The 144179-nt window shown below is 36.7% G+C and overlaps 2 protein-coding genes across 5 annotated transcripts; both read right to left on the reverse strand.

Annotated features, from left to right (window-relative positions):
• Positions 1-25940: 25940 nt before the first annotated feature.
• LOC122001979 (protein Jade-3-like) lies at positions 25941-45265 on the reverse strand. Its single transcript, XM_042556980.1, has 13 exons — positions 45054-45265; positions 44730-44836; positions 44430-44639; positions 44076-44326; positions 43779-43997; positions 43492-43713; positions 38895-38948; positions 38663-38728; positions 38436-38573; positions 38095-38148; positions 35170-35229; positions 26887-27279; positions 25941-26811 (listed from the first exon to the last, which is right to left on the reverse strand). The coding sequence occupies exons 2-13, from the start codon at positions 44788-44790 to the stop codon at positions 26653-26655; spliced, it is 1887 nt and encodes a 628-aa protein (XP_042412914.1). The 5' UTR covers positions 44791-44836; positions 45054-45265; the 3' UTR covers positions 25941-26652.
• A 7998-nt stretch (positions 45266-53263) lies between these two features.
• On the reverse strand, positions 53264-94600 carry LOC122001980. 4 transcript variants are annotated; one of them, XM_042556982.1, is made up of 19 exons: positions 93143-94597; positions 90423-90508; positions 89953-90333; positions 79537-79620; positions 78998-79453; positions 77911-77974; positions 74888-75098; positions 74564-74670; positions 74264-74473; positions 73908-74158; positions 73611-73829; positions 73324-73545; positions 68742-68795; positions 68510-68575; positions 68283-68420; positions 67942-67995; positions 65003-65062; positions 54210-54602; positions 53264-54134 (listed from the first exon to the last, which is right to left on the reverse strand). In XM_042556982.1, exons 1-19 carry the CDS (start codon positions 94329-94331, stop codon positions 53976-53978), a joined length of 4404 nt encoding a protein of 1467 aa, XP_042412916.1. In that variant the 5' UTR covers positions 94332-94597; the 3' UTR covers positions 53264-53975. The 4 variants fall into 4 exon arrangements, 3 of the variants coding, with proteins under 3 accessions (XP_042412916.1, XP_042412915.1, XP_042412917.1); XM_042556981.1 differs by having other exon boundaries at positions 77911-77977; XR_006117546.1 differs by lacking the exons at positions 53264-54134; positions 54210-54602; positions 65003-65062 and having other exon boundaries at positions 68283-68415; positions 77911-77977; positions 93143-94598.
• Positions 94601-144179: the final 49579 nt, after the last annotated feature.

The following is a 144179-nucleotide window of genomic DNA, read 5'->3' on the forward strand; positions in this document are numbered from 1 at the left end:
TAGTTTCTCTTATAAGTCCCTTTTCAACTAAAATATTATGTGCATTATTATCGAGATTATCCCAATTCCTTGGATCATATATATCAAGTGGAGGAATAAATTGTTTATCAATATTAGTATTCTCATTATCTACTACATTAGTAACATTTTCATGCTCTCTTAAATTATCTCTATCCTCATGAACATCATGAATTTCATTAGACTCATCATTAACGTCATGAATTTTATTAGACTCCCCGTTAACATCATGTATTTCCTTAAACTCATCTATATTATCCTTATTTAAATTTTATATATTTTCATTAAAACTTGATCTTTTAATAAAGAATTTATTAAGAGCACATCTTTGTGATTCACTTAAATGTTCTAGTCTTTTTTTTTTCCTTTTTCACATCTAGAACTATGTTTTCTAGGCAACATATTATAATGCACAAATTACAATAATTGCAAAACTATAATTTAAATCAACTGGAATAAAGCTATAATTTAAATCAACTGAAATAATTGCACCTGGATGAAGAAGATGAGTAGATGACAACCCGCAACCTCCATAACTCGCAAATCGCTACGGAAGCCATAGAGGTTCAGAACCTTCAGGTGTAGAGTGCAGGAGGTGCTAGTGCAGTCGTGTAGAGCAGAGGCAAAGGTGCAGCCTCGCTGTGACATCGTCGCGAAGTCGCCAGTAGAAAGGAGAGCAAACAAAAATGAAAAGGGAAGACTAAGAGAAAAGTGGTGTAATTGTAAAAAAAAAACCAAGAGAAAATTGAGAAGTGGAGAGAATATGAGAAAGGAGAGGCGTCGGCGGAAATTGCAAGAGCGTGCAAGACGGAAGTTGCAAGACCGTGTGCAAGATTTACAAGTTAACATAATTATTAAAACAATTAATATATACATATACTTATATAAATTATATAAGATTTTAAAAATTTTGGGCCCCTTCCAAACTTTGGGCCCTGGGCAGTCACCCAAGATGGCCCAGCCTCTGGGCCGGGGCTGGTTAGGGTTTGTTTGAGTATGGAGAAAGATAAGCAAGAAAAGGAGGAGCTAAAGAGAGTGTGTGTGAGAGTCCAAAATCGAAATCCCTCGTATTTACCTTTTCTAAGGTTTATATAGTTGTTTAGAAGAGCATCTTTATGTCAGACGTTGCATTCTTCTACATCATCCTTAAGTCAATGAGGGAACCTTATCCTACAATCGTTAGTTGCCTCTCTATTCATCAAAGGCCACATGTTTGAAGGAGGACATCTAGGAGACCAGATCTAATAATCACATAACCGTCTCTCCATTCATTTAGTGACATGTATCCTAGAATATTCACAATCGCTGTCTGGGGGTAACAGTCATGCTACTTCCCTATCCACGTGTGTCCTATATGCCCTCAGTAGGCCAATATAGAGTGCGGGTCTGATCAAAAGATGTATGAGGAAATGAGCATTGATGTTGAGTGACTTTGAGAATAGACAAAGCCGGCAATTGAGGTCGAGACAAGGAGGATGTTGGTGACTAAAGCTAACCCAGGTGTGATGCCAAGATCTTAGGACGAGGGTGTTAGCGACTAAGGTCGAGACATGATGTTAAGATCTGAGACTGAGAGAGGTACAACACTGGGATCTAAGACTGAGAGAGGTGCGATGTCGGCGACTAAGGCCGAGACACGATATCGGCAACTAAGACTGAGAGAGGTGTGATGTCGATGATTGAGACTAATACATGGAGGATGTTAGGATCTGGAGCTGAGATAGAGAAGATGTTGCCTTTGCCAACTGAGGCCGAGACATAATTGCTAACTTGTCATTGATCAAACTTGAATCTTTGGGATGAGTATGTTGAGCTAGTTTGATCAGATCCAACTCTTATCTAGGCTAGGTCTGATTCCCTTTGGGTCACGTCTGACTCACTTTGACTTTGATTGTATGTGACATGTGGAAACTACAAGATTCCGTTGTATCACAAACCTTCAAGTCTAGTCGAAGGAGGTATAGTCTGACTGACTGAATTGTGCTGAGTTGTCATTTGATTATTAAGTTTACCTTTCTAGAATATTAAGCTGAGGTGTTGGCATTTCAATAGAATAGCGGGTTGGGGTCCTGATTGTCAGAGAGAATGCATCACATTTAATGAACCTGATATGCGAGATCACATATTATCCTTACGATTGATGTATTGTTCCGTCAGATTAATGGGCGACATGCGGTATCTTCCTTGAGTCGCAAGAGCACCTTAACTCATTAATTGCAGAGGCATGTGAAGGTGTCTTTACCGACGCAATCCTAGATCAAATGATGGCGGTGTGTTGCCTCCTATTTGGACTGGGCATTCGACGGCTGTGTTTGAACCATCATGGAGATCGATGTGTCACTTTGTAACTTGCCACTATTGCACTTAATAAGGAGAGATTATGTTGTGATCATGCTCGTCCATCTGAGTAACCTAATGGCTGTGATGAGTGTTGGTGCAACCTTAGGTCAAGGTTGACCTGGTTGACCCGACTCAAGTTGACTTGACTCGAGTTGTATTTTGATGTTTGACTTGGGAAGATTGTTGATGCAACTTTAGGTCAAGGTTGACCTAGTTGAGTTGCATGTTGATGTTTGACACTCGTGAGGGAGTTCTATTCTTGATATGGGACAAGAATAGATGTTTGGGAGATTATTGGTGTAACCGTAGGTCAAGGTTGACCTGGTTGACCTGAAAAGTCCAAGTATGGAGACTTGGCTGGAAAGGGAAAAGGAGCTTGGCATCGAAAAGTCCAAGTATGGAGACTTGGCACGGAAAAGTCCAAGTATGGAGACTTGGCTGGAAAAGTCCAAGTATGGAGACTTGGCACGGAGAAGTCAACAGGGAGCTTGGCACGAGGGAAAGTCCTGGTGAAGCCAGGCGGTGGGAAAGTCCTAACTGGATGTTAGGCGGTGTGGAAAGTCCAGTGAGTGAAGCAGGCGGTCGGAGAAGTCCCTGGTGAGTGAAGCCAGCGGTGGGAAAGTCCTAAGCGGGATGTTAGGCGGTGTGGAAAGTCACGGTGAGTGAAGCCAGGCGATCGGAGAAGTCTGGTGAGTGAAGCAATGGAAATCTGGTGAGTGAAGCCGGTGAAAATCCTAGTGAGTGAAGCTAGGTGAAAGTGGAAGTCCGGTGAGTGAAGCGGGCATTGGGAAAGTCACAGTGAGTGAAGCAGGCGGTTTGGAAGTCCCTGGTGAGTGAAGCCAGGCAGTTGGAAATCTAGTGAGAAGCGGTGAAAACCCTAGTGAGTGAAGCTAGGTGAAAGTCCGGTGAGTGAAGCCGGGCAGGAAAATCCAGATGGATCAAGGGTGATCGGACATCGGTGTTGGGAAGTCCAAGTAGATCAAGGGAGTGATCGGATACTTGGCACGAAGAGGAAAGTCCAAGTGGGTCAAAGGATTGACCGGACACTTGGTGGAGAGTCTTAGCAGGTCAAGGGACTGACCGGATGCTAAGCATGATGTACCAACAGTCAAGATTGACCGGATGTTGGTTTGAACTTGGTTTGGGCGAAAACCATGAGTGGATCGATCGGTGATCGATCCGGTGATCCGAATATTTTGATAGGTCGGTGACCGATCGAGTCGTCGAAGCGAGCGGGGCGGGCGCGAGGGCTGATCGGTCGGGGCCGATCAGCCTGGCTGATCGGTCCCGGACCGATCGAGAGTTCTGATCGGTCTATGGACCGATCAGAGAGTTCCTGATCGGTCCATGGACCGATCGGGGAACCAGATCGGTCTTCCTGATCGGTCCCGGACCGATCAGAAGTTCCTGATCGGTCGTGGACCAATCGGGGCGAGCAACAAGGCCTCTTCACGATCGGTCCACGATCGATCAGGTTCTAACGACGGCTAGTTTCTTCTCTTCTTCGCAGGTTATAAAAGAGGTTGAGAAGCTACTGTTGATCTTCTTCTTCTTCTCTTTGCTTTTTCTGGGAGGTGCTGAGCTCTCTACTTCGTGAAGCTTCGTGTGAGCTTCCCTGGCTGGTCACTGCCGCTATTCTTCCGTGAAGTTGCTGCTTCGTCAACGGAAACCAGTCGAAGGCAAGATAGTGTGTGTTTTTACATTCTTATTGTTCTTGCTTCTTGTTGTATTTCTTGTACACTTATCTTGCTGTTGCAAGAGACTTTGTGGCGAGGTTTCTCCACCCAGAAGGAGTGTTTGATTTAGCCGGTTTTCCGGGGACTCATCCACCGACGGATTGATAGGGCTCGTCCACCTTACGGACACGCCGAGGAGTAGGAGTTTCATCTCCGAACCTCGTTACATCGATGCGTTGAGGTTTGATCTCTTTCTTTGTCGTTTCTACATTGTATTTTCCGCTGCGCTAACCCTAATCGTAGGAAGAAACGCGAGAATTTGGGGCGGCTATTCACACCCCCCTCTCTAGCCGAGCACGAAGGATCCTAACAAGTGGTATCAGAGCGAGGTCGCTCTTCATCGGATTAACACCCGTGGGAGCAAAGCTAGAGATGGATCAATTCGGAGAAGACATCACCATTCCACCCTTCTACAATGACAACTTCGCATATTGGAAGGTAAGGATGATGTATTTTCTTAGGACTAATATGTGGAACTGGTTTTGTGTACAAGAAGGGTTTACTCCTCCAATGGATAAAGAAGGAGAGCCTCTAGAGAAGAACAAGTGGACAAAGGAACAAGTCCATCAATCCACGATCAACAATGAGGTAACTAAAACAATTGAATTTTCATTACCTACTAATATTTTGCGTAAGATAGGTGAATACAACAATGCCAAGGAGTTGTGGGATAACTTGGCCAAGTACCATGAGGAGAGTTCCACTTCAAGCCATGAAGAGGAGCCTAGTGAGCCAAGTAGCTCACATCATGGAGGGAGCGAATTGGGAGTTGAGGGCTACTCAACATCCAAGGAAGAAGAGGAGGAGAGTTCCTCTTGTTCAAGTTCGGAGCAAGAAGAAGAGACATCTACCTCCGGAAGGGATGAGGAAGAGAGCTCACACCCATCCCCAAACCTAGGTAACTCAAGCATTTCAATTTCAAATAAGTTACATATAATATGCTTTGAGTGTAGGGAATTTGGGCACTACAAGAGTAAGTGTCCAAAGAGGGTAAGGAAGACTCCACCGGCGCCAAGTCAAGGTAGCCGGAGTCCCGACACGCAAGGGCAAGGAGCACGTGGTGTGCTTCCAATGCGCAAGGGACATTATCGGAGTCATTGTCCGAGGGGAGGCAACCTCACAAGGGCAAGAAACCGAGCACTTCTATAGGGGGAGCTAAGGCAAACCCTAAGGTATCATTTAAGTCTCATTCGTGCAATACTAGTAAGATACATGCTAGAAATTTTATTGCACTAGTCAATAATGATAAGCATGATAACATTAGAAATCAATACACATGCTTAGGTGCCAAACATGTGAGCCTAGATAAGGATAACCCTAGGAAAGCCAACCCTAGAATTACCTCATCTAAGGTTAAGGAGAACCTAGGTAGGAATCCCAAATCAACTAGACACATGCCTAGGAATGCCTCAAAGAAGAATGACAAATCAAAAATTGAGGTATTAGAGAAGGAGAATCAAGTCTTGAGGTCAAGACTTGATACTTTGGAAAAGGCTCTTAAAAACTTGGAGAAGTCATCTCTAGGGTTTAAGGGTCAAAAACCAATGTCCAAGGACAAAAAGGGTTTGGGTCACAAACCTAAGTCCCAAGTGGTCAAGCCCACTTATCATAATGTTCCATTCAATTATGGAACAAAACCTAGGGCTAGGAAGACCACCACCAAGGTCACAAGGAGTCACCCTAGAGTTGATCTTGATGAGTCCCAAATGACCAAGGCTTTAAAGCCTAAGAGGGTCATTAGGAGAGTTGCTAGGGAAGTCATCCCTAGTGAATATTTAGTGAACCCAATGAGCTCTAATAGGTATTGGGTTCCTAGGAGCATCTTCTCTACCCCATAGATGGGTTAGAGAGTGTCAACTCCAATTAGAAGGGTAGTTAACCCAACTTTGAGGAAATTGACACTCAAGGAGCATTTTCAAGGTCTTGATAACCTTTGGAAATGAAAAAGAATTATTATTTACTCCTTAAAGAGTAAAATGTGCCATTATGGAAAAGAATGATTTTAATTGGCACAATTTGAGGAAAACCTAGAAATACCATAATTGGGATTTTGGTTTTCTCTTAGGGATATATGGGCAATCTAGGGTTAGATTTTAAGTTAGCTAAGGCTAAGGATACTTAGATACGGATTTAGGTATTTTATTTGAGCTAACTTGCCATGATTGGTTGCCATATGTCATGCCATGACATCATATTTATTTTATTATCATTTGAAATGTCATGATAATACTTAGGCTAGTTTATATGTCATGTGTTAGTTTAGTTTCAAACTTTATGCCATGACATCATGACATTGGCACATGTTCTCATTTATGATACCATTTTATGCCATGTCATCATCTCTTGCATTAATAATCAATTGAATTGATTTAAGGATGAAAAACATATTTTGATATTGAGATCAAATTTGTGTTTAGAAAATGCATGAGACCTTAGCCTAAGATACCTAAACCCATATCTCACATCAAAATTGACATGGATGTGCTTGATACACTTTAGATGTGTGTGAGATATTAGGATCATGAATTAGGATCAAGGTGCATAGTCCTTGTACCTAGATGAGCCTAATTCAAGATATGGAGGATCATAGGGAAAGCTTGTGTACAAGTTATGTGCATATAGCCCTAAGATTATGGTCCTAAATTCAAATGGTTTTAAAAGCATTTTAAAATTGATTTGAAAAACCTTGATGAAGCTTTCCTAGTGATAGCATTCATCATTGAACATTGTGATACAAAGTTGAGTTAAACTTGAACTTTTTCAAAGTTTTTGAACTTTGTATCAAGATTGAAAAATGGAAACTACTTTCATAGAAAACTATTTTTCCATGGTAGTATATGTTATGAGGAATGTATCCTCGAATTTCACATTTTTTCGAATTTTCTGGAATTTTCTAGGAGTTTCTGAATTTCGGAAGGAAATTTTGAAATTCTGATATCAGAATTGTGGACCGATCAGGAGGTTGCCTGATCGGTCCAGGGGTGCATGGATCGGTCACCGTGACCGATCCAGGGAATCCCTGATCGGTCTGGTGACCGATCAGGCGTGCCAATCTGTCCGAATTCTGAATCAGCTGGAAGTTGGTATTTTCGATTTCTATGTCTGAAATTTCAGCTGGAAGTTGGGTTTTGTAGATTTCTAAAGGTTTGGAACTCCCAAAGACATTGTTGGTGCAATGGTCAAGGGGAGTTGGCTTTAGGGTGAGTTTTGACTCCTTAAGACTTTTAAGTATTAGTGATATGGGATTATCACTAAGTTGATTGTTGAGTTTAGTATCAAGGGGGAAATTAAGAGTTTCAATGAAAGGTATGGGACTTTCATTAGGAAGAAACTCTTGACCTTGATACTCTCCTTTTTCTTTTTGATGTGTGTCAAAAAGGGGAGAGTGCTCATTGGAGAGTTATTGGAGAACCCAAGTTAGGTTATCGGGTTAACCTAAGCTAGGGGAAGAATGTCAAGGAATGTTCGAGGAAGAACATTGGAATTCTTTTTGATGTGTGTCAAAAAGGGGGAGAATTATTGGAGAACCCAAGTTAGGTTATCGGGTTAACCTAAGGGGAGAATGTCCAGAGAATGTTCAAGGAAAGAACATTGGACATTGGAAGATGGTTGGAAAACCTAAGTTAGGTTATCGGGTTAACCTAACTTGATTATGATTTTGTCAAACATCAAAAAGGGGGAGATTGTTGGTGCAACCTTAGGTCAAGGTTGACCTGGTTGACCCGACTCAAGTTGACTTGACTCGAGTTGTATTTTGATGTTTGACTTGGGAAGATTGTTGATGCAACTTTAGGTCAAGGTTGACCTAGTTGAGTTGCATGTTGATGTTTGACACTCGTGAGGGAGTTCTATTCTTGATATGGGACAAGAATAGATGTTTGGGAGATTATTGGTGTAACCGTAGGTCAAGTGACTTGACACTGAAAAGTCCAAGTATGGAGACTTGGCTGGAAAGGGAAAAGTTGGCACTGGAAAAGTCCAAGTATGGAGACTTGGCACGGGAAAAGTCCAAGTATGGAGACTTGTCTGGAAAAGTCAAGTATGGAGACTTGGCACGGAGAAGTCAAGCAGGGAGCTTGGCACGAGGAAAGTCCCAGTGAGTGAAGCAGGCGGTGGGAAAGTCCTAACTGGGATGTTAGGCGGTGTGGAAAGTCTGGTGAGTGAAGCCGATCGGAGAAGTCACAGTGAGTGAAGCGAGGCGGTGGGAAAGTCCTAACTGGGATGTTAGGCGGTGTGGAAAGTCCGGTGAGTGAAGCGAGGCGGTGGAGAAGTCCCGGTGAGTGAAGCCGGTCGGAAATCTGGTGAGTGAAGCCGGTGAAAATCCTAGTGAGTGAAGCTAGGTGAAAGTGGAAGTCTGGTGAGTGAAGCCGGGCATTGGGAAAGTCACAGTGAGTGAAGCCGAGGCGGTTTGGAAGTCTGGTGAGTGAAGCCGAGGCGGATTGGAAATCACGGTGAGTGAAGCGGTGAAAACCTAGTGAGTGAAGCTGGGTGAAAGTCCCGGTGAGTGAAGCCGGCAGGAAAATCCAGATGGATCAAGGGTGATCGGACATCCGGTGTTGGAAGTCCAAGTAGATCAAGGGTGATCGGATACTTGGCACGAAGAGGAAAGTCCAAGTGGGTCGAAGGATTGACCGGACACTTGGTGGAGAGTCTTAGCAGGTCAAGGGACTGACCGGATGCTAAGCATGATGTACCAACAGTCAAGATTGACCGGATGTTGGTTTGAACTTGGTTTGGGCGAAAACCATGAGTGGATCGATCGGTGATCGATCCGGTGATCTGCATGAATATTCGATAGGTGCGGTGACCGATCGAGTCGATCGAGGCGAAGCAGAGCGGGCGCGAGAGGGCTGATCGGTCGGGACCGATCAGCCTGGCTGATCGGTCCCCGCCGTCAGAGTTCTGATCGGTCTATGGACCGATCAGGGAGTTCTGATCGGTCCATGGACCGATCGGGGACAACAAAGCTTCTTCGATCGGTCCCGGACCGATCGGAAGTTCCTGATCGATGCGTGGACCAATCGGGGGCAAGCAAGGCCTCTTCACGATCGGTCCACGCATCGATCAGGTTCTAACGCAACGCTAGTTTCTTCATCTTCTTCGCAGTTATAAAGAGGTTGAGAAGCTACTGTTGATCTTCTTCTTCTTCTTCTCTTTGCTTCTTCTGGGGAGCTGAGCTCTCTACTTCGTGAAGCTTCGTGTGAGCTTCCCTTGGTGTTGCTGTTCTTCCGTGAAGTTGTTGCTCGTCAACGGAAACCAGTCGAAGGCAAGATAGTGTGTGTTTTTACATTCTTATTGTTCTTGCTTCTTGTTGTATTTCTTGTACACTTATCTTGCTGTTGCAAGAGACTTTGTGGCGAGGTTTCTCCACCCAGAAGGAGTGTTTGATTTAGCCGGTTTTCCGGGGACTCATCCACCGACGGATTGATAGGGCTCGTCCACCTTACGGACACGCCGAGGAGTAGGAGTTTCATCTCCGAACCTCGTTACATCGATGCGTTGAGGTTTGATCTCTTTCTTTGTCGTTTCTACATTGTATTTTCCGCTGCGCTAACCCTAATCGTAGGAAGAAACGCGAGAATTTGGGGCGGCTATTCACACCCCCCTCTCTAGCCGTACGAAAGATCCTAACAATGAGATCTCATCATTATTTTCTTACAATCCAACGGCTTGGCGGGTCAGCGTGACAACTCTATTATGTCGCCACCAAGGTATATTAAGCCATCAGAAAGCAACAATGCCTTTATTCATTTTTTTCTTGAGCCAGTGTCTTCGTCTCTATTTTCTCTTCTTCCAACATAATAATTTTGTCATCCTTTCTTCTTCTACTCCTGACCCTTTCCCTCTTCCCTTCTTCTTTATTTCGAATCCATGGCTATCGACGAGATTGTAAGTATCCCGTGATAGCTTTGATGTGATCAATCAAGTCAAATTAGATCCTATTATATTTTGATATCCTTGTGTCTAAGTGTACAAGAACTTAAGAGCACAGGAGGTCGAGCGAAGGACGCAGCTAGTGAAAAAGATGGCACGGGAGAGAGTCAACTGGCTCGGTGCGTCCAAGGAACGAGGTGTTGCAGAAGAGTACGCTGGCAGACGAGAATGAAGCGTACGACGTTTCCGAGAGACGAGAATCCGGAGTGAAAGGTTGCTCGAGAATGTCGGGAAATGAGTTCGGGTGAGCTCTATTCTGAATGGCCGAAATCACCCAAAACAAGCGAAGTACGCCGACGGACGAGAAGGAAGCGCATGACAATTTCGAGGGACAAGAAGCCGGAGCGGAAAGTTTCTTGAGAAGGTCGGGAAATAGTTTCAGGTGAGCCCTATTCTAGATGGCCGAAATCATCCAACCGAGCGGAGCCGGAGCGAGAGCCCGGATCAAAAAGTCAACACAGAGGTTGAATTTGGTCCAGGTATTCGGACCAGAAACCTTATCGAGACTTGACGTGGCATGACCCGTTGCGAAGAGGATAAAATTATATCCACGTCCAGGCGCTTGGAACCCTTCCAGGTACCCCGATCAGGGCTATAAATACAACTCTGATCCCAGAAGCTAAGAACAACACTCGTAAACAATTCTATTTGAGTTTAGCTTTGTAATTAAGTGTGTTAATTGCTGTAAAAGGATTCTCCACCTGAAGGATACTTTAGTAGGCTTTCAACGTCTTGAATTAGCAATTTTCTGATTGCAAACCAAGTAAAACATCTATACCTCTTTCTCTCTTTAATCAGTTTCTTAATTCCTTTTATGCAAGTATTTATGTTAATTAAGCTATAAGACGAGAAAGGCGTTGGATCATGAAAGTCGATAGAGAGGGGGTGAATATCAATTTAAAAATTCGTAGTCGAGTGCACAACGGAAAAGTAAAAGAACAATGCTAACAAGAACCGATTTACTTGGTTCGGAGCCTTGGTCGACTCCTACTCCAAAGCTCGCACTCATCGAGTGCTTTCGTTGGTCACAAAAATATTACAAATGAAAGTACAAGAACTTTTAAAGAGGAAATACCGACAACAATAAAGGAAAGAAAAATCAACATGTTGTCGGAGAAGCTTTGCAGCGTCGTAGGGGCACAACGCAGTAGAGCAGATGTCGTTGTTGTTCTTTGCTCCAGGACTCACCCGCCTTATATAGGATGCTCTGAGCGCCCGAATCCCTTCCGGGCACTTGGACAATGACATCGTCGGACCAATCAGCGCGCTCCAAGCTGTCAAGGATAGAATTTGCCTTCCGAGCGCCCGGACCAGTTCCGAGCGCCCGGACCAACTCCGAGCGTCCAAATCTCTTCCGAGCACCCGGACCACCTTTCTCTAGAAAGTCCTTCTCCTATAAGAAAGGGTTAGTCCGAGGTAAAATAATAGCTAAACTACCCTGCAAAACAGAAGTTAGCACAATTATAGTAAAATAGAGTAGTAATTAGATTCTGTCTCCTCGAAACCGGAATCTAGTCACGATCTCAACTTAGATTTCCGAAATGGATCTAAGTTGGATTGACGCCTAAGTTCCCTACCCGGGAACAAGTCCTCACAGTCACTCTCCTCCAGTGACTTACCTTAACTTACCTGTCAGATCTCCGGTCAGCTCGTCAACTCGTCTGGACTTCGTGCCAACTACCCGGTCAGCCCGTCAACCTAGCAACACTGAGTTAGCGCAATAGATAAAAATAGTATAGTAAACCTAGGTTACCTCCCTAGGGTTGCCTAACTTCACTCACTAGGACTTCCATTGTCCGGCTCCACTCACCAAGATTTCCTTCACCTAGCTTCACTCACTAGGGGCTGGCTTCACTCACCGGGACTTCTACCACTTAGCTTCACTCACTAAGGTCCGGCTTCACTCACCGGGACTTCCACTTTGCCTAACCTTTGGTTAGAACTTACCTTTGCTAGTCATTTAGTTCTGACTAGACTTTCTTTCCCAAACATCAAGTTCTGTTTGGGTCAACGTTTGATCATATTGTCAAACATCGAAATCCTAGAGGTCGATTGCACCAACAAAAGGTATTTTATTTTATTTTATGCAGGGCTATTCATCCCCTCTAACCGACCATCAGGAGACCAACCAAGGCATCCGACCCTTGGTATTAGACCTAACAGTCTATATACATGTGAGAGCAAAGACTACAACTCCGATTGCAATTCTCCATCCCTCCCGATCACAAGATATTGATTTCGACACCAGAGCATCGACAATATGAGCCATCCCCGGGGTACATCACCTACTTCCATGGTCAGTTAATGGGTGGCCATAGGTTTCCCCTCCCCTTTTTTCTCCAAGACCTCACCACCTACTTCATATCTCCTTATCCAATTCGCTCTAAATTCCTACCATATGATTTACGGCGCAGTCATCATTTTCTGACTGTACTAGAACCCTTTTGATCCCATAATTTCTTATTATTTCTTTGACCGGCACGAAGAACTCGGGGTCTTCTATTTTACAATCAGACCAGGGTGCAATTTGCCAACAGGGATAGTATGTAGAAGCAAATCAATATTTAATTATTTAAATAAAAATAAATATGTCAATAAGGAGGGTAGCTTTTCTGTTTCATTTCTCATATTTGCAAACAAACAGTAGTTGTTTTAAGTTGTGCGCAACTAAGCTAGGATACTAGAGAAGACTTTATTTGAAAGTGTTTTTCTCTGGAAATATTTTACATTAAGCAAATGAAGTCTAATTATTTTTTGTGTTACAATCACATTTTTTTGGTCCAAATACTGTAATGTTAATTCTATGAAATCTGCTTTCCACATGCTTTTATTTATTTGGGAAATTATATTGTTGCTTAGTAGCTTCTTTGGTGTCCATGTTTTTTCAAATACAAATGTAAGAAATGAGGTACATTTTTTTTCATTAGTAATTAAACAACGTAAGTTCAAGTTAGCTTACGGTGACGTTACATAAAATTTATCTTAATTAGTTTTATTTTTTTTTGTGTTATTGTTAGTGATAATTGCTATATTACGGTGACATTACTTGACACATGCATTTTTATCTTAATTATTTTGATTTTTTATGTTCTTTTTGGTGAAATTATATTATGGTGATATTAGTTGTTACAATTTGTTTGTGAAATTAGGTTGCTAGTGGTGACATTGGTAACAATATTAGGAATGATATTAGTGACGGTAGTGACATCAATGGCATGCAAGGTTTATCCCTCTACCTAATTCATTTGTTTTCTTCTTTGAATAAAGTAAGAGAATCCATATATAACTAAAAGTTTAATTGTTATTGATTAAACTATACAAATCCTCAGTGTGAGTCAATTAATCTAGCTTTAATATTAGTTTAATCATCCTCAGGTAAAGGTTGATCAGTTTGACTAAGTTGGCTCGAGCCTGACTTTTGATAGAGAATCAAGTAGGTCAAGAGAGGACCAGATATTTGTTCAGGAAAGTCTTAATTAGAGGTTAAGTAATAGAAAGTCCTAATTAGAGGTTAGACAACAGGAAGTCCTAATAAGAAGTTAGGTAACGAAAAGTCCAAGTGGGTCAAGGAGAATCATACTTTGGCAAAAAAAAAAAACCTAACTGTTGTTAGGTAAAGGAAACCCCTAACTAAGGTTAGGTAGAGTGGAAGTCTACTGAGTGACTAGTCCTAACTGGGGTTAGGTAAAAAAAAAATCTAAGTGGATCAAGGAGGATCACAGGTTAAGAAAGGAAAGCCTTAACTGTGGTTAAGCAAGGGAAAACCTTAACTGAGATAAGGCGGGGTGAAAGTCAACTGAGTGACTAGTCCTAATTAGATATTAGGTATGAGAAAAATCTAAGTGGGTCAAGGAGGGCCACACTTGATGATCGAAAGTCCTAGCGGAACTAGGCAATGAGAAAGCCCTACTAGGTCAAGTTGATTGGATGCTAAGTAATGGGAAGTTCAAACAAGTCACAATTGACTTTGGGGTTAGGTAAAGGAACCCTAAACTCGAGTTCAGAGTTTAGGGTTGGGTAATCAATTAGCTTGATCGATTAAGTCAAGGTCAATCAATTAGGCAAAGTGCTTAATTGATTGGGGTATACTCTAATTGATTGGGAGTATTTTTACTAAAATATAGTGAGGGTCAGAATCGATTGGGCTTAGTCTATCGATTGTGTTGGTGCATTGGGATCGGCAAGAGGGGGTAAATTATTTGTAAAAAATAAAACTAAATCCTTCTTGATCTTTCAACTCAGATTAGTAGCACAATTAAATTAAAATAATTGAACAACTAATAAAATAAAAGAGGCTAAAGAATTACTTGGTTACAACCTAGGTGGTTGTTAATCTAAGGCAAAAGAAAGTACTAAAAAAATCTCCTTCGTGTAGGCAGAGAAGCCTCTTACATTCATTCAACGCTCAGAGATATATTAGGAAATGAATACAAGAGTTATTAATTTCCTAGGTCCAAGGGTCTTTTTAGAGTCCTTGGAAAATGTTATCCACAACTTGAAGGCGGCTTCAAATTGGTCCAAGGCACCTTCCATCCGATAAACTTTATCCCCCCAAGGATAAAACATTATCCTCGGATAACGGCTAGGAAAGGCACATTCTATGGGCTGGAAGGCACCTTCACACTATTCATTAAATGTTCCTTTCAAGTCATGGAAGGTGCCTTCCATTAGGCAGATCAGTTCAATATAAGCTAATCTCTTCGAGTGGGTGACACTCCGGCTAATCGGAGTTGAGCTCACCCAAACTCAACTCTGACTTTCTCCTCGAGCGGCCTTCTTACCAGGCTTCTTGTCCCTCGGACCACTGCACATGTCATTCTCATTCGTCGGTGTACTCTTCCACAACACCTCGTCTTTTAGATGCACCGAGCCCGTCGGCTCCTTTCTCGTTTCATTATTCTCGCTAGCTGCATCTTCCGCTTGACTTCTTGTGTTCCTAAGCTCCTGTATACTTAGACACAAGGATCAAATATAACAGGACTTAACTTAACTTGGTTGACCATATCAAAATTATCACGGGGCGCTTATAAATTGGATAGAATTTCTCATTAATAGAAGGTTGGGTAATCGATTGGCCTGAGATTCGTGAGAGAACATAGGCGTAGTGAATTGATTGAGGCAATCAATTTAGGCTTTCCCAATCGATTGGGTCCTTTATCGCTAGAGAACAGAGAGCTTTGGAATCAATTGGGCAATCAATTAGGTTACTTTCTCTTATGAATAGAAAGCTGCTGAATTTATTGGTGCAATTGATTAGAAACTGTCAAATTGATTGGTATTACTCACCAATCGATTAGGAGTTTGACAATAGTCATTCTATAGGTTGTTAGACAATCGACTGACCTAACAATTGATTAGGGGAAATCATAATCGATTAGGAGGTAACAAATAGTATGAACATCATCCATATAAAGGGGAGGTCATCTACAGTTTTCGCCGCAAGTTCTTGGGTGTTTGGAGAAAAAGTGTTGCTACATTTTCCACAACCAAGAGATAATCCAAAGTAAAAAAAAAAAGAACAAACAAAGCAAGGTTCATATTGTAAAGTCGATTTAGATTTCTTTTATAACCTAGTCTGCATTTCTTGTTTACATTTCTCATGCTTGAGCTTGTACGAGCATTCTCCGCCTCCAAGAAGGAGGTTTTCATAGTGCATCTATGAGAGTGAGGAGTGGACACTTAAATTAGTTACCTCAAGGAGGTGGATATTAAGTAAAATGAGAAATGTTAGCATTGTGAAGTCTTTGCTTTGAGTTTTCGCTACAAATCATCATTGAAGAAACGAACAGAGGTATTCAACCCCCCCCCCCCCCCCTTTAGTTCTCTACATGTCCTAACAAGTGGTATTAGAGTGAGACCACTATTCATTGGACTAACCGTCAGAAGAAGCAAGAGCTAGAGGAAGAAGAAGAAGTTGAAAGTTAAAGTCCTAAATTTCAACAAATTAAAGACTCATTATCAAGGAGCTCAACTTCAAAATGAATTTCTAAGATGGATTCGAATATGACATTCGAGCACCTCCACCATTCGAAATAGAAAGCTTCGATCTTCGAAAATCAAGGGTCAAAAATTTCTTCATAATGGATATAGAGCAATGATTTACTCTAATGGAGGGATTTCAAGCTCTAACAGATAGCAAAAGGATTATCCTCGAGAAGAAGAAATGGGTCGAGGAGCAAATCAAGAATTGCAAGGCTAATGATAAGGTAATCAAGTTGTTGGTTAATTTATTACCAAATATCATCTTATACAAAATTGGAGAATATAAAGACATCAAGGGGCTATAGAGAAAGTTAGCAAAACTTCATGAAGATTCAACCTCTATGTAAAGTGAAGTAAAATCCAAAGTGTGAAACTCATTAGGTCAAGAACAAGAGGTTTCAAAGGTTGAGAGATGCTTAACATCTGAGCTTAGTTTATTAACGCCGGAACAAGAAGAAGCTTCTACATTCGAATCAAATGAAGAATCATGTGTCACCCCTATGAGTCAAGGAGGTATAATAATTTTAATTTATAAAAATAAAAATCATATCATTTGCTTTGAGTACTGGGATAATGGATACTACAATAATAAGTATCCAAAATTGGCCAAGAAGAATGTTCAAGTAGCAGTCAAGGTCAATAAAAAAATCAAAATGGGTCGGAACCTTAGTACGGAAGGTCAAAGAGTACATCGTGTGTTTCTTGTGTAGTCACAAAGGATATTATCAAAATCAATGTTCAAAGAGGAGGTCCTCAACCAAGAACAAAGGAGGAAGCTCAAATTAAGATGAGCTTCCAAGGTAAAACTAAGTTATCATTAGTTAATGATACTTATTTAAATTATGATAAAATGCATGCTAAAAATAACTTTCATCATTTTATTACTATTTATCATGAAAATCGAAAGCATGAAGAACCTAGGGAAAATTATAAATCATTTCATGCTAGAACTATCTCACCTAAGTATAGAAATATAGAAAACCAATTAGGTAAGAACTCTAAGGAAATTAGATATATGTCTAAAAGGAAAAATATCCAAGGCCGTCGAGAAAAATCAAAAGTTGAGGATTTAATGATAAAAAATCAAGTCTTGAGGTCAAAACTTGATAAATTAAAAAATACCCTTAAAAATGACAAATAATGTCAAAGGATCTAAGAAACAAAATCTAAATTTAGGAAACCAAGGGTCGTCTATGGACAAGAAGGATTTGGGGTACAAATCTAAGTCCAAGGATAAGCTGCCCTCATATCATAGAATTTCATATAACTATGGAACTAACTCTAGGTCTAGAAGTCAAGTCAAGGTTACAAGGGAGGTTATCCCTAAAGTTGACTTTGAGTAGACTAGTGTGACTAAGGCTTTTAAGAAGTCTAGGAAAGTCATTAGGAAGGTATCAAGAGAAGTTATTCCTAATGAATATCTAGAACACCCAAAGAGCACCAATAGTTATTAGATTTCTAAGAGTGTGTACTCTACATCTTAGATGAGTTTAGAATATGATAACTCTAATTGGAATGATAGTTATCCAACAATGATAAAGTTGGCACTTTGGGAATTTTTAAGGTATTGTAATATCTTGAAAATGAGAAAAGGATTTTAACTCTTGAAAAGTAAAATGTGTCAATAAATTTGGAATATTGAGCTTGATTAAATTGACACGAATATGACAAAATTCAAAGGAATGTCAAGTTGAGACTTGGATATTTTTCTTAAGGAGATAAGGGAAACTTAGGTTTATTTTAACTTAACAATTAGTTGAAAATACTTAAATAGAAAATCTAGGTATTTTTTCTTATGAGCTACAATTTTCATATTTCTGTGTGCCCTATCACATGTCATAACATCATATACTATATTCATATTCTTATGAAAATACTATACGTGATGTCATATATACATTATTTAGCTAGGATTTTTTTTTTGAAAATATATATTTTGATGTATGTCATACTTATTATCATGCATTATTTTTAATTCTTTGTAATTAAGTACAATGACATAAATTGGCATCCTAGGTAGGATGAATAAAGTTAAAATGCATGATCTATTAGTTTAGGAAAAATATATTTTACATCTCATAAAGACTATAGAGTTGACTTGTATATGTATGGAGATATATTAGATACAAGTGAGTTGTTAGAAGAATGAACAAAATTCAAAATATAGATTTAGTGCATCTTTTTTAGTTTTAGGATCATTAAAATACATAGATTTTGTAAAGTCCAATCATGGGAAAAGCTAAAATACAAATCATGTGTATTTAGCCCAAAGAGAGTAGTTAGAAATTATTTTTAAAATTTATTTTACAAAACCTTGGTGAAGTCTATTTATTAATAAAAATCACCATTAGTTAGTTAGATACAAAATTAGGGTGAAACATCAAAGTTTTCTATGATTTCTAATTTTGTATCATTTTTTTTTAAAATGGGATGTATTTTTATATAAATCCATTTTTTCCTGATAGTATATGATATAAGTAATATCTATTGGTACAGTTAGTACTAATGATCTAACTCAAGTTTTGATGAATGACAAGCGAATTAAAGTGGGATATTTGTGGTCTAATTTGTCTACCAAATGTGTAGAATATGAACTTGATGGGTCTAGAGGAACACACACTAGGCTGAAGTCTGTTGGGACCGAAAAGTAGCTAGAGGGGGGGTGAATAGATCGTCGCGTGCTCGTGTGCTTCGTTGCTTATTTCTTCAAAGATGTACAGCAGAAATATACAAGAAACAACGCTCACAACGCTAACAAGTAGATTTACTTGGCATCCACCTCCAAAGGAGGTGACTAGTCCAAGGATCCACGCACGCACACACACCTCCACTAATAAACACTCCTTTTCGGTAACTACCGAAGTCGGAGAAGCCCTACAAGACTCTCAATCCAAAAAAAAAAGAAAAGGAACAAAAATATAAGCAAAGCTTACAATGAATACAAGAACCCTAACCCTAGCTTTCTTCTTCTTGCTTTTGATCCGCCTCTTGACTTGGAAGAGCCTCCAAGAACCTTCAAGAACTGGCGATCTGGAGCTTAGAGAGAGCTGAGGAGTTGGTGTCGAGGATCTGAAATGAATTGGTGAAGTTTTGCTGAAGGAAACGCTCTCCTGCAGTTAAATACGACGTCAACGGTCGGATCCCGATCGATTGGATTGCTCCCAATCGATCGGGGAGGCTTTGGATCGATCAACCGATCGATCCAGAGCGCCTCTGTGCTCTCTGGAATAGCCTGGATTGATCGACTGATCGATCCAGGGCTTATCGGGCACAAACAGCAGCTCCCAATCGATCCACTGATCGATTGGGACCTCTGGATCGATCCACCGATCGATCCAGAGGGGTTCTGTTCGCGGGGACTCACCCGATCGATCGGCTGATCGATTGGACATGATCCAATCGATCGGCTGATCGATCCAGATCTGCTGGATTGATCGGCTGATCAATCCAGATCTTGGTTTTTGCCCAAAACCAAGTCCAAAGCCCCCCTAAACCAACATTCAGTCAATCATGACTTGTTGGCACATAAAACCTAGCATCCAGTCACCCCTGACCAGCTAGGACTCTCTCACCAAGTGTCTGATCAATCCCTTTGACCCACTTGGACTTTCCTCCTCTTGCCAAGTATCCAGTCAATCCCTTTGACCTACTTGGACTTTCACCAGATGTCTGGTCAACCTTGACCCATCTGGATTTCCCCGTGCCTGGCTTCACTCACCAGGACTTCACTTCTGCCTAGCTTCACTCACTAGGACTTCTCTTCTGCCTGGCTTCACTCACCAGGACTTCCTTTGCCTAACCTCCAAGTTAGGACTTTCACCTGGCTTCACTCACCAGGATTTTCCTTCTGCCTGGCTTCACTCACCAGATTTTGCTTGGCTTCACTTACCAGGTCTTTCCTCTACCTGACTTTACTCGCCAGGACTTTCACCCAGCTTCACTCACTAGTATTTTCCTTTGTCTGGCTTCACTCACCAGGACTTTCCTTTTGCCTGTCTTCACTCACCAGGTCTTTCCTCTGCCTAACATCCCAGTTAGGACTTCCCAGTCAAGTATCTGGTCAACCTTGACCTACTTGACTCTTCTCCAACCAAACTGATCAGACCCTGATCAAAGGGGAATTGCACCGAACAATCTCCCCAAATGAACAATTGCACTTGCACTTGTCCATATCATCGAAGTCTTGTATTGTCAAACATTGAAACTCAAACCAAGACTCAAGCTTGGTCAACCAGGTCAGCCTTGACCTGAGGGATATTGCACCAACAAAGTCCAGTCGGGTCAGGTGGACCAGACGATTGGTAGGAAGTCTAGTAGAGTTAGAAAGGAATAGATAGTTGGCAGGAATTCCAGTCGACCAGACGATTGGCTGAAGTCCAAATTGGTTGAGATCTGGTCTGAAGTCCTGGTGGGTCAAGGGACCTGACATCAAGGAAGTTTGCAATTGATAAGTGGAGGTAAGCAACTAGAGGAGAGATCCAATGAGAACGCATTCCCGTTTGAGGGAACAGTAGCTGTCAGTCCGATCTAGAGTTTTAGAGAAATTCAAAGTCAGGATTGGACAGTCTGGAGGCTATGAAATTCACTTTACTTTAAATATTAATTGTTTGTCTTTCTAACTCTGTAGTGCAGGTGTTTGAAAGAGAAAGAGGGCTAGAAAATAGGGCTCTGGGCGCCTGGAGCTTGTCCAGGCGCCTAGACATCCGAGCGCCCGGAGGTACTCCAGGCGCCTGGGTCAGGGACTTTGAAGGAGCACCCGGGCCACACTGTGAGCACCCGGATGGTCCGAGCGCCCAGGTTGCTCCAAGAGCCCAGACTAGGAAAAGTTCATTTTTGAGCTGCATTGTCATGTGTTGGTTGGCCGACCCACATCAATAGTTCAGGCGCTTGAAGGTGGTCCAAGCGCCTAGACATGGATAAACTTCTCGGATGAAGTTTCGACGAGAGTATACCATGTCATCACACTCCAGACGCCCGGGAGTGGATCCAAGTGCCCAGATGGGGCTATAAAAAGAGGGTTCGACTAGCAACTTCAAAACACCAATTACTCAGACTCTTGTTCTTGCGTGCTGCTCTGAAAAGGCTCCTACAACACTGTAACTCTTCTTCGACAACTTGCGATCAAGTTTTACTAATTTTCTTTGTTGTCAGTAATTTTTCTTTATAGTTCTTATACATCACTTGCACTTCAATTCTGTAATATTCGAACTATTAGTGGATTGTCTAACGAAAGCACTCACCAAATGTAAGGCTTGGAGTAGGAATTGTCGAAGGCTCCGAACCAAGTAAATTGAACTTGTGTTAGCATTTGCCTTTGTTTTCTATTTTGCTTTCTTTTTTGATACTTCTACTGTGCACTTAATTTTCAAAAGAAAAGAAATATTTTAAAAATCACGCGATTCACCTCCCCCTCTCACGTGCTCACGATCCAACAATATCTATATAAACTTTCATGATTTTTCAATAGCCATAGAATTATTTATGGGGTTATGAAATTGGATCTAAATTTGAATTCCGATATCAAAAACTCCAATCGATTTAGCACTATGCCCAATCGATTGAGATGTGGCGTAATCAATTGGTAGCAAATGCCAATCAATTAACGCTGGCTAGAATTGATTAGTAGTTGAAACTAATCGATTGGATATGTTGTTTTTGGCTAAAATGATCTAATTTCAATCCATTAAACCACGTTTAATCAATTTATCTATTCCTAACCCTAGGAAATGTCATGATAAGTATTTAAAGATCATTTTCTTGATGAAAATAAGAAAGAAATGGTTAAAAAGGACTAATTTGGAGTTAAGGAGAAGATTTAGATTCAAGGTTAAATCTTTAACCTCAAGACATCAATTTTGGAATTTTCTAAAGGCTTAGGAAATCTAAATCATTATTGGTGAAGTTGGAGATTGCTTTGAGGGAAAGGTCTTTGTTAAAGGAATGATTTATTTTTTTAAGGATGAGGAGACAATTGAAAGTTGGGAACCTTCATTGTGATGAATGCTCTAGATTGAGCATTGAAGATAATGGAAGATTGAAAATCTTCATTGTGATAGATGCATGCTCAAGGTTGAGCATAAGATATAATGAAATGTATGAGACTTTCATTGGATTGTTTTGACAAATTGATTCTTGGGAAAAGTTTTTGATATGTATCAAAGGGGGAGAATGTAGAGTTGAAGTTAGAAAATTCTCGTTCATTGTTTGGCATGGGATGAAGATGGAAATTGGGCTAATGGGTTAGCCTAACTTAAATATATTGTCAAACATTAAAAAGGAAGAGATTGTTAGTGCAATCGTCCTCAGGTCAAGGTTGACCAGTTTGACTAAGCTCAATTAGCTCAAGCTTAAGTTTCAATATTTGTCAATATGTGAAAGAGAAGTCAAGTAGGTCAAGAGAGGACTGAATACTTATCCAGGGAAGTCCTAACTGGAGACTAGGGAACTGGAAGTCCTAACTGGATTAGACAACAGAAAGTCCAAGTGATCAAGGAGGATCACATGTTGGCAAAGGAAAGCCCTAATTACAGTTAGGCAAGAAAAAGCCCTAATTGAGGTTAGGCAGGTGGAAGTCTACCGAGTGACTAGTTATAACTGGAGTTAGGCAAAGGAAAGTCCAAATGGGTCAAGAAGGATCACACGTTGGTAAAGAAAAGCCCTAATTGCAGTTAGGCAAGGAAAACCCTAACTGAGGTTAGGTAATATGGAAGTCTACCAAGTGACTAGTCCTAACTGGAGGTTATGTAAGAGGAAAATCTAAGTGAGTCAAGGAGAACTTTACTTAGTGATTAGAAGTCCTAGTGGGGCTAGGTAATGAGAAAGTTCTGACAGGTCAAGTTTGACTGGATGCTAAGTAACGAAAAGGCCCAACGAGTCACAATTGACTTTAGGGTTGGGCAAAGGAACCCTAAACTCGAGTTCAGAGTTTAGGGTTGGACAATCAATTAGCTCAATCGATTAAGCCATTGTACCTAATCTATTGGAGAGTGCCTAATCGATTGGAAGTGCTTTGCGAAAACACAATGAGAGTTGGAATAGATTGGGCGATCAATTGGACTTAGTCCAATCAATTAGATAAGGTTTCTCATGAATAGAAGGTTGGGAAATCGATTGGTCTAAGATTCACAAGAGAACATAGGCTTGGTGAATTGATTGAGGCAATCAATTCAGGCTTTTTCAATCAATTGGGCTAATTAATTGGGGCCTTTGTCGCAAGAGAACAAAGAACTCGGGAATTGATTAGGCTGCTTTCTCTCGCAAATAAAAAAGCTTCTGAATCAATTGGGACTACCAATTAGAAGTTGTCGAATAGATTGACATGACTCACCAATCAATTAGGGGTTTGAAAAAAAAGTCATTCTGCAAGTTGTTGGACAGTCAGTTGATGTAACAATCGATTAGGAGAAAGCTTAATTGATTATGAGGCAAAAAGTAGTTTGAACACTAACCATATAAAGGGGAGTTCATCTATAGTTTTTGTCATCGGTTTTTGGGTGTTTGGAGAAGAAGTGATGCTATATTTTCCACCATGAAGAGACAATCCAAAGCAAGAAAAGAGCAAGTAAAGAAAGATTCATGTTGTAAAGTCATTTTTTATTTCTTTTGTAACCTAGTTTGCATTTCTTGTTTGTATTTCCCGTGCTTGAACTTGTACGAGGCTTCTCCACCCCCGGAGAGGAGGTTTTTATAGTGTATCTATGAGAGTGAGGAGTCGACACTTGAATTAGTCATCTTGAGGAGGTAGATACCAATTAAAACAAAAAGTGTTAGCATTGTGAAGTCTTCGATTCGAGTTTTCGCTGTACATCATCATCGAAGAAATGAATCGATCTATTCACCCTCCCTCTAACTCTCTATGTGTCCTAACATTTAAGTGACACTCTGAACACCTATGTATGTTTTAGTCATTATTTTGGTCATCTAACTTGGTTTCAATAACTTTAAAAATTTCCTCTTAATAATTAGTGCTATAGTTTACTTATCAAATTGGTATTTACCTGACTCTTGCATTTAAACTTGTTGTATTCTCACGTTATTTATCATGTCGTATAAAATTTCCTAAAATAACTTTATATTGTTTTACAATCAAAATTGAAGAATGTGAGGTATGGAGATATCAATGATAATTCTAAATGCGAGTTGCTTCATTGGCGTGTTGGTGGAGTTGTTGCAAAAAGTCGAATTGCATCTACAAACAAAAGTGTATCACATTCCTCTTGGTAGATTTTGTTGAAAAGTTTGGATTGATAGAATATTTTTGAAAGAAAGTGGACCTAATTCGACCCAGTGAAGAAAATACTTTTTCTTGAGGATACACGTCGCTTGGTTATTTGAATTTATAATTTTATGTGACTGATACAGGTTCTAGTATTGTTTTTATCATGTATGATTTTTAGGAAAAAAAATCATTTTACTAAATAAATTTTTGTTATCAATTTGGATTGTTACTAAGTGAAATCATATTATTGTTTTTGTATGGTATTTATATGTGGTATTATAATTATGTGTGGTATAATAATTATATAGTATTGAAATTGTTTGAGTTTTAATTTTATATTTGTGGGGTGTTGATAATTATATATAGTTTACATCGCATCCTAACTGCAACTCGCAGTGTGCGCTATAAATGCTCTTAACTACAACGTGCAATGCGCCTTGTAAATGCTCTTAATTGCAACACACGTTGCGCGCTACGAATGCTCTTAACCGTAACACGCGACGTGCAATGTCAAGGTTTTATGATTTTTAACAATTTACAGTTATACAGCATGTGATACGCGCTGTAAATAGAATAATTACGTGTTATAAAAAGTCAAATTTATTATAGTATAAGATTGAGCTCAGAAACTTAATTCATTCAAGATGAGGACAAGGCTCGAGGGTGAGCCAAGGACAGATGAGAGAATAAGATTAGAAGGGGCATTTACTTGAAAGCATGTCAAACTCAACTGAAGTATCAAGATCCATCAAAACAAATTATAATCACCCTTTGAACAAAATCTTAAAGGATGTATTAGAGAGACAAGGACAAAGTCATTTTTAAAAAGGAAAGGTAGTCAGATCACACTAAATTTCACAAGTTATGCAACTTGTCATCCTTCTACCCTAGCCTTCCTAGTTCATCTCATTGCCAAGCCTTCAAACTATCAAACCCAGATGATATTCAACAAATCAACTCAGCTACATCATCAAGTTTGAATTACTATGGGCACATGCACTATTCTAAATTTCAGCACATTTAGTGCAGACAAATTCTGTCAAATAAATTAGGAAGAGAATATTAATTCCCATGTTTAGTAAAAGATAATTATAGACATCTTAGATATCTCTTACCATCTGTCCTTAAATTATATGAAAAAAGATAAATCATATATCAACTACAACTGCCAAATGATTAAAAAATGATAACAAAATTTCCAAAGGACATACATCCATCCATCGAAAATTAACCCCGTGATTCCCAAACAATGAATATATATTTAAATTAGAAGGTTCCCAAAATCTCATTCCTAAAACAACTAAATTAGATAAAAACTAGATTTCACCAAATGACAAATTTCATGAATTTTTTTTTAAAAGGCCACTGAATCAGATAATTGTCAAATACAATATGCAAAGACAGCTGAAATAAAATTTACAATTAATATAAATTGATTTCACAATCAAAATAATTCTAATCATTGTGTGCTGAAGTGCTGTACGGTTTTGGAACCGGTAATTTAAAGGAAATACACAGCTCATGAGCAGTAGCGTGTACGGCTCACAAATGTGAATATAACGAATTCAGACCACATTAAATATCAAACTCATTGATGAGCAATTTCTGTACATCCATGCATAAGAACACATTATTTTGCTAACAGTCCTGTCATCCAACGCACCAAGATGAAAAATAAAAGACGTCCAAAATGAAACACACAAGAAAACATATGGAAACAACTTGTAGTTTTTTAGACTACGATTTATGTATCATTACAACCATAATTGCCTATTACAACAACCAAATGCTGATTCTGCTCCTACCTACTAATCTACCTATTGACTAATTCTCACTACATAGTACATTCTTTTCTAGACTAATTGAATGCTAAATGTGGGATTTGACTGTTAAATTTTCATTTCCAGCAAAATATGTCTCAAGGCATGCCTACTACCACCATCACCAAAAAAGGGGCTTGTCCTTTCAGACAAGGGCTGGGAATTTAAAGGCCAAGAATGTACAAAAGTTTACAAAACCTGTAACCTATGGGATCTCTATTACCCATGAAAGCTTCCATGTAGCCAATGAAGTGAGTAATCAAGCTCAACACTGGCAGTTAACATGGACAACTAAGATCATACATCAAAGGATACTCAGCTCTTCCACTTTTATAATACTTTCCTTTGATATATAAACGAAGTTGACATCAATACTTTCTTCTCCGGGCTGCATCGGTGTTGTATGAATGCATGGCAAACCCTGTTTTCACCAGTGTCCTCTTATAAATCTCAGGGCATTTAACACTGGTGGAACCTCTTTCATCAGTTTGCTGTTTCTGTATCATCAGCAAATCGATTGCCTGGTATTCACCTTTAAATTTGTCCACAGGGACCCAAAGCCACCAAGAATGGAAAAGAGCACTTGAATAATTCATCCTTGAACTTATCCACCAGGTTCTCTTGGCTCATGAGGATCCATATCCTTCTTCAGTGCCCTTTCTTTGGAAAGAGAACCAACAGGGACATAAAAATACCCCTTGGAAGGCCGTTGATTTTGCATTGATGTTTGATCTGACGATAACGCAAGATCCTGAATGGCCTCCTGCAACATAACAAAATGGGATTGAACAAGTTAACAAAAGTACAACAGTAATAATTAATTGAAAGCAGATCATACCTTTTTTTCCTTAATTTTCCTGTTTCCATCATCTACAGATATCCGGAAAGCCATTGATGCTGATCTCCGTGGAAGTTGTTTACCAGCAAGAGAATCCCGCTCTGCTAATTTTCGTTTGATTGATGATTGTGACGTGGAACTATCATCAGTATGTCTGTCCACATCCTTATTACTCAAAGAAAATCTAATTTTACGTTTATTAGAAAAGGTACTGTCCACTGTAACTTCATCTGATCTCAGTACCATTCCACTGTGTGACCTATTATTTATAGATGTAGTAGCTGATTCTGAACTGGCGCCAGGATGCAAGAAGGAACTGGTTGCAAGTGCCGAGTATGTAGTAGAATCCTTTTTCGAAGCAAGTATATCATGTGAACAAAGAACCAAGTCTTTCTGTCAAAATTGGACTAGTTAATGAGCCATTTACTCAGAAGTAAACCAGTTAATGAATTATGCAATCATTGAAATAACTGCAAAGAAAAAACTTGGTGGCAAAATTTTTTAAAAAAAACAACTCTGAATATACATATAATGTTGGGCCTTTGGGTTAATCATTCATAAAAAGACGTTAGCAAAAAATATCAGATGAAATTTTTGAATAAATGCCTTAAACCAGAGACTAAAATTGCAATAACATCATATCTTCTAATGGCGATGCAAACACAAATTTAAGGTCCCAAGATGATCCATGCAAAGATATAAAAGCCCAAATTAGAAATATTTTTCTCTGGTAAATCATTAGAGTTAAGATGAATGGATAATGTCATGCAGGTAAATGTCAAGAAAGATAAGAAAGTGAGGGAAAAGGGCTTTGAAACCTATAAAATAAGATGCAATGTTTTTGACATGTTCAAAGATATCCAAATGAGTTACTTTCAAGAATTATAGTTTGATGAATTGTGCTTTAGAAAGAATTAAGGGGGTGTTTGGTTGATGGGTTTGGGAATGATAGTAAAAGATAGTGTTTGGATTGTGAGTTTGGGAATGACATTTTGGGAATGATTACTAGATTTATGGGAATCAACCAAACTCATATAACTTGATGGGTTTCATTTCCATTCCTATTCTCATTCCACTCTATTATCAAACCCATATCCATAGTCATTCCCATCATTTAACCAAACGCCCCCTAAGTGAGGTTATTGAGGTGGTCAAAAATATAAATGCCATTCCAGAGTCTAAACAAGGTTTCAGAAGGTCTAAATAGGTAGTATGTAGCCAACCCATTACGTAATGCATTTGTGATGTGGGAGCACATGCAAGGCCTACGAAGTGAAGACTGATATATTAAAAATTATCCTATGCATACAATCAATATCATCGCACCAAATTGTTGACATGTTTTCCATGTCAACATGCTCTATTCATTTTGTTGCCATATACTAACATAAAATACTGGTGAAAGCTGTATAACTAGTTAATATTTATAGAACATTGTTTTAGTATAATTTTAATTGAGAGGTAGTGATAGATTTGTATTTTTAATGCAAGGAAGTTCAGCAATTGATTGATTGAAGGTTCAAACGTATGGTTCATGTAGTTTGAATCTTTAGACATCAAATCAGATGTATTGAGCAACAAGCCAACCCATCAAGGTAGGTAAATAACCCTTTACTTATGCAGTGCCAAGTCATCATACGAAATGGTAGTTGGAACTTATATATGATCGTTCTCACCTATGGTCAATGTGTCCTTGGTGTTGTAGCAGTCAAATGTACTGATTGACCTCATCCATGGGTGTGATCATTAGTTAGGTGAAGGCTTTGATTGTTATGGAGCTAATGCCCAAATGATGTTAAATGTTGGAAGATATTGAGATCAGCAATGGGTTATATCCTTGTACTCTGCAATTGTCTAATCCATAAATAAGTGTGATGACTGAACAATATTGTGGTTGGATGGAAACCAAAGTCAATGTGATATATCGTCTTGCATATTTGCAGTAAGCTATGTGCAGCTGTTTGTAGGAGCCACCTAGTGGTGGACGTGTGGGATACAAGGATGTGTAAGTGATCTTCTGATACAGATAGGGATCTACAAAACAAAGAATGATTCTAGAAGAAAACAAGCAGGGATGTTGTGGATAAGTCTGTGAGGTTATCTATAGATGAATCAGACTTGGTGGTTGGATAGGTTTTGATTTCATTGTCGTCTTAAGTTTAGTCTCGCATACAGGATTTCATAAGAAGCACGAGTTATCTTGATTCTTGTCATGCTTTCTAATTGACTTATTGCGACACTGATGAGCATAGAATCGAACCATAGGATCGTAAAACACAACAATTTAGCAAGACTACTTTATAGAAATACATTTGCTATATATAAATTAGTATATCTATTGATTTTCAATATTAAAGTTGATATGAATATTCTAAATATTATGATTCTAATATTATGAGCATAAAGACATTTTTCATATAGTAAATATATAAAAAAATTCGATTAATTTTTCATTTTTATATAGCAAGTACAAACCTCTATAAGACGAATCATAATTATAATATAGATGATAACAACAATATTAATTATAAAGAATTCTACTTAGGAGTCAACAAGGATCTTATATTACAAAATTTTCTCAAGCAAACAAATTATTTGCTTCTGTAAATATCAATGCTAAAATGTAAATATATTATAATCAAGTTGATGGGACCAAGATCTATGTAGGAATCATAAGTAGACATAGGATCGGATCACAGGATCATAAAATTTTATTTCAATTGATATCCTACTTGGATCTAGATTGTTTCGTTTGGATCCTAAAACCCTCAAATACAAATCACAATTTGAAGATCATGCTCACAATTGCTTATATCTCAATGACTCGGACAATATATTAAGATATATGTTCATACATCAATGCAGTATTATAATTATTTGTGACCCCAATGTAGTATCATAAGTATTTGCATTACCTCAATGCAGTTATACAATGCATCTTTGTTTTACAGATCGAAGCACGGCAAATGGTGGAGTACAAGAGGCAGTGAGTCAGAATTAGGAATTTCTAAGGTGAATGCAGGGAGGTAAGGACCCTGAAGAGAAGCAACTGCCACAGGTGTGAGCAGTGGGAGGTGTCTAGTCTTAGGGAGGTTGATGTAGCATATGTAGGCATTTCAAATGAAGACAGTAGAGTCAATAAAGCTGGGATTAACAGAGGGCAGGAAGGGGAGGAGGTTTGTGATTGATATTAAAATTACAGATAGGGGAAGAGGCCGCTGAGAAGGGAAAGGGAGTAGCACAGGGTGAAGTCATGGGCAGTTAGTGCAGATAAAGGAGCAAGAGGCTTCTGGGAGACTCATAGGCAGGAAGTCACACGTCAAGTGTTGTGCTTCCTAGGGCTGCAAGAGGCAACATTGTGGGATAGATCGTACAGGGAAGCAGATGGGGGAGTAGAGATCCCGTTCTTGTGGACGGAGAGAAGAGGTAGTGGTGGAGCAAGGAGTCAAATAGGCACAGGAAGCTGAGGAGACATGAAGCACACTAGGCTAGATGGGGGAGATCAAAATGGGAGTTTGGGCAATTAGGACACAAATTCCCAGACGCTTGAGATCTAGTTGTTCAATCTGGAGGAGCAGATAATGGTAACCATGCATTGATCTCAAATTTTGCCAAGTGTCACATAAAGAGATACTCAAACACACCCTTTACTAAATATACAATTAGTCTACTGTACATACATTTACATGTGTGAGGCAAGACGCTGATTGCATACTGCCTATTTGTGTTTGATCATGATTACATTATCCATATTGCTTTTTTGTGTTTCTACTTTGCACATTTATTGCACATTAATTTTTTGTGGATCGAATTGGTTACACTAAACATTGGGTGTTTGTTAAAATTTCTCAATAAAGATATATTATCTTATGTTTCCACTACCAGATAAGCTCATGCATGTGAAACCTCTATTGTTCAGTTGATTGACCCCAAACGCAAGGTGAGACAAGCATTCAATTGCAAGATCTAAATTAAGTTTGTTTCATATATCCATCATCCATAATTACACTAATGATCTTGAACTTGCCCCCACGGGCTTAACTGAGTTGGTAAGTGGCAAGTTGATTGCCAAATGAGATCTTCGGATCGAATCTCGGGGCTGACGGGACGTAAATCCATGCAACCTGTGTAAACTCACCCCACCTGCCACTTGTCTTCTCAGTCACCGTGATTTACCTCCTCTATGTTAGTCCTGGGACGGGCTGGTGGAGGCGTTGGGGGCGAGCATATTTGCCTTTTGCCACTAATGATCTTGAACTTTGTGGCTGACACAGTTAGTTCATGCAAGGGTGTTGCTGCCAATAGGCTTGGGGTCGATTCCCAACACAGAATGTCTCACTGGTTGCCTCAACCCCTCGCATGCACTACTATTGTTGGACGAAGCTCCGTGATTTACCTCCCTTCCAAATAGTGGGGGGTCATCCTGGAGGGGTCGCCGATGTAACGGTTTCACCTTTTGCTGCCAACTAATGATCTTGAACTTTTACTTCTTACCCTATATGCAATAAAATTTTGTCATTGTAATTTCAATAAGCACAGCATAACACTTTCTTCTTGTCTGCTACAGTTTGCTAATTCATTGAGAATGTTCGTAGAAATTTTTGTCCCATAAGGAACTATCAATATGTTAGGTTATTATAATATATATAGTTTTCTCTAATGTAATTCAATTAGATTGATATAGTCCTTTCAACTTGGTATTATAAGGGGCAGTCTAAAATTTTGCTTTGGGTCTCTTATTTGAGGTATAGGTTGTTTGATAGAGAAGTGAACCTCCCTTGCAACCCTGGATCTCATCTGAATGACAGCTTTCTCTTGATAACTTCTCAAAAATCTCCCTCGCCTCCTCTCCCTGTCCATTTCTCATCAGCAATCTTCCTTCCTTTCCTAAACAGGCCAACACCCATCACTGCTCATGTTGTGCAACAATCAAAACAGGAAGCTACTTGTTGCCAGTCAATATAAAGAATCTCCCTACCACTTCCCGATTTATCAGGATTACACAAGATGTCGTTGTATAAGATGTTGTAGCTATATCCATCAACCATGATTGGTGACCCTGTGACCAGGCCCATGAGCTCCTAAGCAAGGAAATTTATCTCCACCTTTGCCTGCGCGTCTTCCTCAGCTAAGAACTTGCAGATCCTTCATCCAAGCATGTTTAGCACCAACATATGGCACAGAAACCCAAACGTTAGCTTGTGAAATCTATAAGACCATCATGTGTGTACATTGTCAATTTTTCTTCTAACTCCTTTTCAACCATCCTCCATCATCAACTTCTTTTTGCAATGTCATTTGCTTCTTCATCAAAATCATCAGTCCCATACAAGCCCTCCACACTTGCTGGAGGTAAAGACAAATGACAATTACCATCAGAAACTTAACCCTTTCTATCCAAAGAAAAATAGAACAGACACAAAGGTACCCTTCTCAATTTTCTGTCAATCACACCTCACAAGATCACTCCCTAGTAGTGTCTAACACCTCAACATCCAACAAAAACTGTAACAGGAAACACCCTACCAGGATCAAGGCCCTAGACCAAACCCAAGCCTATATATATATATATATATATATATATATATATATATATATATATATATAAAGGTTTGATATGCTACGGACCTTATGTCGCACACCCCATGCACACGTAACATTGTTTTTCAGTTTGAATCTTTTTTTTGTGCTTAATATTATAACCTAGCCCCTAAATCTTAAAAGTCAAAACTCTAAATGACATAAGCTAAAAAATTAAACAAAAATATCAAAAAAAAAAAAACAGAAACCATGCAGTCACAGATGAAGCTCGCAGCTCAACATCTGCAGGATAAAATAGCTCTCTCTCTCTCTCTCTCTCTCTCTCTCTCTCTCTCTCTATATATATATATATATATATATATATATATATATATTCATTTTATTTTTGGTTGCACAACTTTAATGGAGATAGGTTATTATCTCTTTGCCAAAATTTCTATTTCTTTTCAAGAGTTAATGTTGGCTTTTCCTGTCTTTCCTGACATCTACCTCTCCAACCAGACTAAAATGATAAAAAACTCAATCTCCTACATCTTGTAGATATTGAAATCCTAATATTTTCCAATGAAATATGTCTCACTTCTCTCTCTTTCTTGAACCTTTATAGTTGTTTGCTTAATAAGCAAAATGTTTGTGATACTCAGTATTCTCGATAAGAGCTTGTTTCTTCTGTTCATTTGATATAATATTAAACAAAATAAATAACCTTAAACACAAATGATCTCAGCGTCCCCTCGGGATGATCTAGTGGCTAGCACATGAGGTATTGTCACCATAAGATCTGGGGTTCAAATCTAGGCATAGTCAAGGTAAATATCTCCTTTATGTGCTAGTCACTATTACAAAGGCTAGTAGCCATCCGTGATTTATCTTCTCCGTGTTGGCCTTGGGACGGATTGGTGGAGGCGCTAGAGCGAGCGTATTACCTTTTGCCACTATGAACAAAACTCAAGAAATGAATAAATAATAACAACAACAACAACAACAACCAAGCCTTTTCCCACTAGATGGGGTCGGCTGTATGAATCCTTTTACGTCATTGAGCTCTATCTCCTATTATATTATCATCTATATTTAAATAAATTTTATCTTATTTTATTGTTGCTAACCAAGTCTTTTTTGGTCTTCCTCTTCCTCGTTTGATATGCATGTTTATCATAGTTTCACATCGCCTAACTGGAGCATTTATTGGTCGTCTAAGTACATGTCCATACCATCTTAAATGTGTCTCTCGGAGTTTGTCCTCAATAGATGCAACTCCGACTTTCTCTCTAATACTCTCATTTCTTATTTTGTCAATCTTTGTATGTCCACACATCCACCTTAACATTTATTCAAGAAATGAATAAATGTGTTTATTAATTTGTCTTACGCTTGATTATTTATCATAGTTCTTGTTTTTAACACAATCTCAAAAATAGCCTCATGCAGAGCAGAGTAAGGTTGCATACAATATACCTTTCCCGGGACCCGCATTGATGGGAGTTACGTAGCTGCCCTTGTTTTTAACACAAATATATAAAAACATATATAAGTGTGTGTGTGTGTGTGTGTGTGTGTGTGTGTGTGTGTGTGTGTGTGTGTGAGAGAGAGAGAGAGAGAGAGAGAGAGAGAGAGAGATGAAAATATAATATGAATTGCATTTATTGGGTCAATATTTTAACTAAATTATACAGGCAATAACAACACTACAAGCTCAAGCTTACTTGAGCTCAATAAGACTTTTAATAACTAATCTTGAAAAAGATAAAAGTGATGCTTTGCTCAACTCATTTAAAGCCCTGTGTTTGCTTAGATGAAAGAAAGAGGCAAAGAAAAGAAATAAAAATATCAAATTGAGAGGAAATTCAGTAGATGAAGGAATTTAGTCCCATCCAATTCTTCTATTTAATTTCCTCCCAAATAAGGAAGAAATGGAGGGAAATGAAGTTCAAACATCAAATAAATACAAACAATTGACAACATTTCTTTCCTTCTTATTTCATCCTAGTAAACAAGATGAATGGAATAGAGAGGATGAAAGATAATATACGTATATTTTTTTGTCTCTTCATTCCCTCTTACTACCTATCCTCCAAGTAAATATAGAAATAGAAAATAGAACAATCCTCTTGTAAATATAGTAATATCAAATTTTACTCGGGTCTCTCTCTCTAGTTTCTCTTTGTTCATATCACAAGCAAAAAACTATCACAAGACTAAATCAAATTCAAATATTGGATTGCGCCATCAAAGACCCTCAGTCATTGTTACTTTCATTATTCTTGTCAAGCATCTTATCAATCTTTTTCCTTGTTTGTCAGTTTTATCTATTCTATATAACAAGTTGGCTTTGTTGCTTTTATCTATTCTATATAACAAGTTGGAATTTATCTATTTTATGTTTCAACTAGAGGGTAATAGAAGGTATAGGTTTCATCCTGCATGAGGTACAATGTCATTGAATATTTGTTGGATTATTACACATAAAGAAGTAATTTTATCTTTTAATTGAAGAAGATAGATCGATTTCTTTCATCTGGCAACATGAGATAAGAAATTTAAGTCTTATTGAGGAATTAGTGTGAAATCAAAAACAAAGGGAACGAGAACTGAAAATAAAAACCATATAAGCTATGCAAGGCATTCTGCTATTGCAAAAAAGCGACAACCTGAAAAAATTTAAAAAAAAAACAAAAGCAACATGTTTTAAAGAAACAAGAGAAGAATAAAATCAAAATTAGGATCAACAGAGATTGGTACCTTTAACTTTTCTCTCTTTATAATCCTTTCACAAAGTAGACGTACTTTTTCCAATTCAACCTGTCATAAGAGCCTTAATTAGAATAGCCACTTGCACAAAAAAAAAATCCCTCAAGTCAATGCCAAATAACTAAGGATTTGCAACCAAAAAGAGAATGAACATGTTAATAAAAACTAACAAGATTCCCTGCTTAGAAGCCTCTTATTCTATCTCATCCTAACAAGAAGCCACATTACAAACTTAACATTTTGTAAATATCCGCATAGTTGTTCTAAATAAAACAATATCAAATATTGAGAATAAATTTAGTTGCACCATCAATCAGCTAGGATGAGTTTAGCCTTTCATTTATTGGAAACCACAAAGTAGTAACAACAAAGGCAAGACCTTACATAATGATACCATTTATTTTATACCCTCATTAATCAAACTAAAAGGAATATGGATAGGGTAAAAAAGAATTAGAGACAGTTAAAATGAACTACATACCAGTATATCCACTACTAACATTAAATTTCAGATGGTTAAAATAACAGTCAAAACCGTTTAGTCTTAAATGTAAATGAACCATGCAAAGAATTAGATAATAACAACCAAATCTTTATCCCACTACGTGTAATTGGTTATATAAATCGTCCTACATCATTGAGCTCGATCCTCTAATATATTATCACCTATATTTAAATGAATTTTATCTGTTTTATTATTTCTAATTAGATCCCCCCTCCTCCTCCTCCTACTCCTCGATTATTATGCATATTTGTCCTCTCTCTTGGTTTTCTAGTTGTCTAAAGATATATTATCTTAAACCTGACTGTCAAACTTTTTCCACATAGGTGCAATTCCAAGTTTCTCAATAATGTTCGCATTTCTTATCTTATTCATCCTTACATATTCACACATCCACCTTAACATCTTCGTTGCTATGATTCTCATATTTTGCTCGTATATTCAATTCAAAGCCCAACATCATCTTCATATAATATAGCAGGTCCAACAACAGTTTTATAGAAACTTCTTTTAAGCTTTAGAGATACCTTATGATCACAAAGAACACTTGATCCCCTTCATTTCAACCATCTTTATCAACCCCTCTATCCTTTTGCAAAAAAACCCTAGATAATTAAAAAATTTCAATTATAAGTAACTCATAATCTCTTATCTTAGCAATTATTTTACTACGTCTGCTACTACTTAAATTTCATATATTTTATCTTTACTCTGCTAAGTCTAAAATCTTTAACTTTCAATATCTCCCTTCAAATTTCGAGCTTAGCATTTACACTTTCATGAGTCTCATCAACCAAAAGAATATCATCTATTACCCACATGCATCATGATAACTTACCTTGGATGTATCCAATGAGTTCATCCATAACTATTATAAAAAAGATATGAATATAGAACTGATTCTTAATGTAATCATATTTTTATAGGAAACATTTCGGTAAATCTGTTTAAAGTCTTCACACTTGTCATTATATCATCATGCATATCTTTAATTGTCTCAATATACGCTACACAAACACTTTTTTCTAAAATTCTTTACATAATTTTCCTCATCATATGCTTTTTCTATGCTAGCGACAGTCATTATCTTAATGTCTATGTAATTTGCATAATTTTGTATGTTTTGTTTTTATATAGGAGAACTAAAGTACTTGCACTTCGTTGATTTGGCATTTTCTTTGTTTTTAACTCCATAAGTCATTAACACTATGCTTCCCTAGGAACTTCCATACCTGGATTGGAATATCATCAAGTCAAGCCACTTTTCTATTTTTCATCACATGTAACTTCTACTTCTAAATTTGAATTCTTTGCTAAAAATTTAAAATGTTATACTCTAATCTACATAAATTTCATAAGTAGGTCACCTAAGCTTTCATTAAAAATTTGATAAAAATACCCAGCCACTTTATTTCCTCATCCATCATTAGTACCATATTAAATTCATCTATAATGTTTCTTATTTAGGTAAGTTGTCTCGCTTTAACTATTCTATAGATATTATTTTCTCCTTTTGTATTAAATTATCGATGCAAGCATTCAAAAGTTTTACTCTTGACTTCACTCTATGCTTTCTTGGCCTCTTTTTTAACTATTGCATACTTTTTAAATTTTCTTCATTCCTACAAGTATAGAATAACTTATAGGTTGCTCTTTTTTTCATTTAATTTCTTTTGTACTTCCTCGTTCCACTACTAAGAATTTTTATTTGGTGATGCTTGTCCTCTTGACTCACCGAGTATGTTTTTTACCACTATTTTTAAATTGGGCGTCATCTTATAAATGTTGTATTTGAGTCGTCATGCAATGAATTAGATAAAAACAAAATAAGCAATAAATATAAGTCAAAGTTAATGCCATAGATATGTTCAAGAGAGAAGAAAGAAAGACAAATAAAATGACTATGAAACACTAAATTAGTGTACATTTCTATAACTACCACATGAGTATGATCCATATAGGCAACCCCACTTAGTGAAATAAAGGTTCGAGTGTTGTTATTATTTTATAACTACCACATGAATCAGCACAAACTAGATTCTAGAAAAGAACTTGGTACTCCAAATAAAGATTTAACCATGTTTTATGAGATAAAAGTCGATAAAACTATGCCTGCAAGGTTGCATCTACCAAGAAAAGCACTAGTATTGTATCTTATAACATAACACTATTCTATAGTGATGTCTTTAGTTTGAATTTATGGTACTTTGCAACTTCTATTGCATTTTGTCAACAATTAAATTGGGAATAGAATAACAAACAGCAAATAATTTATCCACGAAAATATTTAATGTTATAGATGAAACTAAAGTATTTTACTTTTGAGAGAAAATTAAAATTGAAATGGGATCTTTGAGCAATGAAGAAAAAAAGAAACTCTTTATCTCCAACTAGAAGACAAAGAAGAGACTCACCCTTATTTGTTTTAAACTCTTAAGATCCTCAACTCCACACTGTCGGTTGTCTGCCTATAAAAAAGAACCAAACCACATTGAGATACAGCAGATACTGTTTAAAGGTGAATACAATGTACAAGAGATATTTATAAAGGCTATATTTCCTTTCCCTTCTCTCCTTTCCTCTCTATTTTTATACAAGTTTTCGCAAAAGAATAAGGCCCTGATCCATATCTTATAATTCTAATGATTGATACTTTATGACATTCATATTAGGAGGCAAGATAAAGCGGAAAAAAATACAAATCCATTCAAGTTAAAGAAAGACATGGACAAAATACAATGCAGAATTGTATTACCTCTCTCTGTTCTACACTATGTTTGCCACAATAGGCCTTGTGTTGTATGCTGCTGCCAGTAACCTTGGCATTCATGTAAAACCCAGCACTACTAGCACAGAAAGGATGAAAATGACACTTACAATTTCCATAACTGCACTGCATTTGGAAGGTAGAATACATAGTCAACAAATGGTTGTACTTTTAAATTTCTAAGATGTTCCATTATACTATAGAAAAGGACATACCTTTAGGCATGAACCAACATTGAGATGGCATATAGAGCAGGTGTCCTTCCCTTTGAAACTATTGTCCTGCAAACAACAAATGTCAAAGAAATATTCTACTTACAATGTGCAATAGAATACCAAAAAAAAAATCATAAGTTAAATAGGATTCATATGCAAAAAATAGTTTGATGTAAAATGAATTTAAGATAAATCGAACAAGTTGTCATATAAATTATAGCAAAAATATTACCAATCCTTGAATGGGGTTTTCTTGTCCTCTCCTAAAACTTGTCTCCAACAACCACTGAAGAATACAATTCCTTATATTAGACATGACATGCAAATAAAATTAAGAGAACTAATACAATATTAATTATTATAAAAATGAAGATTTTTGAGGAAGAATAATTTTATTTCTCATTGCTTCAATTGGAGAATAATACATCCAAATATTTACACGGCTGAACATAGTAATCAATTCCTAAAAACAAGAAAATTACCATTAATTATCATCCTAAACTTAAGGTATTCCATGTAAGAAAATCTAGATTATAGTATTAAATCCAGATTATAAGAAAATACAGATTTAAGAAAATCCACATTTAAATTTAAATATGCTAACTTTGAGGGAAATTCAACACTCCCCCTCTTTTTGGTTGTACATATTGCACATGCCCAACTTGTTACATAGTTCCTCAAAGTTAGATCCTAACAGCATCTTTGTTAAGATGTCTGCGAGTTGCTCTCGTGTAGGAGTATAGATCAATTGCACTTCCAAGTTCAAAATTTTCTCGGCTATAAAATGTTTTGATCAATCTCTATATGTTTTGTTCTCTCATGATGAACTGGATCATTTGCAATGCTAATAGTGACTTGATTATATACTTCAGGTTCACCGTATTCTCATACTCATCCCAACTCCATCATAACTCGCCTCATTCATATTCCTCACAAATTACTATGGCTAAAGCTCTTAGTTCAACCTCAGCTTCAAGAAGCCACAGACTATTTCTTACTTCTCCATATTATAAGGTTACCCAAAATGATGAGTAATACCCTATCTAATTGGCTTCCTGCCCCATCTGCGTTGGAGTATAGAACTATATCTCTACATTCATTCTTCTTAAATAGAAACCCTTTTCTAGGAGTCATTTTTAGATACCTTCGAATTCAGTACACAATTTCTATGTGCTCCTCCATCCTCCATTAGACAGTTCATAAACTAACTTACGAGTTACGACACTCATTGCAAAACCAATATCTAGTCAAGTATGGGAGAGATAAATGAGTCTTCCTACTTGGCATTGATATATTCCTTTGTCTATTGGAACTCCTTCCTCTTCACGCCCTAACTTCTTTAAGGGTTCCATAGGAGTGCTTACAGGTTTACATCCTAGCGTACCAGTCTCTTTGAGTAAATCCAAGGTTTATTTTGGCTGAGATAAATATTCTCCTTTTTGATCGAGCCACTTCCATACCCAAAGTGAACTGTAGAGGACCAAGGTCTTTTACTTCAAATTGTTCTGCCAAGGATCATTTAATCATCAATATCCCTTCCGAATGAAATGATGTCATCTACATAGACAATGACGATGGCTAATTTATTCACAGGATAGCTCTTCACAAAGAGAGTATGAACAAATCCATGTTCTTTTTATTGACGGTAAGAACCTGCCAAACCACACACGTAGAGATTGTTTAAGTCCATGGAGAGACTTTAATAACTTGCACACCTTGTTGTTGAAGTTGCTTATTTGTAGACCTGAACAAATCTCCATGTAGACTTCCTCTTCAAGATCTCATTAAAAAAATAAAAAACATTCTTTAAATCAAATTGACAAAGGGGTCAGTCCAAGTTTGCTGCTAATGAGAGAAGTATTTGAAGGGTGTTGAGCTTCGCAACAGGAGCAAAGGTCCCATGGTAATCAACACTATAGGATTGAGTAAAGTCTCTTGCTACCAATCGGGCTTAGAGTCTGTCAATGCTCTCATCTGCCTTATATTTCAGGGTAAAGAGTCAATTTACAACTCACATTTTTCTTTCCTGGTGGGTGTTTAGTAATTATCCATGTTCCGTTTTTCTCCAAAGTCATAATCTCCTCTTGAATAGCTTGTTTCCAACGCAGGTGACTTAGAGCCGCTTTAATATTTGTTAGAATTTGAACATTATCCAACCTTAAAATAAATGCTCGATAGGATTGAGAAAGACCAGCATATGATATAAGTTCATGATCCGATGTTGAATACAAGTTCAAGTACCTTTCCTTAAGGCAATAGGTAGTTCCAAATCATCTTCGACTTGAATCTCCTCTGATCCGTTTTCTTCTAGTTCATTCTCACCTCTTGTGCTAATTTCCACCGTAATTGAATTCGGTTCATCTTCTTGGACAGGTGTGAGATGCGCTAAATTCTCAATCTCTTCCTAAGTTTGTTTTTTCTCCAATAGAAAACATAAGAGATCGAGTTTCTTCCAACAAATGACGATTTTTCACTCAACCACTCCATTTTGTTAGGGTGTACTGACACATGAACTTGGGCAATTCCCGTCTAGACAAATATTCACCTAGAATTGAATTGAAATACTCCCTAGCATTGTTAGATTTCAAAATTTGGATTTTGATATTGAATTGTGTTTGGACCGTGGAATTGAATGCTTTGAATATTCTATCAACCTTTGACTTTTCTTTCATAAGGAAAACCCAAGTGAGTCTTGTATGATCATCCACAAATGTCACAAACCACTGAGCCCCGTTACTATTTTTTATTTGAGAAGGTCCCTAGATATCACTGTGAATCAATGTGAATGATTTTAATGAACAATAGGGCACAATTAGATAGATAGAATGTGTGTTTAACAAGTTGATAGATCTCACATTTAAATAATTTTGAACTTCTATTAATGAGTGAGGGAAGAACCTTTCAAGATACATAAAGTTTGGATGGCCTAACCGATAGTGCCATGACTTCACTATCTGTATTATCTTTATTGGTACTTGAATTAAAGGCAAACTTAGGACTAGAATAACAAACAAACTTACTCTTAGAAACATCAATACTCACCACTAAGACTTCCCTAAATTGAGATGTCTTGAAGAGATAAAGTCCATAGCACATCTCACCACTACCAATCCTCTTCTTCGAACCCAATTCCAGAAAAACACGCATATTTGAAAGAAATTTAGTAGAACAGTTGTGATCAAAAGTCAACTTATTGGACATTAAGTTGCACTCAAGTTTAGGGACATGAAGCACAGATTTGAGAGTAATTTCGAGTGAGAGTTGAATAGATCTTATCCCGCCACCTTGGACTGAGAACCATCGACAATGTGCACAGGAAGATTGGTGTGATAGGATTGATAATCATAAAATAGGGACTTATCCCCCATCATATGGTCTGATACCCCTGAGTCAATAATCCAATATTTTGAATGTTTAGCCCACACTGAGAATGCAGAATGTGAGTTACCTGCTTATGCATGCGTGCTGGTGGATGGGTTAGGGGTAGTATGCTGAGAAAGTGTGATATTTAGAACCTTTTGGAGCACTTCAGGTAGTTCCATGGTGAATGGACTTGACTCAGTGGTGGCCGGCAGTTCCTCAATTGCATTGGTTGAGTTGGAATGACTATCTCTGTCAAAATTTGACTTTGATGATTTCCACCCAGCTGGTTTAGTGTGTATCTTCTAACATGTCCTTGGTGTGACCATGTTTAGCGCAGTGATCACACCACGGTCTTGCCTTTGTTGACGAGTATCTTGATGATTTAGAGGATCGGAACCACGGGCAGAAAGTGCAAATCCTTCCAATGTTGGAGATGGATGTTGACTGCTCATTATGACCTTTTTCCTACTTTCCTCACGACAGACTTCAAATAAATGTTTCTCGAAGGCTCCGAATAAGCTTAGTTCCCATCACTCAATCTCTAACTTCATCTAAATTCTTGTTTAATCCCAGTAGGAACTTATATGTCCTCTTCTACTCCACTATTTTGCAATACAGAGCATTGTCTTGGGCATTTCCATCCGTGAGTCTCACACATGCCTAGTCAATTCCAGTGACAGAGTGTATTGAAATATTGCATCACCATGAGGTCTCCCTATTGTAAATCATGAAGGATTGACTCAACTGTAAACAGCTTTGATGTATTCTCAGAACTAGGATAAGTCTCTCGCATGGGTTTCCAAATTTCTTGTGCAGTCTGTAGAAAAAAAAAAAATTCTCACCGATATCAATATTCATGAAATTTATGAGTCATGACATTATCAGATGATCTTCGGCCTTCCACTTCTTGTAATCTGGATCATCCTTCAGAATTGAAATCTCCCGTATTAAATAATCTTCTTTGTCTCTGCCGCAATAAGCATCCTGTCAATTTGAGACCACTGGATAAAGTTTTATCCATTGAGTTTATGGTTGGTGATGAGGAGAGATTTTCAGAGTTTCCAAAATTTCCAGAATTTGGGACAGTAGATATTTAATGGGAATGAGAAGATAATTCGGAGGTATAGTTGGATTTTTCGGTTGTCATGCCATACTTGACCATGGAAGATGGCTAGGAATGGAGGCTAACCGAGCTCTAATACCATGGAGATTTCTTAGGAAGAATGATCTTATTTCTTATTGCTTCAATTGGAGAATAATGCATCCTAATATATATATGATTTACATGGCTGAACATAGTAACAAATTCCTAAAAACAAGAAAATTACCTTTAATTATTATCCTAGACTTGGTATCCCATATAGGAAAATCCAAATTATAAGATAAAATCCATGTATAAGAAAATCCAGATTTAATTCTAAATATGCTAACTTTGAGGGAAATTCAACAAAAGGATAAGTAATTACCTCTGCACAGAAGGCATGAACCCACTGTCCATCTGCTGACTTTCTCATAGCACCATGCAGAGTACCACATAAGCAACACTGAACCATAGCATTTCTATCATTAGCATCAGATACATTCTGGGGGCTAGTAGATGACAGTGACATTTCCTCACAGCGCTCACACTCCCATGGACCAACTGGAATTTCAGAAAGCCTTTGATAGCAGTCTAAATGAACAGCAACCTGCAATATGTAGTAGTCTTAGTGAAATGATATTTTAAAGTACCAAAGGTAGAGATGCAACCTACCTTGCAGGTTGAACAGACAAAGATGCGATTTAACATTGTCTCAGTTCGCATGCATATTTCACAAGACAATACATTGTCTTTCAAGAATTCAGGCATCTGAAAAGCCATAGACTGCTTATCTGACGTCAATTTTAAAACAGCTGACCTAAGAACCTCCTTTGGCCTAGGTACCAATGGCAAACCAGCTCTCCCAGTTGCAGCGTTTAAGTTTGCAGGAATCTATAAATAAGGAAATAAGGAGATTAAGAAACAAGTTCTATGCATGAGAACTAATTAATAATAAAGTTAAAACTTCACTTCTTGAGCAGCTGCTATAATCTCATCATTGTTGTCTTTCCTTAATGAGTTTCTTGATGAAACAGCTGCTGCTTCAGCAGCAGCAGCATATACAGCCTGAGCTTCTTTGTTCTTCTTCTCTTTTCTCCCTCGCTTCTTTGCCTCTTTAACTTCATGAAAAAACTGATTAACAAGGATTAAGTCCCATTTCTGTTTAGTTGATTCATTTAGCTCATGAGGAAGGTTCTTAACTATCCTCGACAATAAATCATCTGCATAGTACAAAAGAAAATCAAGAATGTGAATCTAAAATAAATGAACATGCAACATTATTTTAACCACCATAATGCAGTTCTTAAAAAAAACATTCTTCACCATATTTATGCTTGATTGACATGGCATTATCAAGCAGCTTAGATTGAATGTAAACTATTTCTCCCTCCACTTCATCCTCAGGGGAAAGTTCCAAGAGACCCATATTCTTAGCTTTAGAAATTTGGTCAATTTTTGTTCCATCCAGCGAACAGTGTGTACCAGTGGAGGAACAAGGCAAGCCTTGTTTGATGCACTGGGGACATGAATTCCCTATATCAATAGGTGAAAATGTTTTCAATGGCATACAGTTGTATAACATAAAGGAACAAGTCTTGTTTAACTATATCATGGATAGTTTACCGTTGTAAGTTGGATCTCCATGAGTTTTCTTGAATGAGTTCCGCATTTGCAACAACTTCATATTGATCAAAGGATGAACGTCAGAAAAAGAATCAAGTGCACCATTTCTGCACCAAAAAATAATAAGCTGGGATAAATTAAAAATTCAAAATACAAATATATTAATTCTTTTCTATTAGTTTTAAAAAGACTTGCTCAACTTAAAAAGGACAGAAAAAAAAGGATTCATAGAAGAAACATGCAAACAAAGACCTTGCAGGCAGCAGGAACAAGGTTTTGGAGTATAGAGAACAAAAAATATATATAAAAAAACAAAAAACTTACTCAAGATAAAATTTACAAGAAACTGCTGCCTCCAGTTCATTATTTAATTCTTTTGAAGAGCTAGACTCTTGTTGTGGCTTATTTTCAAAGATGGCATCAGCATCCTCAGCATGTTTGTCACTGCAATGAAGATCAGCTACTTTCTCCTCAACATCATGGATCTTGCGCTCTCCATGAGGCAGATTATTGGAATCTACTCTTAATGGGTTTCCTGTCGGTGATAGTGATATACAGTCAGAAATTCAGTATGTCATTTAAGATTTCCTAAGTGAGAACAATCTGTCTCTTTGTACTTTATAAAATTGGCCAGGACAAACAGACTTTGAAAATCGACTGCCAGTACATTTGTGGTCAGATTGAAATATAGACAACTCTTATCATCTTCAATCAAACACTATTACTGATTAGCATAAGCTCTTGAGATAAACTTGAACAAAATGTTTATGCCATGTTGAGCAACACTACATATCCAGTGTGTGGGCAAATATAATTGTTCCATATTAAACAAAAAATTATTAACAACCACACCGTATGCCAAATTAAACAACCCACCAAATTTGTGTATGTTCAAGAAAGTTTACATCTATCACATAATATATCAAATATGAACAAAAGCAGTAGATACATCAAACTTTTATATCCGATACACAAAATAACATTTACACAAACTTCAAATTTCTATACTCGGCATCACAATATAAATTTTGTTAAAAATTTCACAAGTGCCACTTCAGGTGTTCCAAATTTTGTTCCAGGCCAGTCAGCACTGAAAACTTTTCATTCTACCCACCGACCTTCAAGCAAGGTCTGAAATCACCAGTATGCAAACTTATTCTTCATTCACAAGTTCGTCCACAAACTCATTCTTTGTCTGCAAGTTCATCCACCATCCATGAGTTCATCCTCCATCAACTAGTTCGTCCAGGAGTTTGTATACAAGCTCATCCTTCATAGATGACTTCGTCCATGGTTGGTGAGTTCTGCAAATTCATTTGTTCCTGCAAATTCATCCATGAGTTTGTATGTCATCCGTGAGTTCATCTACTAGCTCATCCTTTTCTACAAGCGAGTCGCGAGCTCATTATAAATTCATCATGAGCTCGTCACTTTGTAGCCAATTGTTGCAAGCTCATCCTTCATGTGTTTTGTGCCCTCATCATGACTCAATCAATCGCCAACAGTACCTCCATCATTATAAATACCTTTGTCATACTCTTTTGCCTCTTCCCCTTACTCGTCTTCTTTATTCCCCTTCTGCTCCTTGTCGGACAACCAACGACATTTGAAAGCACAAATTAAAACAATAGGAACCTGTTTCATTCTGACCACTGTAACTCTACCTCGCAATGAGATTTGAAACCTTAGTTGCTCCTCTTTACAAGAAAGTTATCTAATAAAACATCACTGCCATACTCAACTAAATGTCTATCATCACATCACTCAACTCTCTCATTGAAATAGTCTACAGGATGGTATCATCAATCTGTAAATGCAATCCACATATTGAATATATTACTCTACGTGAAAATTAAAAGATGTTTTGTGTATTTTTCCCATAGAAGCATTACATCATATAGGTAAGACCTCCAAAATAATACCCAAGAGGAAATACCCTATGTAGAATAAAACCATGAAACATAACCAAGGTTTTATATCTCATAGTCTCTCATCTGTATCAAAAATCCAGTCATGTTTCTCTTCCTCCTTCCTTTTATGATGTTAGGGTTTGGCAGTTAAGAGGGAGCAGCAAAGGTATTCTTATTTTGGTCTTGACCCACACTGCACTGAACCAGTTTCCTTTCAGTCGGGGACTTGATTCCTAGCTCAGAATTGAAACTTCAAACCATGCAGATAACTATGACTAACAAACCCTAGAACTAAAGCAGTGATACCATTTTGTCTAACCTATTAAATAAAACAGAAAAATAAAGCTAATAACTAGAAAGCATATAAATTTGAAAATACACTCAACTAAGATGACGAAGACACAATGCAACCACAGTGACTACCAACTTTCATGATGCAACTGTCAGAATTGAAGTTGACAAAAAATTAAAAAGGGTTTAATATAATCCTCTTAAAAACCTCACACTACTGAGATCATGACAAAAAATTTTAAGTTTGGGAAGCTACAGTGACATGTGAAAGGTTAAAGAGGGAATGATAAAGTGTTCCAGTATCCACTATTGAGAAAAGAAGTTTCCAGTCTTTGTACTCAGAAAAACACCTATATAAAGTGTTTCATAAAATATTTATGTTTTATCAATCTTTCTTTCTCAAAAAGGTTAAAAAAAAACAAGAAGCTCACGGAGATCAGCATATTTGAGCACATCAAATAGAATACCAAAAAAGAAAGAAAACATTGGCCATAAATCAAAAGCTAGCAAAAAAAAAAACTAAAAACTTTAATCACTCGCCTCGAGGGAAGGAGGCGAGCCGCTGTGAGGGAAGGAGGCGAGACAGAACTTACCGAGACATAACTTGGAAGGAGCCGCTGCGGAGAGGAGATGAAAGGGCTGCGGTATGCGGAGATGCGCTGCGGTCTACAGAGAGGAGAAGGAGATGAGCGAGGGAGCACAGAGGAGAAGAAGAGGAGAAGAGTGTTCTGCCCTAAATCACGAGGAGAAGAGGGTTCTGCCCTAAATCGTGAACATAGCGACGGAACTATTAGTTCTGGTTGAGATCGGGTCGAAGTCCTGATGGGTCAAGGGACCTGACAGCAAGGAAGTTTGCAATTGGTAAGTGGAGGTAAGCAACTAGAGGAGAGATCCAATGAGAATGCGCTCCCGTTTGAGGGAACAGTAGCTGTCAGTCCGATCTAGAGTTTTAGAGAAATTCAAAGTCAGGATTGGACAGTCTGGAGGCTATGAAATTCACTTTACTTTAAATATTATTGCTTGTCTTTCTAACTCTGTAGTGCAGGTGTTTGAAAAAGAAAGAGGGCTAGAAAATAGGGCTTTGGGCGCCTGGAGCTTGTCCAAGCGCCTAGACATCCGAGCGCCCGGAGGTACTCCAGGCGCCTGGGTCAGGGACTTTGAAGGAGCACCCGGGCCACACTGTAAGCACCTGGATGGTCCGAGCGCCCAAAGTTGCTCCAAGAGCCCGGACCAGGAAAAGTTCATTTTCGAGCTGCATTGTCATGCATTGGTTTGCCGACCCACATCAACAGTTCAGGCGCCTGAAGGTGGTCCAAGCGCCTAGACATGGATAAACTTCTCGGATGAAGTTTCAACGAGAGTATACCATGCCATCACACTCCAGGCGCCCGGGGATGGATCCAAGTGCCCAGATGGGGCTATAAAAAGAGGGTTCGACTAGCAACTTCAAAGCACCAATTACTCAGACTCTTGTTCTTGCGTGTTGCTCTGAAAAGGCTCCTACGACACTGTAACTCTTCTCCGACAACTTGCAATCAAGTTCTACTAATTTTCTTTATTGTCGGTAACTTTTCTTTATAGTTCTTATACATCACATGCACTTCAATTCTGTAATATTCGAACTATTAGTGGATTGTCCAACGAAAGCACGAGTGTAAGGCTTGGAGTAGGAATTGTCGAAGGCTCCGAACTAAGTAAATTGAACTTGTGTTAGCATTTGCCTTTGTTTTCTATTTCGCTTTCTTTTTTGATACTTCTACTGTGCACTTAATTTTCAAAAGAAAAGAAATATTTTTAAAATCACGTGATTCACCTCCCCCCTCTCACGTGCTCACGATCTAACAATATCTACGTAAACTTTCATGATTTTTCAATAGTCATAGAATTATTTATGGGTTTATGAAATTGGATCTAAATTTGAATTCAGATATCAAAAACTCCAATCGATTTAGCACTATGCCCAATCGATTGAGATGTGGCGTAATCAATTAGTAGCAAATGTCAATCAATTAACACTGGCTAGAATTGATTAGTAGTTGAAACTAATCGATTGGATATGTTGTTTTTGGCTAAAATGATCTAATTTCAATCCATTAAGCCACATTTAATCAATTTATCTATTCCTAACCCTAGGAAATGTCATGATAAGTATTTAAAGATCATTTTCTTGATGAAAATAAGAAAGGAATGGTTAAAATGGACTAATTTGGAGTTAAGGAGGAGATTTAGATTCAAGGTTAAATCATTAACCTCAAGACATCAATTTTGGAATTTTCTAAAGGTTTAGGAAATCTAAATCATTATTGGTGAAGTTGGAGATTGCTTTGAGGGGAAGGTCTTTGTTAAAGGAATGATTTATTTTTTTAAGGATGAGGAGACAATTGAAAGTTGGGAACCTTCATTGTGATGAATGCTCTAGATTGAGCATTGAAGATAATGGAAGATTGAAAATCTTCATTGTGATAGATGCATGCTCAAGGTTGAGCATAAGATATAATGAAATGTATGAGACTTTCATTGGATTTTTTTGACAAATTGACTCTTAGAAAAAGTTTTTGATATGTATCAAAGGGGGAGAATGTAGAGTTGAAGTTAGAATATTCTCGTTCATTGTTTGGCATGGGATGAAGATGGAAATTAGGCAATGGGTTAGCCTAATTTAAATATATTGTCAAACATTAAAAAGGGAGAGATTGTTGGTGCAATCGTCCTCATGTCAAGGTTGACCAGTTTGACTAAGCTCAATTAGCTCAAGCTTAAGTTTCAATGTTTGTCAATATGTGAAAGAGAAGTCAAGTAGGTCAAGGGAAGACTGAATACTTATCCAGGGAAGTCCTAACTGGAGACTAGGGAACGGGAAGTCCTAACTGGATTAGATAACAGAGAGTCCAAGTGATCAAGGAGGATCACATGTTGGCAAAGGAAAGCCCTAACTACGGTTAGACAAGGAAAAGCCCTAATTGAGGTTAGGCAGGTGGAAGTCTACCGAGTGACTAGTCATAACTGGGGTTAGGTAAAGAATAGTCCAAATGGGTCAAGGAGGATCATACGTTGGTAAAGAAAAGCCTTAATTGCAGTTAGGCAAGGAAAACCCAAACTGAGGTTAGGTAATATGGAAGTCTACCAAGTGACTAGTCCTAACTGGAGGTTATGTAAGAGGAAAATCCAAGTGAGTCAAGGAGAACTTCACTTGGTGATCGGAAGTCCGAGTGGGGCTAGGTAATGAGAAAGTCCTGACAGGTCAAGTTTGACTGGATGCTAAGTAACGAAAAGGCCCAACGAGTCACAATTGACTTTAAGGTTGGGCAAAGAAACCCTAAACTCGAGTTCAGAGTTTAGGGTTGGACAATCAATTAGCTCAATCGATTAAGCCAAAGTACCTAATCTATTGGAGAGTGCATAATCGATTGGAAGTGCTTTGTGAAAACACAGTGAGAGTTGGAATAGATTGGGCGATCAATTGGACTTAGTCCAATCAATTAGATAAGGTTTCTCATGATTCATGAATAGAAGGTTGGGAAATCGATTGGTCTAAGATTCACAAGAGAACATAGGCTTGGTGAATTGATTGAGGCAATCAATTCAGGCTTTTTCAATCAATTGTGCTAATTAATTGGGGCCTTTGTCGCAAGAGAACAAAGAACTCGGGAATCGATTAGGCTGCTTTCTCTCGCAAATAAAAAAGCTTCTGAATCGATTGGGGCTATCAATTAGAAATTGCCGAATAGATTGACATGACTCACCAATCAATTAGGGGTTTGAAAAAAAGTCATTCTACAAGTTGTTGGACAGTCAGTTGATGTGACAATCGATTAGGAGAAAGCTTAATTGATTATGAGGCAAAAAGTAGTTTGAACACTAACCATATAAAGGGGAGTTCATCTATAGTTTTTGTCATCGGTTTTTGGGTGTTTGGAGAAGAAGTGATGCTATATTTTCCACCATGAAGAGACAATCCAAAGCAAGAAAAGAGCAAGTAAAGAAAGATTCATGTTGTAAAGTCATTTTTTATTTCTTTTGTAACCTAGTTTGCATTTCTTGTTTGTATTTCCCGTGCTTGAACTTGTACGAGGTTTCTCCACTCCCGGAGAGGAGGTTTTTATAGTGTATCTATGAGAGTGAGGAGTCGACACTTGGATTAGTCATCTTGAGGAGGTAGATACCAATTAAAACAAAAAGTGTTAGCATTGTGAAGTCTTCGATTCGAGTTTTCGCTGTAAATTATCATCGAAGAAACGAACGGATCTATTCACCTTCCCTCTAACTCTCTGTGTGTCCTAACATTTAAGTGACACTCTGACCGCCTATGTATGTTTTAGTCATTATTTTGGTCATCTAACTTGGTTTCAATAACTTTAAAAATCTCCTATTTAATAATTAGTGCTATAGTTTACTTATCAAATTGGTATTTACCGGACTCTTGCATTTAAACTTGTTGTATTCTGACGCTATTTATCATGTTGTATAAAATTTCCTAAAATAATTTTATATTGTTTTACAATTAAAATTGAAGAATGTGAGGTATGGAGATATCAATGATAATTCTAAATGCGAGTTGCTTCATTGGTGTGTTGGTGGAGTTGTTGCAAAAGGTCGAATTGCATCTACAAACAAAAGTGTATCACATTCCTCTTGGTAGATTTTGTTGAAAAGTTTAGATTGATAGAATTTTTTTTAGAGAAAGTGGACCTAATTCAACCCATTGAAAAAAAAAATTCTCAAGGATACACGTCGCTTGGTTATTTGAATTTATAATTTTATGTGACTGATATAGGTTCTACTATTGTTTTTATCATGTATGATTTTTAGGAAAGAAATCATTTTACTAAATAAATTTTTGTTATCAATTTGGATTGTTACTAAGTGAAATCATATTATTGTTTTTGTATGGTATTTATATGTGGTATTATAATTATGTGTGGTATAATAATTATATAGTATTGAAATTGTTTGAGTTTTAATTTTATATTTGTGTGGTGTTGATAATTATATATAGTTTACATCGCATCCTAACTGCAACTCGTAGTGTGCGCTATAAATGCTCTTAACTGCAACGTACGATGCGTCCTGTAAATTCTCTTAATTGCAACACGCTGCGCGCTACGAATGCTCTTAATCGTAACACGCGGCATGCGATGTCAAGGTTTTATGATTTTTAATAGTTTACAGTTATACAGCATGTGATGCACGCTGTAGATAGAATAATTACGTGTTATAAAAAGTAAAATTTATTATAGTATAAGATTGAGCTCAGAAACTTAATTCATGCAAGATGAGGACAAGGCTCGAGGGTGAGCCAAGGACAGATGAGAGAATAAGATTAGAAGGGGCATTTACTTGAAAGCATGTCAAACTCAACTGAAGTATCAAGATCCATCAAAACAAATTATAATCACCCTTTGGACCAAATCTTAAAGGATGTATTAGAGAGATAGGACAAAGTCATTTTTTAAAAGGAAAGGTAGTCAGATCACTCTAAATTTCACAAGTTATGCAACTTGTCATCCTTCTACCCTAGCCTTCCTAGTTCATCTCATTGCCAAGCCTTCAAACTATCAAACCCAGATGATATTCAACAAATCAACTCAGCTACATCATCAAGTTTGAATTACTATGGGCACATGCACTATTCTAAATTCTGCACATTTAGTGTAGACCAATTCTGTCAAATGTATTAAGAAGAGAATATTAATTCCCATTTTTAGTAAAAAGATAATTATAGACATCTTAGGTATCTCTTACAATCTGTCGTTAAATTATATGAAAAACACATCATCAACTTATAACCAATTGCAAAATGATTAAAAAATGAAAACAAAATTTCCAAGAGGCATACATCCATCGAAAATTAACCCCGTGATTCCCAAACAATGAATATATATTTAAATTAGAAGGTTCCCAAAATCTCATTCCTAAAACAACAAAATTAGATAAAAACTAGATTTCACCAAATGACAAATTTCATGAATTATTTTTTAAAAGGCCACTGAATCAGATAATTGTCTAATACAATAAACAAAGACAGCTGAAATAAAATTTATAATTAATATAAATTGATTTCACAATCAAAATAATTCTAATCATTGTGTGCTGAAGTGCTGTACGGTTTTGGAACCGGTAATTTAAAGGAAATATACAGCTCATGAGAAGTAGCGTGTACGGCTCGCAAATGTGAATATAACGAATTCAGGCCACATTAAATATCAAACTCATTGATGAACAATTTATGTACATCCCTGCATAAGAACACATTATTTTGCTGACAGTTCTGTCATCCAACGCACCAAGATGAAAAATAAAAGACGCCCAAAATGAAACACACAAGAAAACATATGGAAACAACTTGTAGTTTTTTAGACTACGATTTATGTATCATTACAACCATAATTGCCTATTACAACAACCAAATGCTGATTCTGCTCCTACCTACTAATCTACCTATTGACTAATTCTCACTACATAGTACATTCTTTTCTAGACTAATTGAATGCTAAATGTGGGATTTGACTGTTAAATTTTCATTTCCAGCAAAATATGTCTCAAGGCATGCCTACTACCACCATCACCAAAAAAGGGGCTTGTCCTTTCAGACAAGGGCTGGGAATTTAAAGGCCAAGAATGTACAAAAGTTTACAAAACCTGTAACCTATGGGATCTCTATTACCCATGAAAGCTTCCATGTAGCCAATGAAGTGAGTAATCAAGCTCAACACTGGCAGTTAACAGTGACAACTAAGATCATACATCAAAGGATACTCAGCTCTTCCACTTTTAATATACTTTCCTTTGATATATAAACAAAGTTGACATCAATACTTTCTTCTCCGGGCTGCATCGGTGTTGTATGAATGCATGGCAAACCCTGTTTTCACCAGTGTCCTCTTATAAATCTCAGGGCATTTAACACTGGTGGAACCTCTTTCATCAGTTTGCTGTTTGTGTATCATCAGCAAATCGATTGCCTGGTATTCACCTTTAAATTTGTCCACAGGGACTCAAAGCCACCAAGAATGGAAAAGAGCACTTGAATAATTTATCCTTGAACTTATCCACCAGGTTCTCTTGGCTCATGAGGCTCCATATCCTTCTTCAGTGCCCTTTCTTTGGAAAGAGAACCAACAGGGACATAAAAATATCCCTTGGAAGGCCGTTGATTTTGCATTGATGTTTGATCTGACGATAACGCAAGATCCTGAATGGCCTCCTGCAACATAACAAAATGGGATCGAACAAGTTAACAAAAGTACAACAGTAATAATTAATTGAAAGCAGATCATACCTTTTTTTCCTTAATTTTCCTGTTTCCATCATCTACAGATATCCGGAAAGCCATTGATGCTGATCTCCGTGGAAGTTGTTTACCAGCAAGAGAATCCCGCTCTGCTAATTTTCGTTTGATTGATGATTGTGACGTGGAACTATCATCAGTATGTCTGTCCACATCCTTATTACTCAAAGAAAATCTAATTTTACGTTTATTAGAAAAGGTACTGTCCACTGTAACTTCATCTGATCTCAGTACCATTCCACTGTGTGACCTATTATTTATAGATGTAGTAGCTGATTCTGAACTGGCACCAGGATGCAAGAAGGAATTGGTTGCAAGTGCCGAGTATGTAGTAGAATCCCTTTTCGAAGCAAGTATATCATGTGAACAAAGAACCAAGTCTTTCTGTCAAAATTGGACTAGTTAATGAGTCATTTACTCAGAAGTGAACCAGTTAATGAATTATGCAATCATTGAAATAACTGCAAAGAAAAAACTTGGTGGCAAAATTTTTAAAAAAAAACAACTCTGAATATACATATAATGTTGGGCCTTTGGGTTAATCATTCATAAAAAGACGTTAGCAAAAAATATCAGATGAAATTTTTGAATAAATGCCTTAAACCAGAGACTAAAATTGCAATAACATCATATCTTCTAATGGCGATGCAAACACAAATTTAAGGTCCCAAGATGATCCATGCAAAGATATAAAGGCCCAAATTAGAAATATTTTTCTCTGGTAAATCATTAGAGTTAAGATGAATGGATAATGTCATGCAGGTAAATGTCAAGAAAGATAAGAAAGTGAGGGAAAAGGGCTTTGAAACCTATAAAATAAGATGCAATGCTTTTGGCATGTTCAAAGATGTCCAAATGAGTTACTTTCAAGAATTATAGTTTGATGAATTGTGCTTTATTAGAAAGAATTAAGTGAGGTTATTGAGGTGGTCAAAAATATAAATGTCATTCCAGAGTCTAAACAAGGTTTCAGAAGGTCTAAATAGGTAGTATGTAGCCAACCCACTACGTAATGCATTTGTGATGTGGGAGCACATGCAAGGCCTATGCAGTGAATACTGATATATTAAAAATTATCCTATGCATACAATCAATATCATCGCACCAAATTGTTGACATGTTTTCCATGTCAACATGTTCTATTCATTTTGTTGCCATATACTAACATAAAATACTGGTGAAAGCTGTATAACTAGTTAATATTTATAGAACATTGTTTTAGTATAATTTTAATTGAGAGGTAGTGATAGATTTGTTTTTTTAATGCAAGGAAGTTCAGCAATTGATTGATTGAAGGTTCAAACGTATGGTTCATGTAGTTTGAATCTTTAGACATCAAATCAGATGTATTGAGCAACAAGCCAACCCATCAAGGTAGGTAAATAACCCTTTACTTATGCAGTGCCAAGTCATCATACGAATGGTAGTTGGAACTTATATATGATCATTCTCACCTATGGTCAATGTGTCCTTGGTGTTGTAGCAGTCAAATGTATTGATTGACCTCATCCATGGGTGTGATCATTAGTTAGGTGAAGGCTTTGATTGTTATGGAGCTAATGCCCAAATGATGTTAAATGTTGGCAGATATTGAGATCAGCAATGGGTTATATCCTTGTACTCTGCAATTGTCTAATCCATATATAAGTGTGATGACTGAACAATATTGTGGTTGGATGGAAACCAAAGTCAATGTGATATATTGTCTTGCATATTTGCAGTATGCTATGTGCAGCTGTTTGTAGGAGCCACCTAGTGGTGGGCGTGTGGGATATAAGGATGTGTAAGTGATCTTCTGATACAGATAGGGATCTACAAAACAAAGAACGATTCTAGAAGAAAACAAGCAGGGATGTTGTGGATAAGTCTGTGAGGTTATCTATAGATGAATCAGACTTGGTGGTTGGATAGGTTTTGATTTCATTGTCGTCTTAAGTTTAGTCTCGCATACAGGATTTCATAAGAAGCATGAGTTATCTTGATTCTTGTCATGCTTTCTAATTGACTTATTGCGACACTGATGAGCATAGAATCGAACCATAGGATCGTAAAACACAACAATTTAGCAAGACTACTTTAAAAAATACATTTGCTATATATAAATTAGTATATCTATTGATTTTCAATATTAAAGTTGATATGAATATTCTAAATATTATGATTCTAATATTATGAGCATAAAGACATTTTTCATATAGTAAATATATAAAAAAAATACGATTAATTTTTCATTTTTATATAGCAAGTACAAACCTCTATAAGACGAATCATAATTATAATATAGATGATAACAACAATATTAATTATAAAGTACTCTACTTAGGAGTCAATAAGGATGTTATATTACAAAACTTTCTCAAGCAAACTAATTATTTGCTTCTGTAAATATCAATGCTAAAATGTAAATATATTATAATCAAGTTGATGGGACCAAGATCTATGTAGGAACCATAAGTAGATATAGGATCGGATCACAGGATCATAAAATTTTATTTCAATTGATATCCTACAAGGATCTAGATTGTTTCGTTTGGATCCTAAAACCCTAAGATACAAATCACAATTTTGAAGATCATGCTCACAATTGCTTATATCTCAATGACTTGGACAATATATTAAGATATATGTTCATACATCAATGCAGTATCATAATTATTTGTGACCCCAATGTAGTATCATAAGTATTTGCATTACCTCAATGCAGTTATACAATGCATCTTTGTTTTACAGATCGAAGCACGGTAAATGGTGGAGTACAAGAGGCAGTGAGTCAGAATTAGGAATTTCTAAGGTGAATGCAGGGATGTAAGGACCCTGAAGAGAAGCAACTGCCACAGGTGTGAGCAGTGGGAGGTGTCTAGTCTTAGGGAGGTTGATGTAGCATATGTAGGCGTTTCAAATGAAGACAGTAGAGTCAATAAAGCTGGGATTAACAGAGGGCAGGAAGGGGAGGAGGTTTGTGATTGATATTAAAATTACAGATAGGGGAAGAGGCCGCTGAGAAGGGAAAGGGAGTAGCACAGGGTGAAGTCATGGGAAGTTAGTGCAGGTAAAGGAGCAAGAGACTCATAGGCAGGAAGTCACACGTGAAGTGTTGTGCTTCCTAGGGCTGCAAGAGGCAACATTGTGGGATAGATCGTACAGGGAAGCAGATGGGGGAGTAGAGATCCAGTTCTTGTGGACAGAGAGAAGAGGTAGTGGTGGAGCAAGGAGTCAAATAGGCACAGGAAGCTGAGGAGACATGAAGCACACTAGGCAAGATGGGGGAGATCAAAATGGGAGTTTGGGCGATTAGGACACAAATTCCCAGACGCTTGAGATCTAGTTGTTCAATCTGGAGGAGCAGATAATGGTAACCATGCATTGATCTCAAATTTTGCCAAGTGTCACATAAAGAGATACTCAAACACACCCTTTACTATATATACAATTAGTCTATTGTACATACATTTACATGTGTGAGGCAAGACGCTGATTGCATACTGCCTATTTGTGTTTGATCATGATTATATTATCCATATTGCTTTTTTGTATTTCTACTTTGCACATTTATTGCACATTAATTTTTTGTGGATCGAGTTGGTTAACTAAACATTGGGTGTTAAAATTTCTCAATAAAGATATATTATCTTATGTTTCCACTACCAGATAAGCTCATGCATGTGAAACCTCTATTATTCAGTTGATTGACCTTAAACGCAAGGTGAGACAAGCAATCAATTGCAAGATCTAAATTAAGTTTGTTTCATATATCCATCATCCATAATTACACTAATGATCTTGAACTTGCCCCCATGGGCTTAGCTGAGTTGGTAAGTGGCAAGTTGATTGCCAAATGAGATCTTGGGATCGAATCTCGAGGCTGACGGGACGTAAATCCCTGCAACCTGTGTAAACTCACCCCACCTGCCACTTGCCTTCTCAATCACCGTGATTTACCTCCTCTATGTTGGTCCTGGGACGGGCTGGCGGAGATGCTAGGGGCGAGCGTATTTGCCTTTTGCCACTAATGATCTTGAACTTTGTGGCTGGCACAATTAGTTCATGCAAGGGTGTTGCTGCCAATAGGCTTGGGGTCGATTCCCAATGCAGAATGTCTCACTGGTTGCCTCAACCCCTCGCATGCGCTGCTATTGTTGGACGAAGCTCCGTGATTTACCTCCCTTCCAAATAGTGGGGGGTCGTCCTGGAGAGGCCGCCGATGTAACGGTTTCACCTTTTGCTGCCAACTAATGATCTTGAACTTTTACTTCTTACCCTATATGCAATAAAATTTTGTCATTGTAATTTCAATAAGCACAGCATAACACTTTCTTCTTGTCTGCTACAGTTTGCTAATTCATTGAGAATGTTCGTAGAAATTTTTGTCCCATAAGGAACTATCAATATGTTAGGTTATTATAATATATATAGTTTTCTCTAATGTAATTCAATTAGATTGATATAGTCCTTTCAACTTGGTATTATAAGGGGCAGTCTAAAATTTTGCTTTGGGTCTCTTATTTGAGGTATAGGTTGTTTGATAGAGAAGTGAACCTCCCTTGCAACCCTGGATCTCATCTGAATGACAGCTTTCTCTTGATAACTTCTCAAAAATCTCCCTCACCTCCTCTCCCTGTCCATTTCTCATCAGCAATCTTCCTTCCTTTCCTAAACAGGCCAACACCCATCACTGCTCATCCTGTGCAACAATCAAAACAGGAAGCTACTTGTTGCCAGTCAATATAAAGAATCTCCCTACCACTTCCCGATTTATCAGGATTAAACAAGATGTCGTTGTATAAGATGTTGTAGCTATATCCATCAACCATGATTGGTGACCCTGTTACCAGGCCCATGAGCTCCTAAGCAAGGAAATTTATCTCCACCTTTGCCTGCGCGTCTTCCTCAGCTAAGAACTTGCAGATCCTTCATCCAAGCATGTTTAGCACCAACACATGGCACAGAAACCCAAACGTTAGCTTGTGAAATCTATAAGACCATCATGTGTGTACATTGTCAATTTTTCTTCTAACTCCTTTTCAACCATTCTCCATCATCAACTTCTTTTTGCAATGTCATTTGCTTCTTCATCAAAATCATCAGTCCCATACAAGCCCTCCACACTTGCTGGAGGAAAAGACAAATGACAATTACCATCAGAAACTTAACCCTTTCTATCCAAAGAAAAATAGAACAGACACAAAGGTACCCTTCTCAATTATCTGTCAATCACACCTCACAAGATCACTCCCTAGTAGTGTCAACACCTCAACATCCAACAAAAACTGTAACAGGAAACACCTACAGGATCAAGGCCCTAGACCAAACCCAAGCCTATATATATATATATATATATATATATATAGATAAAGGTTTGATATGTCACGGACCTTACGTCGCACACCCCGTGCACACCTAACATTTTTTTTTTGTGCTTAATATTATAACCAACTCCGCCCATGATGACCGATCATGGCCGGTCCCAAGCCCGGATAAAGGAAGAGGGTTGCGTTAGGTTGCCAGTCAGCGTCAAACTATGGTAAATATTTAATGAATCCATTAAACTATTGTGCTAATACTAAGTTGTTCCCCGGAATGAACGCGTTGCAGAGTCCGACTGTAACTTCTCGGCAAAGACTGCTACATCTCCAAAACTTGGGTGTAGTGATAAATATGCAAGAGTTCGCGTTACAGGGTCCGACTGTAACGTCTCAGCAAGGACCGCTACATTTCCAGAACTCAGGTGTAGTGATAAATAAGCAAAAGTTCTAACATCATAGGTTAGATAAGAACAAATATAATAGGAAAACTAATAATCTAAGATTTGGAACATGGAATATAGGAACTCTCACTGGTAAATCAATGGAGATAGTAGATATGATGATTAGGAGAAAAATTAGTATTTTGTGTGTACAAGAGACAAAATGGACAGGTGAGAAGGCAAAGATGATAGAGAACTCAGGTTTTAAGTTATAGTATACTGGAAAGAGTAAAGCAAAAAATGGAGTGGATATCATTGTAGATAGTTTGTTAAAGGATGAAGTTGTAGGAGTAGTTAGAAAAGGGGATAGAATTATAGCCCTTAAAATAATAGTGGCGAAAGAAACTATGAACATAATTAGCGTATATGCACCACAAGTAAGATTAGATGAAGCTACCAAATCAAGGTTTTGGGAGGACTTAGATGAAATATTACAAAATATTCCATCAAATGAAATGATTTTAATAGGAGGTGATCTAAATGGGCATGTCGGCGTGAAAAATGAGGAATATGAGAGAGTACATGGGAGTTATGGGTTTGGAACGAGGAATGAGGAAGGGAAAACTATATTAGATTTTGCGATAGCATATGACCTTATATTAACTAATACGTTTTTTAAGAAAAGAGAAGAACACTTAATCACATTCAAAAGTGGGAATAATAAATCGCAAATTGACTTTCTTATGGTTAGGAAGAAGGATAGAAAGATTTGTAAAGATTGCAAAGTAATTCCTGGAGAAAGCTTAACTACCCAACATAGGGTAGTAGTGTTGGATATACGCTCAAACATAGTATCAATAGAAAGAAAATATATACAATTCCTAAAATTAAGTGGTGGAAGTTAAAGGATGGGAAACAAAATATATTTAAGGAGAAAGTAGAAATACAAGCATTAGGTGAAATATACGATGACTCTAATACAACATGTGATAAGATGATATCAAAGTTGAAAATAGTAGCTAAGAGTGTACTCGGTGAGTCAAAGGGACATGCACCACTAAATAAAGAATCTTGGTGGTGGAATGAGAAAGTACAAGAGAAAGTGAAGGAAAAATGAATAGCTTATAAAGAATTATATATTTGTAAGAACGAGGAAAACTTAAAAAAATATACAATAGCCAAGAAAGAAGCTAAGAAAGTAGTAAGTGAAGCAAAAAATGAAACTTTTGAACGGTTATATCAAAAATTGGATACAAAAGAAGGGGAAAGAGATATTTATAAAATAGCTAAAGTGAGAGAAAGGAAAACAAGAGATCTTAGCTAAATAAAATGTATTAAAAATGAATGTAATAGGGTATTAGTACATGATGGAGAAATAAAAGAGCGGTGGAAGAGGTATTTTCATCAACTTTTTAATGAAGGTTTAGGTGACCAACTTAACTTAGGTAATTTAATTAGGTCAAATAAGCATAGGAATTTTAATTTTTATCGTAGAATTCAAACTTCAAAAGTAAAACAAACTTTAAATGAGATGCACAATGGAAAAACTGTTGAACCAGATGATATTCCGATAGAGGTATGGAAGTGCTTAGGGAAACAAGGTATTGAATGGCTTACAAAATTATTTAACATGATATTGAAAACAAAAAGAATGTCGATCAATAGAGGATAAGGACTCTGGTTCCCTTATATAAGAACAAGGGAGACATACAAAATTGTGCAAACTATAGGGGTATTAAACTAATGAGTCATACTATGAAACTTTGGGAAAAAGTTATAGAAAAAAGATCAAGGAAGGAGACCACAGTGACAAAAAATCAATTTGAGTTCATGCCTAGAAGGTCGACAATAGAAGCTATGTATCTCCTTAGACAATTAATTGAAAAATATCGCGGGCAAAAACGAGATCTACACGTGATATTCATTGACTTAAAAAACCTTATGATAGCGTAACATATATTGAACTAATTAAGGATATGTATGAAGATATAACAAGAGTAAAACTTGGAAATGAATCAAAGCATTTCCAATAAAGATAGGGTTACAAGGATCGACCTAAGTCCTATCTTTTTACACTAGTTATGGACGAACTCCTGAGCACATCCAAGACACAGTACCGTGGTGCGTGTTGTTTGCAGATGATATTATTTTGGTAGATGAGATATGTGAAGGAGTAAATGCTAAATTAGAATCTTGGAGGGAAACACTAGAAGGGAAAGGTTTTAAGGTTAGTAGATTAAAAATAGAATATATGGAATTTAAGTTTAGCAATATTAGAAGTAATGAAACAATTGTTAAGATAGGAGAGGACGAGTTGCCTGGAACCGAGCGATTTAAATATTTAGGATCATTTTTACAAAATGATGGAGGGATTGAGAGAGATGTCTTACATAGAATACAAGCAGGATGGGTGAAATGGAGGGGAGCGTCGAGTGTTTTATGTGACCGTAAAGTACCTCTTAAACTTAAAGGTAAGTTCTATAAAACCGCAGTTAGACCTGCTATGTTATATGGAGCAGAATGTTGGGCTATGACTCGAGAACATGAGCGAGAAGATGATGAAGGTGGATGTGTGGGCATATGAAGATGGATAAAATAAGAAATGAGAGCATTAGAGAGAAAGTCGGAGTTGCATCTATCGAGGAATGAACTTGAGAGACACGTTTAAGATGATGCGCACACATACTTAGGCGACTAATAAATGCTCCAGTTAGGCGATGTGAAACTATGATAAACACATATATCAAACGAGGAAGAGGAAGACAAAAAAAAGACTTGGTTAGCAACAATAAAACAAGATAAAATTTATTTAAATATAGATGATGATATAATAGGAGATAGAGCTCAATGGCGTAAAAGGATTCATACGGCCGACCCCACCTAGTGGGAAAAGGCTCGGTTGTTGTTGTTGTTTATGCTTAATATTATAACCTAGCCCCTAAATCTTAAAAGTCAAAACTCTAAATGACATAAGCTAAAAAATTAAACAAAAATATCAAAAAAAAAAAAACAGAAACCATGCAGTCACAGATGAAGCTCGCAGCTCAACATCTGCAGGATAAAATAGCTCTCTCTCTCTCTCTCTCTCTCTCTCTCTCTCTCTCTCTATATATATATATATATATATATATATATATATTCATTTATTTTTGGTTGCACAACTTTAATGGAGATAGGTTATTATCTCTTTGCCAAAATTTCTATTTTTTTCAAGAGTTAATGTTGGTTTTTCCTGTCTTTCCTAACATCTACCTCTCCAACCAGACTAAAATGATAAAAAACTCAATCTCCTACATCTTGTAGATATTGAAATCCTAATATTTTCCAATGAAATATGTCTCACTTCTCTCTCTTTCTTGAACCTTTATAGTTGTTTGCTTAATAAGCAAAATGTTTGTGATACTCAGTATTCTCGATCAGATCTTGTTTCTTCTGTTCATTTGATATAATATTAAACAAAATAAATAACCTTAAACACAAATGATCTCAACGTCCTCGGGATGATCTAGTGGCTAGCACATAAGGTATTGTCACCATAAGATCTGGGGTTCAAATCTAGGCATAGTCAAGGTAAATATCTCCTTTATGTGCTAGTCACTATTCCAAATAGATGCAACTCCGACTTTCTCTCTAATACTCTCATTTCTTATTTTGTCAATCTTTGTATGTCCACACATCCACCTTAACATTTATTCAAGAAATGAATAAATGTGTTTATTAATTTGTCTTACGCTTGATTATTTATCATAGTTCTTGTTTTTAACACAATCTCAAAAATAGCCTCATGCAGAGCAGAGTAAGGTTGCATACAATATACCTTTCCCGGGACCCGCATTGATGGGAGTTACGTAGCTGCCCTTGTTTTTAACACAAATATATAAAAACATATATAAGTGTGTGTGTGTGTGTGTGTGTGTGTGTGTGTGTGTGTGTGTGTGTGTGTGAGAGAGAGAGAGAGAGAGAGAGAGAGAGAGAGAGATGAAAATATAATATGAATTGCATTTATTGGGTCAATATTTTAACTAAATTATACAGGCAATAACAACACTACAAGCTCAAGCTTACTTGAGCTCAATAAGACTTTTAATAACTAATCTTGAAAAAGATAAAAGTCATGCTTTGCTCAACTCATTTAAAGCCCTGTGTTTGCTTAGATGAAAGAAAGAGGCAAAGAAAAGAAATAAAAATATCAAATTGAGAGGAAATTCAGTAGATGAAGGAATTTAGTCCCATCCAATTCTTCTATTTAATTTCCTCCCAAATAAGGAAGAAATGGAGGGAAATGAAGTTCAAACATCAAATAAATACAAACAATTGACAACATTTCTTTCCTTCTTATTTCATCCTAGTAAACAAGATGAATGGAATAGAGAGGATGAAAGATAATATACGTATATTTTTTTGTCTCTTCATTCCCTCTTACTACCTATCCTCCAAGTAAATATAGAAATAGAAAATAGAACAATCCTCTTGTAAATATAGTAATATCAAATTTTACTCGGGTCTCTCTCTCTAGTTTCTCTTTGTTCATATCACAAGCAAAAAACTATCACAAGACTAAATCAAATTCAAATATTGGATTGCGCCATCAAAGACCCTCAGTCATTGTTACTTTCATTATTCTTGTCAAGCATCTTATCAATCTTTTTCCTTGTTTGTCAGTTTTATCTATTCTATATAACAAGTTGGCTTTGTTGCTTTTATCTATTCTATATAACAAGTTGGAATTTATCTATTTTATGTTTCAACTAGAGGGTAATAGAAGGTATAGGTTTCATCCTGCATGAGGTACAATGTCATTGAATATTTGTTGGATTATTACACATAAAGAAGTAATTTTATCTTTTAATTGAAGAAGATAGATCGATTTCTTTCATCTGGCAACATGAGATAAGAAATTTAAGTCTTATTGAGGAATTAGTGTGAAATCAAAAACAAAGGGAACGAGAACTGAAAATAAAAACCATATAAGCTATGCAAGGCATTCTGCTATTGCAAAAAAACGACAACCTGAAAAAATTTAAAAAAAAAACAAAAGCAACATGTTTTAAAGAAACAAGAGAAGAATAAAATCAAAATTAGGATCAACAGAGATTGGTACCTTTAACTTTTCTCTCTTTATAATCCTTTCACAAAGTAGACGTACTTTTTCCAATTCAACCTGTCATAAGAGCCTTAATTAGAATAGCCACTTGCACAAAAAAAAAATCCCTCAAGTCAATGCCAAATAACTAAGGATTTGCAACCAAAAAGAGAATGAACATGTTAATAAAAACTAACAAGATTCCCTGCTTAGAAGCCTCTTATTCTATCTCATCCTAACAAGAAGCCACATTACAAACTTAACATTTTGTAAATATCCGCATAGTTGTTCTAAATAAAACAATATCAAATATTGAGAATAAATTTAGTTGCACCATCAATCAGCTAGGATGAGTTTAGCCTTTCATTTATTGGAAACCACAAAGTAGTAACAACAAAGGCAAGACCTTACATAATGATACCATTTATTTTATACCCTCATTAATCAAACTAAAAGGAATATGGATAGGGTAAAAAAGAATTAGAGACAGTTAAAATGAACTACATACCAGTATATCCACTACTAACATTAAATTTCAGATGGTTAAAATAACAGTCAAAACCGTTTAGTCTTAAATGTAAATGAACCATGCAAAGAATTAGATAATAACAACCAAATCTTTATCCCACTACGTGTAATTGGTTATATAAATCGTCCTACATCATTGAGCTCGATCCTCTAATATATTATCACCTATATTTAAATGAATTTTATCTGTTTTATTATTTCTAATTAGATCCCCCCCCCCCTCCTCCTCCTCCTACTCCTCGATTATTATGCATATTTGTCGCCTAACTAGCACCTTTATTGGTTGTCTAAAGATATATATGTACCATCTTAAACCTGACTGTCAAACTTTTTCCACATAGGTGCAATTCCAAGTTTCTCAATAATGTTCGCATTTCTTATCTTATTCATCCTTACATATTCACACATCCACCTTAACATCTTCGTTGCTATGATTCTCATATTTTGCTCGTATATTCAATTCAAAGCCCAACATCATCTTCATATAATATAGCAGGTCCAACAACAGTTTTATAGAAACTTCTTTTAAGCTTTAGAGATACCTTATGATCACAAAGAACACTTGATCCCCTTCATTTCAACCATCTTTATCAACCCCTCTATCCTTTTGCAAAAAAACCCTAGATAATTAAAAAATTTCAATTATAAGTAACTCATAATCTCTTATCTTAGCAATTATTTTACTACGTCTGCTACTACTTAAATTTCATATATTTTATCTTTACTCTGCTAAGTCTAAAATCTTTAACTTTCAATATCTCCCTTCAAATTTCGAGCTTAGCATTTACACTTTCATGAGTCTCATCAACCAAAAGAATATCATCTATTACCCACATGCATCATGATAACTTACCTTGGATGTATCCAATGAGTTCATCCATAACTATTATAAAAAAGATATGAATATAGAACTGATTCTTAATGTAATCATATTTTTATAGGAAACATTTCGGTAAATCTGTTTAAAGTCTTCACACTTGTCATTATATCATCATGCATATCTTTAATTGTCTCAATATACGCTACACAAACACTTTTTTCTAAAATTCTTTACATAATTTTCCTCATCATATGCTTTTTCTATGCTAGCGACAGTCATTATCTTAATGTCTATGTAATTTGCATAATTTTGTATGTTTTGTTTTTATATAGGAGAACTAAAGTACTTGCACTTCGTTGATTTGGCATTTTCTTTGTTTTTAACTCCATAAGTCATTAACACTATGCTTCCCTAGGAACTTCCATACCTGGATTGGAATATCATCAAGTCAAGCCACTTTTCTATTTTTCATCACATGTAACTTCTACTTCTAAATTTGAATTCTTTGCTAAAAATTTAAAATGTTATACTCTAATCTACATAAATTTCATAAGTAGGTCACCTAAGCTTTCATTAAAAATTTGATAAAAATACCCAGCCACTTTATTTCCTCATCCATCATTAGTACCATATTAAATTCATCTATAATGTTTCTTATTTAGGTAAGTTGTCTCGCTTTAACTATTCTATAGATATTATTTTCTCCTTTTGTATTAAATTATCGATGCAAGCATTCAAAAGTTTTACTCTTGACTTCACTCTATGCTTTCTTGGCCTCTTTTTTAACTATTGCATACTTTTTAAATTTTCTTCATTCCTACAAGTATAGAATAACTTATAGGTTGCTCTTTTTTTCATTTAATTTCTTTTGTACTTCCTCGTTCCACTACTAAGAATTTTTATTTGGTGATGCTTGTCCTCTTGACTCACCGAGTATGTTTTTTACCACTATTTTTAAATTGGGCGTCATCTTATAAATGTTGTATTTGAGTCGTCATGCAATGAATTAGATAAAAACAAAATAAGCAATAAATATAAGTCAAAGTTAATGCCATAGATATGTTCAAGAGAGAAGAAAGAAAGACAAATAAAATGACTATGAAACACTAAATTAGTGTACATTTCTATAACTACCACATGAGTATGATCCATATAGGCAACCCCACTTAGTGAAATAAAGGTTCGAGTGTTGTTATTATTTTATAACTACCACATGAATCAGCACAAACTAGATTCTAGAAAAGAACTTGGTACTCCAAATAAAGATTTAACCATGTTTTATGAGATAAAAGTCGATAAAACTTTGCCTGCAAGGTTGCATCTACCAAGAAAAGCACTAGTATTGTATCTTATAACATAACACTATTCTATAGTGATGTCTTTAGTTTGAATTTATGGTACTTTGCAACTTCTATTGCATTTTGTCAACAATTAAATTGGGAATAGAATAACAAACAGCAAATAATTTATCCACGAAAATATTTAATGTTATAGATGAAACTAAAGTATTTTACTTTTGAGAGAAAATTAAAATTGAAATGGGATCTTTGAGCAATGAAGAAAAAAAGAAACTCTTTATCTCCAACTAGAAGACAAAGAAGAGACTCACCCTTATTTGTTTTAAACTCTTAAGATCCTCAACTCCACACTGTCGGTTGTCTGCCTATAAAAAAGAACCAAACCACATTGAGATACAGCAGATACTGTTTAAAGGTGAATACAATGTACAAGAGATATTTATAAAGGCTATATTTCCTTTCCCTTCTCTCCTTTCCTCTCTATTTTTATACAAGTTTTCGCAAAAGAATAAGGCCCTGATCCATATCTTATAATTCTAATGATTGATACTTTATGACATTCATATTAGGAGGCAAGATAAAGCGGAAAAAAATACAAATCCATTCAAGTTAAAGAAAGACATGGACAAAATACAATGCAGAATTGTATTACCTCTCTCTGTTCTACACTATGTTTGCCACAATAGGCCTTGTGTTGTATGCTGCTGCCAGTAACCTTGGCATTCATGTAAAACCCAGCACTACTAGCACAGAAAGGATGAAAATGACACTTACAATTTCCATAACTGCACTGCATTTGGAAGGTAGAATACATAGTCAACAAATGGTTGTACTTTTAAATTTCTAAGATGTTCCATTATACTATAGAAAAGGACATACCTTTAGGCATGAACCAACATTGAGATGGCATATAGAGCAGGTGTCCTTCCCTTTGAAACTATTGTCCTGCAAACAACAAATGTCAAAGAAATATTCTACTTACAATGTGCAATAGAATACCAAAAAAAAAATCATAAGTTAAATAGGATTCATATGCAAAAAATAGTTTGATGTAAAATGAATTTAAGATAAATCGAACAAGTTGTCATATAAATTATAGCAAAAATATTACCAATCCTTGAATGGGGTTTTCTTGTCCTCTCCTAAAACTTGTCTCCAACAACCACTGAAGAATACAATTCCTTATATTAGACATGACATGCAAATAAAATTAAGAGAACTAATACAATATTAATTATTATAAAAATGAAGATTTTTGAGGAAGAATAATTTTATTTCTCATTGCTTCAATTGGAGAATAATACATCCAAATATTTACATGGCTGAACATAGTAATCAATTCCTAAAAACAAGAAAATTACCATTAATTATCATCCTAAACTTAAGGTATTCCATGTAAGAAAATCTAGATTATAGTATTAAATCCAGATTATAAGAAAATACAGATTTAAGAAAATCCACATTTAAATTTAAATATGCTAACTTTGAGGGAAATTCAACACTCCCCCTCTTTTTGGTTGTACATATTGCACATGCCCAACTTGTTACATAGTTCCTCAAAGTTAGATCCTACTTTGTTAAGATGTCTGCTCTCGTGTAGGAGTATAGATCAATTGCACTTCCAAGTTCAAAATTTTCTCGGCTATAAAATGTTTTGATCAATCTCTATATGTTTTGTTCTCTCATGATGAACTGGATCATTTGCAATGCTAATAGTGACTTGATTATATACTTCAGGTTCACCGTATTCTCATACTCATCCCAACTCCATCATAACTCGCCTCATTCATATTCCTCACAAATTACTATGGCTAAAGCTCTTAGTTCAACCTCAGCTTCAAGAAGCCACAGACTATTTCTTACTTCTCCATATTATAAGGTTACCCAAAATGATGAGTAATACCCTATCTAATTGGCTTCCTGCCCCATCTGCGTTGGAGTATAGAACTATATCTCTACATTCATTCTTCTTAAATAGAAACCCTTTTCTAGGAGTCATTTTTAGATACCTTCGAATTCAGTACACAATTTCTATGTGCTCCTCCATCCTCCATTAGACAGTTCATAAACTAACTTACGACACTCATTGCAAAACCAATATCTAGTCAAGTATGGGAGAGATAAATGAGTCTTCCTACTTGGCATTGATATATTCCTTTGTCTATTGGAACTCCTTCCTCTTCACGCCCTAACTTCTTTAAGGGTTCCATAGGAGTGCTTACAGGTTTACATCCTAGCGTACCAGTCTCTTTGAGTAAATCCAAGGTTTATTTTGGCTGAGATAAATATTCTCCTTTTTGATCGAGCCACTTCCATACCCAAAGTGAACTGTAGAGGACCAAGGTCTTTTACTTCAAATTGTTCTGCCAAGGATCATTTAATCATCAATATCCCTTCCGAATGAAATGATGTCATCTACATAGACAATGACGATGGCTAATTTATTCACAGGATAGCTCTTCACAAAGAGAGTATGAACAAATCCATGTTCTTTTTATTGACGGTAAGAACCTGCCAAACCACACACGTAGAGATTGTTTAAGTCCATGGAGAGACTTTAATAACTTGCACACCTTGTTGTTGAAGTTGCTTATTTGTAGACCTGAACAAATCTCCATGTAGACTTCCTCTTCAAGATCTCATTAAAAAAATAAAAAACATTCTTTAAATCAAATTGACAAAGGGGTCAGTCCAAGTTTGCTGCTAATGAGAGAAGTATTTGAAGGGTGTTGAGCTTCGCAACAGGAGCAAAGGTCCCATGGTAATCAACACTATAGGATTGAGTAAAGTCTCTTGCTACCAATCGGGCTTAGAGTCTGTCAATGCTCTCATCTGCCTTATATTTCAGGGTAAAGAGTCAATTTACAACTCACATTTTTCTTTCCTGGTGGGTGTTTAGTAATTATCCATGTTCCGTTTTTCTCCAAAGTCATAATCTCCTCTTGAATAGCTTGTTTCCAACGCAGGTGACTTAGAGCCGCTTTAATATTTGTTAGAATTTGAACATTATCCAACCTTAAAATAAATGCTCGATAGGATTGAGAAAGACCAGCATATGATATAAGTTCATGATCCGATGTTGAATACAAGTTCAAGTACCTTTCCTTAAGGCAATAGGTAGTTCCAAATCATCTTCGACTTGAATCTCCTCTGATCCGTTTTCTTCTAGTTCATTCTCACCTCTTGTGCTAATTTCCACCGTAATTGAATTCGGTTCATCTTCTTGGACAGGTGTGAGATGCGCTAAATTCTCAATCTCTTCCTAAGTTTGTTTTTTCTCCAATAGAAAACATAAGAGATCGAGTTTCTTCCAACAAATGACGATTTTTCACTCAACCACTCCATTTTGTTAGGGTGTACTGACACATGAACTTGGGCAATTCCCGTCTAGACAAATATTCACCTAGAATTGAATTGAAATACTCCCTAGCATTGTTAGATTTCAAAATTTGGATTTTGATATTGAATTGTGTTTGGACCGTGGAATTGAATGCTTTGAATATTCTATCAACCTTTGACTTTTCTTTCATAAGGAAAACCCAAGTGAGTCTTGTATGATCATCCACAAATGTCACAAACCACTGAGCCCCGTTACTATTTTTTATTTGAGAAGGTCCCTAGATATCACTGTGAATCAATGTGAATGATTTTAATGAACAATAGGGCACAATTAGATAGATAGAATGTGTGTTTAACAAGTTGATAGATCTCACATTTAAATAATTTTGAACTTCTATTAATGAGTGAGGGAAGAACCTTTCAAGATACATAAAGTTTGGATGGCCTAACCGATAGTGCCATGACTTCACTATCTGTATTATCTTTATTGGTACTTGAATTAAAGGCAAACTTAGGACTAGAATAACAAACAAACTTACTCTTAGAAACATCAATACTCACCACTAAGACTTCCCTAAATTGAGATGTCTTGAAGAGATAAAGTCCATAGCACATCTCACCACTACCAATCCTCTTCTTCGAACCCAATTCCAGAAAAACACGCATATTTGAAAGAAATTTAGTAGAACAGTTGTGATCAAAAGTCAACTTATTGGACATTAAGTTGCACTCAAGTTTAGGGACATGAAGCACAGATTTGAGAGTAATTTCGAGTGAGAGTTGAATAGATCTTATCCCGCCACCTTGGACTGAGAACCATCGACAATGTGCACAGGAAGATTGGTGTGATAGGATTGATAATCATAAAATAGGGACTTATCCCCCATCATATGGTCTGATACCCCTGAGTCAATAATCCAATATTTTGAATGTTTAGCCCACACTGAGAATGCAGAATGTGAGTTACCTGCTTATGCATGCGTGCTGGTGGATGGGTTAGGGGTAGTATGCTGAGAAAGTGTGATATTTAGAACCTTTTGGAGCACTTCAGGTAGTTCCATGGTGAATGGACTTGACTCAGTGGTGGCCGGCAGTTCCTCAATTGCATTGGTTGAGTTGGAATGACTATCTCTGTCAAAATTTGACTTTGATGATTTCCACCCAGCTGGTTTAGTGTGTATCTTCTAACATGTCCTTGGTGTGACCATGTTTAGCGCAGTGATCACACCACGGTCTTGCCTTTGTTGACGAGTATCTTGATGATTTAGAGGATCGGAACCACGGGCAGAAAGTGCAAATCCTTCCAATGTTGGAGATGGATGTTGACTGCTCATTATGACCTTTTTCCTACTTTCCTCACGACAGACTTCAAATAAATGTTTCTCGAAGGCTCCGAATAAGCTTAGTTCCCATCACTCAATCTCTAACTTCATCTAAATTCTTGTTTAATCCCAGTAGGAACTTATATGTCCTCTTCTACTCCACTATTTTGCAATACAGAGCATTGTCTTCGGGGCATTTCCATCCGTGAGTCTCACACATGCCTAGTCAATTCCAGTGACAGATGAGTGTATTGAAATATTGCATCACCATGAGGTCTCCCTATTGTAAATCATGAAGGATTGACTCAACTGTAAACAGCTTTGATGTATTCTCAGAACTAGGATAAGTCTCTCGCATGGGTTTCCAAATTTCTTGTGCAGTCTGTAGAAAAAAAAAAAATTCTCACCGATATCAATATTCATGAAATTTATGAGTCATGACATTATCAGATGATCTTCGGCCTTCCACTTCTTGTAATCTGGATCATCCTTCAGAATTGAAATCTCCCGTATTAAATAATCTTCTTTGTCTCTGCCGCAATAAGCATCCTGTCAATTTGAGACCACTGGATAAAGTTTTATCCATTGAGTTTATGGTTGGTGATGAGGAGAGATTTTCAGAGTTTCCAAAATTTCCAGAATTTGGGACAGTAGATATTTAATGGGAATGAGAAGATAATTCGGAGGTATAGTTGGATTTTTCGGTTGTCATGCCATACTTGACCATGGAAGATGGCTAGGAATGGAGGCTAACCGAGCTCTAATACCATGGAGATTTCTTAGGAAGAATGATCTTATTTCTTATTGCTTCAATTGGAGAATAATGCATCCTAATATATATATGATTTACATGGCTGAACATAGTAACAAATTCCTAAAAACAAGAAAATTACCTCTAATTATTATCCTAGACTTAAGGTATCCCATATAGGAAAATCCAAATTATAAGATAAAATCCATATATAAGAAAATCCAGATTTAATTCTAAATATGCTAACTTTGAGGGAATTCAACAAAAGGATAAGTAATTACCTCTGCACAGAAGGCATGAACCCACTGTCCATCTGCTGACTTTCTCATAGCACCATGCAGAGTACCACATAAGCAACACTGAACCATAGCATTTCTATCATTAGCATCAGATACATTCTGGGGGCTAGTAGATGACAGTGACATTTCCTCACAGCGCTCACACTCCCATGGACCAACTGGAATTTCAGAAAGCCTTTGATAGCAGTCTAAATGAACAGCAACCTGCAATATGTAGTAGTCTTAGTGAAATGATATTTTAAAGTACCAAAGGTAGAGATGCAACCTACCTTGCAGGTTGAACAGACAAAGATGCGATTTAACATTGTCTCAGTTCGCATGCATATTTCACAAGACAATACATTGTCTTTCAAGAATTCAGGCATCTGAAAAGCCATAGACTGCTTATCTGACGTCAATTTTAAAACAGCTGACCTAAGAACCTCCTTTGGCCTAGGTACCAATGGCAAACCAGCTCTCCCAGTTGCAGCGTTTAAGTTTGCAGGAATCTATAAATAAGGAAATAAGGAGATTAAGAAACAAGTTCTATGCATGAGAACTAATTAATAATAAAGTTAAAACTTCACTTCTTGAGCAGCTGCTATAATCTCATCATTGTTGTCTTTCCTTAATGAGTTTCTTGATGAAACAGCTGCTGCTTCAGCAGCAGCAGCATATACAGCCTGAGCTTCTTTGTTCTTCTTCTCTTTTCTCCCTCGCTTCTTTGCCTCTTTAACTTCATGAAAAAACTGATTAACAAGGATTAAGTCCCATTTCTGTTTAGTTGATTCATTTAGCTCATGAGGAAGGTTCTTAACTATCCTCGACAATAAATCATCTGCATAGTACAAAAGAAAATCAAGAATGTGAATCTCAAATAAATGAACAAGCAACATTATTTTAACCACCATAATGCAGTTCTTAAAAAAAAAATATTCTTCACCATATTTATGCTTGATTGACATGGCATTATCAAGCAGCTTAGATTGAATGTAAACTATTTCTCCCTCCACTTCATCCTCAGGGGAAAGTTCCAAGAGACCCATATTCTTAGCTTTAGAAATTTGGTCAATTTTTGTTCCATCCAGTGAACAGTGTGTACCAGTGGAGGAACAAGGCAAGCCTTGTTTGATGCACTGGGGACATGAATTCCCTATATCAATAGGTGAAAATGTTTTCAATGGCATACAGTTGTATAACATAAAGGAACAAGTCTTGTTTAACTATATCATGGATAGTTTACCGTTGTAAGTTGGATCTCCATGAGTTTTCTTGAATGAGTTCCGCATTTGCAACAACTTCATATTGATCAAAGGATGAACGTCAGAAAAAGAATCAAGTGCACCATTCCTGCACCAAAAAATAATAAGCTGGGATAAATTAAAAATTCAAAATACAAATATATTAATTCTTTTCTATTAGTTTTAAAAAGACTTGCTCAACTTAAAAAGGACAGAAAAAAAAGGATTCATAGAAGAAACATGCAAACAAAGACCTTGCAGGCAGCAGGAACAAGGTTTTGGAGTATAGAGAACAAAAAATATATATAAAAAAACAAAAAACTTACTCAAGATAAAATTTACAAGAAACTGCTGCCTCCAGTTCATTATTTAATTCTTTTGAAGAGCTAGACTCTTGTTGTGGCTTATTTTCAAAGATGGCATCAGCATCCTCAGCATGTTTGTCACTGCAATGAAGATCAGCTACTTTCTCCTCAACATCATGGATCTTGCGCTCTCCATGAGGCAGATTATTGGAATCTACTCTTAATGGGTTTCCTGTCGGTGATAGTGATATACAGTCAGAAATTCAGTATGTCATTTAAGATTTCCTAAGTGAGAACAATCTGTCTCTTTGTACTTTATAAAATTGGCCAGGACAAACAGACTTTGAAAATCGACTGCCAGTACATTTGTGGTCAGATTGAAATATAGACAACTCTTATCATCTTCAATCAAACACTATTACTGATTAGCATAAGCTCTTGAGATAAACTTGAACAAAATGTTTATGCCATGTTGAGCAACACTACATATCCAGTGTGTGGGCAAATAATTGTTCCATATTAAACAATAAATTAAATTGAGTAACAACCACACCGTATGCCAAATTAAACAACCCACCAAATTTGTGTATGTTCAAGAAAGTTTACATCTATCACATAATATATCAAATATGAACAAAAGCAGTAGATACATCAAACTTTTATATCCGATACACAAAATAACATTTACACAAACTTCAAATTTCTATACTCGGCATCACAATATAAATTTTGTTAAAAATTTCACAAGTGCCACTTCAGGTGTTCCAAATTTTGTTCCAGGCCAGTCAGCACTGAAAACTTTTCATTCTACCCACCGACCTTCAAGCAAGGTCTGAAATCACCAGTATGCAAACTTATTCTTCATTCACAAGTTCGTCCACAAACTCATTCTTTGTCTGCAAGTTCATCCACCATCCATGAGTTCATCCTCCATCAACTAGTTCGTCCAGGAGTTTGTATACAAGCTCATCCTTCATAGATGACTTCGTCCATGGTTGGTGAGTTCTGCAAATTCATTTGTTCCTGCAAATTCATCCATGAGTTTGTATGTCATCCGTGAGTTCATCTACTAGCTCATCCTTTTCTACAAGCGAGTCGCGAGCTCATTATAAATTCATCATGAGCTCGTCACTTTGTAGCCAATTGTTGCAAGCTCATCCTTCATGTGTTTTGTGCCCTCATCATGACTCAATCGAGCGCCAACAGTACCTCCATCATTATAAATACCTTTGTCATACTCTTTTGCCTCTTCCCCTTACTCGTCTTCTTTATTCCCCTTCTGCTCCTTGTCGGAGCAACCAACGACATTTGAAAGCACAAATTAAAACAATAGGAACCTGTTTCATTCTGACCACTGTAACTCTACCTCGCAATGAGATTTGAAACCTTAGTTGCTCCTCTTTACAAGAAAGTTATCTAATAAAACATCACTGCCATACTCAACTAAATGTCTATCATCACATCACTCAACTCTCTCATTGAAATAGTCTACAGGATGGTATCATCAATCTGTAAATGCAATCCACATATTGAATATATTACTCTACGTAGAAAATTAAAAGATGTTTTGTGTATTTTTCCCATAGAAGCATTACATCATATAGGTAAGACCTCCAAAATAATACCCAAAGAGGAAATACCCTATGTAGAATAAAACCATGAAACATAACCAAGGTTTTATATCTCATAGTCTCTCATCTGTATCAAAAATCCAGTCATGTTTCTCTTCCTCCTTCCTTTTATGATGTTAGGGTTTGGCAGTTAAGAGGGAGCAGCAAAGGTATTCTTATTTTGGTCTTGACCCACACTGCACTGAACCAGTTTCCTTTCAGTCGGGGACTTGATTCCTAGCTCAGAATTGAAACTTCAAACCATGCAGATAACTATGACTAACAAACCCTAGAACTAAAGCAGTGATACCATTTTGTCTAACCTATTAAATAAAACAGAAAAATAAAGCTAATAACTAGAAAGCATATAAATTTGAAAATACACTCAACTAAGATGACGAAGACACAATGCAACCACAGTGACTACCAACTTTCATGATGCAACTGTCAGAATTGAAGTTGACAAAAAATTAAAAAGGGTTTAATATAATCCTCTTAAAAACCTCACACTACTGAGATCATGACAAAAAATTTTAAGTTTGGGAAGCTACAGTGACATGTGAAAGGTTAAAGAGGGAATGATAAAGTGTTCCAGTATCCACTATTGAGAAAAGAAGTTTCCAGTCTTTGTACTCCAAGAGGGATCTGTCTGGGGAATCACCAACGTCTGACAGAAAAGATGAGAATGGAAAATAATTACTACTAGTGACATTGTCTTATGGGCTCTCCCTTTTATTATGATATTCCCCTTTTGTCAAAATTTCCTTAGCTTTTTTAAGGAAAAAAAGTTTCAACCTCTCTCATTTTTTAAAACAAACAAGTTCTTGATCTTATACTTTGTCAAATCCTGAGAAGCTTTTTCCGACCAAAATGCCAAGATACCCTGTTGATACAGATACTTAAGCATGCCCAAGAGGATCTAACTCATATGGGGCCAAGAGAGGAGGCCCACTCTTATTCTCTCATTCTCTTTGTCCAAATGCCAAGAAGATGGACTTACTCTATACCCTAAAAGCAATTGAGAGAGAAAATCTTGTTTAGATATTAAAGAGAATATCCCTGTTGAGAGAGAAAACATTGTGGTTACCGTATTTACCCAAAAGAACATCACACTATATACAAAACTACATTTACTCAAACAGCTAAAATACTCGGTGTCTAACCAAATGCATAATAAGTGACAATTATAACTCTCATGATTCTTGACCCAAACAATTGGAAAAATTTTGGAAGCCATATTTGATGCAAAGTTGTTGTCAGTGGGTACTTTTGTCAAGTGCATTTAGTGAGATAAAACTATGGAACAAACAACAGAACCATAATCATGCCTCAACGTAGCTACACTTGATATACCATGTTCAACAATTAGCCACGAAATAAAACAACACAACAACAGATATGTACGTATTACAAAATTAGCATGCAGCAACCCACCTTTAGGCCTGTCACCTGGATGCAAAGAACAAGAATCTTCATTCTTAAGAGTGTCTTCAATAATCTGCTGTAAAATAAGAAATAACAGCATGAATCTAGTCATAAAAAATTCACTAACAAAGAGAAACTAAGTTATTTTTTGTTGCATAAAAGTGTAATTAGCATCACTTACCAAATTTTAGTTAAAAGAATTTGAGTGGGTGAATTTTAAGCAGAAAAATGGCCACAAGAAACATATGCTACTATTATCATCATCTAGTATTTAGAAAAACGGTGTTCACCAATAGAATGAATAATGATATTAACCTATATGAAATCATAATGCAGGTTGATGAAAGTCACATTAGACAAACAAGGTATGAAGTTCTAGAAAACATGACCTTTTAATTGCAGAATGTTCCTAGAGAATCAGTGGCATTTGGGTGTCAAAAAAAAGTAATAAACAAAACAAACAATATGATAATATCCAAATCTGAAATTATCCCACGGGTACCATCTTTGGGAAATGTCAAGCGATTATTCCTTGGCAAAAAAAAACTAGATTTTACTCTAAAATGAAGTCATTATCATGCATAATCTAATGTTTTCTACATTTATATTTACCAAGCCATCAAGTGCATGGTTATTAAGCATCATTATCATGCAAAAGGTTCAACTGATATTTGTACCAGATTCTACATGTGCAAAAATAGAACAATTCATTTAAATCAGTTTCCATCACCTTACTAATTGTTGCATAGCAGATTAAACAGACCTGCAGTGATCTACAAATGTATAAAACCACACGTGCAAAATGAATTCAGAAGCAAAAGCTCCAATAGTATCAAGATCAATATATCAATAGAAATAATAAGGTGTATTAGAAATTAAACCACCCCCTTTGGTTTGGTTTCTTAAAATGACAGTATTTGATTTGGTCCGTGTCCTCACATAGAAAATACTTAGAAAGCACAAAGAGAAATGATTCCAACAGTTTAAAACCACACCGCTAGGTGCAAATGTTTAAACCCTGGTGAAAAGCTAGGGCTAATTGCAGTAATTGCCTGAAAGTATACAAAATATTGCAACTCATTAATAGAATAATTACCATCTCTGGATGATTTTGGTCATTTGGAATGCCCTCAATGGAATTAGGAGATTTTCTTCTACTAGCATCTTGCTCCCTGTCTATGCTGAGGGCAAGCGGAACACCGTCTATATTCCCATTACTGTTTTCCAAAATGGAAGGGAGTAGGGATGAGCATAATGCCTTGTCATTATTCTTTATCATCATCTGGCCTTTTGTTCTTCTCTGTGGCGGTAGTGACTTAACAAAAATAGCATCTGATGACTCAGCACTTGTGACTTTATCACCAGTTGATTTGTTCTCAGGATCCTTCCCTTTAACAGCATTTAAGCAATCAATCTTTGTAGCTTTATGGTCAGATGATGCCATAGGGTTATTTCTGAGTTTTGATGGTGGCAAAGCCGATACATGTACAGAATTCTGAAGCCATTTGATAATTTTTAACTTTAAACCAGGTGAAAAGGATGTTGTTTCACCCTGCCATACATAAATTCGGTCTATCAAAGAAATATCCACAAAAAAGACAAAAAATAAAAAAGAGTACAAAATTGTCCACGTACAACAAGTGCTGCTTGCAAGGAACCTAATGAGATGCCCATCTCTGATGCAACATCTTCAGCACTGATTTTGCCCATAACAATTAGCTGCAAACAAGAAAGAGTATAAGGATATTGCAGAGCTGGATGGAAATTGCAACAATAAGCAACATAATTCTGGATCCCATGTTTTACCACCCTTCCCTTCCATACTGTAAAGAACTCTTGATTTATGGTCTAGCCATTGTAAACAGTACCTAACTAAATTGGCAGAAGATTGCAAATTGCTTTAACAGGTCACGTTTGAGCAAGACAATTACAATTGTATGATAGTTGGATGCAAGGTAATTTCCATGTGTGGTTTGTACGGAACAGATGACAGTTCCAACTTGGATAAGGTTCCGGATGCAGGAAGTTTCTGGTCCATAGCCATAGTCCATTAGCCTATTTGCATATCACAGCATGAATAACGCAACTTTCGACTAGCAAAACTAAGTAAGACAGAAGCTGTTCGTGTGCAGCACTGTGGCATAAGGGGAAAAACAAACAAACCTAGTGATTATCTAAACACACCCTTACCCATGCAATTGATTTACAGAAATGAGACTGGTGATTTTTGTTTTAGTCTACTGGTTAAATCCAGTGTTGTTTATTGAGGATTACTTCCAACACACCTTCACACTCATTTTTAAAGATTATGTTCTATTACAATCATCACATTCCAAAAAAAGGACTTTTGCATGAAGGTTGTTAGGTTTGAGATCCTATCACAGAATGACAACAGATTTATAAATTTGGAGCATAAGATCATGAGATTCTTCAATTATATATATATATATATATATATATATATATATATATATATATATATATATATATATATATATGATGTTTATTAGTTGTAATATAATTACCATTACATATGTAGTATTATTATGAGTATTTCAAACTGACAAAATACTATACTAAAGCATAATCAAACTTATTCATATAGCAAATGTAAGTACAAAAAAATATAATTATTGAGAACTTGATATGGGTATATCTTTGTAGAAATTCTCACTTTTTTTGAATGATTTGTATGAGATATTCTGAACCATCCTATTGGAAGGAGTTATTCCAAAGCATTATATTTGGAAGACATTTTGAGACATTCTATTCGGAAGAGGATATTCAAATCATTCTATCAAGATGTCTAGGAGATACTTGTTTTTGTTTCTTTTTTTCAATAGTGAATATTCTAAATTATTTTGTCTTTCAATTATTTTGCTTCTTTCTTAAGACAGATGGTATTTTCATTGTCCCTTTCTGTAGTAGAATAAGAATAAAAGCATTCTCCAAGAACTAGTTTCACTGCTTCCGAGCTTTGTGCCATGCTAGCTTATCCATTTTTTTCCTTCTTCACTTGAACCTGCACAACGATATGGGAAGGAAACCACAAGCTCAAGCACGTGGCTTTTTCTATCAGGTCCAGATATGTCCATTCTATAGTTGTTTCAGAATTCTTTCGTATTAATGATAAACAGTAGTCAGATAGCAAGGGTTTCCAGCCATTAGTAAAGGAGAAAATCAAGGAACCTAGTGCTATCAGTGAGTCTTTGGAGGTATTTTGTGATAACTAGAATAGCTAAAAATAAGACAATATGTTTTTGAGTTAGTTGAGAAAACAATAATTCAAGCACAACAATCATCAAATTTGCTCAAAAAAATTTCTGATTTTCATGACCAAATTAAAATTCCCGAGATATTTGATTCTAGAGCATCCAACCATACCATTGGAATTCCAAAGTTAAAATATTAGATAAAACATTCACCTCTATTGCTGGAGAAGTTTTAATAAACCTGTCAAAAAACAATTGCCGTCTTATTTTTGCTGCACTTAAAAAATTTAGCTTGTAATTTGTTTCTTTCAGCGAGATGGGTCATACAATAATTATACTCTATTCTGTGTTGCACTTGCCAAATTTAGCCTCTAAGTTGTTTTTTTTTTAAAGAAAAATAGCTCATTAACTAAATGCACTACTAAATTCTATAGCTTCTAAAATTTGAGGGCCAGGATCAAGGACGATGACCATAGTGCTAAAGAAGATGGTGGACTTCACTACTTTGAAGATGATGCTTGCATGAGAAAACAAGATATAACTGCTCAACATAACTCCTTTTTTATTTCCCAGAATGATGTTTTAATGCTATGGCACTGAATTTGCAACCTAAAAGTAAAAATCCTATTTCCTTCAGTTTTGAGTTTGTATATCATTCCTCATCAAACCGAATAGTCTCACCCTTTCTCCCTAATCCATAGTAACATAAGAGGATCTTCTCATATCTAAAATATCAGTTATTCAGTGGTTGATTGCATTCTTAATGTTCACACTAGAGATTGCTGAGTCTGCCTTTTTAAAGAAAAAACTGAGGCTATAAGACATTTCATACAATAATTTAATTTAAAACAAGTCAATTCAACACCATTCGAACATTGAGAACTAACAAGGAAAAGAAAACTTCAACTCCATTCTAGGTAGACAAACTCTAAAGGAATTAGTCATCAATGTTCCTATCCTAATATATCTCACAAAATGGTGTAGAAGAAGGGAAAAATCAACACCTCTAGAAGTTGCTAAAGCCTTGATGTTCGCTATGCAGATCCATAATATCTTTGGAGTGAAGTCATTCTAATAGCAACCTATCTCATAAATAGAATGCTCTAAAAAAACCTCATGTTTAGTTTCCCAACACCATTTCTTTTATAAACATATCCAAATTTTTCGCTTCAAGGCTTCAAAAAGTGTAGGCACGCAACACATAGCTGTCAAAAGTGCTCGCTTCACTTGCTTAAGCGCAAGGCGCAGCGAGGCACAAGCTTTATGCTTATGAGAACTCGGAAGCGCAAGAGGTCCAAGAAGCATTCGCTTTGCTGCGCTTTGCGCAAAAGTGAAGTGTTTGCTTCACTGCGCTTCATGCAAAAGCGAAGCATTCGCTTTTGCGCGAAGCAAAGAACTTTCCTCTTTTGTTTAGTTTTTTTGTTTGTTTTTTTTATAAGTTTAAAGCCCCAAACCTCTTTAAATTTTCGTCTGCTTCAAACCACTGCCTCTTCGTCTCTCACCGCCACTGATCGTGCTTCTACGATTGCCTCTTCGAGATAAGTGCTTCTTCTATGTTAATTTCTATTTATCAAAAATTTTCCAATGTCTCCGGCATCTCGCGACGCTTCCAACGGCTCTAGACATATCGCGCCGTCATAGGATGCCTCTAGCAGCACCGGAAGCGTCGTGGGACACCTCCAAGGATACCGGAAGCGTCCACAACACCTCCGGTGCCGCCAGGGTATCGCAATCGCAAGGATAGGTATTTTTTCTTAAATCGTAGGGTTTAATTAAATCAAACAACTCTCAACTTAAATGGGATATTTCAAAAAAATTTAGTTAAATTATCCCAATAAAATATATAAAAATATATTTAAAATAAAAAAATCTAATAAATTTTATTAATTCATATAAATTAAATTTAAATATATAAAATATATATTTAAAATAAAAAATTAATAATTTTTATTAATTAATATAAATCAGATTTAAAATTTATAAAAAAATATAATTTAAATATAAAAAATCTGATAAATTTTATTAATTCAAATAAATCAGATTTAAATATATAAAATATATATTTGAAATTAAAAAAATATTAATTCAAACAAATCAGTAAATCAGATTTAAAATTTAAATACATAAAAATTATATTTAAAATAAAAAAAATTGATAAATTGTATTAATTAGATTTAAATATATAAAAATATATTTTAAATAAAAATTTCTAATAAATTAATAAATCAATTTAAGTATATATAAAATTATATTTAAAATAAAAAATTCTAATAAATTTAATTAATTCATATAAATCAGATTTATATTCTATAATTAATTTTTTTTTCTTGTTTTATATTTTTTATTGACGGATTATTATTGATTTCGGCAGTCTTGATTTTTAACCATATCAAATACAATAATTTCATCAACTCAAAAGGATATTGCTTGGAATTATGCAAATGTTCGGATCCTAAAAATCAAAATATAGTTGTATTTTTTTATGGTAAAATAACAAATGACGGAATTTATCGACACAAGCTACATGGGCAATAGAAATGTGAAAGCTTGTCTGAAATGTCCCGAGCATGTTAAAGAAGAAATTAGAGAGTTCATGCAAAAAAAAAAAGTAATTTGAAGAATTAAATGGATGATATTCCTCATTTTGATGATATTGATGATTTGGAAGAACACGAAGATGATCATCAAACTAACGTGAAAGGGAAACGATCAATATCCGATCCAAGCATCCATCCTACGGTCCAAGATAAAAAGTGTAAACAAATTGAACCTATTAATCTTTATTTTATGAATGATGTCGATGAAATTGTCAACCAAAAACGTGCAAAAAATAAAGGACAATTTGATGAAAATAAAAAGAAGTTAAGAAATATTACAGTTGAGAAATTTGCAAGGTGGATGTATGATGCTAGAATTCCTTTCAATGATGTTAAATATGATTCTTTTGAGTCTTGTATTGAAACTATTGGACAATTTGAATTGGGGATGAAACCTCCATCATATCATGAAGTGAGGGTTAACTATTTAAAAGAGTTGGCAAATACAAACTCGCTTCTCAAATCCCATGAAGAAGATCATGCTAAGTTTGGGTGCACAATCATGGCAGAAAGCTGGACGGATAAAAAGGGTAGGACTCTTATAAATTTTTTGGTAAATGGTCCTAAAGGAAGTGTATTTGTTGAATCAATTGATACTTCAAGCTATTCTCACATAGCTGACAAGATGTTTGAATTACTTTCTAAATTTGTGTATTGCATTGGAAAAAAACATGTGGTTCAGATTGTAACAGATAATGCAAGCTGTAATGTCAGTGCAAGTAATATAAATTTATGTTACTTTCAATTAATAATTGGATCATATTTTAAATTTTTTTTTTAGTAAATTTATTTTGTTTTTTATGTCTTTTGGAAAACTGATTTCCACACTTGTATTGGACTCGAGGATATATTCAAAATTCCTCATCTCAGAAAATTGCATAAACAAGCGTTGATGGTACATGGTTATAGTTACAACAGACCATAAGCATTGAGCATGATGAGAGAGTTTACTGGACATAAAGACATTGCAAGAACTGTAAAGACACATTTCACAACCGATTGACTTTAAAGTCGTTTCATATACAACAAGCAAATATGAGAAAGATGTTTACATCTGAAAAGTAGGCAAATAGTTGGTTTTCTAAAAAGGTGAAAAACGTGTAGCAAAAGTAATATTGATGACTTCTTTTTAAAAAATATGGGTTTGCATTAAAAGTTGGCAGCACATGGGTGAAAAAAAAAATCTCCTATAGATTATATTTATGAGTCAATGGACAAAGCCAAAAAAGCTATCGCTGCGTCATTTAACAATAATGAAGAGAAATATCATAGCGTTTTTGAATTCATTGACAAAAGATGTTCAACTCCATCGACCTTTGCACGCAGCCAGATATTTCTTGAATTCAGAGTGTTTTTACTCAAACCCTAACATAGAAAATGATACAAAAGTGGAGAGTTTGTGCAAGTGCATATCTAAATTAGTGAGAGGTGAGGATTTACAAGATAAGATCATGAATCAATAAAATACAAGAAAGCAGGACTTTTTGGTTTGCGGCTATCCGACAAAGAACTTCAAAATCACCTGGTAAATTTATAAATAATATATTGTGCAATACCAATATTGGATGGTAATAAAGTTAATCGTATAATTTATATACTTTTGTGTTTCAAGCTAATGGGTGGTTTTCTTATGGTGCATCAACGCCTAAATTAAAAACATTTGCAATAAAGATTTTAAACCTGACATGCTCTTCTTCAAGCTATGAACATAATTGGATACATATTAAAATTTATATTATGAACTTAACCTTTTACTTTTTAATTTTTTTCATATACATTCTAAGAAAACAAATAGGTTGTCTCACCAACGATTGAATAATTTGGTATATATCAAGTACAACAGAGCTTTGGAACTCATCACCAAGCTATCTCTCTAAAACAATTCATTTTATCTAAGCTTGGTGATGAGTTCCAACTAACGATCATGGAGTTCTCACTTACTTCCTTAGGATGGAAATAGTTAGGAGTGAAATTGGAATACTACCATTTCACAAAAGAAACACGATTGATATCCTTCAACAGCTGAGTATGTTGGGCTACAAATTGGTTCGTACACCTATAAAGCCTAATATTAAATTGGCACTAACAGTGGTCAGAAGATTGATCAAGAGTAGTATTTGAGGCCAATCTGTAACCTAATTTACTTATCCCATACATGACTTGACATTGCAGTTGCAATCAATGTGATTAGCCAATTTATACACACACATCATTAATGGCTATACACTCACATCATTATCACATGGGAAAAATCATGAAGAATCCAATTCATTAAAGAGATAACTTATAGGTGAGTTTAAATCAAGGATCTTGTATTTCTATGATACTTTCTCTTAATGGAAGTAGCTAGGAACAAAGCTGGGATTTTATCATTTCATGAAGGAAATATGTGTTTTTAATCTTCTTCAATAGATAGTTTAAAATTTCAACCCGTGCTAGAGAATTTATGATCAGAATGATAAGTTTCGTAACACATTGTGTAGTGCCGATACAATATTGGTATTTTTTTAAAAATATATATAATATATTAATTAAAAAATATTTTTACTAATATTTAATTGCTATAAATGTTTACTATTAGATTATATTTGAGATATTTAATGTTTAATTCAAATTTTGATATTATCTTATAAAATATTTAATGCTTATTGAATCTTTTACAACAATTACTTCCTGAACATAAATTTAAATTTTATATTTTTATTAATATTACATATAATTAAATAGTTTGAATTATAATTTTATTATAGAGGTATCAAGTCCAAGAGTTTGCATTTACAATGGTGATAAAGATTGATCTTCAATTTTAAGTTTCATTGTAAAGGCATCAAGTCTGAAACCTTGCATTTATAATAGTCATCATTATCATCTTCCATTTATACATCTTCAGATATATTTTGATGAATTTAAAGATTGATTATGTCATATTTATTTGAAAACTTTAAATTATTTATGGATTAATGTAATTTTTCATTTTGAGAATATATATAAGTGTTGTATAAACTTTATATTATATAATAAAATGATAAATGAATGATAATTAATATATTGAGTATATATATTATAATTCTTGAATGATGACTTTAAGTCTCGATCTTTTATCTTATTTAAAAAATTTATATCATAAATAATTTTAAAATTTTTAATTAATATTTTAAAAAATTAAGATTGAGTAAAAGTAATTAAAGGGTTAATTGAAATTCACCCAAGTAGACATGATAATTAAGATCAAATAGGTTTAAATTTAATTTAGTTTAGTTTTTTTTAATAATTAAATTAAATTTATATATATAATAATTTAATTATAGTAGTATTTAGAAATTATATTATATTTAATTTTTTCTATCTTTAGGGTTTTTTTCTCCATCCTTAAAAAGAAATCTCTCTTAATTGCTATATTCATCATTGTGGAGGGATGTAGAGAAAGAAATTAATATGAAAAAAAATCAATCTTTAAATTTAAAAATATAGAGAAAAGGAATCAGTTAAAAAATTTGAAAGAAAAGAGGGGGCGTAGGTGCCAACCTCCCAAAGGCCTCGCATGGAGGTCGCGTGAGGCAGAGAGACCTTCCGTGAGGCCTCGCTTGGCCACAGGACCTCGCACGAAATCTCATGATCAGGCAAGGCCTTCGTGCGATCTTTGCAGCCTTCGCACAGCCTCGTGCAGCCTCTGTGAGACCACCGCATGTAGGGGTGTAAACGAGCAAAACCACTCATGAGCTATTCAAGTCTCAGTTCGAAAAAAAAAAATCGTTCGAGTTTGTTTGATTAAGTTAATGAGCCAAGCTCAAGCCTAATTTCGAGCTCGAAAATGTTATCGAGCTCATCAGTATTTAGTTTGTGAGCTCGCGATCATGTTCGTTTAGAGACTCGCAAACATGTTTGTTAAAAGGCTTGTTTATATATATATATATATATATATATCAGAAAAATAATAAAGATAATAATATATTATTAATTATTATAGTTGATTGCCTTAAACCAGCTCGAACTAAGCTTGTTTAATTTTTAAACGAGCTTTTTTCAAGGCGAACTTGAGCTTAAGATCTAAAGCTCGAATCGAACTCTGCTCGAGCTCGAGATTTAGATAATGAACCAAGCCCGAGCTCAAGCCTCTTCCTATTCGGCTCGACTCAATTCGATTACACCTTTAACCGTGAGAGGCCTTCCGTGAGGCCTCACTTGGCCACGGGCCTTGCAAGAAATCTCATGGCCAGGCGAGGCCTCTGTGTATCTCTGCAGCCTTCACACAACCTCGTACAGCCTCTGCGAGGCTATCGCAAGGGCCAAAACCAAGTTAGGCACTGAGGAGTGATAGCTAGATTGGTTAAGAGTAGCATTTGAGGCTAATGTCTAAAATAATTTACTTATCCCACACATGATCTGACATTAATTAGAATTGCAGTCTGTGGTTAGCCCATTTATACTCTCACTGAAGGAGATTGTAACAGACTTGTAAGGTCTATACAAAACACTTTCGATAGGGACTTGTTTTTTTTAAGAAAGGTGGTTCAAGGGTAATAGAGATTTACACAAACATTAATTTGGTAAATTCTTCTGTCACTACAAGATCAATTTCAGAATATTGTACTTCTCTTGTGACATAGAGAAGAAACAATAAATAATTGCAAGCAGGGAAGAGGTTAAATATTGAGCATTGGCTCACTGTATGTGAGAAGGGATATCACTAGGGAGGCTTTTAACTGAATAAAAATCCTAGCAGCTCTCCTATAGAGCCATATTACAAAAACAAGGCATCTGTAAGCATAGACAAATATGTTCACTATGACTGAACAAAACATGTAAAGGCTGACTGCTATGTCATCAAAGAGAAATTAGAAAGACAGGAGTGTATGTATGACATGTTCATACTAATAGCTAGCATTCTGACAAAGAAGTTTCATAAGCTAAATTTAGAGAATTTGTGAGCAAGGCTCAAATGATCAACACATATACTCCAGGTTAAGGAGTTTAGAAATCCTCTCCATTTAGGGAATGATTTAGATAAAGATATTCCGGGTCATTCTATTTGGAACAAGATATTCCAAACCATTTTTATTTAGAATACTAAATTTGTAGGATAGTTACTATTTTTGTTTCTATTTTTTATAAAGTAAATATTATCATTATTTGTTCTTTTTTTCAAACAGCTAGAATTTTCATCATCTATATATTTTATTATAATTCCTTTCTATGATGATTATGAACTAGTTTCAGATCTATATGTAACAAAATCAGTAACACCTATAACACTGATGATAGCTATATGGAGATTAAAATACTCTTATATAACTGATTTTGTTTGAGGTACTTTGGTAATACCTTAGTAAATGTCAAACTTTGAAATGCCTAAAAAGTATATTTTTCACTATGTCATGGTTGGGAGCATTGACAACCAAAGTGTAGATTTGTGAGATCTGACCAATTAAGATCCTATATGGATTCGATTGATTGGCCTAATTTGGGCCATATGATTGAAAGATCCTAAGTTCCATATTGCAATTTCAACAACAACAGTTAGCCAAAGTTATGCAGCGGCATATAGAAATTAGTTGTTTGAAACGAGCTGGGTTGAACAAAATGTCTAAAGATTAATGATGAGGGATTAATAGGTAGGCTCAGACAAGTCCCATCTATAGGATTTGCTCCGGATGATTGATTAACATAAATTTTTGAAGCATTTCCTAGTTGATTACATATCACATAATGTTAAGAACCAAAATTATGCAACAATATTTAGCCTAATTTGAGTCATATGATAGAAAAATCCTAAGATCCATATTGCAAATCGAAAACCATAGTTGATAGCCAAAATTACGCAACAATGTTGAGTAACTAGTTGTAAGGCACAAGCTAGGTTGGAAAAAAATATCTGAGATTAAAGAACGAGGGATTACTAGGTAGGTCCAGACAAGTTTGATCTTTTGGGTTTTCTTGAGTAGCTCAGGTTTGTCCATTAACATCATATTTTTTAAACATTTCCTAGTTGATTATATATTACATATAATGTTAATTAGAAAACTGCATCAGTTTTGTTAAGATAACAAATAGAAAACCAAAAATCAAATCAAGAACCAAAATCACTAAAACAAGAAAAAGAAAAGGCTGACAGAACTTGGTGAATTAGGGAAATTTAGAAACAAGGAGGCTAAAAGCTACCTCCAACAACAGATTGACCAACAAAGAGAAAAAATAACCCACTACCAGCAACATGATGATGGTTGTAAGCTGGTGAATATTACCTCTCTAAGTATTGCAGGGACATCAGTAGTACTTCGTTTAACAATTTCACTGTCAATAGCTCCAACAGAAACCATCTCTGTAGTAGAACCTGCTTGACCACTATCAAGATTATGCTTACTTCCTACAGTATGTTGCTCACCTGGTTCCACCTGGTCTATTTTCTCATAAGTGAACTTTGCAATTTCATTTTGGGCATACTTTTTATCTCTATTCTTGCGAGTAAATAGTAATTTTGGCAACTTTTTGGCAGGGGGAATATTGATTGAAGGCATGTCTGTCATAGAATGGTCATCCGTAGCCATTAAGAAGTTAGTAGGGTCTTTAACACTTCTCCCATCCTGGAAAGCAGTGTGTTTTGAGCAAAAAGCTCGCAACTCAACCTATAAGGTGTAAGAGAAGAAAAGTTTCAATGATGAGATTAATAAAATGCAAAAAGTTACAGAAAAGAAGAGAGACAATGAAGATTTACATTAGAACATCCAAATTTTCCCCAGATCTCCATCTGATTCTTTGACTCCCTAGCACACATAGGGTGGAAAGATGTTCTACATGTTCCTGAAGCATCAAAGCTGAACCAGTTATCAAGACAATAACTAAAGAGAAAAACAAGAAAACTGAAGATCCAAGAGACTTGTAGAGCTCATTAATGGTAGCAAGACAATCTTAACTGTTCAAAAAATAACTCTTCATGCTATCCATAAAATAAAAGGTATCACCATGTGTGTGTTCATTTGGCACAAACTGAACCAAACTGACATGAACCAAAATCAAATTGCAATGAAACCAAAATCAGCATGTTGAAACCATACCAAACTGATCAGTTTGGTTTGATCAAATTCAGATTGAAGTGGTATGCATCTAAACATCATAATTTTTAGAACCTAATAATTACAACTCTTTGTCAAACATTTAATTTTTAAAAAAAAAACAAAGAATATGGTAAAATTCAGTTCAGGTTGAACCAATATAGATGAGACCACAATTTTTAAAATTTTAACAATTGTAACTGTTTTGACCAAAGATTAAAAAGAGGACAATGACAACAACAACCAAGCCTTATCCCACTAGGTGGGGTCGGCTATATGAAAAGATTAAAAAGACGATAATACCCCTAAAATAAATTGTAATATTGAGACTTTTTTTATATAATCTGTAAACCTTGTGTTATTCGAAATGAATACCAATGACAAATAGAAATTCTTTTAGCTTAAAAAATGACTTTTTGGTGAATTTAGTTTGCAATCAATCAAACCAAACCAAGATTTTGTTACGCCGCAATCAAGCCAAACAGAGCAATTTGGTAAAAATCTAACAAAACTGAGCTTTCAATGGAATATAATTTGGTTTGGGTTTTCATTTTAAACAAATATTGAGCACCCCTAGATCTTGGAGCCAACAAAGAATTTGTGACAACTTATGGATAAACAATGGCTTTTGTGGTGGCTCAAGACTTAGTCAACTAAGTCATAACAAAGCAAACCAAACAAGATATGACACCCTGAACAATATCCATCTCAATGCTAAAAGTATCTGGTGCTTGTAGCAGTTGTTTAAAACATTTTAACGATCTCAGAATCAAATTGGCCTTTGGACAATAACATGCTGGATATTGGAAATATCATACCAGATATTGGAACTACAATTGCATACTAAATTACAAATTGATCCTTGAGTTTCCTTACATCCTGACCATATTGGAAGCATCTGTCACACGCTACTCACTCTAAACAAAGTGAAGCAGTCAGCCCCAATGAACCCCAGTAGAAACAAATTAAATCAAATTAGCTCCTACAGACAAGTCTAACAGAAAAATAGAATTAGGCAATAACAGCATTGGCTCTTAGCATAGTATAAGCTATGCTTTAATCAAAAAAAGTTAACTCAAAAGGAATTAGTTGTGTAAGAATTCATTGACCACTTGGGCCCTATTTACTGGGAGAGAAATTTGAATGAAACTAAGAAAGAAATAAGATAAAAGGCAGGAGAAGCCTTCAAAAAATGTTGTGACTCAGAGGAAAATTAAGGGAAGAAAAAGCAGTTGGATAAATCAGAACCATAAACTTATCCCAAGCAAATAACCTCAAAACTAAAAGAAGTGATGGTAACAGAGTGATTTGAAACCAATATTATCTACGCTTTAGTCACAAAAGGCATGATTCGCACAATGGTTAAACTGGTCATTTTAATCATTTAACAATATATGATTAGCATTTTCCCTCCCACTTTCTTCCCTATTACATAACAGGATTGGAAGCGTATAAACTTTGTTCCCATTTTCTTTCTTCCCTAGTACAGAACAGGATTGGAAACCAAGTAAATCACTCTAAGTTTCTATCCTCTCTTTGAATCTATTAAATTAATAAACCAAGCACTCATCAGGGCACTAATCTGACCAAAGAAAAATCCACAACAATGATATAACATACAGTTGATACAGCTGCTTGTAAGTATAGTGTTGCATGATATACAGCATAGCAGGAGAGATACAAACAACTTGTTTCAAAGGAATGAAGAGAATTGGGCAAGCATGAATACTAGAATAACCTGTTTAGAAAATACTATAAGGGAAAACTCTATTGTGAATGACAAATGAACAATTTGAACAATTATAAATCATATCAAAAATACTAAGCATATATGCATACAATGTATTGAATGTACACAAACACCTCCTGAAATGGTAAAATTAAAAGCAGTAAGCACTTGCTTCCCTGCATGGAAATATCAGAGGAGGGGAACGAAGCTATACTATTTCTTTCCACTTCCTTTAACAGAAATGGAAGGAAAGAAACAGTTAGAGAATTCTTTAGCCAGTTCTAATTCATTCGTATCCTATCCAAATCAGATGGAAAATACAATTAGCTATCCAATGACACTAGCTTGAAAAATCTTTCTTTTTAATCTTTTTTTGGTTTTTAGGAAAACAATTTGTTAAGTTTAAAATTCCCTCAATCTTTCTTTCCTTCTAAAAAAATGGTGGGAAAAATTAATCTCTTGATTCTTTCCTCCAAGGAACACACAAACAAAGGGTGCAGCACCATTATCCTTTTCCTCTAAATTTGTTTCACTAGTCTTATTCTACATCCCTCACAATTCACTCCCTCATAGAAAACATAGCCTAAATATTAAACAGGAGGAAATAAGACATCAAGCTATATGTTAGCAACAAAGAGCAACGAATAGAATTACCATGGCTGCATCTTACACATACACCATGCTTCACCTTGCATAAATGACAGACCAACCTCCTCCGATTATCATCTATGCTGCCAGCATTCATAACCAATTGCATTGATGCAGTGTCTTCGACGAACACTTCTGGTGTCCACAGACTACAAAACAGATGCACAAATGTACCATAATCACTAGGGTAACCGGATGGACCAATTTTTAGTTCTTTCATTGCTCCGCCTTCCCTGGGACAAAGAAAACATGGCCTTCCCTGTATGACTTTACTTGCTTTCTCCAAATGCTTACACCAAGAACAAACCCAAGCCCCATCCAAAGCCTCATTTACCCCATAACATTTCTGGTGCACCAAAGCCTTGCAAGAATGGCAGCGAAGCAAGTTGTTCGACTTCGCTCTACTCTCTACAGTGCAACATGCATCACATATTTCAGCTCCTGAATGTGCATGAGGAAGCAGTAGCAACCTATCCAAGCCAGCATCTCCACCCAGGAGCTTCCGATTCTTGTTTGGGCGCTGAGACGTGAGATTGAAACGTTCCTTTGAACCCAAGAGCCAATGAAAAGATAAACTATGATCATTTTCTTCTTTTCCTTCAGCTAATAATGCACAGTCTCCAGGAGCCGCAATCCCATGTGCTTCAGCAAGAGGCACCTTCTGGCCATCCTGAACTGTCTCTGTCTCCACTGGTTGAAGCTCTGAGAGTTGTTGTTCTTTCTCAGGCAATGAAACGGAATTCAATTGTGGGGCAGAAGGCTCCGGCTCCCCAACTGTTTCGCTAAGCTCCGCCCAATTTCCAAGAGCTGGCATGGTTAGGCAGGAATCCACCGAACCCGGACCCAACTCGAGTGTCGGAACCAGTAGGTCGACGTCCGACAGAGTGAGTGGCCGAAAGTACTCTTCAGTCTCATCCCAAACAGTGGGCGGCTTACCAGGCGTCGACGGCTTCTCAGCGTTCTCCCCCGCGACCTTTCTTTGCTTCTTGTGGCTCTCGGAGGCGCGCGCGAGAAAAGAGGCCAAACGCGAAGGGAGCGTCGGAACCCTAGGCGTAGACTCCTCGCCGTCGAAGGGGCATCGGACGGAGAGCGCCTTCCGGGCCTGGGAGAAAAGATCTAAGCCGGAAAGCGGGGAGGGCGCGGAGGAAGGGTTCTCGGCGGCGTCGGAACGGAGGTCGGTCCCTTTACCCTTCATCACGACCCGGGGGCATCAGCGCGACATCCCCGGAATCGTAGGGGTGGAGGAAGGCAAGCTCGCCTAGGGCGAGACCTGGAGGAGAGGGGAAGGGAGTAGAAGGCCAAAGGAGAGAGAGATGGGGGTGGAAGGCGGGGAACCTAGGGTTAGGGTTTGAAGTTCCGGTTCTCGGTTTGGTCTTCTAATTTTCATTTCATTTCATTTTTCTTTTCGCCTCCCGTGACCAATTCGGAGAGAGGTCGAGAGGAAGAGCTTGGAATCGTGTTTTGCTTTGTTTTTTTTTGTTTTTTCCTCCCGTGTCTTGCCTTTTTCAATTAATTCGATTAATTAGTTGGGCACGGGAGAAGCGAAGTGGGGAGCGAACAGGGGAGGAAGAATAATAAATAACGACGCGCAGGGGATGGAACCGAGGCCAATGCCGATGTATCGCCTCGGTCCAGGCGAATATGGCAACGTGGAGCGTTGGAAGCGAGAGAGAAACCGCGGAAACCACATCCAACGGTGGGTGGACTCCCGGCCCGTAAATCAGATGCAATGTGTCATGGTGGGGAGTGACTGGTCAGTCGTTTGAATCTGAATATCTCGAGTTTAGGAAGAATCAAAACCGATATAATTATATAAGAGGATATCAATTTTATAATTGTTTGCCCGTGTTAATGACCAAGATTGAATCTGGTTGATCATGCGGCCATTGTTAGTTTCCAGTGTTAATGGCCAAGATTTGTGATTTTTTTTTTTAATGTTGTTAGTATTCACTAACTTAATATTGTATTTAATATTGTTACTATTAATTATTATTCACTTATTTATTTGAAATAACTTAAGTTTTTATTGGTAAAGACTTCATATAGTTCAAATAGGAAAATTTGTTACGATTAATAAGTTTTTTTAAAGGAAAAGAGTAAATGAACTTGATCTAGTTATTCTTATAACCTCATCAACAAGATCAAATAATAATAATCTTTCATCTGAAATCCCTCCTAAAAGATTTAAAAATACAAAAACTGAAGAGATTAATCTTGATTCTTTAGAGCGTGATCTAAAATTGTGTCGACAAATTTGGGAATATCATTCTAACCAACGAGAGGAGATTCGTCGAGCTTATTTGAATCTGAAGGCATATCAACCTAATCTTCGAGAATATCTATTGAATAAAAATATTAAGCATCTTCGAAGATTTCAGTCTGCTTAGTATGAATAATTTCCTTGGTTAGAGTATTCACTAACTAATGATAAAGCATATTGCTTTTCATATTTTATCTTCAACAAGTTATCAGGATACTCAAATCAAACTATATTTACTGTTGATGGATTTGATAATTTGAAAAAAGTTCGAAATAGAAAAGCTTTGTGTTTTCCGAGGCCATATAGGGAAAGATAATGTATCTTCACTCCATCGTAATGCTGAAAAGGCATGTGAGGATTTGATGAACCAACTACAACATATATTAAGGAGATTTGATAATTTTAATGATCAGCAAGTCGCAACTAATCGTCTTCGGTTAAAAGCTCACAGATATGTGGTGTTGTTGCTTATACTCTAAGAAATTCTGTTTAAAGGCCATGATGAGAAATTTAGTTAATCTAATCATGACAATTTTTTAAAATTTTTGGATGTGCTAACTATGTATAATGAGGAACTTTCAAAAGTAATTGCGAAAGCTCTAAAAATGACAAGTATAAAAGTCACGATATTCATAAACAAATACTTCATGTGGTTTCCGTGAGAATGAAAAATGCAATTTGTGAAGAAATTGGAGTTGCCAAGTATTTGCATAATTGTTGATAAATCTTGAGATAAGTCAAAAAGGGAGCAAATATCTATAGTATTAACGTTTGTTTATACTAATGGATTCATTCAAGAACATTTTTTTTAGAGCTTGTTCATGTATTTGATACTATGGTTTTGACTTTAAAGGATGTTATATATTCTACTTTGGCTCACTACAATTTGGATGTTCAAAATATTAGATGTCAAGGTTATGATGGTGCTAGTACTATCAGGAGTGAGTTTAATAGATTAGAAACTTTGATTATAAAAGATTGTAGAGGTATTTATTATGTCCATTAGCTTTAGTTGCATCATCAAAAAATGTGACATATATTCATCAATTTTTTGATAGATTAACTTTTATAATTAATATTATTGGTTCTTCATGTAATTGTAATGATGAATTGAAGAATGCTCATGCAAATGACATTACACATTTTATTGCTATTAATGAAATTGAGACAGGACATGGACTTAATCAGATAGATACATTACAATGAGCTATTGATACACACTAGAGTTCTCATTTGAGATTGTTGAAAGACCTAATTAAGATGTTTAGTACATTATGTACGGTATTACTCAAGGTTATGGATGATGGGCTTCCTTCTCAATGAGTATGTCACGCTCCAGGTAGTCCCTGCCAGAAGAAATTTCGGCAACATCTCCCCTGTACGGGTGACAATATGAAACTTTCTACAATACCCTCAGGGCCACATATACCTCGGCCAACACGGCCGGAACAATACAATAAAAAAATAAGCAAGCACCCACGCAGTTTAATAATAATAACTAAACTAAAGCAACGATAAGGAAATCATCTCAAATATCCTACTAAACTACACTCATAAAACTCAAATCTTATATTCTACTCAACTACACCCATAAAACTCAAATCTTAGATCCTACTAAACTATACTCATAAAACACAAATCACCAGCATACATCCAAACGAAATAAGGGATCGTACGAAAATTCCAAATGTCAAAAGATACAAGTCTGAAATCATAGACAATAACATAATAAGAAAAACCAAAATGTGTGAACTCGTCACGGGACTAGCGACTGGAACCTCCTGAACAGCCTCAACTTGAAAATAGTAATAACGAGGTATGAGTCCAATACTCAGCGGATAGCTAGTTGGCATGCATAGTAAATAATAACTAGTAGTAATAAATATGCGTATAGTCTCCAGAAGTAATGAAACAATGCACAACTGAAGATAAGAGAGAAACTGTACTCACCAGGACCTCTTATCAGGATAACAAGGTCGTTAGACCGAAAATACATGCCCCTGTATGCATGGCAATCATATGCATCCATCTAATATGCAGCAAATAAAGTGCAACAAACACAAGCAATAAATGCATCATGCATATGATGCCCATGACATGTCTTGGTCACCCCTGACGCTAGTCAGCCATCTCACACACAATGGTGAGACCGAGTGGGTAGAGTTGTGACAATCGTGCACTCTGCCGTCACTGCTCCTGATGAGTGACCGAGTGGACGGGATGCTGTCGGAGTACACCTATCCTCCTACCCCAAATCATAAATGGGGGAGCGCAATGCTATCATCTCCCTGAGACAATCCAGAGGAGGGATCTCTGCCGGCTACCACGTTGCATCACACTACCCATGAACGAACCAACGGAGCTGAACGAAGCAACCTGGTGCAACACATCCTGCCTGAATAAAAACCACTAACCCATGAGTGGTTGTGTGTGCAGATCCATGTAACTGGCGATGTGCTCAATAATAATAGAACCGACTATCGCACAACATGCAATCATGCGAGATGGTGTATGACACTAAGCATAGAAATATCCTGATCATATCTACCTCCATAAAAACATGTACCAAATACGTGGATCAAATAATATGATCTAGGTACACAGGTCAGGTATGATATCTAACCAGTCCGGTATATCATAAGGCATGACATGTCACTACCTCTATAACATAAATAATACACAGGGCATGAATGCTAAACAAGTAACAAACAAAACATGCTCGAAAACAAATAGTGATATGCTGATGCAGATATAAATATAATTATTACTACTTGTTAAAATCTACTAAGCATATCAACATGACATATCAAAATAGATAAGTCAAGGTACCCGCCTCAAATAGAAGATCGTGACCAGAAATTCGACGTCGTGATGTCGTCTCAATCAGAGTCCTACATCAAAGTATTTTATTTAGCTAAGTTAATATGAATTTAAATAGCTAAATAAAATACCCAAATCTAATTAGGGAAAACTCTAATCGATCGTAGATATAACAATGAAAACCTAAATCTTAATCCGATTAAAAGAACCCCAATTTAGCAACCCTTAATTGATCTGATAACAAGACCACAATTCCTTTCTAAATTCTCAATCTTCGATTAACATAAAAATGGATCTACCCTCCTCTGCCACATCCAATCACATCTGAAGATTAATCCAGATCCTACTCCTCTTATAGAAACAATCAGGTTTATACAATCCAGGTAATCAAGGTCAGAGCTTACCCTATTCGGTCATTGCCTCTCCACGATGTATCCCTAGTAGCGGTATACAACAGCGACAATAGTGAGCAGGAGAGGTCGACTATCTGCTCACAGTGAGATTTTCGGTAACAAGCTGCTATGGACGCCTCACTTCAGTTTCAATGGAAATAAAAGAATTTGTAATAGGGAATATAGGCGAAGCTGTGAAATCTCACCATGGATGATCAGAATAGGGAGTCGGCGGCAATCAACAAGGCAACGCACAAGGGCGGGTTGCGGTGGTCGCGGAATGGTCGTGCCTAGCCGCGGGCTAGTCACCTCCGACCGAGGTGGTGACAAGGCGACATTGAACGACAATTGTGATGGCGACAGGGCGGGGTGGCATCAGCAGAAGAGAGGAAGAGGGGAAGCGGCAGTGGAGGAGATGGCTAGGGCTTCCTTTGGCCACTCCTTTGGTACCCGAGGGGAAGAGGAGGCGTCGCGACGACGGTTTTGGGGAAACCGAAAACGGTCGGCGTCGCGACAGGGAGATGGCGTCGGGAGAGCTTAGGGCACGCGGTGGGGGAGAGGAAAGAAATGGAAAAGAAAAAGAATAATAAGAAAAATCAAACATTTCCTTGTTAAAATAGGGTAGCTTAAACAGGCTTTCCCAGGGCCCAATATTTGATCTCCTTAAATTCGTCATACGAGTTTCGAAAAATTTCTCGAAAATTTCTAAAAATTCTAGAAAATTTCCTTATGGTTATTCGCCCTTTTCCAGTATTTTACTAAGCAGATGCAATATCTGTTTATGATGAAATGACTTCTTTTGATTTTATATTTATCTTGCATCTTATGAATGAGATTATGGGGGTCACAAATATCCTTTGTCAAACTTTATAAAGTAAATCTCAGGATATTATAAATGCAATGGAGCTTGTATTATCTACTAAGAATTTACTTCAACAGATGAAGGATAACAAGTGGAATGATTTGCTTACAAAAGTAAAATTTTTTTGTGAACTTCGAAATATTGATATTCTTGATTTCAATGTTCTATGTATTAATAGACAAGATGTTGGTGCAAGAAACACCAGATAATCAAACCTAAATTTTGATTATGACAAAGGGTTTAAAGTTAAGGTTTGTTTTTGTTTTAATGTTACGCTACCATAAGTGCACGGTTATCGTCAAGTAATAAAATATCGATCTCATGAGGACTAGTTATAAGCACTAGAGATTTTTCATATAGAATTAGTTAAAAAAAACTGTCGGCTACAAGTTACGGGCTAAGTAAAGAGAAGTAAGACTGAGTATAAGAAAGAGAGAGAGAAACTTGGTTTGGGAAATAATCTAGGGGTTCGATTTCATTGTGATGAGTATCAATATATCATGGTTCACCAGCTACCTATCCTCAATTTACATGTATTTATAGAAAGTTAGATTCATTACCGCCTCTCCCCTGCAATGGTCAAGCCTGCATGATATTTGAATCAATATCCCTTGCTATTGAATAGGTATGATTCTTATGAAATTCGGTAATGGGTCACCCCTGTCACTAGGGCTCCTCGGTTATAAATCACAAGAATGCACTCATACTCAATAATCATAGAGATAAAGATACCAATTGTGTACAATTCCCTACTTCCTCGTAGGGAATTGCTTGAATTGCTCTCCCTTCAAGGTGATGCCCTAGACATCCAGAAATGGGTTATCTCTGTCACTAGAGCCCCTTGGTCATACAATCTACAACATCTCTCTACAGGATCAATAATTCTACACAATCATTCAATCAAACATGAGAATTAATCTCAAATATAATACATACACATAAGATCAAATAGATATAAAGTATGATAATGTTATCTAGATAGGAAATTGGTATATCCATGAGTTCTTACATCAATCCATATCATAATTACTTCCTTAATCCTAGAACAATAGATCTACTTCACTAGAAGAAAAGATCCAAAGACATAAGAATTCCAAGCATTGAAACCCAACTAGAAGAAGGATGGAAAGGAAGTTTATCTAATCTGTAGAGTGATCTTCGGATCCAATCCTTTACTTCTGGAGTCGATGAGGTGATACGGCCATATGGATTCACACAATCATGTCTTGCTTGGTCTCTAGATGGGTTGTACAATCGTGTGGAGTCACATGACTGTGTTCTTCTTTTTCTCTGGTTATTTGACATAGCCATGTGGAATCACACTGCCAGAGTCTTCTATCTTCGTTTGTTCTCTGAATCATCTACAAGCGTTATTTTCACCCCAAGTGACTCCTGTAAGCAAAAAACACACACAAAGAGTGAATTCCTGACAAAAAAATAGTAATTATGCTAAAAATATGATAAGAGGTGTAAAAATGCACAAATCAAATGCAAATAAAGTATGTGAATGTATGTCAAAATATGCATAAAAGTGTATATGATCTACGCGCATCACACCCTCAGACTTAAATTTTTTCTTGTCCTCAAGTAAAATACCGCAATCTAAATTTATGTACTCCTATAATGCATCATAATCTCTAGTGTACTTTCCTAACTCTATCAATTAGTTTCATTGGTGAGTATGATTGTGGAGCAACCTAAGTATGGCCTAAGTATAAGTTCTTGTGCATAGTGCAATAAGTGACTCAAGCTCTTCAAACTTCAATCTTTATCCTAGTCAAGTCATCATCCAATTGAGTTTCTAACATTCCTAGTGATAGACACTTACCTACCACAAACTTTGTTCATATTTCTTAAATCACACAAGGTCTCAAAGAACCATTCACAATCAAGAGAACCATTCACAATCAAGAGATTCATAACATTTATTTTCCTAGTAACCTAACTCGGTCTCAAAGAGGTAAATTATTAGTTTCACTCACAATAACTATTTTTTATCCCTTATTCATATGATTTTTTATGCTTTAAAGGTGTAGCACTAGCACAAATGTGAGTATAATGTAAATGTTGGGATTTTGATTTTTCTAAATGAGTTAACATGATCAAAAGTCAGCCAGTAACCAAAATGCAATCCAAGAAATCACCATGGGAACCAAAGTACTAAACAATTCAAATGAATCATGATTATTCCAAAGTTATCCAATATCCAAGCTTAAGTGAAGTGAATGTGAGATCCTTAAGGTTAGACCAAAACTCAAACTTATCTCCATACAATACTTAGTTCATTTCATGCTACTAGAGATAGAGAAAAGAGGTACACTAAACATATAACACTATATCCACAACATCATGAATTAAGAAATGAACGTTCTAACCATTTTATTATTGGACAAGTCAGCAGTAATATGAGGATCGATGTTCTCGACATGCCACAAAGTACTGAATAAAGACTAGCAAACAATAATAAGAAAATAAGCAAAGATGCAGCATAGAACTAAAAATAAGTAAAGCAAACGCTGAAAATAAGAAAAATAAATGAAAGTGCTGAAAATATAAAGAAAAAAATGCAAAGGACTCAAGTTGTGCAAACCCCCCCCCACCCAGATTTAAATTTTTTATTATCCCAATGAAATCAATATGACAGTGGAAGTGGGGGAAAATGAGGACCACGTCCACGTCAGCCGGAAGGGAAACTAGGCATACTAGGGATCTGGTCAAGGTATTCATGGTAGTAGTAAAGAGTGTCTATCTAATGTCTAGTGATGTCCATGAGCTCTATAAACTCTCTCATTCTCGCCTAGTCAGTATCATAATCCTGAACAAACTCGACTACCTAGCCTTGAAAATTCCTCGTGAACTGAAAATGATCACGTACCTCCTGAAATTGGTCATCCGATAATTTGAAGTGTCCCTCCAACATTTGTTGTTGGGCACTGTGCTTCTCATGAAGCAACTCCAAAGAGGTATGGCAATAAGAAAAATCAAATATGGAAGGACCCGTACCATAGGCAAAAGAATGCCTAGCAGGTTTCAGATGTCCAAACGACTGTGGGTGTCCAGATGATGAGGGCTCGACGTGGGGCTCAATGTCCTCTACTAAGGGAGGCACAACCTCAGGAGTTGTGTCAGTAATAACCTAATTAGCAGGGTTGCAAACTATGGTACGCTCAAGTAATGGAAAACTATCCTTTCTAGGAAAGATAAACTCGTTCTCATCCCGACAAATCATTTTTATGACAAGACTAGGGGTGAAAATGAGTCAAGTAGCATGTGAGTAGCTCGTGAGCAACTCAGTTAAAGCTCCACTCGAGCTCATTTTGACCAAGCTCGAGTCGAGTTCGAGTAGCTCGACTCTTCACTCAAGTCGAGCTCGAGTCTCAATATTAGTATTCGAGTAGCTCACGAGCTACTCGATTATTTATATGTTTATATATATTTTTGAATACGATGTATAATTTAAGGGTATTTTTGTCTATAAGTATAAATTTAAAACCTAAAATTAAATAACCTAGAACTAAAAGAACTCATCGGCTCATGTGCTTCCCCAGCGACCAACCGCACATCATCCTTATCCTTTGCCGCTCACTATATCGGTTTGACCGTTTGAGAGTAATGATCAGTAAGTTAAATTATGCATATACCGAATGTATTGTGTATGACATATATTGTGCATGTGCAGGATGTATTGTGGGATAAATTGGATGAAAGTATATGCATGTAGATTCTTATATCTAACCAAACCTGAAATTTCTTTATTTTTTCAATATATGCAAGTAACAGGGACAAGTCAACATATGATTTTGTGTATAACTCAACCAAAATGCAATCAATTTTAAGTACTAAGATCTATCTCAGCAAAAATTCTCTATTACTTTAGATGATATATTTAGTGTTTTGATATTTTTGCAATGTCTAGTATACTAGTCCTTTTTACAATAAGAGTATAGTTAAGATTTTGAACTAAATCTGTTGAATTATTTAAATTTATATTGTAGGCGATGTTAATCAATATGAAGGACCTTCAACCCCTTTTTTGGGTTCAACTAGTTCTTCTAGCCCACTCATAATGGATATTGGAATGGCTCCTAATGTTTTTGCACCTTCAACATCTAATGATGGCTCTGAAAGGGTTGAAAATCTAGATAAAGAGCAAGAACCTCAAGATCATTTAGAGGAGGTCAATACAGATCCATTTCCCCCCAAAAAAAAAAGACATAAAAAATCTGGTGTATGGGAAGAGTTTAGAAAAATTGAGGTTAATTGTAACACCCATAAATTTTCTCTATTCAAAAAGGGCAAAAAGAAATAAAAGAAGAGAAAAGAAATAAAAATATATTCATAAATGGCTCGAGCTAGGATTTGAACCCGAGACCTCTTTGTTAAGATTAATTTAAGTTGTCATTAGGGTGGTGGTAAAGCATCACATGAGTAATATGAAACAATTCATTATATGTAGATTATATATGAAGAGATGCTTCAACTTTCACTTAGTATAAAAGGGGATGGATGAGAAAAAAAAACCTAATTTTCATCTCTTCTTCTCCTCTAGCCGAAACTTCTACTTCCTCCTTTCAAGTTTCGGGCAAGATTAAGAGATCTAGGTCCAAGCTTCTAAGTTCTTCAAGGGGAGGATCTAAGAGGAGAGTTTTTGCAAGGATTGGTACGCAGGTGAAGGGTGGCTTGGAGAATAAGGCGTGCAAGAGAGAGGATTGTCTTCCCTACATCTTATAGTAGTAAAATCTAGTGAAAAGTTGTAAGTATCTTTCACCTGCAGAATGAGTAGCTTCGTTAATACATGTTACAATATGTTTTAAGCGTGTTGCAAGGAGATAGATGCTATGACATGTAAGATGCTCTCTAAAGTTTTGGGATTAAGAGCATGTTTAGATCATCTTGATTTGCTTCCCATTAGGTTTTGGGACTAAGAAGTATAATCAAGTGCCTAAAGCGCTTCCCTATAAGTACGAGGGAATTAAGCGCATATAAGGTGTTTGGTTAAATGTCAAGCAAGTGCAAGTACAAGAAATTAATAGTTAAAAGAAAGTATTTTACTTTAGAAAGACATGTACTGGACACAAGGTCCATGGGTGGGCTCCTAGATCACCCCTAGGCTCCTAGACCGCCTAGTAGTACCTTGATATGTTCGAGATTAGCTACCTCGGATCTTATTAAGGATGCACGCAAAGTGGTACAATGCCGGCCCAAGCAAGTGATTATTATTTTCACTAATTATGTAATATAATGTCTTCAAACTTTATGGTTTGTCCTAGTGGAGGTCCCCTAAGTAGAGAAGTTGAGTTATATCGTGTAGCATTGATGAACTCTATAGTATGCCAAGAATCCTATGTTCCTTACTTTATTAGCATGGTTTTTAAGTTAATAGATTGCATGATAAACTGGTTTAAAAATGCATGTCATGTACATATTTCTGAAGTACGGTTTTCGTGTGAATTACTGTTAAGTGCATGTTTATGTTTCCCTAAACAGTTTTAAAAGCATGTTTACATCATTGCATTTTCCTCAAGTAGTTTTACAGAGCATGTCCTCTTTTAATGTATCATTTTATGAGTATACAGTACTTACTAAGCATCTGCTTATAGATTTGCATTCCCTTGTATTGCAGATAAAGGAAAAGGAAAGCTTGAGTAGGAGGAGGCAGCAAGAGCAGTACTTTGGGGTGTGTGTGTGTGACGGAACAATGGAAAGAGATCAGAGAATTTGCTATTATGGGAAACATGTAGAACTTTAGTATTCCTTTCTTCTCTCCGCTTTGTATAAAATACCGGCACTAATTGGTTTAGAATGAATTTGACGGCTTGGCAGAATTTTGAATGGCAAGTGAAAGTGAAAAAGGGGAGAACAAGCTCTTCTGGTAGAGAAGGGGGATCTTCCGCACGGCCCGTGGCACGACCGTGCGGGTTTACACGGCCTTCCACTGCCTCCTCTCGGCCAAGGAGACGCAACCATGTGTAAGCACACGACTGTGCCCTTCCTCCTCTCGGCCAAGGTGACACGGTCGTAGGGAAACACACGGTCGTGTCCTTCTTCCTCTCAGCCCAGGTGACACAACCGTGTGGAATCACACGACCGGGCACCTCCTCCTCTCGGCTAATGCTACACGACCGTATGATTCCACACGATCGTGCCTCTTTTTCTCTCGACCGATGTGACACGACAGTGTGGGCTCACATGGTTGTGCCCCTCCCATCCTCTCCATCCTCTGCTAAGGGTCACGGTCGTGCGACCCTCACACGACCGTGCCCTGCGCCTGTGGGAGTACAATACCTGTCAGGGCCACACGACCCAGACCCACTAGAATCTTCAGATTCCCTTCGGTCCTACTTGGCTGCAAGTCATGTCCTACCAGTCGTAACAGGTTAGAATAGATTTATGGACTAAGTATCATGTAATAGGTAAGAAGGTCGAGAATTTAGATATACGAGGAAAGAGTAACGTTTGTCCTGCATGTTAAGGTTAATAGAAGGGCGAGTATTACATTAATGGTGTTACAAAAGCAGAGTGTATGCATTATAAGGCCCGCTTGACCATTTCTAAAAGCAAGCAGACTACTAGCTTTTGAAGGCATTTATAGACTTGTGCAGTAAGAATAACAAACCAAAGTAATGCACAACAAAAGACACTGTTAAATTTTCAGCCAGTTAGTTGTGCATCATTTTAGCCTGCTTTAATTTCTACAAAGTTTGATATGGGAAGAATGAGAGAGGCAGCTACACATTGGATTTTAATGCATGAACATCCCTTCACTAATTTAGAAGAAGAAGGACTTAATATGATGTTAAAGTTAGGGATGCCCGAGTGAAAAAAATATCACATATCACGGGAAGGGCAGATTGTGTGGCAATGTACGAACAAGAAAAGAAGAAGTTAAAGAATCAACTTAACAAGGTTCAAAATGTGAGCTTGACAACAGACATGTGGAAGTCTAAAAATCAGAAGATTGAGTACATGGTAGTGGCAGGGCATTGGATCGATTCTGAATGGAAGTTGCAAAAATGAGTCCTTAGCTTTGTAGACATTCCTCCACCTCATAGAGGTCTTCAAATATCAGATGTCATCTTCAAATGTGTGAAAGATTGGGGTATTCAAAACAAAATCTTTTCTATTTCAATTGGCAACTCTTCAAACAATGATTCTGCTATTCATTTATTGAAAGATAATTTCTCAAGGGCCAACAAGTTGTTATGTGCAGGAAAGCTTCTTCAAACAAAATCTTTTCTGGAAGTGAATATCCAACATCTAATTTGTTTCTTAAAGAAGTTCAAAAGATAAAATGATGTTAGATCAGAATGTTGACGCTGGAGATAAATTCATACAAGCAATGATTCAAAAAATGAAAGTTAAATTTGATAAATATTGGGGGGAGAGCAATTTATTGACGGCTATTAGGGTCATTTTGGATCCCAGGCTGAAAATGTTGAGTGTAGAATTTTTCTTCTCAAAAATATATTAAAATGCATTTGTCAAGAAAAAATTAGAGACGTTAAGAAAGCTTTATATGATCTTTATGATGAGTATGTAGCTACAAACAATGTCAAGGAAAGAGAAAACTCAAGTGGATATCAAGTTGGTGGTGATGGTCAACTAGAGGAAGATTAGGATGATTGGGATGAATATATAAAGGCAAATCAGGGTTCATGTCGTCAAAATTCTGAGTTAGATGATTATTTGTCAAAACCTGTTGAGCCAAAAGCAAGTCGAGAGATGTTTGATTGTTTGAAATGGTGGAAGGTGAATAGCGATTCCAAAATGGTGGCTAACATATAAGATATTGCCCAAAATGGCTTGAGATATATTAGCGATTCCAATAACCATGGTATCTTCCGAATCAACATTTAGTGATGGAACAAGGGTCATTGATGCTTATCGCTCATCATTAGCTCCAGAGACAGTCTAAGTATTGATGTGAGCAGGAGATTGGTGTAGGTGCCTCTATGGAGTGAAAAAGAAGATAAAAGTAAGTTTGTTGGTAAATTTAAGCCCTAGGGAATTTATATTTTACTATTTAACTGCATTATATTTATTTTACAGAAAGAGCCAAAGATAAAAGAGATTGAACTTCAACTTCCTTGAATAATGAGTGTTTCTTCACATACTTTGATATTTCAAAGGTTTGTAATTTGTTTTAATTTGTGATTGATGTTTTTAAGTTAAACTTGAATCACTGTGTATACTTTATTTCCTTATTTAATGTGATTTTTTATTTATAGGTTTCTCATCTTTATTCAAGTTCCAACAAGTGAAGACTCTATTCTGAAGCTTTTTTTGGATCTCTCTTTCAAGTTCCACCACCTAATTGCATTCGTAGATAGATCATGATTTTTTGGTGTGTTTTGTTTAGATTTTTATGGATCTCCCTTTTAATTATTTGGACTAGGGTTATGTTTGAAAATGTGAATGAAAGTGGTTGTTTTATTTGAAATTTTGTATTTCATGACTATGCTCAAATTTCAAGATTTTTCGAGCACGAGCACGAGCTCGAGTACTCAATACATTCACAAGCCGAGCTCGAGCTTGAAATTCAATACTTGATCGAGTTCGAGCCCGAGCTCAAGTAGGTAAAATCTACGTTGAGTCGAGCTCGAATAGTATGCTACTCGGGCTCGACTCGGCTCGTTTTCAACCCTAGGCAAGACATGCATCAATATCGATCATATTATTGCCATGAATGACTTCCAACTCATCTAGATCACGACCCAGATTTATAATTATTTGGGTGATCAATCCGCCAAAAACTATCAACCCCGAGGTAGCTTTCCCAACTCTCACAAGGGTTTATAGAAAATGAAAATCGGTATCAAAGTCAACTTTATTGAGCATTGCCCCAAAAGAGTAAAGTTCCACCTTTTTAACTACCCAATCATTATCCCCTCTACCAAATATGGTTTTACTCATTACATAGTGAAGGTATCTGAATATAGTATTTTGTATATGGTAAGCCTTAGCTCTAGAGGGTTCAAAAGGATTTTTCAATCATGTAATAGAAGTCCAAAACCCATTCCAGCTAAAAGTCAGATCAAATCTGCGAGAATCACTGGTAGGTAAGCCGAAATAATTATTAAAATCACTAAATATCTATTGGAATTCTTGGTTCATCGATCTAAAACTAATATTGCTAATGTAATCTTCTTCAGAAGAGAAGTGGATATCAATTGAACTTAAAAATTCAAGGACAAAGCGAGGATATATTGGTAGATGTGTGTATATCATATCATTCTAATCAAAAGTGCTAATCATCCAATCTATATCATCCCTACTACCCAAAACATCTATGGTAGTTGGTGTTGGTGCAATTTTTCTAGGTCAAGGTTGACCAGTTTGACTAAGCTTGAGTTAGCTCAACCTTTAAGTCGTGAGGTTTAAGTTTTGATGTTTGACAATATTTGAAGATTGTAGGTGTAATTATCCATTTGAGAAGATTGTTGGTGTAATTTTCTGTTGGTCAAGGTTTGACCAATTTCATGTGAAGAAAAGTCATGTAGGTCAAGGTTGACCGGATACTTGATTAGGAAATTCTAACTACAAGTTAGGCAAGGGCAATACCAACGGGAAGATTGAAGAAGAAGAAAATCTAAGTGGGTCAGTATTGGCCAGACACTTGATATGGAAAGTTTTGATGAGTGAAATTAGACAATTAAAAAAATCCTGGTAAGTGAAGCCAGGTAAAAATTCTAGTGAATGAAGTTTGGTGATGGAAAGTTCTGGTGAGTGAAGTTAGGCAATAGAAATCTAAATGAGTCAAAGTTGACCAGACACCTGGTGATTGTAAGTCCAAGTAGGTCAAAAGATTGACCAGATACTTGGCACAAGGAGAAAAGTCTAAGTGGATCAAAGGATTGACTAGACACTTGGTGAAGAAGTCCCAATAGGTCAAGGTTGACCAGATGCTAGGTAATGAGAAGTTCCAACATGTCACGGTTAACCAGATGTTGGGTGAGGAATCCTAAATTTAGTTTTGGAAGATAAGGTTTGATAATCAATTAGGTTAATTGATTACACAGTGTGTTAAGCCATTAAGCATTTTGCTTAATCGCTTAAGGAACTTTCTATGAGGAAACAAAAAGTGTCGTACTCGATTAGGGCAATCGATTAGGGAATGCTTAATCGATTAGGGTAATCGATTAAGCTTGTTGTCGCGAGAATATAATGAAGCCAAATCGATTAGGGTAATCAATTCAGCAAGTCTTAATCGATTAGAGTGTTTTCTAAAGAAATAGTAGCTATGGTAAACTATTAAGCAAGGTTGCTTAATCGCTTACAGTCCGTTCTCGCTTCAAAGTAGAACATGCCTAGTTGATTATGCATGTGCAATCTATTAGGGTAATCGATTATGTTTGAAAAACTAGTCGTTGTGCGCCCGATAAAAGGATTTTATGTGCACTATTTAGACCTCTCTCTCGACAGATTCTCTTCCACTCTTCACCAAGTTCACCGCTAGTTCTTGAAACTTCTTAGAGACAAGTGTTGCTGCACTTTCAAGGTTAAGAGGCATTCCCAAATAAGAAGAGAGCAAGTTAGGGTTTTGTTGATTGTAATATGGTAAGATTTCATTTTGTATTAGCCTGTGTTTTCCTCTTCTTGTATTTCTTTGTTGTGAGCTTGTACAAGACTTCTCCGCCTCTAGATTGATTCCGAGAAAGAGTGTTATTATAGTGGATGTGTGTGAGAGGGTCGAATCCTTAGATTAGTCACCTCATTTGAGGTGGATACCAAGTAAATCTTTGGCGTTAGCATTGGAGAAGTTTGCTTCGAGTATTCTACTGCAAAAGATCATCATCAAAGCAAAGCAAGCTATTCACCTCCTCTAGCTTCGAAGTGCCCCAGCAATTAGATCCATATATTTAGTGCAAATAATCTTTCTAATGACAAGAGTATCATTTCTAGATTTCTGTTCTTCATTTTTAAAAATAATACGTTATTTATTGTCATTACCTTTGTCGCGTGCAATCCTTTTACGTTTGCTCTTTGATGTAGCTTTTCCTTTGCCTTTGTCCCCTCTCGGTTCTTTTCCTCTACTAGATCTACCACTTCCACGTCAGATTCTTTTCAAAAGATGCGACATGATGGAAAGATAAGTGAAGGAGAGTAATTATTTGAAGAAAAAGGAGGAGAGATCTTCTGAGAAGAGGTAGATCTTGAAAAATGAGGAAGAAGAAAAAGAAGAAGAAAGGGATTCTTGGATTTGAATTTAGATTTGGGATTTAGATCTAGATCTTGGGGAAAGGAAGTCTAAGATCTAGATTTGTGAGGTGGATGAAGTAGGATTGAGGAGCAAAGGGATTGGAGAGAAGAAAGGGGTGGAGAAGGCGATTTTGGAGTGTTGGTGCGACGGACATGGCCTCAGCATGGTCGTGTCTTAAAGACACGACCTGGTCGAGGGCTTCTTCACTTCTTCTTCCTTTCGATTGGATCAGCTGTGTCAGTTTCCTCTCTACTAGATTCACACGGTCGTGTGGAGTCACATGGCCATGTTCTTCTTCCTCTCAGTTGGGGTTCAAACGACCGTGTGAAATCACACGACCATATTCTTTTCCTTCTCTACTAACTTCACACGGTCGTGTGAGGTCACACGACCGACTTTGTATGGTGTATAAGGGTTGAGTTTTCTCCTTTTTGACTTCACCGACGCCTCCACGCCCATGAGATGATTATGGCCAGCTCATGGAGGCTACTCATAACCTGAAAATAAAATTAAGAACCACTTAGATAGACTAACTAAGAAAAGGAAATTATATGTAGGTGCAGCGGAGGCCGGTAAGAGGGGGGTGAATTGCTGAAAACAAAAATAAACTATACCCTCCTCGTGCTTTCAACTCAATTAGCGCAATAGTAAATAAAGCAGTAAAGTAATAAAGCAGTAAACAGAAAAGAAATAGGAATTTAACTTGGTTACAACCAAGGAGGTTGTTAATTTAGGGCAATGAGAAGCGCACTAAAAAGAATCTCCTTTACTGAAGGCGGAGAAGCCTTTTACACTTTGTAAGCTTAGAACTATTGTTAGGAATGGCTACACAATTGATTGCTTGAGTTGTATTGAATTCCTAGCTCCAGGGGCCTTTAAATAGCCTCTGGAAATCTGATCTCGAGGGTCCAATGAGCCTCCAATAGGGGTCCAAGGCGCCTCTAAGGGGTGAGCAGATAAAACTTTATCCGCAGCTCGAAACAGTCAGTTTGACCTGTTGAAGGCGCCTTCAAGCTGGAGGCACCTCCAAGCTGGTAACCCGAATTCCAGCTTGCTTTCTTTAGCTTCCGACGCTCCGTTCTTTTGGGTGATTGCGGCTAACCGGAATAGGGCTCACCCGAACCCAATTCTCGGCCTTCTTCTTGAGCAGTCTTCCTTCCCGGCTTAACGTCCCTCGAACGCCGTGCACGTTCTTCTCGCCCACCGGTGTACTCTTCCGCAGCTCTCTCGTCCTTCGGATGCACCGAGCCCGTCGGTTCCCTTCCCGTGTCATCCTTCTCGCTAGCTGCGTCTTCCGCTTGACTTCTTGTGCTCCTAAGCTCCTGCACACTCAAACACAGGGATCAAATACAACAGGACCTAACCAACTTGGTTGATCATATCAAAACACCCACGGGGACTAACAATCTCCCCCTTTTTGATGTGCATCAACCCAAGTTCAAGTTAGGGTAAAAATAGACAAAAAAGTAATTTTAAAAGAAAATTACTAAGCTCACATATTAAGCATTAGTTTGTAATAAATAAAATTGCAACTACAAAAAGAATATTTTTAATTAAAAAAAATTCTCTCCCCCTAAATATGTACTTCTCTAAGCTTGTACCTTTCTCTCCCCCTTTGATCACAGCAAAAACAGGGCAACAGAAAAAAAATTTTAGCATAAATTTTTAAGTTAGAAAATTTTAGCATAAATTTTTTAGAAAAAATTCTAAGTAAAATGAATTTTTTTTTTTTGAAAAAATTCTAAGTAAAATTGCTAAGTAAAAAATCCTAACCACAATAATTTGTTTGGATTTTTCAAAATGATTTCTAAGTAAAAGCTTTTCAAAATGATTTTTCAAAGCTTTCAAGAGAATTTCTAAGGAAATATTTAAAAACTTTTCAAAACATTATTTAATTTCAATTTTAATGTTTTTATCAGAAAGTTAATTAAACATTTTCATTTCGATATTTCGGCTTCCAAGTTGTGGCGAGGCACTAGGCCTTTTTGGTTATTGGAGCAACAACCACTTCTTTAGACAAAGCTTCCATAAAGAAATTCATTGTTTAATTTTCTCACTGTAAGCTTTTAACTAAAAGAGAAATTTAAACTAGCAAAGATTTTGGAACCCAATAAAGGTTTCTTTCTACAGGGTTGATCAAAAACTTAGGGGGTATATGATTTTTGGGCACTTTTCTAAGTTGACCCTGGTGTTTTCTAATGTACCAATTTAATTTTCCATAAATTTTTAATTTTGTTTTAGGAAATTTATTTAAGCATGCATCATGATATTTCAATTTCTCAATTTCAACTTTTAATTTTTCATTTTCTAACTTTAAATTATCATACTTTTCTACTGGGCATGCTTTTGCAAGGATCAATTTCAATTCAGTATTTTCTTTTTCTAATTGATCTAATTCTTTGGACAGAGACTTGATAAATTTAAAAGACTGAGTCGGGGTTAGATTGCGTACCTTACTTACCTAATCTGGTGACGCTCCCCCTTCACTGCAACTTTCCTCTTCTGATGTTCCTCCCCCTTCATCGATACTTATCTTTGAGTTTGACTCTTCTTCCAGCTGATGGTTAGCTATTAGAGCTATCCCCGAGAATTCTTCGACGTCTGATTCGGAGGATGAGTCTGACCAAGTGGCCTTTAGGTTCTTGTGTTTGGAGGAATCTGGTTTCTTGTACTTGGTCTTTGCCTTCTCCTTTTGCTTGCTCTTCAATTTTGGGCAGTCATCCTTGATGTGCCCTTCTTCGTTGCAGTTGTAGCAACGAGTCGTTCTTCTTTTTCTCTTATGCCTCTATGATCTAAATTTGTTAGATTTAAAAAATTTATTGAAGCGTCTTACCAGTAGTGCCGCTTTTGATTCGTCAACCGAGGCTTCAGAGTCAGAACTGTTCATTTTTGCCTTTAAGGCAATGTTTTGACTGGTCTTCTCTACTCCATTGGGCTCTGAAACTCGAGATTCGTGAAGTTCAAAAGTGGAAAACAGTTGTTCTAGAGTACTTACCTCGAAATCCTTAGAGATGTAGTACGCATCTACTAAGGAGGCCCACTCTGGAGTTCTGGGGAAGGCGTTGAGCGCGTATCGGATTGAGTCCTGGTTCATTACTTCTTCTCCAAGATTGGTTAGTTGTGTGATCAGCTCTTTGATCCTTGCTTGGAGTTGCGCTATCTTCTCACCTTGGTTCATCCGGAGGTTCGTCAACTGGGTCCGGAGGATGTCGCGTCTGGCTAGCTTCGCTTCGGAGGTACCTTCGTAAAGCTCCAGGAATTTCTCCCAGAGATCTTTTGCGGAGTCATAGCTTCCGATCCGATTTACCTCCTGAGGTGGCAGAACGTTGAGTAGGTGGAACTCAGCTTTTTCGTTAGTGACGAAATCTGCTTGCTCCTTTTTCGTCCAGGTGTTTTCCTCCTTATCTTTCGGAACTGCATAGCTATATTTCATTATTAAAAGAATGTCAAATTCAGTTTTAAAAAATACCTCCATTTTGTGCTTCCATGTGGCGAAGTCTCCGTCGAACTTCAGGGGATGGATATTCGCTCCGGCCATTGTCTTGATCGTAGTACTTCAGTTGGCGGTTAGTCATTCTGAGGCGATCAGGCTCTGATACCAATTGTAGGTGCAGCGGAGGCCGGCAAGAGGGGGGTGAATTGTTGAAAACAACAATAAACTATACTCTCCTCGTGCTTTCAACTCAATTAGCGCAATAGTAAATAAAGCAGTAAAGTAATAAAGCAGTAAACAGAAAAGAAACAGGAATTTAACCTGGTTACAACCAAGGAGGTTGTTAATCCAGGGCAATGAGAAGCACACTAAAAAGAATCTCCTTTACTGAAGGTGGAGAAGCCTTTTACACTTTGGAAGCTTAGAACTATTGCTAGGAATGACTACACAATTGATTGCTTGAGTTGTATTGAATTCCTAGCTCCAGAGGCTTTTAAATAGCCACTGGAAATTTGATATCAAGGGTCCAAGGCGCCTCCAATAGGGGTCCAAGGCGCCTCCAAGGGGTGAGCGGATAAAACTTTATCCGCAGCTTGAAACTCTCAGTTTGACCTGTTGAAGGCGCCTTCAACAAGGCTGAAGGTGCCTTCAAGCTGGAGGTGCCTCCAAGCCTGATGGAGGCGCCTCCAAGCCTGATGGAGGCGCCTCCAAGCTGGCAGCCCGAATTCCAGCTTGCTTTCTTCAACTTCCGACGCTCCGTTCTTTTGGGTGATTGCGACCAATCGGAATAGGTCTCACCCGAACCCAATTCCCGACCTTCTCCTCGAGCAGTCTTCCTCCCCGGCTTAACGTTCCTCGAACGCCGCGCATGTTCTTCTCACCCACCGGTGTACTCTTTCGCAGCTCTCTCGTCCTTCGGACGCACCAAGCCCATCGGCTCCCTTCCCGTGCCGTCATTCTCGCTAGCTGCGTCTCCCGCTCGACTTCCTGCGCTCCTAAGCTTCTGCACACTCAGACACAGGAATCAAACACAACAGGACCTAACCAACTTGGTTGATCACATCAAAACATCCACGGGGACCAACATTATAAACTAAACTAACTAAAAAGAATCCTTGGGATGCCTCCTAAAAAATGCTTATTTTAGATCTTTAGCTCGACCCTGTCTCCGTTGACATAGATTATACTCGTGGAGGCACGACTTTCCCTCCTTAGGTTGGTGTTGCTGACTCTTCCTTAATTCTTGCCCTCGTAGGGCAGATGTGCTTCTCGTTCTTTGTTGGGGGCCTTCTCCCAATTATTGTTGGATCATGTACTACATCCGACGACCTCCCATGAGGATGGAAATTCCATTCTCAATTGAATAGGCATCTGCCTCTCTGTAATTGCTTAAAAAGGAAGAGATATGGTTAGGAGATTCAGATAAATCAAATTTCAGCCTTTCTTTACCAGTAACCAAAGATAGCTTATGATTTTTCACATCAATAATAGCTCAAACAGTCGCAAGGAAAAGTCTTCCCAGAATTATTGGAATCTTGGGATCCTCCTCCATGTCTAAAATAACAAAATCGATAGGTATGATGCAACCACCCATCTTTACAGGCACGTCTTCAATGATACCTATAGAGTACCTGTAAGAATGATCAGCTAATTGAAGTGTCATAGTAGTTAGTTTAAAGTTTTTAAGACCTAGCGTATTACAAATTGAATATGCAACGAGGCTAACACTTACCCCCAAATCACAAAAAAATATTTCTATAAATTCAGTTCCTATAGTGCATGGAATTGAGAAGCTTCTTGGATCTTGAAACTTTAGGGGAGTGGTTGCCAATAATAGAGTGTTGCACTCCTCTGTAAGTGCCACGGTCTCAAACTCTCCTTTCTTTCTTTTGTTGGACATGACCTCCTTTAAAAATTTGGTGAACTTGGACATTTGGTGAAGAGCATCAATAAGAGGGATCTCAATACGAAGCTCTTTGACCTTTTCTAGAAATTTGTTGAATTCTTCATCCTTCTGTGTCATGGCTAATCTTTATGAAAAAGAGATTATTTTTGTCATGCCTCAGGTAGTCCCTGCCCGAATAAAATTTCGACAGCATCTCCCCTGTACGGGTGACAATCTGAAACTTTATACATTGCCCTCAGGCTACATATACCTCGACCAACATGACCGGAATAATAACAATAATAAAAATGCAACAACCAAGCATCCACGCAGTTTAATAGTAAACAAACTAAAGCAGTGATAAGAAAACTCAAAAACAACTCTACTCAACTACACCCATAAAGCTTAAAACACGACGAAACAAAATCCACCCACCTCTTCTGTCATCCAGGCAGGCATGTAGTAAAATAAATCCACATAAACTCATCGACAACATCTATAAAGTAAACTAATACAAGTCCAGATAGTGCAATAAGAAAATAAGAACCAAAGTCCGAAAACAACACATCCTCGCGACTTGCAGGGGACTAGCGACTGGAACTCTCCGGATAGCCTCAACCTGAAATGTAATAATAATCATGGGGTGAGTCAACTCCTCAGCGGGTAATATTGACATGCACAGTAAGAAAATAGCAACTAGCAGTAATCATGCGTACAGTTTCCTGATATAAGAAAGATAAAATGCAAACGAAATAATCAGGAGAAACTGTACTAACTAGGACCTGGGTACAAATATAACAATCCAAGAGGTATAGAAATCCTGTATGCATGTCAAACAAATGCATCCATCCAATATGCAGCAAATAAATGCAGCAAACACAAGCAATATATGCATCAATGCGTATGATGCCAATGACATGTCCTGGTCACCCCTGACGCCAGTCAGCCATCTCACACACGATGGTGAGACCGAGTGGGTAGAGTTGTGACAGCAATGCACCCTGCCGTCACTGCTCCTGATGAGTGACTGAGTGGACGGGATGCTGTTGGAGTACACCTATCCTCCTACCCCAAATCATAAGTGGGGGAGCTCAATGCTCTCATCTCCCTGAGCCAGTCTAGAGGAGGGATCCCTGACGTGCTACCATGCTGCGTCACGCTACCCATGAGTGGACCAGCGGAGCACCGACATAACACCTGCTGCAACACACCCTGCATGATAAAAACCACTAATCCATGAGTGGTTGTGTGTGCAGATCCATGTAACTGGTGATGTGCTCAATAATAATGGAGCCGACTATCGCACAACATGCAATCATGCAAGATGGTGCATGACACTAAACATAGAAAAATATTCTGAACCTATCCATATATATAATGTGTACCCTAAGACAAATTGACCAAATCAATGGTTAAGGTACACAGGTTAGATAAAATATCAAAACCTAGGTCCTGAACATAATAAAAATATGGTTGTGTCACTACCCCTATAAACATGTATAATCAGGTAGGTACTAACATGAAGTGCATAACAAATAAACAAAACAAGCATCTAACAGATCGGGTAGTGACCAACCGAAGCAGATAAGATACATAATCATTGCTATTTGTTAAAAACACTACTATGCATATCAAATGACATAAAGTCAAAGTACCCGCCTCCAATATAGATCGAGCTAATCAATCTCTATGTCGAAGTGCTTGTCCTGAATCTGAATCCTGTAATAAATCATGTGGTTTAGCTAAGTTTTATTGTAAATAAAATAGCTAAACTCAAATCCTTATTTACCAGGAACCCTAATCAACATGATCATTCACCCTACCTAAAATTAACACTTCTTGCTAACATAACTAGCAATCACCTACAAAATATTTCAAATCCTTACGCCTTATCTCAAATCACAGCCAGGGATGTTGCTGGAAATTGTGGCCGAAAAATCACAGCTACTGTCGGGGGCACCTGTTGTCGTTCCAAACCAAATACCTCAAGTTAACCTAGAGTATGGATCGTTAATCAGGAAATACACCAGTATAACTTGATTACCGCATACCTAAATAAAATCTATCATCACAATAGTCCAAACAACACATAATCTACAACCAGAATACAATTCTCTACTCTTTACTTCACTATCTAGTCACTGTTGAGGCTGGAACAAGATGGGTCGGACCAAGAACACCCCACAGAGCACAATCTCCCTACTAGAATCTTTCCCACTTCTTCCACTCCACTGGTTGGAGGTGATCAAGGATCTGACGATAGTGCTAGGGCGCGGGTGAAATCGGCTGCCGGTGCTAGGGCACAGGTGACAGCGGCGCTAGGTCGGACCTGGTGGTCGACGATAGTGCTAGGCAGAGAGAATCGGCGTCGGTTGTGGTGGTCGGTGGCTAGCTAAGGCACGAGCATAGAGGAGGTGACCGGCGATCGGCTGGCGTCGCTGCTCTGGCTTCGTTTTTGTGGCGTCGGCTAAGGTAGAAGAAGAGAAGTGGGTGATAGATTTAGGGCACGTTTAGGAGAAGATGTGTTGGGCTCGAGTTTTTGTATGCTGGTGGGGGAAGAAACCGTCGAGCGGCGCCGGTTAGGGCACGGGTTCGGCAGCATCGGGCACGTGAGGGAAAAAGGAAGAGTTCGGTGAAAACAAATAAAAGAAAAAGAAAAAGAATAAATAAATTCAACTTTTCCTCGCTTAAATGGGTAGCCTAAACAAGCTTTCCCGGGGTCCAGTTTTATCCCCGTAAACTCGTCCATACGGTCTTCGAAAAATTCTCGAAAAATTTCCAAAAATTCCGAAAAATTTTCTTATCATTATTCGCCATTTTTTCAGTATTTTACAATTTTACTTTAGAGTGGTAGTGGAAGAGTCCCTTCAACTTTCATGGTAATCTCCTCATCATCTTGGATCTTAATTAGGTTCAGTTTGGGAGGAGAGGACTCTTCTTGAATGTCATTCCCTTTAGAAACAGTCACTTGGGGATCTCCTAAGGTTCGTCAGCTCTGGAGTTCCATTCTATTGTAGTGTTCCATTAGATTTACATTAGGCTTGCCTGTGAATGCTCCTAGTGCTCTTGAAGAAGATGGCGTTATCTGGGCAATTTGGCTATCTTACATCTTCTGGTATTTTTTAGTGTTATTCATTCTTTGAGTAAGTTGCTTGATTTTATTTTTCATTTCCTTTTGCTCAGTGAGAATTTCCTCAAGCATCTTTTTTATCCTGGATAGTTGATAGTCTTGTGACGGTTGTTGTTAATAGTTTTGTTGTCTAGGTTGGTAACTTGGTTTTGCCCCTGTGGATGGTCCTTGATCTTGATTATTTCGGTAAGAAAGATTTGGATAATTCTTCTACCCAGGGTTGTATATGTTGGAGTACGGATTGCTTTATCTTTGATTATAATTCACTATTGCATCACATTGCTTAAGTTGATCTATTTGGGCAAAGATGGCCCTAAAGGACAAGTGTCTTGAGCATCGTCCGTGCTTCCACATGTTGGGATATGCCTGATGCGGGTGCGTGCTCGAACACATTTCGTAAACATGCGTAACGAAAAATAAAATAATAATAATTTCTAATTATTACATCACATACACCACACGTATATAAGGATACAACATGTCAAACATGATCACATAATTAAAATTTTACGGGAAGTAAATTTACGCTAGGTATACCTTACAGATGACTTGTAATGAGAAGGACATCAACCGTAGTGACGTTGTCAAATCTTGCCTCTATACATATCCACACCGAGCTCCTCAAGATAACTCTTTGAGTATAAACCTCTCATTTAGAAATTACTAGCCACAAGAGATGAAGAGAGATCAAAAGAAAGAAGAAGGAAGTACATAAGGAAGAAATTCTTCCTTGTGGTGGTCACGTCAACAAGGAGGGGAGCCTCCTTGTTGTTGGTGGTGGGAAAGAGAGGAGAGGGAGAGGAGGATTGAGTTTTCAAAAGTCAATCAACCAAATAATGAAATTTCTATCTAATTATCTCTCAATTACTTCTATATATAAACATCTTTAATGAGTTGGATTAGAAAGCTCAAATTAAACTCATTATCCCTAAACCAAAAATTAACCCGTTAACCCCTTGGTTTGGTTCATAACTAATTCATGATTAAACCAAATATGATTCAATTCTACCATAAGAGATGTAGTATATTCGTGCTTCCATTATGACAAATATTTCTGTATTTGTCTTATGTATGGTCCAATCAAACATTTATCTCTTGATCTAAGAATCTTATTCTTTAACTTGTTTTACGTCTTTTAGAGACTCGTTAGTGCGCGTGACCCAATAGGTTCTTAATTTATCTTGGTCATCCATAATTAACTACTTAATTATAGAATAATTATAAGTGACACCTAGTAGTACATCATGATCCCTAATTAGCTGAAAAATCATAGTTGATTTTAGAACTAATTCTAAACCCTTCAACAACTACAGTGAGTCGTGCCTTGTTTCTTTCACTCGTCTTATACCCACTTGGTTCAGGACGTGGTCTATGTGTCTATTCCCACTAGACTAACTACGTCACACCTAGCCCAAGTAATACTTCCTCGTTCTATGAATTTATGGTGGTAAAAGACGACTACGCTCACCCCCACCAACCCGTCCTAGGGCTAACACGGAGGAGGTAAATCACGGGTGGTTACTAGCCTTTGGAATAGTGACTGGCGCATGAGAAAGGTATTTACCTCGGCTATGCCGGGATTTGTACCCCAGACCTCATGGTGGCAGCACCTTATGCGCTAGCCACTAGACCATCCCGAGGAGATCATTCTATGGATTTAAATTACTCGTACATGTGTCTAAGAGTCTTGCACTCGTAACATGTGATACTTTAGCCAAAGACTTTGAGTAATAATCCTAACGAGTTGTCATAGGGTATACGTCTCCTCACAATGAGCGGTGAACCCTCTATGGGCTATCCAAACATCTTCGGGCCTTTCGACTTATACCAAATTTTCCTGGGTCCACACCTAAGTGAGGTGCTTGCTTAGATATCAAAGTATAAGTTTCCATGACCAGGATGACTTGTATACCTCAAGTCGAAGGAAACTTGCATTCGAGCTGCAGTAAGAGTTTCATAGACATATCCATATATATAGATAACTATATAAAGTCTTACAACGAGTTACTCCAATGAACTAGTTATCATAACTAACATCCACGTTTACCTCTCGACATCCCAATGTCTCCATCCAGTGAGAAAACATATGCTCGACGAATGAAGGAGTATAACCAGTGCTAGTCTTACAGAATTGATAATGTCTGAATGCATCAATTCGATGAATAGGGAAATTCTAATACGTTCATAATTGCACATGTAGAGATAATCACTAGTTGTGATCAAATCACAATTTCTCTCATGCTATGAATTGTATTGTGGTCATTCATTAAATGAGTTTAAGACAATCAAACATATAATATGTACTCAAATAGTGAATCTATATTTAGTAAACATTGTAAGGTGATTGCCTTAGGACATCTCTCAAAAGCTAACACCACAAGTGTCACATACACATATAATTGCATTGGTCGTACTAGTTTCTATATTCTCAAGCTTTTAGTCAAAACATCTAACTTTGTAGACATAAGAGTAATTGTATCTATGTCAAATTTTCCTGATGCTTTGATAGGGTTTCCATAGAAGGAGCCTTCACATCTTTCGGATGCCTGTAATGATGGTTATGAGCTACACTCTCTATAATATCTTCGACTTCATCTTGACTTTTGTTCATTAATACCCCTCCATCTGTAGAATTAAGGGACACATTCGTGTGATAATTGATGTCATTATAAAAAGTGTGTAACGCTAACCATTTATTAAGTTCATGATGCGAGTATTGCCTGAGCATATTTTTGAATCTATCTCATGTTTCAAATAATGATTTTGAATCTGACTGTCTAAACCTTGCTATAAGATTCCTCATGTGACCAGTTTTACTGGGAGGATAGAATTTATCAAAAAATTATTGCTCACATTGCTCCCAAGATGTGATGATATTTGCATGTAAGGAATTAAGCCATAGCTTAGCTCTATCTCTCAGAGAAAACCCAGATAACAATAATCTTAAACTTCTGCAGGAACTCCATTCATTTTCATGGTATTGCAAATTTCATAAAAGACTTATAAGTGTTGGTTCAGGTTTTCATGTGACCCATCTCCAAATTGATTTTATTGAACCATGGTGATCACCGCAGTTTAATCTCAAAATTATTGGCTTCAATAGGTGGTCTGGTGATGCTAGACCGAAGTCTGTGTGCATAAGGTGTTGCGTAATCTTTAAGTGGCTTGTTCGCCATTTCAAATGATTATTGTTCTTCTTGATATCTTTGCAGGTTTCTTCTTCTTCGGTATGTTCTGTCTATCTCTGGATCAAGTGATAGTAAATCCCCTACAAGATTAGATCTTCGCATACAAGAACAAGATTACAAATATTCTAAACGCAAGTACTAAATGTAGAAAGAAACAAAATTTTCAAATTTTATTGAAGTAAGAAACAAGATGCTAGAAATTTAAAGTGTAGAATTTAAATTACAAAAAGAAAATTACTGAAATTGAAATGAATAAATGCAAGATGTAACTGTAAAAATAGAATTACAAAAAAATTTACAATATAAGAAAGAAAAATAAGTTTATACTAACTGAAATAATTATCTACTAATGTTATAAGTATAATTCCCGGCAACGGTGCCAAAAACTTGTTACGCTATCGCAAGTGCATGGATGTCATCAAGTAATAAAATATCAATCCCACGAGAACTGATTATAAGAACTAGAGATTTCTTACATAAAATTAGCTAAACAATTGTCGGTTGCAAGTTACAGGCTAAGTAAAGAGAAGTAAGACTGAGTAGAGGAAAGAGAGAGAGAAACTTAATTTGGGAAATATTCTAGGGGTTCGGTTTCATTGTGATTAATATCAATATATCATGGTCACCAACCACCTATCCTTAATTTACATACATTTGTAAAAAGATAGATTCATTACCGGCTCTCCCCTGCAATGGTCAAGGCGGCATGATATTTGAATCAATATCCCTTGCTATTGAATAGGTATGATTCTTATGAAATTCAGTAATGGGTCACTTATGTCACTAGGACCTCTCGGTCATAAATCACAAGAATGCACTCATACTCAATAGTCATAGAGATAAATATACCAATTGTGTACAATTCCCTACTTCTTTGTGGGTAATTGCTTCTCCCTTCAAGGTGATGCCCTAGACATCTGGCAATGAGTTACCCCTGTTATTAGGGCCCCTCGGTCATACAATCTAGGGCATCTCTCTACGGGATCAATAATGCTACATAACCATTCGATCAAATATGAGAATTAAGCTCAAATACGATGCATACACATAAGATCAAATAGATACAGAGCATGATAATGCCATCTAGATAGGAACTTAGCATATCCATGAATTCTTATATCAATCTACACCACAATTACTCCCTTAATCCTAGAACAATAGATCTACTCCATGACTAAAAGAAAAAGATCCAAAGACATAAGAATTATAAGCATCAAAACCCAACTAGAAGACGGAGGGAAAGGAAGCTTATCCAATCATGTAGAGTGATCTTCGGATCAATCCTTTGCTTCTGGAGTCTATGAGGTGATGGAAATGACTTTGAGTTATTGAACAGCCCGAGAAGGATGTAGATCGACACCGAGATGAATCTCCCAAAGGGAGAACCTTCATCCCCTTCAAAGGGGAAGAGATCCCCTTTTATAGTGTGGATCACGGATCTGGCACGACCTATGCCACAGTCGTGTGACATCCACAATGCCAATTTCTTCTTGGCCATAGATCAGGTGACACGACCATATAGATTCACACGGTCGTGTCTTGCTTGGTCTCTGGATGGGTTATACGGTCGTGTGGAGTCATATGACCGTGTTATTCTTCTTCTCTAGTTCTTTAACACGACCATGTGGAATTACACAACCAGAGTCTTCTATATTCATTTGTTTTTCAGATTGTCTACAAGCACCATTTTCACCCTAAAAGTGGCTCATGTAAGTAAAAAATTACACAAAGTGTAGATCTCTGATAAAGAAAAGTAATTATGTTGAAAGTATGATAAGAGGTGTAGAAATGCACAAATCAAGTGTAAATAAAGTATGTGAATGTATATTAAAACATGCATAAAGTGTATATAATCTACGCACATCATCTAATAAAGTTGAACTAATGTGCAAGAAAGTTCTAAGTGATCTTAGGTAAAGGAAAGTTTTAATTGAGGCTAGGCATGTGGAAAGTCCTAGTTGCAGTTATACAACAAAGTCCTGGTCCGGGGGACAGGGCAAAGTTTTGGTAGGTCGAGGATGTCAGGTGAAATCCTAGGGTCAGGGATAATAGGTAAAAGTCCCGGGGGTTGCAGACACTAGACGGAAGACTGGGCGAGTCAGAGTTCGGGCATTTAGTTGAAAGTCTTGAGGTCTTGAATACTGAGCAAAAGTCCAAATAGTATAGGGGACCGGTCTAGCAAAAGGTAAACTCTTCTTAGAGGACTAGGTGAGGACATTTTCCTGGTAAAGGGAACAGTAGACGTTGGTCCAGTAAAGAGTTTTAGTGAAACTCAAAATTAAGATCGAACAGTCCAGAGTTTATTAGAATTAACTTGACTTTATATATTATTTTTACTTGGACTAACCTATGATGCATGATAAAGATTGTTGGAAAACAGGAATCCATGTGCTCAGAGCTTGTCTGTGCGCCCAAAGAGTGCCCGGGTCAGGAGCTTCAAAGCAGCATCCCAATGGCACCGAAGGCACTTAGAGGGTCTGGGCACCTGGAGCATGTCCAAGTGCCCGGACCAGCAAAGTTCATCCAAAAGCTGAGCTGGAGTGCGACAACTAGCCAACCCACATCAACAGTCTAAGTGCCCGGAGGGAGTCCAAGCTCCCGGACATGGATAAACTTTGAGAATAAAGTTTCAACAAAAGCTGACCACGTCAGCACAACCTAGGCGCCCAGGAGGGGATCTAGGTGCCTAGACGGGGCTATAAAAGGAGCCTTCAATCAGTAGCTCAAACACATCAATTCAAAGAAGTTTCTTTCCTACACGCTTCTCAAAAAACGCTTCTACGATGCCCAAATGTTGCTCTGAAGACCGAAGGCTCACAACTTCAGATCTTTAAAAGTTGTTGAAATAATTTTGTTTACTGTTTTTAAATTATTGTAGTTCTTATATTCTATTCTTGTAACCTTTTTCAAATTGCCAGTGGATTGACCATCAAAAACACTCAATGAGTGCAATGCTTGGAGTAGGAGTTGTCACAAGCTCCGAACCAAATAAAACTTAGTTATGTTAGCGTGTTGTATACTTTTCATTTCTTTCTTTATTCCACTACACTTACTTTTTATGCGAGTGTTTTTTGAAAACATGAAAACACCATGAGCACTATTCAACCCCTCTAGCACTTTTGATTCTACAATTGGTATCAGAGTGGGTCGTTCTGAGTCGTTACAACTACCGTTCGAGCATTCTTTTTCGTTGTTTTTTTGTCCATTTTTGGTAAAAAAAAATCCTTATGCCTTTTTTTTTCATTTTCAAATTTTTTCTCAAAATTAGTGCAATATCACTTGAGCTGATTTTTCCTCTTATTTTACTATTGCACTACTAATCCAAGACTAAGTCTTGGAACAAGTTTCATTATTTTTATCTTTGCAAGATCTTCACTAAATATCCCATCAAGTTCGTTACAGTACCGCATGTCTACCCCTTTTCTTTGGCAAGGACTTCTAATATTGGAAAGGGCGGATGAAATATCATTTGAAGATGCAAGTGGAAATATGGACCATAATCTAAATCGGATTCACATTTCCCACTAAAGACGGAGTATTCATCCCCTGCGACAAGTGGGATACATCAACAAAGAGGAAGATCGAGGCGGATGCAAAAACGATATGTACTCTCCAATGCGGCCTAACCAAAGAAGAACTGAACTGAGTTTGCCCATTCTCAAGTGCAAAGGATGTATGAGAGAAATTGATCGAACTGCATGAGAGCACTTCCGATGCAAAAGTAAGTAAACACGATCTTATTTTAAATAAGTTATATAATATTAAAATGCAGGATGGTGAATCGGTGAGTCAACTACATGCCTAGATCCAAGATCTACACAACGGTCTCTACGCTAGTGGATAAAAAGTGGATAACTGTGATGTAATAAGGTACACGTTAGAGCATCTCCAATGGGGGATATTTCTCCAAATACCCCCCCCTCTCAAATATCCCCCATTGTAGGGATATTTGAGGGGTGATTGGGAATCACTTGGCATAAATTTGTGCCCGGTGATTCCCTCTTGTGGGGCCCACCGAAATGGTGGGTGCCATTGTTTTTAGTTTTTTTAAAAATTTAATTAAATCAAAAAATTAAAAATATTTAAAAATATTTATTGAATAATTGCCTAAAAAATATTTATGAATAAATGATAGGCGAAATATATTAAAAATATATATTAATTTTATTTAAATATAAAATTATATGTAAGTTAATAAAATGATCATAGGACCCATAAATATTTGATTGGTGAGATATTTGATTGTGAAGTTGAGGATATTTGAGAGTGAGATATTTGATGGGTGGGATCCATAAATATTTGGATGGTGAGATATTTCATTGTGAGATTTGAAATATTTGAATAGTAGGATATTTGAAGAGTGATGTGGAAGTGAGGACCACAAATATTTGGGAGAAATGCTCTCAACCATTATGGATGCGCTTAAATGTTTTTCCGAGAAATACTTTATGAACATCGATGGTAGATACTTACAAGGTATCCAAAGATATTTCAATTATTAGGTTAGATGAGTTATTTTCTGAGTTTGAATTGTATGAACAAACTAATGCTACTCCAGTCAAGAAAGGTATTGCATTAGTTACAAAAAAGCTCACAAACAAGAAGGTGACGCCTAGGTACCAATCAGAACTTGAATCCAAAGATGAATTAGAGCCTGAAAATGAAGACAAGATCACTGTCGAACTAGTCAACCTAGTTTAGAAAATTCTTAAGAAGAAAAAGATGATCCAATCCAAGGGCAAGCAGCCAGGTCCAAATCAAACAGCGAAGCCCAAATCAGAAGTAACCTGCTACGGGTGTAACCAGAAGGGACACTATAAGTCAGAATATCCAAACCAGAAGCAAAGAAGAAGGAAAGCTTTAAAAGCAACATGGTCTGAATCCTTGGAAGACTCCGACGAAGAACACAAGCAAGCAAACTTCCTTGCACTACCAATACAAGCTTATGTTGCCGAAACCGAGTCCAAGTCCAGAACTGGAGATGAATCAGAAGCCAAGTCTTTTGAAGTCGTAGATCTATATCTACTTCTGAAGGGCCAAACAACACTGTAAGTTCTCCTACAGAAGAATGATTATATAATTTAATTAATTATTTGATGCGTAAATTAGCTAAGTCCAATATCCATGTCAAGTCACTCCAAAAGGAGGTAACAACCCTTAAGGCAGAGACTAACTTGATTTCTTTGGCTGAACAAGTTCAAGATGGAACCTTAACTCAAGTCCAACATCTTGAGGAAGAGAATTTCACCTTGAAAAGTCAAGTTAAGGAACTCAATGACACATTGGAACGATTTACCTTAGGTTCTAAGAACCTTGGTCTTATTTTTGGAAAACAAAGATTTGTATACAATCTATCCGAACTTGGATATAAGACTAAACAATGGTTTAAATCTTATCTATCTTTAGTTAATCGGACTAACAAAAAACTAATCAAAGTATGGGTTTTTAAGTTTAACTTGATTAATCAAGTTGGACTTAATCAATATTGGATTCCCAAGGATTAAATCCACTATCTTGATAGACCTTATCAAGACTATGATTCAGGGGGAGCCAATAAAAAGACTATTTGTGTTATTAAATAGAATTGTATGATGTTTGATTTACCACTTTCTTTATTTATGTTTAGATTAGGGTAGATAAGGACTTAATCTTGATTAACACTTGACTAGTTAAACCTAAGATTTTTAGAAAGAAAATTAAATATCTAATTTCCTTAAAAAGTTTTGTCTATAAGTGGTTATTACTCCAATACCCAAGAAGAGCTCGTGCCTCGCCACAACATGGAGGTCAATTATCGAAATAAATATTTAATTGACTAACTATTAAACCTGTTGGTCTGGGTAGGCCGACTGGAGAGAGTTGAGTTGCCTGAAATACTAAAACAAAACACCTTTCTCGACTTTCAACTCAAATTAATAAAGTAATTATAGTAGAATTAACAACTTAAAAGAAATAAGTAAAAGGTCACTATTTACTTGGTTACAACCTAAATAGTTGTTAATCCAAGGCAGATGAAAGCTCACTAAAAATCTCCTTCGCTGAAGGCGGAGAAGCCTTTTACACACAGTGAAAGCTCAGAAATGTCCAGAAAACTGAATACAGAAGTTGTTACCTCTTTCCTAGGTCCAGGGGTCTTTTTTTAGCCCCTGGAAAAACTTATTTGTAGGCTGAAGGAGCCTTCCATAGTGCTGGAAGGCGCCTCCAGCAAGGCGCTGGTGGATAAAGTTTTATCCGCTGCAACGGCTCAAACCAGTCTGGTCAAAGGCGCCTTCCATAGCCATGGAAGGAACCTTTCATGTGTAAGGAAGACACCTTCCATGAAGGCTTGAAGGCGCCTTCCATGCATAGTGAAGACGCCTTCCAACAGAAGGCTTTAGCTTCTTTTTCTCTTCCTCTCACTCTTTCGCTTGGGTGATTTCGGCCAACCGAAATAAGGCTCACCCGAACTCAATTTCGACCTTCTCCTCGAGCAGCCTTCCTCTCCCGCTTCTCGTCCCTCGGACCACCGCGCGCATCCTTCTCATCCACCAGTGTACTCTTTTGTAGCACCTCGTCTATCAGATGTACTGAGTCCTTTCTCCCATGTCGTCCTTGTCGTTAGTCGCGTCTTCCGCTCGACTTCCTATACTCCTAAGCTTCTGCACACTTAGACACAGGGATCAAAACATAACAGGACCTAACCTAACTTGGTTAATCACACCAAAAATAACTTTTGGATTTCAATAATCTCCCTTCTTTTTTATGTGAGCAAACCTAAGTTAAGTTAGGGTAAACTAACCATAAAGTAAAGATAATAAAATTGCAATATCAAGTAAAGATAATAAAATTGTAATTATACAATAAAGTGTAAAAAGATTTTCAAATTTAAATTTAATTTAAAATTTGAGTTGAACTACTACCTCCCCCTAGACTTAATCTTCCCTTCTTCTCCTTTGATTACATAAAAAATTAGGGTACCAAAAAAATCTAAGGATAACTTTTTCAGAGAAAAAAAATTCAGATTTTCCAAAAAAAATTGAAAGAACTGATTAAGTTTTTGACAAAATTTTGGAAAAAGATTGTAACGTTAATATTTTTTAGAAACTTTAAGTTTTGTAAAAATAATTTTCTAAGTAATGAAATTTTTAAACAATTGACAAAGATTGAAAGCATTATCTTAATTTCACAAGCTTATCAGTTTGTCAATTAAATATTCAATTCAGTAATTGGCTTCTAGGCTGTGGCGAGCCATTAGACTTTCTTAGTTATAGGATCATCAACCACTTCTAGACAAAGTCTCTTAAAGAATTTAAACATTTAACTTTTCTGAAAGCCTTAGATTAAAAAAAAATTTAATCTAAGTGTGATTTTGGAACCCAATATAAGTTCCTTCCTACTGGATTAATCAAGAATTTTGGGGGCACATAACTTTTGAAATTTTTTCTAATTTAACCCCTATGAAATTTAAGATACCAGCTTAGTCTTTTAAAATTTTGAGCTTGAACAGTTAAACATATATGATTTTCTAAGTTTTCTACTTGTCTCCTCAATTTATCATTTTCAATTTTTAATTTTTTAAAATCTTCTAACAGACAAGATTTGGCTAAAATTATTCTTACCTTGTCGATCTCATTGTTCGTAGCTCCCCCTGAACTGCTGTTTTCTTCTGTTGATGCTTCCCCTTCATCATGCTCTCGATGCTCATTTTGGACGAGCTTGCTTCATCTTCTGGTAGATACTCGGCTATTAGAGCTGTTCTGGCTATTTTCGTGATTTTAGATTCTTCTGATGATGACTTGGTGTCCATCTAGGAGTTGGATTCGGCTTCTTTTGGTTCTTCATGGAGCTTCAAGAACTTTTCCCAAAGTTCTTTTACACTTTGGTAGTCGTCGATTTTGTCGAGATCTTCAACCGGTAGTACACTTAAAAGATGAAATTCAACATTACCATTTGACGTAAAATCGTCATGTTACTTTTTGGTCCAGAGGTGTTTTTCGATTTCTTCTCCGTTTGTGTTCTTCGGTACTTCATAACCATATTTTATTATTAATAAAATATTAAAATCTATTTTGAGAAATACCTTCATTCGTCGCTTCCAAAACACAAACTCCCCCTCGAACGTTGGTGGATAGATACTAGCTCTGACCATTTCTTGTTTGCTTTAGTTGGTGGTTAGTCCTTCTAAGGTGAACTTGGCTCTGATATCACTTATTGGTCCAAGTAGGCCGGTTGGAGAGGGTTGAGTTGCCTGAAATACTAAAACAAAACACCTTTCTCGACTTTCAACTCAGATTAATAAAGTAATTAAAGTAGAATTAACAACTTAAAAAAAATAAGTAATAGGCTACTATTTACTTGGTTACAACCTAGATGGTTGTTAATCCAAGGTAGATGAAAGCTCACTAAGAATCTCCTTCGCTAAAGGTAGAGAAGCCTTTTACACACAGTGAAAGCTCAGAAATGACTAGGAAACTGAATACAGAAGTTGTTACCTCTTTCCTAGGTCTAGGGGTCTTTTTATAGCCCATGGAAAAACTTATCCGCAGGCTAAAGGCGTCTTCCATAGTGCTGGAAGGCGCCTCCAGCGAGGCGCCTGTGGATAAAGTTTTATCCACTGCAACAACTCGAACCAGCCTGGTTGAAGGTGCCTTCCATAGCCATGGAAGGCGCCTTCTATGAGAGCTGAAGGCGGCTTCCATGCGTAAGGAAGGCACCTTCTATGAAGGTTTCAGCTTCTTTTTCTCTTCCTCTCGCTCTTCGGCTTGGGTGATTTCGGCCAATCGAAATAAGGCTCACCCGAACCCAATTTTGGTTTTCTCCTCGAGCAGTCTTCCTCCTCGGCTTCTCGTTCATCGGACCGCCGCGCGCGTCCTTCTTGTCCACCGGTGTACTCTTCTGCAGCACCTAGTCCCTCAGATGCACCGAGCTCGTCGGCTCTCTCCCGTGCCGTCCTTCTCGCTAGCTGCGTCTTTGGCTCGACTTCCTGTGCTCCTAAGCTCTTGCACACTTAGACACAGGGATCAAAACATAACAGGACCTCACCTAACTAGGTTGATCACTCCAAAAATAATCTGGGGTTCTAACAAAATCTAAGTCTAATTCAAATGTCAATCAATCCTTAGGCTTCACTTTAAATTGAAAATAAATCATCTCACAAAACCCATAAAATTCTCTGATTGAAAATCTAGAAAAGGGTGAGATGAATTTAGGTTAAAAATATAAATTAATCAAACCAAATCAAACTAAACTTAATTATTTTCAAAACTTAATTAAAATTCAAAAAATATAATTATTAATTATTTTAAAAAACTTAATTATTTTTACAATTTAATTAATTTCAAAAACCTAATTATTTTCAAAACTTAATTAAATTAAAAAACAAAACAATTTTCAAGTGATTAATTTTTAACTTTTAATTAATTTTTAAATTTTAATTAATTTTCAAATCTTAATCAATTTTTAAATCTTAATAATTTTTAAATCTTAATTATTTCAAAATCTTACTTAATTTCAAAATCTTGATTAATTTTTAAATTTTAATTAATTCTCAAAATCTAAATTAATTGTAAAATCGTAATTATTTTTAAAATCAAATTTAAACTATTCATACTTAAATATTTTTAAAAATTTATATTTAATCTAATTAAACTTAATCCTACCTTAAGTCAAAACTTAAATAAAATTTTAAAACTAACTTAAATATTTTTGAATTCAAAGTTATTTTTTTTAAAATTAAAACTTAAATATTTTGAAATTAAAACTTAAAATTTTTTCCTTAAACTTAAATATTTTTCAAATTCAGAGATAATATTCTTAAACATAAAATCAACTTTAAAATTAAGATTAACTTAACACCATCTCACATAAACAAATAAATTTAACATGTTTGATAATTTAGAAAGTGTGAGATAGAAAATCAAGGAAATAGATGATTATTTTAAATATATTTTTAATCTTATTTTTTTCCATACTTGGACTCTAGGGCTCTCAATGTCACACCCTAGGTAGTCCCCCAGGTAGTCACTGTCAGAAAAAATTTCGACAGTATCTCCCCTGTACTGGTGACGATATGAGACTTATATACATAGCTCTCAGGCTCAAACTTAAACATTTTACTTAAAAATTTTTTTAAGGCACTAATCAAGGGGAGAGAAAAAAGATGTTAAAATTTAAGTATTTTCAGTATTTGCAAAAGCTAAGTATTTTTTAAAGAAAATTTTAAGACAATTTTTTTAAAAGACTAAGTTCCGCAAAAACTTATATATATATATTTTTCCATAAAACTAAGTATCTTTTCAAAAGTATGACTAAAGCTATCTTCAAAAAGTAATTTTTTAAAAGGATAAACTAAGTATTTTTTCATAAAGTTAAATATCTTTTTAAAAGTATAACGAAAGTTAAGTATTTAGCTAAATATTTTTTCAAAAAGATTCGTTTTAGCTAAGTATTCTTCAAGGAAATTTTGTTAAAGCTAAGTAAGAAGTTCTATTCAAAGCCAAATATTTAGCTAAGTTTTTTTTTTTGAAAGGGTAAAAGAAAAGTAGAAAAACTAATTTTTTTATTAAAAAAAAAAGAAAAACTAAGTTTTTCAAAAGAAAGTTAAGTGACACTTTTTATGGGAGCTTAAAGTTAAATTTTTTTGGAATAAGATTAAAAGTTAATTTTTTAAAATTAAGTACTATCTTTACAAGTTAGCAACTTTTTTCTTTAGTTAGTATTCTTTTTGATATATGTCAAAGGGAAAGAGAAAGATTTAAAGTTAAGTTAAAACATAAATAAGTTTTTTTTCAAAACATAAAGGGGGAGCATTTTTTTCTTTGTTAAATTATTTTACTTATGCTCAATTTTCTTACTTAAGTTACATTTGTTATGCTTTAAGTAACTTTGAATTATGTTGTCATAATAAAAAATGAGGAGATTGTTGGTGCAAGGGGCACCAGATAATCGAACTTAAGTTTTGATTATGATAAAGGGTTCAAAGTTAAGGTTTCTTGTTGTTCTAATGAAATTGAACTAAGTGTGCAGAAAAGTTATAAGTAATCTTAGGCAAAGAAAAATCCTAGTTTGGCTAGATAGGTTAAAAGTCCTAGTTGCGGTTAGACAACGAAGTCTTGGTCTGGGAGACTGGGCAAAGTCTTGGTAGGTAAAGGACGTCAGGCAAAATCCTGGGGTCGGAGACATTAGGTGGTAGTTTTGGGGGTCGCGGACACCAGGCGGAAGACTAGACGGGTCGGGGTTCGAACGTTCAACTGAAAGTCCTAAGGTCTTAGATGCTGAACAAAAGTTTTGACGGTTTGAATGACCGGTCTGGCAAAAGGTAAACTCTTCTGAAAGGAGTATGTGAGGGCACGCTCCTTGTAGAGGGAACAGTAGATGTCTGTTCGACATAGAGTTTCAACGAAACTCAAAGTCAAGATCGGGCAGTCCAGAGACTGTCAAAATTAACCTTACTTTATATATTATTTTTGCTTGGACTAACCTGTGATGTAGAATAAAGATTGCTGGAAAGCAAACATCCAGGCGCCTGGAGCTTGTCCGAACGCCCGAAGATGCTCTAGCGCTGGGGTCAGGAGCTTTGAAGCAGCACCCGGGCGACATTGCAAGCACCTGGAGGGGGCACTCGGAGCATTTCCAGGCGCCTGGGTAAGGAGCTTCGAAACAGCACCCAAGCGACACTACAGGCACCTAGAGGGTCTGGGCGCCCGGAGCATGTCCAAGCATCTGGACCAGTAAAGTTCATCCAGAAGCTAAGTTAGAGCACGACGACTGATTGACCCACGTCAGTGGTCCAAGCGCCCGAACGTGGATAAACTTCGAGGATGAAGTTTTAACGAGAGCTTGCCATGTCAGCACAGTCTAGGTGCTCGGGAGGGGATCCATGGGATCGGACGGGGCTGTTAAAGGAGGCTTCAACCAGTAGCTCAAACACATCAATTCAAAGAAATTTCTCTCTTGAGCGCTACTAATAAAACACTTCTACGATGCCCAAATGCTACTCCGACGACCAAGGCTCGCAACTTCAGATTTTTAAAACTTGTCGGTATAATTTTGTTTACTGTTTTTAAATTATTATAGTTCTTATACTCCATTCTTGTAACTTTTTTCGAACTACTTCATTAAAAGCACTAAACGAGTACGGGTCTTGGAGTAGAAGTCGTCATAGGTTTCGAACCGAGTAAAATTTTATAGTATGGAATAGAATATGTAGATGTTGTTGCATCATTCATTTTGTGGGATGCATAGTACAAATTAGTAGTATGATGGTATGGAATTTCATATAGACAGTGATTATATTATGCTATGTTAGATTTTTGTACTAAGGACTATAAATACTAATTTAGTCAATTTTTTTAATCATTCAAGTATTTAAGATTGTGCTAAGGACTATAAATACTAATTTAGTCATTTTTTTAATCATTCACGTATTTAAGATTGTGCTTAGGTCCTTGATAAATGTCTTCGGGTAGTTTCTAGGTTCAAAAGAATAGATATTTTTTATTACGTGATCTCTTGAAATTTAAAATTTTGGATCCAGTCCTGAGAGAAGTTGCATTCTTCGATCTTAAAATTAAGATGATATGTTCTCCACGTAACAGTTATTTCAAATAGATCTTTATTTTTATGGAATAACTATTGAGCCTATTTCAAATTATTAATAAAGAATATTTCTGGCTCCCTTTATTTTATGGACTATTATTCTTTATTTACTATATTCTTTGAACAATGAAATAACCAACGTTACTTAAATGATATAGAAAAATAAAAAATATATTTTAAACACGGTTTTTTGATTGAGAAGGAAATCATTTTAAAACATTTGAATGATAGAGTTTTGTTATTCTGCGTACTCATCCATAGGCAATCCGTATATTTATCCGTGAGCAATCTGCTAATGTCTAGTATTTTTTTTTTTAAATTCACTTTAACTTAAATATTAAATTATAAACCCTAAATCCTAAAAAAGAAAAATTAATACTATGTGTCCACGGATAAATGTAGAGTAACATCCCACTATATATATATACATCTGTGTGTTATGCTGCACGTGGAGTCCAAGTTGCTGATCTTATCTTACAGAAGGTTTTACTAGAGGGCTCGAGAGGGAAGCTGGACCCAAATGGGAGGGCCTTTATCGAGTGGTTCATCGCGTGGGTGTAGGATCTTTCTCTTTAGTAATTTTGGCACATGTCTCTTTAAGGGCAGCAATATATTGGAGGTTTTTCGCAAGTTGAAACTGACTCACTATGATCTTTTGTTCGGCACTTCCGGCTCGAGATTCAGCTTCATTTTGTTTCTCCATACAAGTGAGCACGCGATCCTGTTCTATCTGCAGCTAACTTTCCAGGATTTTTATGTGCATCTCCTAAGTTTGCCGATCCATGGTAGTTTGAGCTAATGAACATTCGCACTCATCTAACTTTTGATGTAGATTGTGTGCTTAGGCAAGGGCCTCGTCTCGGGATTTAGTTAGCATTTTTACCTGGTTAGTTAGTTCTTCATGATGACATAAAAAAAAAGATAGCTTAGCTTCCTGGTTCTCCTAGTCTTGTTCTGCAGTTACTCTCTTGGCTTTCTCGCATTTTAACTGATCTTCCAAGTAGGAGCAACAGTGGGTGTTTTGAGTACGGAGATGCAGAAAATACCTTAGGAACTCCCCCTGCTCGATACAACCTGACAAAAACAAGATAATAGGAAGACAAGTTCAAAGAAGGATTTTAACAAAAACATAACTTACCGCATCCACAACTTGGTTAAGTCGTTAAAGGGACGACAATAAGTCTTCATCATCTGAGAGGTGAGGTTCCCCTAGGGATTGGTTATGGGAAGCAGGAACTGGAATTTGAACGTTCTAAAATCTACCAAGGGGATGGCGAGTAAATGACCAAGTTCAAAATTGAAAGTTATGTGGTCGTTGAAAGAGGAAGGGAAGTAGGTGTTGCTATATCAGAAGCAAGCGCAAGGGGTGTTGAGCTTGTTGAACTAAGGACAACAAGAGGCACTGGAAGAGTCGAACTTATCAATTTAAGACCTGGGGTGATTGGAGAGGAAGGAGTAACTGAAATTGACGATTCTGAATATGAGGTGATAAGCACCAAAGGAAAGTCAATGTCCGAGGGAGCATCAGTAATAGGAATATATTTAATTGTGTGACCTTTAGGAAAAAGTGAACTCTGGGGAATGTTATCATCATAAGAGGACCAAGAGCTCGATCTGGTAGGTGCTAAAGTCGGGCCAGTTGGCACCAGAGAAGACTTCTTAGGAGAGGGATCATGATCCTGATTTGCTGTAATGATGATCACATGATCAAAATGTAACTGAGGTAATGAGACAGGTTCATTATTAGGAGCAATATGCAGTGTAGAGGGAGGGACAACGAAAGCAGAATGTTTGCTTTGTTACGACTATAATTATTATAAGATATTTTTATAATAATATGTTATTATCTGCTTTTATAATTTTATTGTTTTTTTATTATATTCAAAAAAATCTAATATCAATAAAAATATCTTTTTTTTCTTGGTCTTTTCGTATATTTTTAATGTGAATTTTTTTTTTTTTTGCAACTATTACAACTGAATAATCTCTCTCAAATAAAGGTATCCGCTTGATGTTATCTGATCTTTGATCTATCATAACTTCTTTACCTTTCGGTCTATCCGACCTACTAGGTCTTCATTACTTAGCCGCAACTAAGACTTTTCTACATGATGTTTAGTCATCTTGATCCTGATAGGGGAGCACTCACTTCTTTTGTTAGAGGTTAATATTGCACCTATATGGCTTGATTGGACTGTGACTCTTATGCACAGTCGGTGGTTAATCTTTCTAGTAGTCTAGGCTTTGATACCAATTGTTAGGACCAAAATAATTAAGATATCTCTACAATGGTATGATATTGCCCACTTTGAACCTAAACCCTCATAGTTTTATTCTTGGGCTCTATTCAAAAAGCCTTATACCAACGAAGATATCTTTCTCTTATAAGTAGATTGATGCGGTGATATAGGGAGGCCTACCTGGCACGAGATCAACTGCCAAGGTGGAGGTCAAAGTCAAGGTGGTCAACGCCAGGGCGTCAAAGGGCCGAACAGAGGATGATTGCAATGACCGGTCAAGACAGTCAATACCTGACTGGCGTGAGACGTGTTCAAGCGGACCACCTAGCCAACTCAGGATAATATGACAAGATAATCAAACGCTCAATATGGAGCAACAAAATGCTGAGACATGGATAGTTTGTCCGAACAGGGGAAGACACGTTACTACAGTCCCGTAGGAAAGAGCAACTGAGGCTGACAGAGCGGAGGAGTCCCGGTCGAGCAGCTACCCTGCTCAGCCAAGTAATGGGACCTGGCCATGGACTGAGTGGAGGGGTCCCGGCCGAGCGGCTACCCCGCTCGGCTAAACAACGAGACCACCATAGTATCTCTCGACATCCTTTTAGGAGATAGTGTCATTGACACGAGGCATGATCGACAGGCGAATCGTATGGCGGAAGGTTATACTGTCTTGTCAGGGATATGCATGCCCTGTTAAGGTATGGTATCAGAGGTACTTTCTTGACAAATCCCTTCATGGGACATATTGGAGAACGTGTCCACACCTCGAGGAGAGTGTACATTGTCCACCAGGGCTCTATATAAAGGGGGTCCATCACTGGCGGAGGTACGCATTATTCACTATTTGCACCTACATTACTGTTGCTCCGCTTTCCTTCTATACTTTCAGTGACTGACTTGAGCGTCGGAGAGCTAATGCCGGAGATCCTTTCCCTGGCTCAGCATTGACGTTACTTGTTTTGCAGAGCGGAGTGAGGTCTACAGCCGGCCAGCGGAGCCGCCACATCCCCAGCTTTCCACCTTCTCGCTTTCAGACAGGATCATTTTGGCGCCGTCTGTGAGAACGTAGCCTGCATCCAAACGAGAAGATGAAGGACGTTGGACGATTCACCATGGTGACGCTGATGTAAGAGGAGCTCGACATGCTAGTACAAGTCCGAGCATCAAAAATAGTGGAGCAGCAACAACAACAGGCGCTGGCCGTGTAATGCCCGCCCCTCTACTACTACTAGAGAAGGGACGAGGTCACTTACTTAAAACATACATACATGTATATGCATATGAAATCATGACAGCGGAAGTGGGTTGTCTAAAATTTAATTGATCATATGTATATGGACTAAACATGACATGTGAACCATATAATCATATAACATAGTAAACATGCTTAACATACTAATCCTTCAAAAATAACATATAACTTGATTTATCATCAACTACTTAAAACATGATTCATGATATCATAAGCATACCAACATGAAACAATAAAACATAAGAGCATAATCTATCCATGCTAGTTCAAGTAGTTATTAAGCATATAGTTAAACATGGTTCACAAAAAGGTCAAGACATATATATAAGTTCTGAAACACAAAGGGATCTATTCCACTATGCCACTTCCACACACATTCTTGCCCTTCCTGCTGCTCCTTTTACTTTAGCCATTCTTTTCCTTTTTCTGCAATACAAGAAAACATAAACTATAAACACATAGGCTTAGTAAGTTTCTTTTTCCTACTCACAAAAACCATAACTCATGCATAAACATAAAATCATATCATAGTATGTGAGAACATAAACATAAAATCATATCATATCATGTGAGAGCATAAACATAAAATCATATCATATCATATCATGTGAGAGCATAAACATAAAATAGTAACATAACATGTGAGAGCATAAACATAAAGTAGTGACATAGCATGTGAGAGCATAAACATAAAGTAGTAACATGATCATATAAATATCATAGACATATTTTCAAGAGCATCTTAAATAAACATAAGGAAACCATATAACATGAACTTGTAGATGCAAGATGTTCTTTTGAAAACATGTATCATGAAATGAATATATGCAAGATGTCCTTTTGAAAACATATATCATATACATACTTAAACATAATCTCAACATGAGGGCCCGGCTTGTACCACATACATACATAAATGCGTGCATCCTAAATAGATCCAAAGTAGCTAATCTTGAACCTACTAGGAACTAGGCCTGTTTCATAGACTATTGACCTAGGGGCAACTTAGAGCTCATCCCTTTTACTAGGCTCGTTTCATAAACCATCGACCTAGGGGCGCTTATGGAGCCCACCCTTAGTACAAGTCATACAAAAGTAAAATAGCATATCATGTTTCTTATCATATCTTACATATCATGTTTCTTGTCATATCATGACATATCATGTTCTTGTCATATCATGAAGAGTGCTCTTGATCCCAACTTAAGGGAAGCATCTCTTAGGCTTTTCATCTTACATAAACCTTTCATAAACATATCATGTTCTTGTCATATCATGTAACATAGCATATTCTTGTCATATCATGAAACATAGTATGTTCTTAGCATATCATGAAGCATAGCATGTTCTTGTCATATCATAGCATAGCATGTTCTTGTCATATAATGAAGCATAGCATGTTCTTGTCATATAATGAAACATGGCATATTCTTGTCATATCATAAGCATAGCATGTTCTTAGCATATCATGAAGCATAGCATATTCTTATCATATCATGAAGCATATCATGTGTTTGTCATATAAAGCATATCATTTTCATACATAGTTAGGGGTTTTGAACTTTCTACAAACCCTAAATCATACTTGGCCGAAACATATAAGCATGGTCATAGGGTTCTCAAGCAACATATAAGCATGAAATCAATGTCCTAAGTTCTCATAATTCTTAACATGGCATGTGAAGCCTTTAGAAAACCCTAGGTAGCTCCTTAACCTCATCCTTCTTGTTTTGGCCAAAACTTGTGAGCATGGTTCTAGTTTTCTTTTAGCCACTTTAAGCATGAAACTTTTACACCATACATAGCATAGCAAGGGAGACCTTTAGTAAACATAAGTGAGGTTCTAACCTTAATGTTCAACCTTGGCCGAAACATCAAAAAGCATGGTTTTAAATTTTTCAATGCAACATAAAGCATGGAACTTAACCTAACATTGTATAGGAAATCATACATCATGAGAAAACATAAACAAACATAGTTTAGGTCTAAAGACTTTCTCTAAGCCTTTATATTTTCTTTGGCCGAAACCTAAAGAGCATGTTCTTAAGTTTCTAAGCAACATATCACATGGAAAACTTTATACTAACATCATATAAGGGATTGCATGTCATGAGGACTAATAATCAAGCATAGTTGAGGTCTTAAACTTCCTCTAATCTCTTTATCCCTTCTTGGCTGAAACCCTAAAAAGCATGTTCTTAAATTTCTAAGCAACATATAACATGAAAACTTTATATTAACATCATATGATAGATTACATATCATGAGGACCAATAACCAAGCATAGTTGAGGCCTTAAACTTCCTCTAATCTCTTTATCCCTTCTTGGACGAAACCCTAAAAAGCATGTTCTTAAATTTCTAAGCAACATATAACATGAAAACTATATATTAACATCATATGATAGATTACATATCATGAGGACCGATAACTAAGCATAGTTGAGGCCTTAAACTTCCTCTAAGCTCTTTATCCCTTCTTGGCCGAAACCCTAAAAGCATGTTCTTAAATTTCTAAGTAACATATAACATGAAAACTTTATATTAACATCATATGATAGATTACATATCATGAGGACCAATAACCAAGCATAGTTGAGGCCTTAAACTTCCTCTAAAGCTTTTATTCCTTCTTGGCCAAACCATACAATAACCTAATCCTAGATTTCTTTTTTTTTTAACATTATAAACACATGAAAACATTCGGAACTACTTGTACTGCAGGTGAGGAAGATACTTACTTCATTTCGCTTGATTTCCTAAGAGAATACCCTTGCTCGTGGAGCTTTTCCTAGAGAGAAATCCTTGGCTTGAATTCGGCAAAGATGAAGAGGAGAGAGTTTAGGTTTCGGTGGAGAGGAGGAGGGAGGAGGAAGAGAGAGCAAAAATGAAGTTTTCCTTCCCATTTTCTTATTTATTCTCAATGAAGGAAGAAGGCAAAACCAACTTCTCATTGGAAGAAAAAGAAGAAAACTTGAACTTTTCCTTCTTAGTGAAGAGAGCCTTCACTTTCCTTACCTTTAACTATCTTGTCCCTTTCCTTCCTAACAGCACACCCTTGCTGGGGCTATTGGTTATGACATTCATGCATCTAACAAGAGGTCCAAGGTTCAAACCTTGGTCATGCCTCTTTTTGGTTCTATTTTTCTTTTATTTTTGGAAATATTCACATAAGGCCTATTCTAATCATGCATCAATTCTCATAAAATGACTTAGGGATCCTATGGGTATTACAGGCCGAGTGTCAAGCATAGGAACCCACCGCATCAGTCGTTGGTCGACATGCTGAACACGGTGACTGAGCAGACCAAATATCCACTCGAGGGAATAACAAGCACGTATGGGGAAGCACCCAATATGCCGATTCTCTTCCACCGAGCGCTGTTCAGGACCCCATTGGAGGAACGAGGTTAAGTGGAAATGGATCGGGGGTCTTCATCGGACGATGCGCTTGTTCGGGATGCAAGGAAAGGGAAGGCGCTAAGGGATGATGATTCGCCCGAGCGGATTAATCAATAATTTTCACAAGGGATTCTGAATGATCCCTTACCTCGGCACTACACTCCGCTGGCGATTGGAGAGTACAATAGAACTACTGACTTGGATGACCATCTGACCTAATTTGAGAACGCTGTTGGAATGTATACTAAAAGCCTAGCTTTTTGTATAAACATTTACTTAGAAATAAGAATCATATTGGTCAAATATCTATATTTATAAGCTAAGTGTAGTTGTTCAATTAATTTATATTGTAGATAACATAGTGTGTAGTGTCACACATAGAAGATAATGTTATCAATTCCTTATAAATTATAAACAGTAGCTCACGACTGAGATGGAAAGGAACAAACCATTGGAATAGTCGTAGTGTAATTAGATATTAGTTTATCTTGACTGATAAATTACACTAGTACACTCTGAGTGTATTGAGCAGGACCATTTAATGTAAGTTCTTTTTATACTGACTTAATAAAAGAACAAAACCTTAGTCATTATGGAAGTGTGTGCTCTTAATCCTAATATAATAACAAGCACATATATTTAGTATTTATTTTTTTGACTTATCAAAGGGTGAGATTTAGCTCGATAAATCAATAGGCCCGATAAGTTGGGAAATGATATTACTTATAGTGTGTGTTGTTGATTATAGAAGGAAACTCTATGTTGATAATGTCCCTAAGGAGAGCTCATAAGGTTTGTCATGTTAAAACCTGCAGGTGGACTTAGTCCGACATGACAATAAGGTTGAGTGGTACTACTTTTGGACTAAGATATTAATTAAAGAGAGTTGTCAGTAACTCATTTAATTAGTAGATATTTAAGATCTTAAACACAGGGAGACTAACATACTCATAATAAGAAGGAGCCCAAAATGTAATTTGGGATTGGTGCAGTAGTTCAATAATAATTCTTTAGTGGTATGAATTATTATTGATGAAATTAAGTTGGGTGTTCGGGGCGAACACAAGAAGCTTAATTTCATCGGGAGACCAAAACCAATTCCTTCTCTCGGTTAGAGATGTCAGACGGGCCAACCCGTGGTGGGGCGGGTGGGCCTATGGCGGGCTAACCATTTGGCGGGGCGGGGAGAGTCAACCCGCCAACTTGGCGGGTTGGAAAATTTCCAACCCAATCCATTCTAAGGCGGGTTGCGGGTTTGGCGGGTCAACCCGCGAGCCCATTAAAAATTTTTTAAAAAATTAAAAAATATTTCATATCTTCAACATTTTTCTTTGAAAAAGTTTTCTACAATTAAATGTATACATAAACATGTATTTTAAATATAAATGAACACAAACGAGTACTTATGTTGGATGAAAAGTACTATTTTTATTTCAAAATTATAACAAAGAAAAATAATAAATTGGCCTAAAATTTAACTTACATATGTTTTTCAACCCGCGGGCCAACCCAAGCCCGAGCGGGCCGACCCGCGCGGGTCGCGAGCCTAGGCGGGTCGGCCCACGACGGACTTGGGTTGATAAAATTCCAATCCAACCCGCTTAAATTGTTTGGCCGGGCGGGCTAACCTGACGGGCCCAACCCAAATTGACGGCTCTACTCTCGGTCCCTATCGTAGCCTCTTGTATATAGAGAATTATACCTACTGCATACCCACCTCCTACCCACCCTTAGGTGGCCGGCCAAGCAAGCTTGGAGTCCAAGCTTGGGCCGGCCAAGCCAAGGGTTGAGTCAAGTTGAGGGGGCCGACCATAGCTTGGAGTCCAAGCTTGTTGTGGCCAGCCCTAATAAAATTAAAAGGATTTTATTTTAAATCTTTTCTTATGTGGATACCATGGTTTTAAAAGAGAGAGTTTAAAATTTAAATCTTTCCTTTTATAGCTTTCTATAAAAGATTAAGTGAAAGATTTGATATCTTTCCTTATTTGTAGTTAAAAGGAAGATTTTAATTTTTGATAAAATTTTCTTTTTTTGTAACCATGTTCATGATTTAAAAAGAGAGTTTTAAAATTAAATATTTCCTTTTATAAGTTTCTACAAAAGATTAAGAAAAGATTTGATATCTTTCCTTATTTATAGATTGAAAGGAAAATTTTAATTTTAGAAAAAAAATTTCTTTTTGGAAATCATCCACATGTTTTAATAGAGAGATTTTAATTTATAAAATTTCCTTTTATAACCAACCATGAAAGGAAAAATTATTAGAGAAATTTTTATTAAAATTTCGGAAGCAAATTAGAAAGTTTTAATTCTTGTGTTATTAAAACTTTCCTTGCTTGGAGCTATGAGGTGGCCGACCACTTAATATAAGAAAAGGACATTGTTTTTAATCAATTAAATT

The sequence above is a fragment of the Zingiber officinale genome, chromosome 7A (assembly GCF_018446385.1).
Source record: "Zingiber officinale cultivar Zhangliang chromosome 7A, Zo_v1.1, whole genome shotgun sequence".
In the NCBI taxonomy this organism is placed as follows: Eukaryota; Viridiplantae; Streptophyta; class Magnoliopsida; order Zingiberales; family Zingiberaceae; genus Zingiber; species Zingiber officinale.

What these genes read in the sequence shown, in the direction of transcription:
- LOC122001979 (XM_042556980.1), bottom strand. Translation starts at nt 44,790, where the DNA reads ATGAAGTTGTTGCAAATGCGGAACTCATTCAAGAAAACTCATGGAGAT. An exon ending in TTATAGCAGCTGCTCAAGAA is followed by an intron (nt 43,998 to 44,075) that starts GTGAAGTTTTAA and finishes CCTTATTTATAG; the next exon opens with ATTCCTGCAAACTTAAACGC. An exon ending in AGAGTTTAAAACAAATAAGG is followed by an intron (nt 35,230 to 38,094) that starts GTGAGTCTCTTC and finishes CTCTTATGACAG; the next exon opens with GTTGAATTGGAAAAAGTACG.
- LOC122001980 (XM_042556981.1), bottom strand. Translation starts at nt 94,331, where the DNA reads ATGAAGGGTAAAGGGACCGACCTCCGTTCCGACGCCGCCGAGAACCCT. An exon ending in TGGAGATCCAACTTACAACG is followed by an intron (nt 74,474 to 74,563) that starts GTAAACTATCCA and finishes CTATTGATATAG; the next exon opens with GGAATTCATGTCCCCAGTGC. An exon ending in ATAGTGTAGAACAGAGAGAG is followed by an intron (nt 67,996 to 68,282) that starts GTAATACAATTC and finishes TCTTTTTTATAG; the next exon opens with GCAGACAACCGACAGTGTGG.